This window comes from Chroicocephalus ridibundus, chromosome 3 (genome assembly GCF_963924245.1).
Source record: "Chroicocephalus ridibundus chromosome 3, bChrRid1.1, whole genome shotgun sequence".
Classification (NCBI taxonomy): Eukaryota; Metazoa; Chordata; class Aves; order Charadriiformes; family Laridae; genus Chroicocephalus; species Chroicocephalus ridibundus.
In genome coordinates this window covers 63,285,840-63,430,018 of record NC_086286.1, presented here as the reverse complement: position 1 = coordinate 63,430,018, position 144,179 = coordinate 63,285,840, and the positions used below count along the sequence as shown (strand labels likewise).

At 38.8% G+C, this 144,179-nt stretch overlaps 1 protein-coding gene across 6 annotated transcripts; it reads left to right on the top strand.

The window, feature by feature from the left end:
* Positions 1-31,990: 31,990 nt before the first annotated feature.
* ADGRG6 (adhesion G protein-coupled receptor G6) lies at positions 31,991-143,879 on the top strand. Of its 6 annotated transcripts, XM_063329455.1 has the most exons (26): positions 32,018-32,171; positions 38,156-38,256; positions 74,659-75,000; positions 80,570-81,190; positions 86,108-86,176; positions 89,261-89,344; positions 96,476-96,561; positions 97,921-97,973; positions 98,054-98,107; positions 107,270-107,412; positions 108,140-108,254; positions 110,302-110,363; positions 111,860-112,067; positions 112,554-112,719; positions 115,973-116,113; positions 119,191-119,307; positions 120,438-120,483; positions 122,259-122,365; positions 124,693-124,820; positions 126,162-126,430; positions 128,022-128,136; positions 129,208-129,491; positions 133,270-133,371; positions 135,723-135,875; positions 140,765-140,811; positions 143,183-143,321. In XM_063329455.1, coding segments are annotated over exons 1-25 (3,582 nt in total). In that variant the 5' UTR covers positions 32,018-32,169; the 3' UTR covers positions 140,779-140,811; positions 143,183-143,321. The 6 variants fall into 6 exon arrangements, with proteins under 6 accessions (XP_063185524.1, XP_063185525.1, XP_063185520.1 ...); XM_063329450.1 differs by lacking the exon at positions 140,765-140,811 and having other exon boundaries at positions 143,183-143,879; XM_063329451.1 differs by lacking the exons at positions 32,018-32,171; positions 140,765-140,811 and adding an exon at positions 32,746-32,934 and having other exon boundaries at positions 143,183-143,879.
* Positions 143,880-144,179: the final 300 nt, after the last annotated feature.

Sequence of the window (144,179 nt, the reverse complement as noted above, 5' to 3'; positions counted from 1 at the left end):
CATCAAAAATGAATATATCATAGGCCAGTCTTAAACCTTAAAAACATGTATATATCGTTGAGTTTAAGTGAAGAATACCACAGGTGTCATCTTTAGTGGCTCATATTTCTCAATGAGATCAGACCTGATCAGGACAGTTCCAGATTACAGTCCTTTTCATAGTCCCAGAGCATGGTCGTCTTCCCTTTCCTGGGCGGCAGTCAATGGATCAAGTGCCTCCAGCATTGAATACAGAAGCCAAGGCACAGTTGGTGGTTGTAACTGCAGGTTTCTGAATATCCTCTCCTATATTTGAAGCATTTGGTGATGGCTTCTCCTTTTATTGAAAGCCAGGATCCTTGCTGTCGCTTAATCTTGTCTTTGTATTTTTGATTTACCAGACTTTTAACCAAGGTTATATGCTGTCTCCTGTAAAAAAAGAAAAGAAAAAAAAAACAACACACCACCACGTTTTTTCTACTAACGATCTGTCTGGTCAGGAGAGTTGGAAAAAGTCAGTTTCTAGGGTACAAACCTGATGTTCTACATCCTTTGAGGAGTAGGTTAATTTGAGGATTCACCATAAGGTTTTTTTTCCTGAAGTTTCACTTGAAACCGTTGTCTGTCCTCATCCTTAAGCATATTCACAGAAGCAAAGCAAGGTGAATGCTTTCTGTTCATAGAAGTTTATCCGCGTTGTCCTCTTATTTGTGTCTACAAGCAATTGGCAGTTTTGGTGTGGAGGTCCTCTCAGTAGCCTGTGATGAGGTGAGATGCCAAGAGATAGAACCATGGATGACAGCAGGGCAGATGCTGCTGGAAGTGCGCCATTGTAAAGGAATGGATGGAGGTGCTTGAAACAGAAATGTTCTAGCTAGCGCTGCTGTATCTGTAGGTAATACATCTTAGAAGGAACTAGTTATAAGTAACTAATCTGTTTCAAACAAGTTTTTAAGACACATTTTCATCAATGAAATGACCATACCAGATATTGTTGATGAAGATGCAGTGTAAATTATAAAGTTAATGTGTATGCAAAATATAAAATAATAGAAAATTCAGGGTGAACATTCATATTTGTCCTTCTTTCCAGCTATGCTCTGGGCAGTGCCCAGTAAAAGGACTTTATTTGGAAATCACATCACATACAAAAATTTCCACACAGAAGTGGACGGAAGAAAGAAAAATGAACCCAGATTCTAAAGTAAAACAAATGTGGAAAATTGAACTGCCTACATCTTTATTGCATTGGGGGTTTTCGGGGCCATGTGTGCTAATTTCTGCTTTCAATACTGTGAGCCTCTATTTTGATTCTGTGGGCATCATAATAAGATGAATATGTGCTTAACTCGTGTAAATGAAATTATAGTTTTTAATGTAATTAATATTGGTCTCTGGCCAGATATAATTGAAAGCAGAGGGTTTATTTGAAGTCTTAAAATAGTAAAAGTAAGAGAGGCTAGAAATAGGAGAGGAAACTTCCCTGGCAAAATTCGCCATCCTTTAAGTATTTTTCTTAGCAGATTACAGCATAGATTCATTTGATTGTCCAGAATGAGAGATTTGCACAGATATTTTGTATCCAGAGTTTTTACTAAGTTAAAGTGCTCGACTAACTACTAATGTACTTAAAATTGTATCTTAGACCAAATAGAGGCAAAGTAAAAAGCTTGGGAAACATTGATGCAAATTTCTGGTTTGCCTCATAGACATTTAAATATACTCCACACTTGGCAAGTGTGGCTTTTAAAGTTACCATGGCATAGCCATTTTTATCTGATATTTCTTTAAATGCTACAGTTGCCACCAAATAGAGGTTTGTGACTTGCATTATGGCATTTGCAAACGAGCCAAAGTGCTTCATGATGACACTGAATCCTGGACTCTGTTGCAAATGTTCAGCTGTTGGATGCAAATAGAGATTTCTTCAGTGGTTCCCCTTCCCCAGCACCACAACATCAAAAGTGTCATCAAAATGGGCAGGGAGAGAAGAGAATGACCTGGTCAGATTCTACAGGAAAAGAAAGCTAATAAAATTTAGCGTGTGAACACTGGTCTCCAGCTTAGTAATGTCTGATTCTATCATATCTAATTTAGTGTTCAGATGTCAAGTTTTCTGCTTATGGGAGGAATCTAGCGCTGTAGAGATCTTCCACTAAAATGATGAAATTAGCACTTTCCTTGGGACAAAATCAGAACTTTCAATAAGTATGTGGAATTCTGTGCAGAGAAGATTATGCAATATGAATATTTATGCGCAAGAAAAATTACTCTCTTGTTGGTTTTTTTCCCTGTTTACCTCTTTCTGACTGCTTTCAATTACTGTTTCGTGCATGCAGCCAGCTTGTTGGTTCCTGGAGTTGCCATGAGTCATGAACAAATCACGTAAATGGTTTAAAAGAAACTCAATCTGACCCCTGCAATGTGGCAACAGTAATGGCAGGTACTTTAGACTTGTCGGTAGCTTTTTTTTTTTTTTAACATTACGTTGTAAAAATTAACATGAGTTGCTGGTGAATGGCTTGCTTTGTTCTCCTGAGATATGCACCATGCTTGCACATAGGTAAGCTATTTTACGTATTGCTGCACGTGTGATTTCCATGAATCTGTACAATTACTACAGGAACGGTAGGTTCTTGGAGAAGGGACAGATATTCTTTGGTGACATGTGATTGCAGAGCATATAAAGGAGAAGTGGGAAAAATTTCCAGGGATGGTGGTGGTGAATAATTTGAGGATGCTGGAGAAAAATCCAGATTGAGTAAGTGGAAGCAAAAATTATTAAAAACAGAAAAAAATACTCTTAAGAATCAGTTCAGTTCAGTGGTTTAGTGCTTAATTTGTTCTGAAGATTTTAGCTACTAAACTGTGCTCCTAAAAGTTTTTTAATATGGGTTCAAAATTTACACAAACTAAATGTCATCAATGGCTACCATGGTTTTGTCCGTTTGCTTCGCAATACTAGGGTCTGGTATCCATAGAGCACAAGCTATAAAAAGAACTATGTATATGTCATGAAGGCTTTTGTGTGTCACATTTGTTCAGGTATTTTGCTTCCTACCTTTATATTACTTGCCACTTCCAAGATCTGCTTGGGAGTGGGGGTTGTAATGACCAGCTGGCGTACCCCCATCTGGGCACTCCTGGAGAGTGCAGTTTTCTGCCTGTGCCACGACATTCTTGACACGCGATAGAATGAATTGCCTTGTATTTTCTTCTGGGATACAGGTTTCCACAGCTTCTCACTTTTTGTTCTAGAGGCACATTCTTGTTCAATGCAGCCTAGCACTGGACGGAAGGATTCACTTATTTCTGTATCTTGTCAGCTCTCCTAAAAGTCAGCAGACTAACCAAAGATAATTTTCTTCTCCTTACAGCTAATCTTGAATGTATTTTTCTTGAACATCTTATACAAAACAAACAATTTGTAAACTGGAAAGATAAAATTACATCACTTTATATGATTTTATTTTTTTCTATATATAGCCTTATTCTATATATAGCCTTATTCCACATTAGCAGATACTGTTTTTTCAGTTGTTTTTCCATTATAATTTGAATGTATTATTTCTTAACAGCATACATCTCTGTTTATTTTCTCTAATTACAGTTTTGGATGTGAAACATGGCTACATTTGCCAAAATTACAATCCAGTGAACCAAGAATAGTTCAGGGGGAAAAAGTGAGTCAGTATTTTGCAGTGCAGGTTCCATTTTGATCCAGTTTTGCTTTGCCTTTTGGAATATTCTTGGATAACAAAAGTTTAGGGTACAAACCCAGATGAACCCAGGTAGGAGAGTGGAAAGCAGACCGCTGTGTCAAACAGCATCCCTCAGCTTCGCGTCACTTAGCTGTCATTACCCTGCATAACAGCTGCCAATTTTCTATATGGGGGATTTTTCTAATTAGGAGGTGTGCTGGGGTTTTTTTTTTTTCCTTTAGTTATAACTAATTTCTTTCAAATAGGAGTGCTGTTCTGGAGGGGGGAAAAGAAAAAAAAAAAAAGAAGAATGTATTAATTTTGTCTTGGAAGCTGCTCTGATGGGTATCCAAGAGCAGTACTTCTGACCACAGTATAAAAAAAAAAACCCAACAGAATAAAAGGAACAGGATGTAAGCATACCAGAGTTTTACAAAGCACCCTTCTTCTTTTAAAAATGGGAGTGTATTAATGTGTTGAAGTATATCCAGTGTCCATTAGACTACAAAGGAATAACCATCTCTTTGCAGACTAATTAGACTTCCTACTCTTGCCTATTTGGAGTCAACAGTTATTGTGTGCTGCTTCCTTGGCAAAGCTAGGAGCCATGCAGAGCAGAGGATCAGACAGAGCTTTGACTTTCCTACCTTACTAATGAATCTGAACTTCTAAAGGGAGAGGTGTGCAGTTTTATATTTAACTTTGATTACTTACTTTATGAATCCTCCCTGACTGGCATTAAAAAAAAAAAAAAAAAAAAAAAAAAAAAAAAAAAAAAACTAGCCTTTACTTTGATTCAGTGATGGATTTCTGTTATAATGTTTAGTTTTAATTTTTATTTTACCAGTAAATTCTTATGAGTCTTATTCAACTAGTGACCCTTCTTCTATTAAGGATGTTTTCTATTTTCTATAGCACAAGCTCGATAAAACTGATAGATTTTAAGAAAAGTTGCTGTTGAGGGGAACTAAAATCATAAAAGGTTCAACAATTTCTCAGTTCACCTGACACAATTTATTAATCATGAAATTTATTACTGATGAAGTTCTAATACATTTTACCGTATTCACAAAGCAACTTGCCATTGGTGTACAAAAGATTAAATTAATCCAATCACCACTGTGGTATTCCTTGATCATCCATAACGAACGTACGTATTGGAGGGGTTCTGACTTCCCCAACTGATCTCTCTGCTTTTCTGCAAAGGTAGTTGGCAGTAAAAGCTACTCATAATTTTTTAAACACTAATCCTGAACGTGCAATGAGAATGTGCTATCGCAAACCGTGTTACCAGCATAAATTCTGTTCTTCAGAGCTGTGTTTCCTTAGGATCGCTCCTGGCGTGCTTGCTGCAGGGGGGCTGGTGCAGACATGAGAGAGGCAGTGGTTGGAGAGAGACTGTCACGTACCGCTCAGGCTGTTCCCTCGGTGTCTAACCAGATTTCTGGCGTTACTGGCGCAGTGAGTGCTCCCATTTTCCTTCTCTGGTTGGAGCTGGTCTCCAGCGCTGTGACAGATTACTCCACTGAACAACCTCATCTGCCTTCTCTGGTTTAATCCTCTCTTCCAGTGTTTTTCTGCTTTTTTTCCTGTAGTTCTGCCAAACTTGAAGAAACATTTATGTTCTAATATGTACTTTGTATAAATACAGGACCTTTGATCCTGAAGTGTGCTAATGCAGTAAGTTAGATGTAAATGACGCCAGTGGTGAAGAAGGGAAACAAACTGGGAAGCAATGTATTCTGTCCGGGTAATTTGAGGGGAGGATATCTGGGTAAATTCTACTTTCCATAAAACCTCGCGGGTTCTAAATCTTGCAGAAGAAGGTGTAAGCACTCAGCATCACTAAGGGGCTACAGAGAAGACACACAGCTGTTTCCACACAGCACTCGAGTTATCCAAATGCTAGAGACAGAAAATAAATCATGCCTGGAATTAAACTAGTACGGTGGTTCTAGAAAGTCTAAACCAACCTTTTGTTTAGTGCTCGTACTTCCAGTTTCGTACTCAGTTATGCTGATGTTTGAGTTTTAGCTGTGCTTTTGGCCAGGTGATCACAGCTCCTAGACTGAGAACAATGGAACAAGGTGTTACAAATTAGGGCTCTGTACTACCATACACTGTGGAAATTATCACAAGGAAAACCAGACAAATGATATGTAAGCAAGTATGAGTATAGTAGAGCAATTGTATTGTCCAAGTGAAATAAGGGATTTCTGAATATATATTTTTAAATCTCCAGAATGTCACTATTAAAATTACATCTTTTTAACACACCAATTCTGGGCAGATACACAGAAACATAATTTGAGAATTACATAGTCTAACAGTTATTTTCAAACACAATTAAGCAGGAGCTTTAATTGCCCTTCAGTTTCTTTCTTTCATGACGGAAGGCTTCATTGGGGAGAAGTAGCTATAGTGAAACACGTAGTGAGATGTCATGAGATCGGACTGTATTAAACTTACTGCATGTACAAGAAAAGGATAGACTGTAAGGACATAGAGTAAATAATTCTGCTGAAGGAACACAATATGGAGCTGCATGGAATTTATGGCACATTTTTACCAATCAAGAATTAAAGTTTCATTTTGTCACCGTTCCTATTTCCACCTCTTATATCCAACTGGGCAGGGTTAATAATTCCATGTATGACAATAAAATACAGTCTAGAATAAAAATTTAGAATCATCGTATCCCATTCAAAAAAGCCCATAGAGAGACAAAACCTTTGTATTTCATTGATAGGTACTATTTAAAACTTATCTGTTTCCAAAATACCAGGCGGATACCAGTTCAGTTTAAATTACCTATCTGCCCAGGTGGACAGTTGTGCTGGGTAGCAACTTCCATAAACCTCTACGGTTGTTGGAACAAGGTGAGGAAGCTTCAGGTATGTGTGGTTTATGAGAACTACAGTTGTAAGTGTAGGAAATTTGGGGAAAGCTATATTTATAAACTCTGGTGTCTCCATAGTTACTAATCCAACATTCTTCTCCATTCCAAAGGCAGCTTCCTGGTTTGACATTAATATTCTTCATCTCGGTCATACCTGTGATGGCAGTGATATCTTTCTGTAGATAAATTCTTTGTGTAGTTGAAAACCAAGTGGTATTCTCTGGCATCATTCTTCAGTTGTTATTTCACCAGAACTGTTGATCTTGTCATCTTACGTCATAATCTTGCATAAGTATGTATGGAGAAAAAAAATCAACAAAGTAAATGAGAACCTGATCCTTAAAGTATTTCTCTGTAGATGACTTGAAGTAGATGAATGGCTCTGTTTGTACACACAAACGCATTTTCTCTGTTTAATGTAACCGCACTATCATTTATGAAAAATGATTAGCTGAGTACCTGTCATGTGAATTTAAATCCTGTTTCCTTGCTGCTTATCAGAAAGCTAGAGGCGATATGCTGTTTCTGGTGTTTTGTTCCCAGAGAAGACAGAGGTGCTACAGCTGCGGCAAATGTAAACCTGGCAGACACTGGGGACAAGGAGGGGGAAGGAAGTACGTTAAGTGCTTAAAGTTGGGTAGTGTAAATATCCTTTTCCCACTCCCCATGCCGTTGAAATCACGAATACTTAGACCAACTGATAAAGCCAAAAGGGAGCTCTTTGTTTCCATGCATAAAAAGCTCTCTAAAACTACCTGAAAGGAGGTTATAGAGAGGTGGGGGCCGGTCTCTTCTCCCAAGTAACAGCGATAGGACAAGAGGAAAAGGCCTCAAGTTGTGCCAGGGGAGGTTTAGACTGGATATTAGGAAAAATTTTTACACCAAAAGGGTTATTAAGCATTGGACCAGGCTGCCCAGGAAAGGGGTTGAGGCACCATCCCTGGAGGTGTTTAAAAGACAGGCAGACGTGGTGCTTAGAGAGACGGTTTAGTGATGGTTTTTGTCAGAGTTAAGTTGATGGTTGGACTCAATGATCTGAAAGGTCCCTTCCAACCTAGGCGATTCTATGATTCTATGACATATTTTTGAAGGCTGTTTAACTTCAAGTGAGGAGCATTACTGCAGCAAAAGTAGCCGTATCGAAGTTACCATAAATACTGCTAACGGCAAAATTGCGGCAGCTTTGGTTCCAGTGCTGCTGGTTACCCCTGCTGGCCTGAGGTTAGGAGCGCTCATACAGCAGCTGAAGCCTGTGTCGGGGCTGCTTCGCTGCCATCGGTACTATGGATTGTTGCAACAGTTGGCTTATGGTGCTTCCTGGAACTGGGTTTGTTAAAATATTAGTCTCTACGTTACTGTTTAAGTTGTCAGATTATGCTTAAATTATTAAATTAGACTGTTAAACGGGTTCCTCTGACCGGTGAAGTAACAGTGTCCTCAATTACTCCTTTGTCTGTCAAATCAAGCATTTTGGTGATACCCTTAGCTAGGGAACAGCTCACTTTAGGAATATTATTTCTAATGCATTAAATCTGCATTTTCTACTAGTGAAAACCTTTAGCTACCGATCATGTTCTACTTTTTTTCCTCAGATCAAAAATGCCTTCGAAGACCATTTTTACTGCTATACAATAATTTGTTCAATTTTGAAACTGATGGGCACTGAAACACCTTTGGAGCCATACCAAATCCAATTTAATTTGCTCAAATGGTTTCTCTTTTTCAAAGGATACGTGCAAAAATGCTACTAAAAAATCAGGCATAGAGAAGTATTTGACATCAACTGTACTTCAGTAGTATATCCCTATAACAGAAATGGGAAAAGTATTTTCTTTTTATATTTAGGTACCTTTAAAGTAAGGTTTTCACATGAATTGCCTACACTTCAGAAAAGGTACTTTTAAAAGAACTGTGTCTTGGGGGAAAAAGAGTCTTTATGACCTTTCATACCTTGATACCAATGCAGAACTTGCGCTGACGAAGCAATTATAATAAATGTAATTTCCTTATCATATAGATACACTGCAGCTAAATGCAATTTTCAAACACAATGCAGCCGAAATTCCACTCAAATTCATTGAAGCCAAATGAGCCACTCCAGCAAAATGCATGCAGTGCATTCCCATCACACGCTGCGCTGTTTTCCTCACGGCCTTTTAATTTGCATCTGCAATAGGCAGCTGGAAAAGATCATCCACCAAAGCTAACTTTTTCCTAGGGAGGTGGACTTTTCTAAAGTACATTTCTCATCTTCAGTTCCAGGTAATAATATGTTCCCTGTCAGCAGTTAGTTAAGCTTAATTCTGGAAACTTTGCTGAAGCTGTATCCACTCTGCAGGAGGTACCTGAATACCTGTTACATATAGTTGATTCTAGTGCAAAAGATTAGGTTTTTTAAGTGAGAAATAATGAATTTTAATTATAATTTGACTGTTACCTGGAGAAGTGAGGAAGGTAAAGGATTTTTCCACAAAAATCGAAGGAACTGCCTAAAACTCTGCTAGGTTTTATAGTTCTCAGCTTCCGTTAGGCCGTGTAAACACGTGCTTGACCTTCCAGTGGAGCCTGACTTGCTTAGGTGTGCAGCGTTGCACTGTTAGCTTTTATTTGCTGTCCTTTGAATTAAAGTTGAATTTAACTGGCTTTATCTGGACTGCAGCCTGCTCTTTATAAGTAGAATATTAGTATTTTGATTATTAGTTGTGGAGAAGACAAATAACATGTCAATTTTCAAGGGGCCTGTAAAAAACAGTAAACACAAATTGGTTCGTTAATGGCGGCGCTCTGACATGAAAGAACTGTAAACAATAACTGGAAATAGTAGATTAGGCATGAAAAATAAGACCTTAAAACTGACTTTATGCTGCTCCTTAAGTCTCTTCCTACTATGGGACTGCCTGTTTGAATCTGTTTATTAAATCTTGGTGCTGAAGGCTGTAACAATTACAGTGTCGTTAATGACAGACAATAGCAAAGCCTTCTCTTTCAGTATTTTCACTTTATGTACAGTTTCTCAGACTTTAATATTGGGAAGAACAGTGTATCTCAGTTGTCCTGGCTCTTGTTTTTTATTGGACAGTTGCTACATCAAACCCGGTAATTCCGTAGCTGATTGGGGTGATAGCTTTCAGTGACACCTTGGGGCTGGATCTCTATGATTTCTGGTTTGGTGGAACTATGTAGGGAGTTACGTCAGCACAATGCCTTTTGGGAGCATCAATATGCTTTGTTACTAGCATAGTTTAGTCTTCCCCCCAGATGGATGTAAATTATTTCAGTATTAACAGGTCAGTGCTAGTCCTGTGCATTCCACTAGTTGTCTCAGTCGATGAAGTGCAACAATCTCTCTGTGCAAAGAAGGCCTGTATCCTTTTTAATTCTTTTTTAGGGAGTGTCTTTTACCTCTGGGGATTATCCTTATAGTAATCTCTCTATTTTTTTTTTTTAATCAAATCTTAATGAATAATACCGTGTAGTATTTTGAATTTTAAACTGACAAATTGGCAGGTATAAATTGATAGTTGCATCTAGCCAAATTAAATGTCGCTTACAACACAGCCGAGAAGTAAATGAAAACCAAGATATGCACAGGGATCCTATCCATCCAGTGAAGTGCAATGAAATCAACAAAATACTTAAAGCATTGTGCTGTCCTCTATAAAATATTTTTCTAATGGAAGCCAGGCAGTACATGCCCACGTGAAACAGACTGCACCAGGCATTCTCAGTAGTGGAAAAAAAAATGCAAATCTCTTGCCGATTGGTAAGCAGTTTCAGTCAACAAAAAAGGTCTAAAATAGTATAGCCAACGAGTGAGCACTACAGCCACCTGCAAGCTCTTCCAAAGGAAATTCCAATTCTTAGAGTTCCAGCAAAAGGAGGGACAGCATGAGTCAAGATGAATTAATGAAAAGGAGTGCTGCGTGTGCTCTGCCTGCCCCTTTCCACCTACTGTAAAAACCATGGTTATGTCTACAAATATTAATTGTTAAGCTCCTTTCCCATATCTTAAAATGTTCTCCCCGAACTGCTAAGCCACGTTGCAAAATATGTCAGATGGGAAAGCTTCAGCTTTGAAATTCTCATGTGCGATAGGGAAAGGAACAGACATGTCAGAGGCATTGACTTGCAGCATTTAGGAGCAAAAAAGTAAAGGAAGCCTTCAAACGTGGACAGGAGAATGATAGCTGCTTACAGGATAAAAGTTATATTTGGCATAGCATCTATTGAAAAGTGAAATACTGTCACCTTTAAGAAATTGTTGCATGAGTGATGAAATGCACTTCATTACAGAGCCATATGAAACAATTTATGTCCATAAATGAAAAATGGCCAGTCACCTAGGGCCGTTTTAGAGGAGAATTAAAAAATTAAATTCTAATTCTGAACACTGATGTGTTGGCAGAGATTTTTTTATTTTTTATTTATAAAGAGAGGGGTAAATAGACTTTTGGAAAGTTGGCCTTTTCTAGCTGTGGACAACCATTTGCTACCCCATTCATGAACTGAAATCTTAGCTAAATCGGTGAGTGTTCTATGTCTGATATAAATGCCAAGTTCTGCTATCAGTGATTCTCACCTTGACTTGCTCTGCGAAGTTCAGCATTCAGTACCTATCAAAAAAAAAAAAACCAACACACATTTATTCTGGCATGTTCTCCCAACATCTTTGAACTTCAGTGGTTCTCTCTTGCAGAGAAAACAATTTGTTTTATGAGGTCATAGTCCTCAAAAAAAGCCACAAAGGCAAGCCTCCATATGTTATTCTTGCAATATTCCACTCATTTCATTATATGTATGTCCACTCAGTGGACAAATGTGAACATGCTCATTGATGCAGCACTCAGATGTATTCTGTAGCTTATACCAAGGCAACGGTTGGGTTGTAAACTTTGGGTCCCACTGACAAATACATGCAGAGAGCATCCAGATAGAAGGCAGAATCTTATCAAGCAACAGAGAAAACAGGAGCATAATTTCCCACAGTGACGGGACAAAGTCAAGTAAGTTTTCTGTTCCCATGTGATAATTTATTTGTCATTCTGACAAAATACAAAAGGACTTTGGAAGGAAGTACAAAAGTTTTAGAAGCTCTCCTTAAAGTAAACTAGCCTGAAGTGACAGCCGAAAAAATTGAATCTCAAGAGAAAGACAAGACCAAAAGTTTAGCCTAGAAGGAAGGGTAATAGAGCCTTTCCTTCAGAAGCCATAGCTCTGATTTCTTAATCTGGGTTGTGTTCTGAGTATGCATGTATAAGTAGAAGATCTTGGGCTGTTCAGTACATTCACTTACAGGAAGAAGTGCAGACAGATCCACCGCAAAAGTTTGGGCTGTCTTGAGATCATCATAGAAAGGCTTTATGCAGCTTTCAGTAAACATGGTGGGATTACCACATGCAGTTAACAACCTACAGTCAACATGTTCCAAAGGTGCTTGGCAGAGAGAGAAAGTGATGTGCGTTCCAACTGAAGGAGGAATTCAGATTCAGTATCAAAAAGAGAGGTAAGGTGAAGATTTAAGTCCTGTCACAGCCCCTGCCTGATGGCACTGGAGCCAGGAAGGTGGATGAATGGGATGGGATGGGATCTCACTTGGCATCTTTAGCCTGGAAAAGAGGAGGCTGAGGGGAGACCTTATCACCCTCTACAACTACCTGAAAGGAGGTTGTAGAGAGATGGGGGCTGACCTCTTCTCCCTGGTGACAAGTGATAGGACGAGGGGAAACGGGTTCAAGTTACATCAGGGGAGGTTTAGATTAGATATTAGGAGACATTTTTTCACTGAAAGGGTTATTAAACATTGGAATAGGCTGCCCAGGGAGGTGGTGGATTCACCATCTCTGGAGGTGTTTAAAAAAAGGGTAGATGGGGCACTTAGGGACATGGTTTAGAAGTGGCTCTTGTCAGGGTAGGCTAAAGGTTGGACTCGATGATCTTAAAGGTCCCTTCCAACCTCAGCAATTCTATGATTCTATGATCTAGTGAGCTGGTGCTGTGCTAAGGCTAAAACAAGCGGGTATGATCATGAGAGAACAACCCAGAAAACCATTCAGATTCCTAGGAGCAGTGTAGGGAAAGGAGTCAAAAATAGCCCAGTCTGAACTATACATTACTTCTTTTAGGGAATAACCTTCCTGAAGGCTGAGACTTCATTGATCCATAAGCGATGAGCTTTGGGAGGGCAGTGGGGAAGGGAGATTGGACCAGGTGGACAGAACATTTGTACCTTGAGTTCTGACACTGTGTAGTGGGAAACTAAAGCCAAAGGATGACTGCCAAAGCTGTTGCGGAGATGGATATGTTATTGATTGTCTCCATAAACATATTGTTGGCTTATTGTTAATACTTTCCAAAAATGAAAGCCAGATTCCTTCTCCTCTTAAAATTTTCTTTGTTTAGATGCCAGTATCATTCTTAAGAGAGAAAGGAAACAGAGCAATTGTGTGGGGTCAGTTTCCATCCTTTGCTCGCTGTGATTGAATTAAGTTGTGGTCCTATTATCTTTTTTTAGTAATTCTGTAAAGGAAAGAGAAGAAGTGGATGATCAACTAACAAATATTATAAATGCTCATGGCAACCATTACAAAAAGATTTTTCTTCACTCATTTGATAGCCATTTGAGGAGAATCTAGTCACTTTATTTCTGTGCCCACAGCATAAACTGCCCTCCGCTACTGAAAAGATGTTCTGAAGAAATACTGGTAATGTTTTGACTATCAACTAAGCTGACAAGCAAAATGGGAAATCATTTTAGAATAGTTTCTTCTGGAGTAAAAGGAGCTCTGTGACTCTAAGAAAGGCTCTCTTGGAGTTTACCTCAGTTTCCCCTTGTAAAAGTGTAAAATTGTACTCAAAGTTTTTCTTAAGTATGGCTGTGTGTATATCATAATAAGGGTGCACACATAAAACTTGTGAATCATTGCTTTACAGTCACTCTGATTAGACTAAGCCTAAAATAAGTGTTTGCATTGGGAAATTGCAGCTTCCTATCTTAAAGCTTATATCAGGGTATGTCAAGAGTTATATATCAAGTTTTTGTTACTGAATTTAATTATTCACTTCACATCTCACCATCGTATAGTTAAAGTGCCATACCAGTTAAAAATGCTTCTCATTAGTTTGAGAAACAGCCATAAACATGATATTGCCTGTTGCACAATAGGAATTTTATATATATATATGTATGCTTATGTACATATAACTGGCTTTTTATGAAAATAAGCTGCAGTTTGCACGGAGGAAGATTTTGTCTGTGTCATCTCAGTACGTGAAACTCAATATTTTTCAGTGGCGTTCACACAGTTAAGAAAATCAGCAGTGAGTTAGCCCCTCCTGGAATTTCTATTTAATAGTGTTAGTTAAGCTCATAATTGTACCTGAAACTTTTTGAAAAACACTTTGGCTTATTTTGAAATAAGGAGGGGCATTCTCGCACGTGAGAAGTAGCTACAGCCTGCCATGACACAGTAATAATAGAAGCGGAGCCAGGGTAAGAAGAAATTATTTGCAATGGCTTACAAATACCAGAAGGGGACTCCAAAAGTGTTGCAGACAAAACTGTCAAATTTATTTTGTTTATTGCTAGTTAACTTAAATTTCTAATAATTTGTTCTGAAAAAGAAACCATAAACAGTTAAATAAACACAAGGGAAACATCTTTCCTCCCCCCTTCCTAGGCTCAGCTTCTGTCAAATATCACTCCCCCACTCTTCCTGGTCTCGGCTCCCCTCGTTTTTACCACCTGTTACACTGAGACTGTCCCAGCTCCTTTACTGGGGTTGGTGGATAATTGTTACTTTCTGGCACTCCTTGCTTACTCTTTTTTCTCTATTGCTCTTCACTTCATACTCATTGTCCTCTGTCCCAGTGTGGGTCATTCACAGGCCACAGTCCCTCTGGGGTGTCCCTGCCCCGGCATGGGTCATCCATAGCTGGAGTCCCTCAAAGCCATAACTCCTTCATCGGGGAGCACCTCCTTCCAAGAGTGTGTCTCCAGCCACATCCCAGAAAATGTACCCTTCTACTTTCCTCCTCTGCTCCTTCTGCCCCGAGCAGCTACTGCTCTTTCTTAAATGTCTGAGCACAGGTGCTGGGTGCTCCCCTGCAGTATTGTACAATAGGTTACCCACGCAGGTTTCAGAGCCAGTATGATGGGTTGCCTGTGTGTGTTTCGGAGACAGGTGGACCCAGCTGTAGCTACCACAGAGCATCTCATGGCTGCCTCCTACACAGGTCTTCCCTACTGCCACCTGTCCCCAAACCCTGTCAGTTATACTCAATATATTAGCCATGATGATTTTGAACATGCTGTACCTCCTCTATAGAGAAATCATATGAAATATCATAATAAGTTTGTCAGTTACAGGAGAATATGTTACAGTTGACTGGATGATTCTAAAGAGCTGGTGAGATAAAAGGGAAAGGAGAACATGATGAATTTGCGGAGGAACTATGGGGTTCATCTCACTTGACATTTGTTAAGTTCGTTAGGCCTCCCATGTTACGCTGATTTTCTTCACTCCTGTGGTCATTGCATCCTTCATCAAGCAAGTTCTCCCATCTGATTACAGATGTCCAAAAAACATGGAATGTCTTTTCTACAGCTCTCTCGCGTAATGAATGAGGTAGCATAGATGTCTGTATTAGACGGTCTTCTAGATAGCTTCACTTTTATCTGCTCAATGAATCCCGCTCTGTTTTCAGTTATCAGTTATAAAATTAATTATCAAACCCATGCTACATTCACAGACCAAATTTCCATTAGCATTGTGAGAAAATTTATGATTTAAGGGCACATAACTTTTCTCTTGCCCCTCTACTCTGCTCTGGTGAGACCCCACCTGGAATACTGCATTCAGCTCTGGAGTCCTCAGCACAGGAAGGACATGGACCTGTTGGGGCCGGTCCAGCAGAGGACCATGAAGATGATCAGAGGGCCGGAGCACCTCTGCTATGAGGACAGGCTGAGGGAGTTGGGGTTGTTCAGCCTGGAGAAGAGAAGGCTCCGGGGAGACCTTGTAGCAGCCTTCCAGTACCTAAAGGGGGCCTACAGGAAGGATGGGGAGGGACTCTTTATCAGGGAGTGTAATGATAGGACAAGGGGTAACAGCTTCAAACTGAAAGAGGGAAGATTTAGATTGGATATCAGGAAGAATTTCTTTACTGTGAGGGTGGTGAGACACTGGAACTGGTTGCCCAGAGAAGCTGTGGATGCCCCATCCCTGGAAGTGGTTCAAGGCCAGGCTGGATGGGGCTTTGAGCAGCCTGGTCTAGTGGGAGGTGTCCCTGCCCAGGGCAGGGGAGTTGGAACTAGGTGATCTTTAAGGGCCCTTCCAACCTGAACCGTTCTGTGATTCTATGATTCTTGTGTTAGCTTATTTGTTTTTCTTCTTTGTTTCTATTGAGAATAGCCACAGAGCTATTCTCAAAGTTTTACATACATGGATATTTCCATAATTGCTCAGACACCTAGGGTATTTAAAAGATGGGTAGACGTAGTGCTTAGCAATATGGTTTAGTGATGGGTTTTGTCAGCATTAGGTTGATGGTTGGACTAGATGATCTGAAAGGTCCCTTCCAACCTAGAAATTGTATGATTCTATCTTTCCCATTCCTACAGAGGTAAATTCAGTCTTCTCTAAGAACAGTCCACAGATTAGTTAAGTTCTTCTGCCAGTTACCTTTCTTTCATCTGGCTCATGCCAGCTTGTTTCTCTCATTTACCAGGTCTACTTCCAGAGTCTGAGGATGCAGTGAATCAGGCTGGGACAGAGGGAGTGTGAAGGAAAAGAGTTGTAGGTAAAAGGCTGTGGTCTCAAAAAAACAACAGTACATTAAGTTATTTGCTTTATGACCACAGCAGGGCGGAAAGTAGGCTGGGAAGAGGATTCAAGGTTGGTATCTTCTTGCATTGCACCAACCACCACAGGGAACAGCGCTGAGGTTGGTTGGGATGTGATGGAGGCTGCAGGGCTGGGGTCTCCACGGCACAATGAGGGTCAGGAGAAGAAGGGGGCTTTTGCGAAGACATAGGCAGTATATGGCTTGGAGGAAAGACCATACTGTAGGTACCAAAATTTTCCTAGGTGGCTGCTTTCTATTGTTAGGGTATCAACACCATGGGGGCCAGTTCAGCATCCAGCAAGCAGAAGGCAATTTTGAAATTTTAGTGCATCATGGCTGTGAGAGGAAGGACTAAAAGGCTGCATTTGCCATAGTTTAAGCAACTTGAAATGCAAGCAAAAATACATGGATAAAGCATTAGAAGAAGGAGCATCGGTTTTTGGTTAGACAGTGTTACCCTCATTTGGATTCCAGATCTTAACTGTTGTCTTGGTGATTTTACTCACTGGGCTGTGCAATACTTGTTTTTATTACATCAGTAATTTAAATGAGTAACTCTATCATCAGCTAGAGCTAAAATAATAAACTAGAATATATTTACATCTATCTAGACACAAGTGGGTTCTTAGCTCCTTTATTAAGGTAATATTTTACTTGAGCAATACACATATTAGCAAGCTGATTGTTTTTCCATGTTATTTTATGAATACAGCACTTCTTTTTCAGTGTGCATCTATGAGCTCTGTTTCTTTCAGTCCCCATGCAGACAATAAATTAATTAGTTATTAGTCAACACACACATAAATATTTTTGTGTGTGCATGTAGGGTATATATGAATATATCTTGATCATGACACACGACATTTTCTCTGAAGAAAGAGTCTTTTGTACTAACTATTCACACTGTCCTGCTGTTTCTTATGCAAAGCAAGTAGAAAAGCCATGGTGAGTTGCCAAGGAACTATTACCTCAAGGGAAAATAAACCCAAAACCTCAGGCATTTTGATCTATTGTGCATTTAAAGTAAAAACTAATTCTGTGCTAAAAGAGACCCAGATCAGGGGACCTGCAATCTCATCAAGGCTCGGTCATATACCTGTTTCACCAACCAACGCAAGTGGAATATAAAATATTGCATCCAACTTGCCTGCAACAACTTTTGCATCGTTAACTAAAATTGCACTGCATTTGGGCCCGTGCTTTAAGAATCTAGTTGTCAAGATGACTTTTTTAGGCATGCCATGGTAAGGCACCCGTGCTGTATCACTGTATTATTTTCCTGCTAAGTTTAGGCTTGGGGGGTGTGGTGAATGGGTTACAGTCAAGGGATTTTTTCAATTGTGCTTCCCAACTGCTTTTACATGGTTCCCACCAAAAAAAAATGTTAGTGGGAAGCTTAACTTCGTATTTTCTAAAGAAGAAAGCCTCAAGGGCCACATTTTTTCAGAAGCTTAGACAGTAATGTGTAAATTGCACGTATTTGCACTGTTGACACTGGGAAAGATGAATGTGCTTTCTGGCTCAGAAAAGGACAAATGCTTTCCTCTGCGCTGGAAGTTCACAGTCTTTATGAACTTGCTCCCCTACACCAGTCTTTATTCAAACCTGGTTTTCTGGTAAAAATTGTCTATTTGTTATATCTTAAAAATACCCTTGTGCCACAATAAATTTAATACAGTGCTCACATTTGCTGCTTTTGTCTGCAAGTCTGCTTGAGCAGAAAGTTCTTGAAGGCAAAACCAGTGATTAATCCATTGATGATCTAAAGAATACAATGTTTAAGCACTTGCGGTGCCTAATATGATGATTTAATACATGTCCAGCCTATGTCATGAAAATAAATCAGTGGTTTTAATTCTGGTCTAGTATATAAATTATTTATTTTCAAGGTGTTGTGTCCCCCCTTTGTAATAACTTTTAAATCTAGTGTCATTCAGAAGGCATTAACACTTAACTAATTTACAAATATGAAAACCAATGGAAAATTAAGAGGAAAAAAATCGGCATTTTTGCTACGTCTCCACACAAAATCAACTTTTAGAGGGATGTCTTACTATAATCTCAATAAAAAGAGCATTCAATAAAAGGGGTATTCCTTGGCTCTTAATATTCCCAAATTTGATAAAAGGGAGGGGTAATGTTATACACTGTATCAAAGAGGATATCCCGGTATTAGTAGTCAGACTATTTCCAAACAAGCACGAAATAGATGCTGACGGGGAATGGAATTCTCCAGTGTACAATCTGACATTTAACCAAAACTTTATTCAGAAGAATTGTCTGTGGGTTCTAACACCATTGACTGTTTTCCTAGACCATACGTTCCTATATTTTGGTTGTTGTTGCCGTTGGTAAAGACTATTTAAAACGGCTTGGTTTCTCATGAATGTACTCGCATTCTGTTGAAGATTTGAGAGCAAAAAGAAAAATTCAGTCTTTTCTCCTGTTTCTTTCTTCCTGACCCTTTTCTGGATGGGGAATAATTAGAGCTAGAAAACAAAGGATAGAAAGTCTCATCTCTTCCAGGAATGAGGCATTCTGAAATTCCCCGTTTCTCTCTCTGTGTTTATCTGGCAGAGCCCCAGATCCTGTCACCAGTATTTACCCTGCGCAGCTCCTTACTCAAACCTTAATCCAAAGCCTGTTGAAGTCAATGGGAACCTTTCCCTTAACCTCAGGGGGAATCAGCTCTGCTTGTGTAGGCAGAGCAGTTTCAAATTATTTCCACTGCTGATTACAGTATAAGTACTGGTTGAAATCAGCAACCTGTCATGAGATCCAACACTATAGCTAAGTTGATGATGTCTTAAGTTACTATTATACTCTTTTAGTTGTGCTTTAAGAAGTAGTTAAGTAGTAACAGCTGCCAGAAAAACAACAGATAAATGACTTTTTTCTTCTCTACTGAGACTAAAGAAATTAAGAACAACTGTACAGCTTCTAAAGACTGTGTCATTAATAACCATCACTGGAGACATCATAATGATTCTTCTTGTCTTTTGAAATGTTTATGTCTATAATACAAGGTAATCTAGTCAATATAACTTAGGGGAAAAGACTTAGGTTTTTTCTGGAGATTGTTTTTAATGGTAGAGGAAGTTCTCATACAAGATAAAGGGACAAAATTTGGAGAGCAGCTTAATAGACACTGTTCTTACCAACTTCAGTAGGCATTTGGGGTGTTTGGACCTTTCTGAATCAGAGATGGTTATTTATGGAAACTCTACAAAAAGTCAGATTTAAATCTCACTGACTATTGAACCAAGCAGCATTGGGAGCCATTCCAGGCAGACTGGAGCAAATTCAGCTCCATTTTCCTCATTAGCTTAATGGATGTCTGCTTTCCAGTTCATAAAAAAAAAAGATGGGAAATAGAGGAAGAATGTAATGGTTGTAAATTCATGGCTTTTAATGATTTAGATTGTTCGTCCTTTATAATATTTGGTGTAGTGGGCATTATCTCTACACAAACATTCTCACATAATACATGTGATGCCTAAAAACAGTGCTCTGAAAGGTGCATTTCAAGTTAAATTGTTAAAATGTTTACAAAAATGCTTGCAGTGTATGAACTCCAGGTCCAAGTTTTTGCATCATCTTTTCCAGCACCCATTTCCTTTTGATCTAATAATTTTAATTTTAATAAACTTAATGCTTACTTCATACTTTTGAAGTTTTCCAATTTAATTTGGTTTTTTCCTTCTGTATGTCCTTCTGCCTTCTTTCATTCTTTCCTCTTCTCATTACGATGACTTCTCTTGCCATTTTTTCACTCTGTAGCAGTATTTCTCTTTCCCCGCTCTCCATCATGAGGTCCTGTCTCTACCTCTTCAGCACCTCTTTGGTTTATCCATCCAGTCTTCTCCCACCAGTCCATCTTCAACACTTCTACCATTTTCCCAGTGTCTTTCTTCTGAACTTTCTACCTGCTGAGATTGGCTCTATCTTCTTAATCGCCCCACAGATGTCTGTCTTCTGCCACCTCATACACCCACCCTTCTTCCTCATCAGTGCTTAGGGTTTTGCACTCCTTTGTTTACATGTGCCTTATTTGCTAAGATGATGTGTGAAATTCCAATGCAGGGTGGATCCAGCTGCCTATTATTGAGCAAGGAGAAGGTGGAGGGGGAGTGCTGTGCGCTTGGGAGGCAGAAAGATGACTAGGAAGCCGTTGTTGTGGTCTGTGGACACAGTGCTTTTTCCTTTTCATCATCCTCCAGAAACGCATTAGGCAATAAGGGCAGAGAGGAGATGGGGAGGAAGCACGTTTCACAAGAAAGGGCAGTACTCGTAGGAACACCCGCTCTGATTATCTAAATGCAGCCTTTTATAGTAGGGTCATTTAATGGTACACAAAATAACTCTACTAATAAATTAATATTTCTGGCATACTACTTTAAATGCCCTAAGGCAGTTATTTCAAAGTGGGACTCTAGTGCTGCAGACTACACTTTCATAGGAGGAGTTTGGGATAGACATTGCTACCTTCCCAGGTCATTCATCTCAGATGTCTTGTCCATAAGTTGAATGTTGTATACCTACCATAAATGAGAGGTCGGCCCTCACCGCAGTTCCATTCACTTCTCTGATGAGACTTTAAATAAAGATCCCAAGGCAGATGTTTAGAGTTATGATGTGATGATGGTAAAACCAAGTCATTGAGAACCAGACTCCAATAACTTAGGACATAAAAGAACCTGTATATTAGATCATTGCTTTAGGGACATATTTGAGCTGCTGAGTCATTAACTCTAACTGGTCCGCCAAATATCTCTAGTTTGATACATTACTGACAATATTAATGTTGTGAAATTAATAAGCAGCACTAACATTCAACTGTCTGAATTTCCTTTTCTATTTGAAAAAATAAATACGTATGTTCAGGATAGATTAGACAAAGACTAGATGCAGGAAGACGTTTCAACATCATAATGAAAATGGTGAACTTCAAAAGAATTACTGTATTTTTTTAATTAATCTTTGTGGATTATCAAAAAAAAGATCATTATACTAAGTTCAGATGTTTTCTTACATGGGATTTATTTGGAATTTGTTCTTTAACCCTCTGCATTCTAGTGACTGCCCATTTCTAACAAAAATAATTTAAAATAGCAAAATAAGAAAGTTAAATGCAAATGATATTCAAACACCTTTAAACTTTAGGAATCTTGAATATTTATACTTTGTCTGTATTTACATTATTTGCAATGGTTTCAGTCATTGTTTATTGTGATAAATTTTGGAGATTAAGGGTGTATATAAGTAGTCAGTAATTAATATTGTTAATAGTAAGAGCAGACTTTGCTTATTTATTTTTCCTTTGCAGCATCTTATCCCCAATATATGCTATAATGTAACACTTGGAGCATGTAAGTAGTAGCAGCTCTCACGATTAGCTAGACCTGAAGACTGAAATTTGAAGCGAGCCACGGGAGCGCAGGAGCAGCTACAGTTCCTGTGCTGAGGGATCTGTCCTCTCCTCCTGTGTCCTGGTCGGCGGGCAAAGCTCGCTCCTCGCCTCTGTAAGTAATGGGTGATTTCTCCTCACGGGCTGGACTTTGCTGTGGGTCAGCTACGGGCTCTTGCTGCCGTCATTTCACTGGGAAACGTTGTCCCCTGCCTTTTTAACCACAGACCTGGGGAGAGGGTTGTGGTATGGGGTGGGTTACGCCGCCGGCTACATCTGCACTTAAACCCCTCCTGGCAGTCAGGGATACAGTCCGCAGGATTATTTTGTGTACCCACATATAATATAAAGCTTGGGGAAGTAAAATAAATAGTCTCCAGGTACTAGCAAAAAGAGCACAGCAGACGCCTCGACTGAGGGTAGGACTGGTCCATATTTCCTCAAAACAAATGGAAAATAGTGCTTAAAAATTATGAAAAAGTTAGAGGTAGGGGTTTTTTCTTTCTTTTCTTTTTTTTTTTTTTTAAGGAAGAGGTTTTGACTGACTTTGTTCTGTAACGCAGTTTGTTCTTTTTATGATGTTTTGAAAATTTTAATACAATTCAGGGAAATGACTGAGTATATCTAGGTAATACAAGCTTGGAGATCGTGGCTTGGGGTATTTTTCCACAAACATATATTAATCTCACTGTTTCTCAAAATACATGCAAAATATAGATTTTTTTAATACTTTAAAAGGTATATCATAATTTTTCATTTAAGTAGGTCTTAATATAGAATTAAGTTGAATAACATTGAATTTAGAATCTCTAATTAAAGCAATTTTTCCATCAAAAACTCGTGAGGCAGGGAGGTAAAGGGAGAAGGAAGGGAGAGGAAGCAGGGCAGGAAGGAAAGAAGGGGGGAAAGAGGGTAGGAAAAATTTTATAATGAGAAGAATGAAACACCAAGTTTTCACACACGGTTAAATGGAAAATATCTTCTTTTCTCCTTATATAGTTTTCTGTGATTTGTCAAGCCCTGATTTTGAATTGGGGAAGCAGACATTCCTTGTTTCTTTCCTCTTCCCCACAAAATTTTCCAGGTCTTACTTATTCATCATGAAGAAATACAACCTCAATTGTTTTTCTTACGCACTCTCTCTTAAATTAAGGAAAAAAAGCATAGATATAACCATCCAACACATGCGCCATAGAAGCAACACTGAAAGATTAAGTGATTTCAATTCCTGAGGCTATGTTTTTAGGATGTTTTACTAGTCTCATTCTGAAAAACTGAAGAAAATGCATAAACTTTCACAAAAGATATAAAAGATATAATAAAAATCAAGTGTGACTTGGGTTATGACAACTTATAAGAACATCCTGCAAATATAACCTTAATTACCTCACTAAATGGGAAATTCGTGGGACTTCACATTCATGTTGCAGTACAAGTAGGTGCAGTCTTGCTTCTATGATGAGAGTCACAGCAGTGTTTAAAAAGGAATAAAATAAAATAAATTGAAAACATATGCATCTAGCTCAGCTTTCACAATGAATTAAGCATGCTCAGATGGTGGACTAGGTCTTCTATTACAAGTCTGAATTAAAGCCGTCTATAAAACTTTGGTGTCTGTTTCTTCACTGCTGACTTCCTTCCCCTGTCCTGCAGCTGGTCCGTGGAAAGTCACCACTGATACTTCTCCTCATTCCCTGGAATCACGAAAAGATATTCTGTTCTAGTAATCATTGTCTTAATGGGGCTGTGCCTTTGCTTTTCAGGGTTTTTTGCTGCATTTTTTTATTTTCTGCCTGTGAGAGGAAAGGAGAAGATACAATGAAGAAGTAGCCAGGAGGTCTGCAGAGGTGTGGATTCCTAAATCATCTTCTGGAAAAGTCCAGGTTTGGGTGAGGCAAATATATATTAATCTAGCGATTCTGAACTCATTTTGGCTCATCTAGTGGTATTCCTTTGAGCAAATAAATTATACCTGTTTTAGATAAGCTCTTTTCCCTCACAACTTGTTTTTCCTTAGCTGCAAGTCCTAACAAGGATGTTGTATCAGTGTCAGGTCAAGTTGGACAAAATATGGTGGCTAAATTGGAGATTCTGGAGTTAGATGATCCAGTTTCAAGAGGAGCTCAGTGAGCTGAACATGGTTAGAAAGTAGCCACATAACAATATATATTGTGATATGAATGTTCATTTCTCACCACACCCTCCTCGAGGTCCCAGCTTTATTCACTGCTGTGAGTCTACACATGTTCCTGCAAGAATCAGAATTATTTGTAGAACTTGAGATGCTTCTTCACTGTGCACGATACCTGCAGCCAGTGAGAAAGGGGAAACCACATATGGGAAAGGAGTTGAAGGCAGACAAAGAGAAGCTGTGAAGAACTTGTTCCTGCCGCTGCCATAGAGTTTTTTGAATTGAAAAAAAAAAATCACTACTAGTTGCTCTATTTCCACTTCCCTATTAGTTTTTACTATGCGTAAGCCTGAGCTCAACAGGAATGCATCTTAAAAATACAGAAGTGTTATAAATATAGCACAAAAATCACAAGGGAAAATAATATCCTAAGAATTCCAGGCTGGACACTTAGTGTGTGGGCACTTTTCTGTAATTTTGCCCTTAATCTCTTTGTCTGTCAGTTCCCTATTTGGAAAATAAGGGTAAGTCAATGTATTCACTCAGGGGTGCTGTTTTATCAAGCATTCAGTAATTGTGATGAGGGTGATTTAAAATGTACTTTGAAAAGTTCGGGTTTTGGATTTTTTTCTCAGATGACACTCTTAATGGAAAGCTCTTTTTTATTTTAATTAACTGTTCTTGTGCTGGCTAGGGTCTGGTTGTCTGAAGCATGAGTTTAATCATTACTCTGAATTCACACCAGAGTCTGCCTGTTTAGTTCAGCTTTTAAATCTTTCCTCATTATTCGGTTTGGGGAGCTGAAGGCTGCCAGACTAGATGTGCCCTGTATCTCTCCATTATGTGCTCCAGGATCAAGAAATTGTCATGTTTCTTTCTTGCCATGTGGAACAGATAGTATATGCTTGTGTCATTTATAATAATGCATATGAACAGGACACAGAATTTAAGTTATAAAGGCAGACCAAATTGTCATTTGGTTTTGAGCCAATGTTATTCTTTTTTTGTATAATTTATTGAAAAGTGGAATTGCAAGAACTTTTCTCATACTTTCAGAACAATGCTTTACAGCACTGGCTTAAAACACTGCTCTGTAACTCCTGTGGTTTCAGCCCGAATACTGTGAAAGGTTTTAGAAGAGCAGTTGTTATCTAGTTTATCTCAAACATCGCACTATCGTATTTTTTTCTTTCATTCTCTTAGAAGTCAGAAAGGGTTTATACATCTGTATGCTTACTGCTTTCACCCTACAACTGCAGCTCTGCTCTTTGAAAACTTTTTTTTGATTTAATGTTGCACGGGTGTTTAGCATCTAATTTCCATTCTGCATGAGAAGTATATTCTTGTTTATGACATGGGGAAAAGCTAATTGATTATGATTAATGTGTAATTATTTCCGTTTTGATGTGATCCTGTGATTTTGTTACCACTTGTGTGGTTTTTATGAAGAATGATGAATGAACTTCATAATGTTCACTTTGGTTTCAGTTCTGATAAGCATCCAAATATTTTGATGCTTACTCAAAACTTATCCAAAGTTTCCTAAGCTCTTGAGTCTGCAAAACTAGTCTGAACACTTAGACAGAGAAGGGCTTTCCTCATGAGGTTTCCAGTTGTTCCACTAGTGGAACCTGATGGAAATACCATGAGGTCAGCTTTTCTTCCAGTTGTTCCAAATCTTTAACATCTGGACAGAAACCGGAAGTGAGAAATCCTGCCCAGAAGTTGTATTATAGGAAAAGTTGGGTTCTAAAAATAGGTGAAGAATGACTGTTTTTTCAACTCCTCCAAACTGGTTAATCCATGACTGAAAGTAACAAAGAATCCAGAATTAGAGATGAATCAGGTTAACTGGTACCAGAAACTATAGCCTACTCAGCTGAAACCTTTTTCTCCTTAGAATTTGGTTATTTGCGAAGTGACATATGCAGAGCAAAATTCAAATTTGGTGACATTTGGTGACACTTTAGAAGCTTTCAGGGATGAGTACTTGCTCTCATTCGGGCCAAGTATTTATTCATTCATGAGAGGGTAGTACACAGATCCTGATGGGAAAAGATTATCTCTGTTTTGTACAAAAAATATCTGTGTTTTCTTCCAATATTAATACTCTGGGGGAGACCCTAGCTATCAGTGTTACCTTATTTAAATAGCTCTAATTTCAGAGTTAGTCTGCTGAGAAGGTGGGGGAGTTTAGTTGGTGTTGAACTTAGCATTGAAATGACTTGCAGCCACAGAGACACACTTTTAGACAAAATAGTTGGATAGCTTAATGCATTCTACCCTGTCGGTTGGTATCTAATAAGTTCAAAGCATACTTTGCAGAATAAATGATCTCTTTGATGAAGGCCCTATTTTCACTACCCGTGATCTTCTTTACTGTGCTTCTTCCCCCATGCTTCATGTCACACCCCGAACGACTAGCTCTCCCTGCATATCCTCTGATTCTACAAGCTCTTGCTTACCAGGTTTATCTTCCTATTTGAATACCAGATGCCAGCTGAGATCAGGCTGCTGATAATTGCCCATTGCTGATGAACATCATCCTACAGGTTCTTTATAGCATTAGAGTGCATCACCATGTAATGCGAGCGTGGCTCCCATGTCCATTCATCTGAAGCTGGGAAAAAGTTCTGAGGTTTTTCTTTCCCTTGAGAGAAATGAAAGTTCAGAAAGCCTTCACAAGTTGGCAAGGAAGGACCTCCAGTATCCTCCCAATCCCACAGATCAGAAATGTGTGCAAGAACAGCAGTGGCAGCATGCTCCACTTAGCAGCAGGCTAAGGTTTCGGACCTCCAGAGTGTTTGATCAAGAGTAAGGAGTTGAACTGAGCTCAGAAAAAAAAAAAGAGACAGTTACTAAAAACCTGAAATGTTTTGTGAAAGCCATACAAATTAGTTTGTTGCCCCATCTCTCTCTTGCTTTGCTCGAGGTCGCAGACTTTACAGAATTTTATGGACTGCGGTGTGTGCAGGCACTGTATGTGCCATGCTCTCAGCACTTCATCAGAGACATTTCATCTGGCACAAAGCACAGTGTTTTAGCCGTTGGTAACCTCCCTAACAGGAAATATTTCATAACCTAATTTTTATGCACATGAAAGTACCAATGAGGCAAACATCCAAGTGTATATTAGCCCCTAAACTTCTGCACATGCATTGTAAACATATATTGGAGTTACAATTCACTTTATGCTTGTTTTCAGGAGACAAAATATTAAATTCAAGAACATATATGTCAGCGCAACCATTTATAGGCGATATCGCCAATTAACTGTAGTCAATGCAGTCCTTCCAATTCCCTTGTCTCCCAAGTCCCTGGAAGCCCATGCTTGCTTAGTACTTGATCAGGCACAGAAACTGCCTGCTGTTTCCCCCTATCTACTGGATCATCAGCCTCTAGGAAACATTCGCTCACCCAGCGTTCAGCCATCCCTGCCCAGCATGTACGTGAAACCTTTGCATTAAGGACCGCAGTGAAAACTGACTTGCCACCTCTTCAGTCTCTTAGTAATAGGAACCAGCCCTGTCTGGATGTCATCTCAAATCTGAAGGGAAAACATCTCTCCAGGAAAAAGGACTGACCAAAGAAGACCTGCCTGATCCTATTCTCACCTCATCTACACCTGAAACAGAAAGGTAAGGTTCCTAATCTCCCAAATAAGGGAAAATAAGGAAAGAGGAATCATTTAGAGACCTTCTGGCAGACTTGGTAGAAAAGCCAGGAAGTTCAGGCAGATGATCTTCTGGACTGCGAAAGACGGCTTCTGCTGTGACCCAGCTAGGGGCAAACAGGGCTGATGGGGGCTGGGAAGTCTGAGAGCTGATTAAGTAGTCTTCACATAGATAGAAGACCCTCGAAAAGGAAGAGTTGCAGGACTATAAAATTACTTTATGTAAAAGCATAGGGAAACAGGGTCCTTATCTGCTCTATCTCAATGGTCTGAAGTAATTCTTGAATTACAAGTATTGGGAGCGTCAGTTCACATCAACTCTGCTACTTCACCTTTTAGATCAATGCCCAGACTTTGATCCACAAAACCAGCTTCTGGGAGCTCACCTTTGAACTTTCAGGCTCAGCTGGGGATATCTACCATGTTTTCTCCAAGATAGGAGAATGACCAGGCAGAAAGCCAGGAATGATTGTAGAGTGCAAAGACAATTATTTTTTTTGCCCCTGAACTTTTTGAGAATGCATAGGATCTTGAGTTTTCTTCATAAGTTTATAGCATTGCACTATTTATTTTAAGCTTCCTTTTTATTGTTGTGCATGAAGTGTTTTCTCTTTTGCACTGCTACAGGCAATAAAGTTTCAGTATTTGTACTTCTTTGGAAAATAAACACAGGTTTTCCTAAATGTAATTGATATAATAAGGAGGAAAGTTTCAAAACAAATGTTCCAAGAAAAATCACGTTTCTCAAACATTAAAATGAAGTATACAGACATTAAATATGATATTTCATATTATTATTTCATGAAATGTTCTTTAACATTCTTATAAAATATTTTCAGAGGTCCATGCAATGTTGCACAAAACATAAGGAAACCACCCTAACCATAAGTTTAAAAAAAATAAATTAACACAGCCATAAAAATAGTGGCCTATAAAATTCATACAAAATATTTCACTAATCATCTCAGAATATTCATGAAAGACTCTGGAATATTCATAGAATATGCTATCCCTGTGCCTAACAATATTCAGACACCATTACTTGTAGTATAATAAAAATAAGCGTAAAGCAACTTTGCCACTACAGAGACACAGTAAGAAAAGAATAAAAAGATCCGCTCGTCTTTCTGTTGGTATGGCTCACTAGATAAAGAACCTTTCACTGGTTGATTATAGCGCTGTTTCCCAGACTTGGGTAATTTTTTTCCTCTTACTCATATTGTGCAAAACACAGCCTGCAATGTTAACCCGAGATGGGTGCTGTAAGGTAGCTCGCAGTCTCTCACTCTGAGACGGGGACCTTAAAATGACTGTAATCTACACACATACAAACTCCTACTCTTGCAAAGCAGCAACACGACACTTATCAGATAGCAGGCTTCCACGGCTGTAACAGTGGGAGTAGATTAATTCTCTCAGCATTACAAGAGAGACGTTAACATCGTTCATGTCCATATTGGTTTTGAAAGGAAATATTCCTTTTTTTCATTACATGGAAGTGGTGAATTCCCAGCAGCTTGAACCTTTCAGTATCATCTCGTGTTAACAAGGGCGAACATGTCATGATGATTAACCACATTATCAAGTTAGTAAGAAATATCTATGTCTGTTAAAGAGATCATTGCTCTTACAAAGAATTTGTTTCAACTATGATGTTAGGCCAAATAAGTAAAGAAGTCTTCTTCAGAAAAGTAGCCCCTCTCTGACTACTCACCCCATACCAAGTTGTTTCACTACTGATTAAAGGCAGATGTGGCGCAATGAGCAGCTGCCAGATAATGAGGGGCATTTTCTCATGAGCAGTTAGGCTGCTCTTTGCTGCTCTGCAGCTCTGAGACAATCTCCAGCAACATGCTACTTCATCATCCAGAAAATCTGTGCTGCACGTTATCCCCACTGGACAGCGCTGGGATTTCTCACCAGGCAGTGCTTGGTTTGGGGATCCAGAAGCAGCAGTGCTCCTGCCATGAAGGGGAAAGCAGAGTGATGATTGAGTAAGTATACGGCAGCAAATTCAGAACAGGAGAGTTAGCCAACAAAGAGCTTAACAAAAGTACGACAGGAGAAAAATCCCATTATTTCTTTATTTTTTCTTTTTTTTTTTTTTCTTGATTGCCAGGTTCTGGGGTTGCAGTCACCTCTAATGCCTTCCAAGTAGGGAAGGAAGATGTAAGTTTCCAACAGCCCAGTAGATATGCACTACACACATTAACACTACTTTCTGCATAAACAGATTGACCTCTCCCAGATGCTCTTGACTTACTGTGTACATCAGGTACAACGTGGGTCCAATATGCCCAGGAGATATTGAGCTTAGTCTTCAATTGATCTGCACAGGTACAGTGAGTCCAACGCATTCTAGATGCACAAACTTTGCTGTGCACATGAGGTAAATGCAATCTGCATGTGTACAATAAACCCGGGCGGCGAAAATTTGTAGGTTTATTGCCCAAGCACAAACTGACTGTACATAATAGAGTAAGTCTTGTGTGCATTGATACATTGGACTCATTGCAAATGCAATATAAAGTTGATCTACACAGACTTTATCCAGAAATAGAGCAGATTGCTACAGAAAGCAATAGGGCAGTTGACGACACGTCTTGGAGGAAGGCTGGCACGGACCTCTCCCTGTGCCTCCCACAGTCCCCTGGGGGATCCCCCGTGTGACACCAGCCCAGAAGCAGGGTGGAAAGCTGTGCAATGCCGACTCAGAATGCAGAGCTCTTAACATGGAGAAAAGGCTGACCATGTACAAAGTCATCCATGCTGCCTCCCAGTCGCCCTTGGCCATGTAGGTTTGGCTGACCCAGCCCCAGCGGTTCCTGCGCCCATGTTGAGTGCCAGGAAGGTACACTGAAAGCAAGCCTACAGCTTATCGGTTTTAAAGAGATACTAAAAATTGACCAGAATGAGTGAATATTAATGGTCAGTATAAAGTTCATGAAAAATTTAGTGATTTTTTTTATTTTTTTTTAAAAAATAGGAACTCTATTTGCTTTTAACTGCCATTGTACGCTGATAACTTCATTGAATGATTCATTATGCCAAGTCTTCTCTTCCCCCATCCTTCCTAATCCTGCCAGCTCAGACCCAAGGAGCACTGTGAAAAGTTTGGTCTTCTTTTGTGACCTTGTGTTTTGCTGCGTTTCCTTTGCTATCATTTCAATGTTTTCCGACCTAGCTGTAGCGCAGTACCATGTTCTACAGATTTTAACTGAGCAAAGCAACTCAGGATCATTAGCAAATGGTGCAAACTACCATCCTCCAAAAATGCTAGCCAGGAGTGAGGTGTGGACCAGCGCTGTATGTGCGAGCAGCACACAGCCTTGTATGCTTCAGAAAATGGGCCAGGGATGCGTCGCCTCCACCTACCTGTCTTCTATCCCAGGTGTAGTGCATTGTGTGCATCAGAAAAAAAAAAAAAGCCACAACTGAAGTGCCATGGGGTCTGTGTCAGCAGCCCTGGGACACAGCGCCGTCGTTTGTTTCCCGGAGGCATGTGGGCAGGCCTGTGTCCAGTGTAGTGGGTGCATGGGGCGTGTTTGTCCCCTGGGATGCTGCAAGGTGTTGCGTGCCCAGGAGGTACAGCTATGGAGGGTAGTGCACCTGGGATGGGATGTCCTCAGAGGTGACCTGTGTCCTTTGGGTATGGCTCTGGTAACTACCAAGGGTGGTGTACCTGGGATGGGATCTCCTCAGAGGTGACCTGTGTCCTTTGGGGATGGCTTGGCAACTACGGAGAGTAGTCTACCTGGGATGGTACCTCCTCAGAGGTCACCTATGTCCTTTGGGTACGGCTCTGGCAACTAGCGAGAGTAGTGTACCTAGGATGGGACATCTGCAGAGGTGACCGCTGTCCTTTGGGGACAGCTTTGGGCCTGCGGCTACCCACCCCTGCCTGGGGACTGTGCACCCCTGGGCTAGGCCCAAACCAGTGGGCCGGGGCGCTGTGTGGCAGCGACTGAGTAAGAGATGGCGTCTGGCGCGGCCCGAGGAGCGCCCCTCCCGAGGGTCGCTGTCGCGGGCTGTGATTGTTGTCCCGGTAGACACCCCTCTCATCAGAGCGGCACGCCGGTCCCGTGGAGCGGGAGGAGAACGCCGGGCCCCACGGTGGCGGCAGCCCGACGGGCCCTGTCCTGCCCCCCCGCGGTGGGCGGCTGGGGCCGGGCCAGCCCGCGGGGCCGCGCCGGAGCCGCCACCTGAGCCCCCGGCTCGGGGACCGGCGGGCCCTGCCCTCTGCGGGGGCGGCTTCGCTCGACACCGAAGTTTCCCCGACTCCGTGCCGAAAGAGAGAGAGAAAGGCAGGTCCCGGCGCGGGGCGGGCATCGGCGGCGGAGGAGGAGCGGACCGGCGCGGTCCCGGCCGCCGCGGGCGGCGTGTGCGGGGGCGGGCGTGGACGAGAGGTGGGCGAGCAGCGATGACCTTTGCGAGGAGCCCGCGAGGGAGAGGGCCAGAGGCAGAGCGAGCGGCGGCGGGGGAGGAGGAGGAGGATGGTTGCTGAGACTCGGAGGAGAGCCGCCCCGTAATGTCACCATGTAAGTCTCTTCTCCGGACTCTGGGCTGCGGGTTTGCTTCGTGGGGCAGGAAACCAGGGCCAGATAGGAAGGGCTTTCCCCCCAACCGCCCCCCCACCCCGTACCGTAGTAGGTGATGAGTAATGTCAGGTTTGAGCCGTGTAGATAGGTAGGGCTGAAGGAATGGGGAAACGAGGGAGTTTCACATCGGGAGCTCAGAGGGCAGGGCTCTGCCCCGTCCGGGCTCCGCGTCCGCCGGCGGCTGCCCTGCAGGGTCTCGGGCGGCCACTGCCTCTCTCAGAGCACTCTAATCCCGTCCCTGGGGCTGCTCTCGTGAGTTTCCCCGTGCTCGGAGGCAAGTAGCGAAACCCTCAGCCCCGCTCGCTGCGAACGCCGGTGTCCCGGCGCCCGCCCGGCCCGGCCCGGCCTCTCGGCTCGGGGCCGTGGTCGCTCACGTCGAGGGGCCCCGTCCAGCACAGGCGCCGTTCCCAGCTCTCCAGGTGCGGTGCCAGCACAAGTCGGGGAAAAAAAAGGGAGAGGGAGGGCCGGGCGGGCTCCATAAAACCTTCCCAGCCCCACCGCTCCTCCCTGCAGCGCACGGCGGAGCGGAGGCAGCGCGGGGATCCGCCGCCGTCGGGGGGCGAGGGGCGGGCGTGGGCGCCGCGGGCGGGTCGGTGGCACTCTGTCCTGTCCTCACCCCGCCTGGCCCCGGGCGGGCCACCGCCGTGGCCTCTGGACTCCTTCCCCGATATGGTTTGCCTTTACTGACAGGCTCTCGCCGAAGGTAAGGCAAGGCGCCGCAGTTGGGGATTTGGCGTTTCGGCGGTGCGTTCGCAGCCAGGTGAGAGGGGGGACCTGCGGCTGGAGATAAGGGAAGGAATCAGTGCAAGGGCAAAAAGGGTAGGGTTTGCTAACAGCGCACGGGGGAAGTTAAGGCAGAAATGAGAAGTTCCGAAAGACCTAGTGCTGCAGCACTACAGAGTTGCAAACTCTGGTTGCAGTTGCCTGCAACTGGGAAAAGTTCATTTTGAAAGGGAAGCCAAGGGACCAAGGCGGATCTGATACAGCTGGCGCTCTTTAAATTGAAAGGTAGTGTCTTATTTTTTCCATCTCTTTCGATGAGTGTGAGGGTGTTTTCAAGATTGACTGTAAGAATAATTAGGAACTAGTAGGGCTTAACAAAATGAAAGTTTTAAGTGGTGGTGTGTAATTCATCTTTCAAGACATTTGTGCACTACAGTTTAAAGGGTTTCAAAGAAAAAATCGACTCCTCTCTTAGCCTGCAGGAACCAAACTGTGAGTTGTAATCACCTTTCTCCTGTTGTAGTTCCACTTCAGAGTGATTAAGCTTAAAATCTTTTTGTTTACAATCTATATGAAAAAAAGAAATTGTGAAATTGATGTTATCTTTCCTTTAATTTTAAAGTGTCAGCAACATTTTTCCTTAATAGCTTTAGACATGTCAAAGACTGGAGAAAGTCATGCCAGTCTGCCTGAGGCAGAATTCACATCCTACTCCAGGGAACTTTGCCGAAGCTTTGAACAAGGAAGATGGTGTATTCAAATGTGTATTGCATGTTTTGAGATCATACAATATACAAATGAAATGCTCCAGGATTATTCACGTTTTGAGAATACTTTCTTGCAGAGCTGTATACTCCTTAAAAGGTGATGATATTGTGCTAGCTGGCTGCTGGCATGTAGAGTAAAAGGTTTAGTAGTTAGATGTAGCAAGACTCCCACTAATTTCATCTTGAACTATGTCAAGTTACCATCCATTTATGGTTTAGATAAATTACATGTCTATTTTGCTCTTCTGGAATGAATTGTGAATAAGGTCATTGTCTCCCTATGTTATAGGAAATGAGAGTAGCTGTGGACTGGGCTTTATTGAATTGGTAGCTAGAGTGCATAGCTGGTCATGTCACACAGTGTCTACAATGATATAATGCAAGTCCATAGAAAAATCAGTAGTTCTTCTGTCAGACTCCATAGAAGGTCACTTTCTGATTTTTCTGCTGTTTTTATTATTATTTTTAAAAACGGCATTAAGAGGGATTGCTGTTGTGAGACTATATGCAACTGTAATAGAGGTACTCCTACCATAGGAGCAGTCCTCAAATATATTTGGTAAAATGTTGGTTTGGATTTGTGTTTGACAATCTACAATGATTTGTTCAGAGCTGCTAGTGTGTTGCCAGCTGGGAACAGAATAGGGCTTTTTCATTTAAATTGAAACAGAATATAGAAGAAAACCCACTATGAACAGTGTTGAGCAATTTTAATGTATCCAGGGTTAAAGACTGAAATAATCCATCTGTGTTCTGAGATCTTTGTTATGGACTGCTTATTTACTTAAACTCTTGGTGTGTTTTAGTAAATTACTCTGCTGATATCCATTCTCTGTGCTACTGATGAATATTAAATGACAGAATACATCCTTTTAATACAATTTAAAACAGGAACACAAGACCAAAAGTGTCTCTTGGGCCATCAAGTCAGTGCTGTTGTGGCAGGGGACCATATAGTCCCTTGATAAGCTATAAACTAACCCAGAACTGTTTGTGTTTTGTTTTGTTTGTTTGTTTTTTCTGTTGAATTATTCATATGCTGTTTGGATTCAGTTCGAGATGTTAATTAACATTAGTAATCAAGAAAATGAACCTTAAAATAAATATAAACATAGTGAGTATTAACAGGTGAATAATATCTGCAACTAAGTTCAATTTTTTTTGATGCCTGGCAAGTATTTACCAGTTGCTCTGGCTCCTTTTCGTAATTGTCTGCCAATTGGGATCTCACATTATAATAACATCAGGGATGGATTTTGTTATGGAAGAAGCCTTTTTGTTGGCAATGTGTTAGCTGACTTCCATCCCTGACAACTTCTTGTGTGAACAGGGGCGTTACACACGTCACAGTGTAAGGCTGTGAACAGTCAGTCTTCTGAATTTTTGGCTTTCTGTCTATGCAAGATCTCAAGAACATGTAAATAACTGATTTCCTCACTCATTTATAGCACTCAGCTAGAGGTTATGCTTTGTAACATAGATCTTCAAAAGCCCTCTCTAAAAGAAACAGACCTGACTTATGGTGCCTGCATTTGTGGTGTGGTTTTGTGGTGTGCTTTTTCTATGGCCTCGTTTGAATTCGATAAACCTTTCTTGTCAACTGAGATGAGGCAGTGTAAAGAAAATTGTTTTGTCCTTCAGCAGTAGAGAATGTAAGCAAAGGAGACAGGTTTGCTATTTTTTACATATTTGTTTGTTTATTTTGGTGGAGAATTTTATATTTTTTTTACAGCAATTGTATAATTACCTAGCCTTTTTCTCTGGGGAAAAGTCTTTATAGCTACTCCTTTCTGCCTTGTTGTTTGCACTTACTTATGCTCTGCGCTGTTGTTGATTATCCATGTTCTTGAAATCTTTCTTGACTTGTGCTTTGTACAAGAGTGAGGATGAAGAAACAGACTGTAAACTAACATGGTGGAGTACTGGCTTGTAAACTTTACCGCAATGCAAGTAAACATTAACAAATAGAAACTGGCCAAATTAAATAGCTCTCAGGCTAATGCAGAATCTCAGATTCTTTAAGAAAGGCACTAAAGGCAATGTGACTGGGTAGATTCACTTCAATCGAGGCAGTAGAAACCTGTCATGTTATTTTTCCTTGAGTATCTCACAAGTTGTGTTTTGGTTTCTCCAGCTATTCAATGAGAAAAAACTTCAGCTGAATTCAGAGACATCAAAATTGATGGTTGCTGTAACACACAAAAAATGTATCAATGCGATGAAAACCGAAAGCGATTTCTTCTGAATTAATAAATAATTGTTTGCAACTGTTTCCTCGTCTGATAACTTTACCTGTGCTTGCTTAAAACAAACCAACAAACAAAAAGCCAGTAATGCAACCACTTCTACAGGTTTGCATTGGTAGATTATGCAGCAGTTTGTTTCTTCTGTATAAACAGCAATATACTTCTGTGTCTCTGGTATGTCATGCTGTTATCCTCAGCATTTCCATTTCCCCACTCTGTGAGTATATACGCATGCTATATGTGTTTTTATGTGCATATAACTGTTTTCATGTCTTAAATGGACTTTTGTTCCAAGTCAATTTTCTAAAGTCATATTAAGGGTATTGTGGACTTATGAATTATATACATCAAACAGTAACTGCTCCCAAACATCAGCATTCTGATGTCTGAGATCTTAATAGGGATTTTTGGGTCATTAAGTTGAAGGACAATAATTCTATTGTTTGATAATCTGGTTATTTTGTGTGTCTGGCTTCATCAAAGAGATTCTTGTATTTCAGAGCCCAGTGTTTTCTGTGCTTGTCTTCAACACTTGTTAAGTTTGACTTTACAATATCTCAGAAAAATAAATCGGCTTCAAATTCCTAATTTGATACAACTACCCATAAAGAACTGGACTTCTTTTGTAATCGCATACTTGTGCTATGTAACACTGCACTGAAGGGAAACCTAACTGATTGCAGCAGTCTGTTGAAGTGCCATTTACCTGGGCCCATTGGCGTCTGGCCCACAGGAGTGGTTTGATGAACTGCTACTTTTAAAACTGAAACATTAGTTGTTCCTTTACAATGGTTTATCTTGCTGCATTTAAGCTTGGCTTGTCTACATTACAGAACTCCCCTTTGGGAGGAAACAGAAGCCGATACTAGGAAAGGATTTACGCTTGCCCCCAGGTTTCACTGGCCCATTCACAGCAATGTCTGTGGAGCAGAAGGAAGACTATTTTCCTAAGTTTAAGAAAATTAATTTTTCTTGCCACTGAGTATGAACTCTGTTCTTTTTCACTTACCTCTTTCACGTTTCTGTCCTCATAAATCATACTGGTGGCTATTCCAAATACCTTCCTTTCTTCTGTATTTAATATGCACTAACCTTGACATTTGTGTTCACCAGTGTTTCTTCATGACTATGCATTTGTGGTTTTTCTTCACATACTGTTGCTGGGAAAAGACTTGTGGAATATTTTGGGGATTCTGTTAGAGGTTTTCTCCCAGTATAACTAGATAATATCTTACTGAACAAAAGCCAGTTATCGCCAAATAAGAGGGGAAGGAGTTGGTCAAAATAATGCGTGTTGTGTTTCATTACTTGTTGCTTGCTTTTGCGTGTTGCTGATTTGTTGAATAAACTGAGATGGGAATGTAATGAAGCACCATTCATTTGGGATGCATGGTTACAAGTCTGATCAAGTTTGTTAACAGTCTTTCTTGCTTGCTCTCCTGGCCACTATGGAGGAAACATTTTGGTTTAGCCATTAAATGTCCTGTATGCTTCAACGCAAAGGAAACTTTAACTTCAAGCTATAACTGATAAAGATTTTTATATAATTGCATTTGTTTTATTAAATAATAAAGATGCCCCTGACTGTACTGGCAGCACAGATGAGCCCCTAGATTTTGGCAAGGAAATTGTCATGATTTTCATTAAAGTTCCCAGCGGAAAATGTCATAGCTATCAAAATATTAGCATTGAAAAATATGGAAAGGCTGGTTAAGGGCAAAGACAAATTCTCACCCACCATCTTTATATAGTTAATAACAAATATGTATGTATTACATATATTTAAACAGCATAAATGTATTTGTATATGTAAATTATGTAACTAGGTAAAGTAAAACTTTGCAATTTCCAAAAAAACCCTCTGCGCCTTAACTCTTTCAGACTGTCACCATATGGGCTGCTTGTTTCTTTTACTGAGACACCACCCACACCTGTCTGCTTAGAAGCCTGGTGCTGGCCGGTCTTCTGTTTTGTTGTCTCATAAGAACCAGACAACATAATTTCTGACCCTTTTTAGCAAGCATAGAGACTTCTGTCTCTGTTTAAGCAACACTAGGGCCATCCGGAATTTTCATGTGCTGCTTTATTTACTGCTAGTTACTAGTTTGACTAACAACAGTATTTTCTCATTTTCTTGGCTTGTTGTAAAGCTCCCTGAATTCTTCCTCGCTTTTTTTTTTTCCCACAGGATGTCTCATGTAAGTGAAATGTGGTGCTATCACTGGAAATGGAAGCTGCAGCACTGTCTCTGCTTGTTTACCACATATATTATATGCATGCAGCAAGGAGGTATGTCAGCAAATTATCTTCTCGCTTAAATAAATGGTCTGGGAGACAAAGTTTTCATGACTGGGGGCTATGCTTACGTATGACTGAATTATGTACAATATAATGTTTTGATGAAAATGATGTGTTATAGTTATTAATTGTGATTTGATAGGTTGGGTCATATTTTCTGCTACCGCTGAATTTTCTTTTTGTTGTTTTTTTATCATTTTGCTGTTATTAATTGTTGCCATTTTTTTTCTTTGACTATGTTCTTTGAATTCTTTCATTTTGCCCTCCCTTTGTCTTTACCTTGTTAAGACCTACCTCTCCTTTGAATTTCCTCTGGTTGTTGGCATACTGTGGGTAATCATGTAGTTCTTCCCTTTTCCATAGTACTGTTTGTGCCTGTAGATCATGTATTCAGTAACCCTTCACTCCAGTTCAAAGCTGTAAAATAACTGTAGCACGCTTATCATTTTTAAACATTTGTATCATTAAAATAATAGAAACATTCTTCAGCAAGCTATGTGTACATAAGATAATCATACACTGTAAAGAACAGTCAGTTTAAACTTAACATTATCTTGGTCTGTAGTGACACTCGAGTACAGAGTCATGTAACACATTCTGACTGTTTTCTTTAAACATATGAATGAGAGATTTCATTTACTAAATGTTTTTTCCTAACCACTAGAGTGCAAAATATTTTAGGAGCTCCGTCTGCTTTACTGGAAAAAAGAAACCCTCTGGAGTTTATTCTGGAGCATATGAAAATTTTGGAGCAGCCGGTAGTGCTCAGCTAATTCCATATCAGATGGGTAGTTTTGCTGTTACAGACTTGCCATTGGAAAAAGGATGGGTTATATATAGAAAGAGTTTCTAGCTTCTTTGATATTGCTTTTTCTTTAAATAAAAAGTGCAGTTGTTTTGGGTTTGGTTGTTGTTTTTTTGTTTTTTTTTTTTTTTAAACCTGCACTTTTTATTTAGAGAAAAAACAATGCAGTAGCTGTGCAGTAGCAGTTTCCAACTTCATGTCACTTTAATAGTTGTTTTCCATTTCCATTAAATTGTGTAGCCAGAAAGGTACTTAGGACCCAGCTCTGACATTGGCTGATGGCTTTTGTGTCCCTGTATTCCTGAGCCATATGTGACCCTCGGCCACGCAGCTGCCATCCTCAGCATAAAGTAAATCGGGAAAAACTGCTATAATTTACAGCTACTGTGGGTTGTTATCTGGTGACTAAAATATTAAGACCCAAAGACCATTAGTCTTTGCTAATTCCTCTTGAAAAAGGTTTAGTTATTGAAAGTGCAGGTGACAGAGCAAGACTAAGTCCCATGAGCCAGAAGGTCCTAGCTAGTATACCATGATGGAGAAAGACAGCAACAAACTCACCTGTGCACTCAGTTAATCCCAGCATAGCATTGCTACCTGTGCTGGTACTGAACAAGTAGGTGGGTCAAAAGCCCTATGCCAAACTCCGAGATACACTTCTACAAAACCCTATATGCCCTTGGCTAACTACTTCAGCAATAAAGTTGTTGGTGCCATTGGATTGGTAAAAGCACACGAAGTGTTCTAGGTGATTCGGTCTCCTCTGTTACAGTTACTGTCTGTGCTCCTTTCTCAGGCACTGCTTCGGCATGTAGGAGACTCAGAACCAGGTCTCTGATGGAAATCAGAGCAGAGACCTGAACCTGAGTCTTTTACATCTCAAGTGCATGCCCCTGGGGGCTTTTCCTTTCTTGCTTCAACTGGAAAAGATCTGAAAACTTCAAAAATTTCAATAAATGGAAAAGACCTTTCCCTATCTGCCTGAATGATGAGTAGATAAATAAAGTACAGAGTAAACACCCAGGTTCAACAGACAAATGTTTGCTGTTCAAGAGTGAAAGAGATCATAGATAGTCTGCTGTTAATACTTGACTGAAATGAAAATAAGACTTTTACCTTTACAGCAACCTGTCATTCAGCAGTACTTGCCTGTAGACCCTCAGGGTTCACGTTTCTTTTTATGTTGATGTAAAAGCATAGGTTATTCTGCAAAATGGAGACTTTTCATTTGCTCTTTTTACTAGAGGAAGGCAGACAAGGTGGGAAACACTACTGCTCCTGCATTTTTTGTGTTCTTAAAAGGTATTGGTCACTTTGGCTGTGAATTCATATGGTATCCATAATCTCTCTGGCAGTTTAAGCTTTACTGAAGTTATAGGAGAAATACCATAAAACCTGACATTCATCCAGCTTCACTAGTGAACTGTAAGCTTAGAAAGCTGTTGGGGCTTATTAAGCTTTGCCTAGAGGAGGTTACATAAAAGCGAGGGATTAAGATCATCAGGTACAGGTTTTACGGATTATTTAAGTGGCTATTCAGAAGGATAAAAATATCAGTCATGCTGTGACATGGAAAAAATGAAAAAATAATAATTTTATAGTTTAGCTGGAGAAGAACTACAGGAGTTGGCCTGCTTTCAGAAAGAAAGCTTAGGAGAAGGATTACAGAGCAGAACACTTAGAACATGAGTGGCATGGTCTGTGAAACGACTGTTTAGCCACAAATTGATCAGTAAGGTACTGACAAGCAGGTGCAGCAGTGGAGTGTAATCCCAAAATATTGGTCTGATACCTCAGAGGAATCAATGGATACACTCTGACGCTTAAGACAGGAAGACAGAAAGAAATTATGAAAAATAAATTAAAAAAATGTAACATGTTCTTTAGTTAAAATCTCAGCAGCCATAACTGTTTTGGCATACAGGCTTCAGATCATGTGTTGTGACATGAGGAGAAGTTGGCCGGTTTCTATTCCTGTCTGGGGTAGACATCCCTATTGGCCTTGAGAAAGTCATTTAGCTGTGCCTCAGTTTCCCTGCCTGTAATGATGAGTGTATATCTTGCCTCCCTGGTAAACAGCTTGCCTATCTTCCAGTGAAAGGATTGTATAGAAAATGAGATGGTAGAATGGTGACGTTTTAAACCGAATCAGTTAAATCTGCTTTTATCTGAGATTTAGACATTCACGGCTTTCCGTTTGTATGTACGTTTTAGTGGTTTCAGAGAGCCCAAAAGAGAACAAAGAGAGCGAAGAGAGTTCAGGAAAACATAACTAATGGGGGCAGACAGAAGGAACTAAGATTTTTTTTTGGTCTAGAGTAGGCAGAAAGGGGAATGCACAAGAATTGAGAATATTTAAAGAGATAGCTGCAGTGTGAAGGGATAGACTGATCTTTCCGGGCAGCTGAAAGGGCAAAAAGAATGGGCTTAAATTACAGCAAGATAAACGAGGAGAGGACATCTCATTGAAAGGTATAGATAGCAGCAGAATAGATTGCCAAGGTAGACTGCAGAATCTCAATCCTTGCGAATCTATAGTAATATCTGCCAGAAATGGTTTAAATCTATAGTCCTCTTTCCATAGGGCTGAGAAACACGTTAGATGATTTCCAGATTTCCTTCATTTCTATAGTGCTTCCTTAATCTTTGCCCTGTAGAATCTACTTTGGCTCAAAATCTGGGAGATGAGCAGATCCATTGGAAATTGCACTTTTCAGAATATGACAGTGCTTTTGCTGTGGTGTTTCTCCTGTTGCAATGGCCTCATTTTTAACTGACATAAGGAAGCAGCAGCTCAGTATGGAAGGTAAAAATCGGTAGCTTCAGGCATGTGTAACCTCACAAAAAGTGTTCCATTTAGTCTCCCCTTGCTTTTTGGCATTTCTGCTCTCATAGCAAAATGTCTAATGTTTCAATATTATACTATCTTTTGGTTTTGACTGTGCTCTCTATGGTAACTCCAGAGCAGAACTGGAGTTTTTTCAGTGACCTTAAAAGCAGATTACAGTTTGCATAATTACTTTCCAATCCAGTTTTCAAGTGTCTTGCCAGTACTGGACTTCCAGGGTTTTGGACTCTTGCACATTTTGAGGAGATTGCAACATCCTCATAACAGTGTTTTTTTTTTTACCTTCTTCTGTCATCAATAGGTACATAATTGCATAAGAGTCGATAGCTGTGTTTAAATTTTGACTACCATGCAACCATATATAGTTTTATTCAGGATGTGGAAAATACTTATTTTAATAAAGCCATGAGTACATCTGCAATTCTTATTGCGCTGTTTCTGCATTATGCCCTATACCGCTGTTACCACACAATTACTATGACTGTAGGTAATGCCAGAGTGAGCATTTGTCCTTTCGTTCATCCATCAGTAAAGTGTATTGGTGTCTGTAGTCATGTTTCCGTGTCTTCAAAAAGATTTAATCAATCCCCAGAAGCTCACCAAAGAGTAAGTTTCAATTCTGTTACGGTCCCTGAAATTGTAATTTCGTTTTTTTTAGTGGTGATTCAAAGCAAAAATTTGTTCTGTTTTTAACTCCTCAAGAAAAAGAGGTGAGAAAAAAGAATAAAACTGAAAGCAGGTCCTTCACCCACATGGCTGATAATGGTCTCCAATATAGGATCATGTCTGTCCATCACGCTCCTTAACTGGGCCTGTGTAGCTAAAGGAGGGATTAAAGTCCCCCCCTTGTTTATGGGAGACTTTCAGAGTGACCCTGTGGGCTCAGGAGCCTAATAAGAGGTGGGACGGGAGTATGGTGGGAAGTATGGCTTATGCCACCTGCGCTAGCAGCAAGCGTTAGTCACATTGCTGTCTGTGAAAATGGTTTGGGTTTTATCTTGAACGGCCCAAGTCAGGAAGTGCGTTTTTTCACCACAGATCTGAAACTGCCTGCCCCAGACAAGGGCCAAAGATCCTATCGCTGAGCGAATGATGAAATGGTTGTCAGCACATTCCCTTATCTTCCTCTCTCTTTTACCATGTGCACAGCCAGAACCAAGATGTTAACCCACTCAATCAGCACAATCCTCACATACGGCAGGGAGGCAGGGGCTGACTTTATAACATGATTACTGGCACTTTGTGAAACTTCTCCTTGTGGTATCCTCAGGGTGAGAATATGTGCATATATTGCTGAGTAGACGTATTGCAGGGTAGGTGTGACTGAGAGTGCTGTCCCTGACTCAGGCACGGAAATTCATGTTTCTGAAAGTTATGGAAAAACTCGGAAAACCTAAAAAGTTTGAAAAAATTATTCAGTCTGGCAGTCCCTTTCCTTACATAGGCATAGATACATCATGTGTAATTGAGAGATTAGTCAGAAGGAATCTGGATATTTAATGAATAGCTCCAAAGTATTTTTATTCTTACTGCTTTCTCTGTCAGTCTTCTTTTGTATTGTAATGTAGCTTAAGCAAAACAAATCAAAAGCAATCCTTTATGTTCTGTTTAATATCTAAATTTCTGCTGGCTTGAGGCATGTGTTTAGAATTTCTGTTCGTATAAATCTTGCAGAGAAAAAGTTATTAGTTGGCTTTCTTGTATTTCCCTTAGTTGACAGTTCATTAATGTAAAAGTAAATCACTACTGGAATGAATTTCACAGGAAGCTGCCTCTCATTACCTCTGTTTACTTTTTTAACTATAATTTTTTGATGGTGTTGATAATGCTTTTCCCTAAAGTGTTTCGACTTCATTGCATTCATTAACCATAACAATATTGCCTTAAAAGCACAGTGATTTTTCCACACCCCCCCGCCTTCCTCTGATATGCACCTGTAGCCAAACTCAAATGGAATATTGCAAAACATCACAGAAATTCAAAGTTTCCTAGGACCTCATCTTACAGGGTGTCTGCACTCCTTTATTAGATGACAGGCTAAATAGTGTACCTTTCTCTAAAGAATATACCTTTCACCGAAGGTCCTGTCTTTATGAACTGTAGGTTTTAGAATATGTTTGTAATTTATTTTTGCCTCACTTTTCCTGTTCACTGTTAAAAACATAGCCAAATGGCAATTTGTCAGTTTGTCTATATTGTCTAATGGACAATGGACAATGGACAATAAAAGTATCTAGCTCAGTGGTATATCCAACATTAACCCCAAAATTACTTGTGGCCAATTGGCTGCCTCTGATAAAGGCTATTATGTAAAGAAATTAATTCTTTACGGTATTTGTCATTTGCTCTCAATAAAGTGAATGAACATTTCAGAACAAAATGAGCTTCTGTCTCATTAAAAGCCAAGCCTGAAGTCTTTGCAAATGCCACTTTTTTTCTCTTGTGGATTAGTAATGTGAGAAACGTCGCATCATGAAGCAGAGGTCTTAACTAGGAATAGAAGAGTATACCAGATAAAAGTTCCTTACATATAAGTCTAGCAATCATGTGACATGCATTTTAATAAGTATTACAATTAATACAGAGTATTTAAAATGGTTGATTTCACGTACCAGTGGACCTTTTAAAAGTGAGTGATTACCACTGTAAAGTCAGCCCCTGTAAATTAATAAAAAGGGCTAATCTTGCAGATTTTGGATGCATATTGTTATGTCCGTGACTGTTTTGCTAGAATATTGGATTTGCTTACTTAATGGGATTGCTTAAGCGATTTGCATAAGGTGTAACATGTAATGTTCAGTGTTCACTAGATCAAGGCTTCAGTTATCACTGTCTGACAATTGAAATGTTAAAATTTGCATTTTTATTACAACCACAGCACAGAGATGTCTGAGACAGATATACCTACCCCACATATTATGTACGGACAATACTAAAATGTAGAAATATATGTATGACTTTTATTTTACAAGACATTGAAAAAAATGAGGTGAATGAATTTTAGCTACTATTTACTAAGGTACTAAGAAATAAGAAAACCCGCCCAGAAAACTACATTCCTTGTTAAGATTGTGTATAGAAATACCTCTGATTAAATAATTCACCTAAATAATTCACTAAAATATTAGTGTAATAATGATAAATTACATGAGAGAAGTGCTGTGAAGTACTGAAGTTATGACGATACATTGAACCAAAACTACCTTTCCTGTCCAAAATACAATAATATAGGCACTCATATCAAGGGAAGACAGAGCTTCCAGAAGTACCTCTTGTTTTGTCTGGATTCAGTGCTCGCTGGTCTGCTCAGTTCCTGTAAATGACAGACTAAGCTCTAACTCTTGCTGCAGTACAGGAAAATTAAGTGCGTAATTCATAGTTAGAGTTCTGCTTAGGTACTCCGGCCTCCAGGTATCATTCACACTAATTCATTTTATTGGGCTTCTCTTGAAGAATCTAACCGCTTTCTGCTCTAAACCCAACTCCAGTCAGAATGTTTTGGCACCACTATGAACTTGTACTCCTTTTTTCCTCATCTTTCATGTTGTCATTTTTACCCTATTGTCTGGGACAACAGCAGCTTGAGCAGTATGTTGACTGTTTTCAATTTGTTAGTTGGAAACAGTTCTGCTAATTGTCCTCCAGATTTCAGCCCCCAATCATGCTTACCAATTCCCATTCTGTGAATTTTCCCTTCAGTAATTTCTGAACAACTTTTGTGTTATTTACTGGTTTGTCCAAATTCCAGTGTAGCAAATAGTTGCTTTTGACAAGAGAGGCCACCACGGTGGTAAGTCAGATTGTTTAATACTCCAAAACTGCAGCTATATCAATTAAGATGCAAAATACTTAGTATTCTATGGAAGTGTCAGCATGGCATATTTTCAGATAATGTTTTTTTTTTTTTTTTTTAAAGTTCTTGTGGACTGAAAGTGTGTTGGAAAATATTTTGCTTATTTAAAGAGTGACAGAAAGTTAGTTCCCATTCTTGAAACCACTTTGGGATATCCCCAAAGTAGTCCAACTCTCTTCCAGTACACTGTAAAACAACTGCTTTTTTCGTGGGTAAATATCTGCAAGAGTTAGCTCTTGAAGAACACAGGGTAGATCCATGAAAAGATCGTCACACAGCTAACCTAATTTTTGAAAGGATACAATGCAATTGTAGTTTTTCCAGTTCCAGCTTTTTTCCCCTCGTGAATATACTTCTTAATGGGTGTCAGGCAGAAAACTGCAGCTCCCTATCTTGAACAGAGTTTGTTTTGTTCAGATGCATGCTCTGGCTTCTCACAGCTCTGCTCATTAAGAGCTGTGCAGCGACAAATCCATACTATGAAGCTGAAGTCAGTTTTTTTTTTTTTTTTATCAGAACTTGCTATTTAGGTGGAGAAAAAGACCTCATGGTTGAAGTTATCACAGAGGCATTTGTACAAGTCCCAGTCCTCAGTGATTTTTGGTTTGTGGCGCGAGGATTGAGGGGAAGTGTGGTGGTTTGTTGGGTTTTTTTCCCCCCTCATTGTCTTGAATTTACAGGAAAGGCTTATAAGCGGGTTTAAATTTTAAATCTCTTACTGTTTTTTCTTCTAATTCTGTGTCTAAATATTTTCCAGTTCCAATGTGTGTTAGTCATATATCATGCTGCACTTCACAGGAACTGGAAGTGTCCAGGGAATGCTGAAATCACCTTGCCTGCGGAGTCGTTAGCACATGCAAAGGAATACCGATATTGTATCTTCATATGGAAATCTAAAATAACTAAGAGATTTCATGCTGGGTATGGGTGTCCACCTATCCAATATTTTGAATAACAAATTGCCCAAATTGTGTTCAACTCGTCTTGGATTTTAACTTTGGTTTAAAGTATAGCTGTATTTCAAGAAAACAAAGGCATCGTTCATACAATGAGTTAGAAGTTGCGGGGTTTTTAAGAAACAAAAGATTGTTTGACTGGTAAAAATGTTTAAAGGAAGTGTAACTATAAAAACAATGAGCCCTCTCCCTTCACGTGTAAGCCTGGTACATCAAATGTGCTGTGTGCACCAGCTGCTCTGGTTACAGTTTATGATGTAACTAGTTTATAAAATGTAGGCTTTTTTTCCTTTGGCCTCTCAGATTTTGGTGGTATATTGTTTTCATGATGTATGGTATTTTGATGTTATTTTGAATTGGGTGTGCCTCTGCTACAATCTTGCCACTGGAGCTGGCAGGTACAGCAACAGCACCACCAGTCAGGGCTTCCCTCTCTGTCCCCGCGTATGGGGAATTACTCTTCTGTTAAGTAATTATTTCACTGTGTTGCGAATGCGTTGCACTTAACCCTTCTGCGTTCTTAGAAGGGTCTCAGTGAAAGTCAAAATGGTAGAAGTAGCATTGGTATAATAATAAATTCCTCTTTTTGGTGGCACACGGCAATTAGTAGATAGTACTGAGGATTAAAAAGGCAACCGTCTCTCTCTGTATACACTCACTCCCTCTAATAAAATCTGCGCATGCTTTTCATGTGTGGGTAATACCAAATGAGTGGTTTCTCAATCTTAAACTTAAAAATTACCTGTAAATAATATATGTCTAGCTTAGTCAGTTGTCTTTAGTTTTGGGTGGTTTTCTTCCTCCCGTTGTCAGGAGTATTGATTTAATGTGATACAAATAATCTCTTTTAGGCAGCTCCTGTAGTTACTGACTTTTTTGACTACTGCCCTCACCAAATAGTATCTGAAGTGGTTCTATATTTTTTTTTATAGCATATCAGAATTGAGTGACTGGCAATTTAATTATATAATCAATAGCCGAACTCAAGATCTTAGGAAAAAATCGTCTATTTTCTTGTGCTTGGCTGCAGAAATCTTTTTCTGAATAGCACATCATAGCAAAGGAATGTATCAGATGCCAGAAATGTAGCTGAGAAGAGTCCAATTTTTAAAGCTATTGTTTTCAAAACTTTTATCTTGCTTTTTCATCTTAATTGGTTTTCTGATATAATAAATATTCTGAATTTGAAGGAGAAAATTACAATGTTAACTTTACAATTTCACCATATTATTCCATTTCTAAGAAGAATTAATTTTCCTAAATAAAAAGAGATTTTTTTTTTCGAGAAAGTAAAGTAACTCTTACTAATAACACGATTGAAAAAAATAATAAAATAATTTCATAGCAAGCATGCCATTTGTTTTTTTATGATTAGGAATGGTGAAATAGAGTCAGATCTGCTTTAACCTTGAAATAGTTTTGCACAGCTTTTGGAATAAGATACAAGGAAACTCTTCAGTAAATGTTCAGCTATATACAGTCTAGTGGTTCCTCCATTTTAACTGAATTGCATAACATTGATTTTATTTGGTACCACCAAAGCCAGAGCAAGTTTTACTGCCCCCTTGAATAGGAGCCGAGATACATCACTGTTGAGCACTTTGGAAAATCCCTCCCCAAATGTCCAAATAGAAACTATTTGGAAGTTGGTGTCTTGGCCAAACAATGTTATGTCAGAGGAAGCCAAAGTTCTGCCCCGTGCCTTTAAAAAGATTTAACTTGCATGGTGCTGCAGCATCACTGTTCAGTGCTTGGAAAGGGAAAAGGCTTAAAGAACGAAAGAAGAGTTGCTGTGTACGCTTGGCAGCAATTATATGTTGTAGCTTGTGGTTTTTGTCTGCAGATTACTGTGATCTCACCCAGTAATGCTTGAAATGGAAGAGGGTTTTGTACTCTGCTTTTTGTCTGTGTAATCCCCATGTCATGTGAATCCTGACTTGGTACCGAAGAATTGACTTGAGCTCCGGCAAAAAACTCAAATGCACAAACTCTCCTGGAAGGACTGTTACTGAAAGACTTTTTCTTCCAGCACCGTTCATGCTTTACGCAGGACACCGTACCATTTGCAGGAGTTTGGAGCACCTGATTCCGAGAGATTTAGTGGGAAATGAGCATCGTCAGCACTGCCAAAAACTGAGCCGAGGAGAAGACAGCATTTTTTCTGTTTCTCCCTCTTTTCAGCTAAGCTTACTGCATCCTCCTGGGGATTGTGCAGTAACCAGCAGAGCCAGTTAAAATATCATAAGAATCCAGACAGCCATTCTTGTTTCTATTTACACACCCATCCATAATCTGCCTGTTTTTTAATACGAACACAGAGAAGAAAGCTTTCCTTTTCCTCTTTAAATGGATTGCTTTTGATTATAGTGGCATGAAAGATTTTTTTGAGCTTTCCTCATCTTTTACTGTAGCGTGTGTGTTTCTAGTGAGAAGGCAGCTCAGCCTGGCCACAGTTTTAATCTTTAGGGTGAGGTCTGCAATGCCTCTTATCTTAATCAGCTACTGTGTTTATTCACTTGAAATATGTGAAAATCTGAAGAAACATCTTCTATTAGTAGGGATCAAACCAAACTACCAAAAAACCCACAAGAATCTGGTCTTTAGCAATTCATGGTATTTCACATTATATTTCTATCAGCTTTCCTTTGCAGAATTCATAGTAAGGAATGATATAATGACAGCAGAATGGAAAATAATCTTGCATATTTCAAAAACAAAAAAAAGGTCTTGAATTAGAATCTGGTAATCAGAACATGAATGTTGTGTCACAAATATAAATTACTTAATAGAGTTATTTAATAGCCATTGGTGAAAATTGAAGGAAACTTTTTTTTTCTTGCCAAGAATCTCTTCTGTGGTACTTGCATTTTGTTCTTTATAATTTGCCATAATTTAATTTTCTTTGTGTTTGTGGTTCAGTTTTTTATATTGGCCCTCCAATAGTTCTTATAAACAGTCCCCACTAGTCAATTTATATCATTCCTTGTAAAACTTACGGTGTTGAAGTGTAAACTTAGAAGTATGTATACAAATACCAATGGTAACAAATATCGTGATAATCAAATGCTATGCAAGTAGAATTTGTATGGTCAAGGTACTCTACAGATTCAAAAACCAGTTACTTGAAATGCAAGGAGATAATCTGCACCATTAGATACCGTTGCTGGGCTATTCCTACCAATTTCTCAACCATTATGAAAAACACTGGTCTAGTGAATGTGTTCCCATATGGATGTTTCTTAGGGTTATGGTGTATATTACACATACAGAGCTTTCAGTAAGGTTAACAATTCACCTGCTATGTTTTTGAAGTTATAATGCAATTCCATGAAGTTATAAGTTATATAAGTTATATAAAGTTATAATATAACTATTAAATAGTAATAATGGTGGTATTTTATTATTTTTCTGCATGTAGCATGACCTTTCATAAGTAAATTAGTACTAATTAGCATCATCATATCTCACTGTGGATATGTGGCCTGGATGCAGGATCAACCATTACCCTGTGCTTGTGTACTGCCGTAAATAGTTACTTGACTTGTTCTTTAGCACTGCTTTAAAAATGCAATTAATATAAATTGTATGTGATAAAAACGACTGATAACACAATATGTTTATGGTGCAAATTTAATACAGGAAAATGTTGAGCTAAACTTTTGTAATAGTTTAAGAACAAATATCCATACGGAAGCACATTAATGTGTCTATTTGGATTGTGCAGGTGGGTCTCCTGTACTGTGTGAGCGCTGACAGATTTATACGTCCAGCCCAATAGCACAGAGCCTTTGTCCACACTTTAAGTAAATTACGCTTTTGAATATGGGCTGCTTTGGTCATGGAAAAATATATCTGTGTGAGACTTGAATGAATAATGTTGTTTGTTGTGGGGACTGTTTTATCAGCAGCGATATGAGAGGTTTGAGTGAATATCCAGGCTCCCAATTACATACGGACATTGCAATTTCCCTGGAATTTATCTTTTCTAATTATGACATAGTGCATTTATTTCTGAAATTTCACATGCTATTAAATGTCTCTTACTTTGTTACTGCTTCAAAGTAACGCAAGCCTTCATTCCCACCAATTCTGACAAAGAGTAAGACATTTGCTTCTTTTTACTTTGTAATCGTTTCCCGTCTTATGTGGAGGTGAGGAAAAGACTGGGATTCAACTAGTGAACCGAAATAGAGAATGATAGTCTAAAGTCAGCACTACCTACTTTGGCTGAAATGTTGGAGACTTGCATGGTAGAAATAAAGGCATTAACCAGTGGGGTAGGTTTCAAAAGTGGTTTTCAAAGTTTGATGTATTCTAAATAATGGAAGAAAGCTTTAGGAAGAATATATTATGAAGAAAATACTGAGGCTGGAAAGCTGAAAATTCAATGATTTGGAAATAACAGAACTGAAGAATTCAGGTTGCCTATGGAATTTTCCATTTTCACATCCACCATGATGACGCAGGTTTTAATTACAAAGTCACCTGCTTTTTTTCATTGGCCTCCAGCATTGTACAGAGCAGACCTGCTAGGAGGCTGAAAACAAACATGGTTTTTAAGGCCTTTGCTTAATATGTGGCCAGAGGTAGAATATATACACTAAATGAGCCATTGAATTGCAAGAAGATCTCACGGCTGGGGTGGTTGAAGTTTGTGGTAGAAAACGGAATGCTCTCTGACTCTCGTCTGCTAGGAGTGGCTAAGCAAATGAATTTCATGGCTGTCTTTAAAGTGTCTCATCTTTTTGTGCCTAATTTAAAGCTCTAGAGTGATTTGCACCTATAATTGCAGTTGAAGTAAATAGGAGTTGTGTTTGATTACATTAAGTTTTATATAATGCTGCAAATCATGACTAAGTTAGGTCTTCTGTGTCTGAAATTAGACACCTAACGTCAGAGGATTCTTCCAATCTTGGTTATTCCCCAACTACCCTTCTGTAAAATGAATTTAAGAGTACTTCTTCCCTCACAGTCATATTGTAAGTTTTAAATTAATAACCGTTGGAGAAATGTTCAAATGTTTAACTAATGAACACCACAGAAAAGCTCATGAGGAAATCAGTGATTCTGTCTCAGGAGAGAACTGGAATTGCTGCAAGGTGAAGGTCACACATCGAAGAACAGAGGTAAAGCAGGATACTGAAAAATTGCTTATTTCATGGGGTTTGTCCTTCCTGTGCACTAAATGAGGTCCTGCAAAAACGGTAGTGTGTCATTATGTAATTGAAGATTTTTTTTCAACTATCTGTGCAGAAAGGCCAAAGGAAGGTTAACTCTGGCATTTCCGAACTCAACAGTCCTTGATTGTGCAGTCCTAATGGTGTCTGCATGATTCTGGGAGGGGTTTATAACTGTGGTATGTGTCTGTATACGCAGATAAAAATTACTGTTAGAGATGCTTACTTCAAATTTTAATTTAACGCATATGCAGAGCAGAAAGCCATGTTAACAAAATGTCACTTATTTTTCTTGTTTCATTCATTCTCACTTAATCAGGGTGTTCACCGTATTTTTGAAATGGTTTAAGGAAGCTGAGATTGACAGTAATTGGAGTAATCAAGCCACTTCACTGTGAAGCAATTTGTTTAGGAGTAGAAGAACTTTCCTTTTAATTTAACTGTTCATTGTGGCCTTTGAATGACCCAGCAATTAGAACAATAGCAACCTGGTTCTTTATGACCTATGTAACACCAGAACATAGAATTTCATAATGAAAAATTAAAAAAGGAACAGAGAGGTATTCTGTTGTAGTACTTCCTAAATGCTACTATCACTCATAAGATACTTTTTTTTTCCACTCTTTTTTTTTTTTTTTATTCCACCCATAACATCAAGGGAAAAAGAAAACAAAACACTTTGCATTTGGAACAGAGGATTCAATGCTACACTTAACAAAAGAGAGACAAGAAAGTATCTATCTAGAGAAGAGATGTTAAGGCTTCTACATCTGCAGTGTTAGTTTCTGGAGGAGCACTTAGGGAACGCTGGAGTCTGCATGAGTAGGTCCTGTGTGGACTGAGGTTTGAATGAAGGCAGCATTTTGCTAGGAAGTGAGATTCTCTGAAATGCATAAAATCTTTTTGTGTATCTGAAGTAAAGGCAGGGTGCCCAGAGATTTGTGGAAAGATGCCTACTTCTTCAGCAATAAATAAAATAAGTGAGTAAGTAAATATATTTAGTCAAGGGTAGGATATCTTTGATGTGAAGATCTTCTACTACATGAAAGACTGCAACTGGCAATGCCAAGCATACCCCTGCTTCCTTAGTGCCTTTGGTGCCAACATCCTCAAAAAGAACAAGGATTGTAATCCTTAAGACTTCAAATTTGAAAAAGGATTTCCTTGAGAGCTAAGGTTGTTTTTCTTACCCTCCAGACATGTAGCTAGTGGTAGGATGAATTAATCTTCCAGAAATTAAGAAATGTTTAATAACTGTGGCAGTTTTTTGTTTACAAGTCACCAAATAATTTAATTTTCCTGTAACCATGGATAAGGTTCTGATGCCCAGAAGTAGGCCTGTTACTGGTTTAAGCCAGAGGTCCAAGCAGCCCAGTGTTCACAGATGGGCACCTGGAATAGAAGAGTTAAAACAAGGCCTATGTGCATGATGCTTCCCCTCAAAACTCTCCCAGTCTTCAGCTGTTTCCATTTTGGGAATGAAAAATCTCGCTGAGGCTGGTGTGGCTTGCCTGTTTAGTACTCTGCAATGGATTTCTGCCAATTAGTTGCCCACTCTCCCTTTGAACTTGCACATCCACAGTTGTCCTCAGGCAGGGAGCGCCACATGTCCACCTCCCACTGCATAAAGAACCACCTTGTTCTCCTTACTTTACCTGGCTTCTATAACAAGAGGCCACCAAGCGAAGACAGTAAGCACATACTCCCTCTCTCTGTTTTCCCTGTCACCCACACACCTTTTGTAGACCTTTGTCAGATCTCCATTACGTCAGCTTTTTTCCCAGCTGGAAGAGTACTTGACTACACCCTCGCTTGCCTTGATTGTCTCCACCCAGGACTCCCACCTCTGCCTGTGGCTCAAGGGCTTCATTCAGGCCCAGGCTGGGACACGGACGTGTGCCCTGGGCTGTCAGCTAGCAGCAGGAGCTGCCCCGGGAGCAGCAGGAGCTGGGTGACCCGTGATGTGGGAGGACTGGGGAGCCGGGGTGAGCCCAGCGCAGACAGGGCCCTCGCTGACCAGGTGCAGTCCCACCATGTCTGAGCTCGGTCAGCAGACAGGGTGAGTCAATAAGCCAGGTTTAGGGTCCACCCAGGGAGTCGGGTCAGGAGCAGCCAGAGACACATACACCTACAGCAAATGTCCAGCAAGAACTGAAAGCCAATTAAGGGCTTTCAGTACACTCAGGGCACTGTCACACTTATCTGCATTGAATATTACTTGTCGTTTTATTGCCTAGTCACTCTGTCTTAAGAGAGACTCATTTTTCAGTTCTTTACAGTTTGTCGTCAAGGTATGTACTATCTGGAGTAGCTTTCTATCATCAGCAAACTTTGTACTCTTCTACTGCTTTTCCAGATATGTTCTGGGTATGTTTAGTAACATGGATCCCAGCAAAGACCCCTGTGGAACTCTCCTGGTGACTTTCTTGCCTTTTTACAGCTTCACGTTTTCTCCTACATCCCACCTCTTAACTGGTTGTTTATCCATGCCAGAACTTTCCTTACTATGTAATGGCTGCTTCACTTCCTTTAAAGCCTTTGGCAAAAGTCTTTGCCAGAAACTTTCTGGATATCCAAGTGAACTATGTCAACTGGATCACAGTTACCCACATTGCATGACTGAACCCTTCAGAGAGCTCCAAGAGGTTTGCAAGACAAAACGTTACTTTACAGAAGTCATGTTGACTCTTGCAAATAGATTTTATTTATCCAGGTGTCCACTAATTCTAGCATTTCTTATATCACAGATCCCTTGTGGTAGCCGAGGCGCTGGTCTGCTCAGTGAGAAAAATAAAATTGGAGTAAATCAGTTTTACCTGACTGCCAGTTACTAGCAACCTTTACAGGTGTTAGTGTTATTACCAAATCTTCAGGATATATGACTTGTAATTACACTGCTGTTCCAGTGCTCTAGACTAAGACTGCATCTTGCAGAAATGGGCTCGAAAATAATAGGATGTGTTTGATCATGTTGACAAGCAGTGGAAAGGACTGAGCGGTACTTCTAGTACTTTATTAAAATGTAATGAAAGGTTTGAGCAGCTCACTTGAGTGGTAGTTTCTCATTATAATTTTGTCCTAGAGCCACTCTTGTGGCTCACAACTGTGAACATTAGCAGAACTGTTTCGGTTGCAGCAAATAGGTAGACCACAGTTTGACCGTCTTGAAGAAGGAATCAAATGTCTGTTTGTCATATAATGCTCCCTCAGACTGGGAAGGGGAGAGAAGAACCATCATTGGAAAAAGAAAGTGTGAATTTCTGCTTTCTTCTGAAATGCAGAAGAGACGGGAATAAACTAAAAAGCAGAAGGAACTGAGATAGAACATATAGCGTCTATGGTAAATTGTGGACTGTCTCACAAATGTAGAAAAAAATCTGTTACTCTGCACAGTGCAGATCTGGTAGTCATGGGACTAACAATCCTACCTCTCCCTAAAAGGTTGGAGCACTTCTGCATATCCTTGTATTGACTCAGATATGGTCACATAAATAGAAGAGATTATTTCTTATTGATGGACAGTTCAGAGATTAGCTAGTGCAGAGATCAGAGGGATTTATACCTTTATGTTTGGAAGACCACGCAGAAGTCGGTTCTAAGCGGAAGATAACACTGTTGTGCTAGTTTTGTTTTTTTAGTAAACCCAAATGCCAAGAAACTTCTGATACTATTACTTCCTGGAAAGTAATTGTTTTCTCAGGACAGGAAGGCTCGTAACTTGTAAATGAAATAGCAAGGTTTGCATTTGCAGAGAATAACAAAATTGTTTTAAAGCAGATTTAAGTATAAGACAAAATAGTGTGAATGAGAATACCCAAATTATTTAATGTATTTAAATTATTAGGCTTCTAAATTCTTTTGGGCTATCGGCGTTACAACCAGAACAGTAGCTTTTCGTACATTCCACTCTACAAAAGAATATATATATATATATATATGTGTGTGTGTGTGTTTGTGTGTAAAAAGATAGCGGGCATGTTTCATAGCTAGAACTTCTTAGAATTCTTTAAAATTAGTGACGTTACTGGTGTGCGAGGGTAGTCTCATGGGAAGAAGTCAGTAGAAGTGTGTCTCTTTATGCCTGCCTAGTATCTTGTCTAGAATGTTTTTTCCCCATTTATATTCTAAAGTTACATTTTACCACTTTAAGTGCCAAAAAGAAGGAAAATCTTGTACTTCTGATTATTGTAATGTTTCTGACATACCTGTTTTCCATAGTATCTTGGCCCTCTACAATGTTTACCATCTCTTTGATTTCTTGAGGTTAAGAAATTTGTACACTGGAGCTACTGTTTTCTTACTGTCATTGTCATTTGCCATGAAATAATACGTTTCGCTTTGCATCTGTGCTAACAGTCATGGATTACAACCAGAATTATAGCTCATGTTTAGTCTTTTGAAATGAAACTGGGCCTTTGCTTAGTCTTGGAGACACAGTCCTGGGAGGAGGACCAGCTTCAGGAAGACCCGGAGAATTGCTTTGAGCAGAAGTCTGCTTTAGGCAACAGAGCAGCTGTAGTCCTGCTACACACAGGCCAAGGTGGCCTCGCTGCCATTAAGGAAGGGACGTGAATGTGTGGCTTATGCTGAAGGATGTGGGATCACCCCTGCAAGCAGCAGCAGTGACACATCATACTGATAAAAGCAGTAGGTGTTGCAAGGTTGGCTTTCCAGATAATTCTTCCTCATGCCCATATCACTTAACCCACTCAGACCCTTATACTTTGCTGGTGCTGCTTCATCACAGCCCTTTCTCCACAGATGGGCAAAATAAGATCATTCTTACTCTACCGAGAAGATTTGGATGTAAGCATGGTGGTGTTTATTTTTTGTTGTTTTGTTCTATTTGGAAAGTTTGTATAATCAGCTGTTTTAGGGTACGGTATTCATAATTTTGGCTCTGTTATCATTTTGCATTTGTTTTGTCGGTGAAGTCAGCCTCAGAGGTAGCACTTGTGAACAGCCAAGAAGTTTGAAAAGAAAACGTGTAATTATCTGTCTAGTCATAAATGAAAAAAGACACTTCTGGCAAACGCTTGCAAGTCATACGTAGTGATGAATCTGGAGTTGCCTGATTATTTGCAAACAACCCTCTGCCATTTCGGTAACTAAAAACTGCTTAAAGTTGCTGCTGGCACTTCATTTTAGTGAAGTTTAAAGTTCAGGCTGGAGCAGATTTACCAGATGAGCTAAAGAAGTGTTTAGCCTGCCACCATTACTACCATGTAGTGCAGCGTGTGATTCAATACTGGGAGATGTGGTCGCAGTTTCGTGGCTGTTTCGATCTGGATGTCTTGCAACCTTTTGTTTCTATGATATTGCATAGATACGAGTGGGTACCTGAAGGGGTCTGTTTGTCGTTTTAGGCCTTCCTCATATGGAAGGAAGGCATTTTGCCCAACTGTGTCCTAGGCAGACCATCGAGCAGTGCGCTGCCGTTTTCATAGCTGATCCAGACCCAACTAAAGAAAATATACAAGCAGTTACCATCTGAGTTGTTATTGTAAGAATTTTCCTTCTTGTAGACTGATCATAATGACTCAGTTATCACAGGCTATAAAATGCAGTAATTGCTGTTAGTACTGTATACTGTCAGAGCCTGTTTTGGCTGTTCTAGCTGAGTAGTCTGGAGACTGATTACAGGAGGGGATGGGAACTGCCTGGGTGGAGAAAAGCCTGCAGTCACGAGAGTCACAGGAGAGCTGTCTAGCACACCTGGCGGCTTTTCAGACCGTAGATGAATCTCCAACACTCTGTCTCACCGCAGAGATTACTGCACAATAACATTTAAGAAAACTATGAAGAGGAAAAAAAAATATCAGAATTCCTGGAAAGATATTTGGATGAGGATTGGTTATATTATCAAATCAGACTGATTATTTTTTTTTCCTCCAAATATATCATTTTTGTAGAAACTGAAAAGTATATCAATTTTAAAGAAAAGGGATGGGATAAAAATTCTAAGTGAAACATTTTGATGATGGAGAAAAAATACTTTGAAAATTCAAAGCAAAGTTTTGAGTCATTCTTTTAATTGACTTCAATATTACAAAAAGGTTTCCTAAAAGATTTAAAGGCAATAACAATGACTTTTTTTATTTGCTTGAAGTGACTTATTTGATAATATGTTGCAGAGGTTTTTTTTTTTTAAGGACATCTCTTATTTTTTCCTTTTATTGGAAATAAGTTTTCCTGTCTAATTATTCCTATGCTACTTATTTTCAGGAAGACAAATTAGCAGCTATCACTTTTTAAATCTTCCAGTTACTTCTTGACTATACCAAATTAACATGTCTGAATCAGCTGACCTGGTATTAGGTTCTTGTTAGATTTAATACCTTCAGGTATTAAAAGATTTTTCAATTTTTCCGTGTACACTGAGGGAGAACTATACTGAAGCTACCCTGAACCATACTGAAGACTTCCATGTTGGTTTGCACACACTGCTCAGTAACTTTCACTGAAAAACTTGCAATGATTGGTGCTAGTGCCATCCATACAGCTACTAAAATAGACTTAATAGATTTGATTTCATAAGAACTAGGAGATCTGGAAAGCCCATCTCTTAAGAAAGTAGGTACAATAATTCTTTAACTCTTGGGCAGCAGCTGTTTTGCAGACCTTGGCACTAGGGTCAACTGGAGTAATTAAAATAAGAAGTAATACTTTCCCTAAGGAGCTCTTTACATTGGCTGTATCTTAGTTGAGTTACTAGCTGAGAGTCCTTGATAAAAAACTCTAGAAGAAAGAAAACAAAGTCACTGAGTTTTATTCACTGAACTCTTGACCAAAGACTTAATCTCAACAAAACAGATCTGTCATAAATAAAAATAAAACTCAGATGATCTTCCTAAAAATTCTGCCGTTCCTGCCACAGGAGTCTATCATAGTTCTAGGCTTAGTCACTGACTTGTGTTGAAGAAATAATCCTGTCACAGTACTGTAGCAAGGTGGATTTAGGTTGACATGACAGCATGCAGAATACAATGACTACTTGGTTATGCGTAGGTAGTGTGAAAGAAATTGTTTAATTTTTCTTATCCATGGCAATTAGACAGTGTGGTCGGGGTGAAATGCAAGACTTCCTTTATTTCCTGTTTACACAGACTTTATCCTCTTTACTCTGTACTTCTTAATGATGGTTTTGGACGCTTTCTCCTTGTTCCTCAGTGCTCTGACAGCCTGTCCAGCTTAGTTCTCCCACAGCCGTGATGTTAGACTAATTTCTGCAGGGCTGTTATGAAATCATTTATGACTCATTCTTCTCTTGCGTGCATGAGGGAAATATGCCCATGAAAAAAATCTCACCATGGCAGGGCAAGGAACGCCTACCAACTTGTTAAGTATGCTGAGCTGTGTTTTAGCAGGTCTGTACAGCAGGTTCCAACCTATACATTGCAGCATTAATATGCTGCTTCCTAATTCCTACCCTTAGGGCGGCCTGATGGATATTTCGGAATATCCTTGCTCCCAGGGTATGGTATATCATATTCAGGAGATACTATTAGGAGAAAGGGAGGGTCAGATATAGCCCTCGCTGTTTTTTCACCAGGCTTTGTCTGCCTTTTTCTGTTCCACCCTTGTGTAGATACAATGATATGATCATTTAGCAAGCAAAGCGGTGTTATGGTGGGCCGTACCGTATTTTCCATGTCTGTAGCTTTCCTATCCTGACACTGTCTTAGAGCTGGGACTCACCAAACAACAGTTAGTTCTATGTTTTTTAGGCCACCTCATTCCTTTTCTGACGCTACCTCTACGAAGGTAATATATTACCCAAATTGGGCCTTGCATTTATGTTTTTCTTTCCCTCTGGAAATGTTCTGTGATCTGCCTCATTATCTTACAGCTTTTATTACTTTCTGCGTGCAGATAGATGTTAGAGGGACCTAGGGCGACATTGTTGGAATGATTTTTCAGATTACTTCTTGTTTGTGCAGATTTTATCTTCATTCTATATGCCTGGTAGGGACCACCTTGAATAATGATTCAAAACTAACACCACAGATTTATGGAGTAATGAGAATTTTCTCCACTCTGTTGCCTGCTATTTTCGGATCAGATATTATAATCATTCATAGGTAGTATGTTTTCTATATAAAAAATTGCCACTTAAGCAGCTTCTTTACTATCTTCATGGACAAAGTTCAACAGAAATAAAGTAGGTCATTTGTTTCTATTTCAGAAACTGTACATGACCAACAGTCAGATCACCCTCTGAGGTTCCCTTATTGTCAACTATAGTTTTTCATGTTTGATTTGATCCAAGTCCCCTGCAAAAAGTAGGAACATTTCTTTGAGTTAAAAGAGTTTTGGGTCAGGTCTAAAACTGGCTGGTCTGGCCAAAGACCATGAACGGAGAAAAGCTTCTAGTAAGCATAGAATCTCAAACTAAATTGAAGAGGATTAGATACATTCTATGTATGTTATTTGTTTAAAATGTTTAAACAAATCTTCTTCTGCAAAAGCCTGAATTCCTGTTTTTAAGTGTTTGTCTGGACTTCCAATAAAATATCTAGAACATCTGGGTGGACAACAGTGAATAGAGTTCATCCTAACTTTTTACTTGACAGGATGATAGGATGCAGGTGTGGGAGACAGACACTATTCACACCAGTCTCCTCAGACTACTTTTGAACACTTTACTGATATGCTTCATTAGCCCCTGAGTGAATTTTCAATACAGAGAAATAATCACTGAGATAAATCCTAAAAGAGCTGAGATGAAAGTCATTGATGGGCTTGTTTACGAACCAAGTTCGCAGTTTAAGAGTTTACACAGCATATCTGAAGAATTTAGTGAAAAATAAGAGACCCCCAAGAACACTGCTTTATTTATATTTATTGTAAGAGGTAAATTTAAATGTCTTGCTGATTTACTTAGTGCATTGTGAAGGGTCATACTCGTAACATAATGGTGTGCGCCATAGCAAATGGCATATGCATTATATTTTGTTGCTTTTTAATTAATTGTCACACATGGAAAACTGCTTTTCTGTTAATCATTACATGTGTTGACACTGATATTTCTCCTGCTTTCGCCCTCCAGACTTTGCAGTTAACTCTGCATAATCACAAACTTGTAGTCATGGGTAAAAATATACTGTCTTTTAACTGTGTGCTCCTGACTCTTTTTTTCAGTGTTACTGCAAAGTCAATCTACATTCAGGAGGCAAAATACCCCTCCCTCTTTTTGAGAACTGTGCTTATACTCTCTGCGCTGGTTATGTTTACGTCTCTGGGCTTGCACCATTGCTAGTTCAAATGCTATCTCAAAAGTTAGAGTATCGTGATTTTGAATATTTACAGAATCGGAGTAATTGCAATTAAAAACTATAATCAAAGGTAAGTATTATGAAAGCAGTGGGAACTGTAAGTACTTTTGGCACTTCAAAGAGTCAGGTATTCAATATTAGGGTTTGATCAGTGTCTCTTCCGTATTTGTTCTTTTTATTAAGCCTATTTTATTTTAGATGTCAGTGAGGCTCCATCACTGGAAAGTCCAGGACTTACTATCTTGAAAGAATCAGTTTTGAGGCTTTGAAAATTTCAACAGCAGTAAACCTGCAATCAACCTGGGGTTTGATTCTCAGAAGGGTCCAGATATTCTGCCTAGATACTCAATACTGATGGCAGATCCTGAATAGGTACTTTCATATTAGTTTGTATTTCATGTGCAAAGACAGACAAAATTGATAAGTGGACTCCAACTCTAAACAAGAATAGATCTTTTTAAATGCTTTGAAATATGTTCTCCTTGAGAACAGTTGAAGTGTTCAAAGCAGTGTTGGAAATGGTGTTAAGAAGGGAAAGCACCACTGTCACTGGTGTTCTCTGAGGGTGGGTTTTGTTAGAAACGTTAGCTGAAAAATTAAAAGGTGAGAATGTTAAGTTTTGAGATGATGACATATGTTGTCTTGCTTGAACTTCAAAGCTGTGTTGTATACAAAAGAACTGCAGAGTTTTGTATTTCAGGAAAATATTTTAAAAAAATAATCTATCTCAGACAGAAGGAATATGGGAGCAAACTGGGATGTGGTTGTCATTAATTGAATAGTTAAGGCAATTAATGTAGTACAGCGTGTTAAAGGTCAAGTAAAGGTACAATACTTGGTAGTAACTGTTAGTGTATAGTCATTATTAGGAGAGAACAGTTTGTCCATTTAGTTTTATAGAAGGATGATGCCATAAAGTTCTGTCTCGTACTCACTTCCCGTCTCATTTCAAGGAACACTGTGCACCTGCCATTATGCTTCCTAATCTTTTAAAACCTCCTTACACTGTGTCTCCAGAGCTAACAAAATGCCTTTTTCCTGTCTGCTTTATATGTAAATAACAGATTCATGAAAGAGGTTTCCTTTGGTTGATTGGCTTGGTCTGGTTTCAGAACTTACAGAGTGAGTCAGTTGTAAAATACTGCAGTTTCCATTAAGTGGCAAGTGTTCTAGATGTCGTTTCCAAATAATGCTGATGACTGCAGAACCATCACAGAAAATAAGCAAGTTCCTTCACATGAAGCAAGTTCTGTTAAAACTAAGAAAGCATTTTTGTTCTTATAACAAGCTGAACAACTTGCTGACTTCAACTTGGGATAACAAGAAGTTGTAAGACTATTTTCAGAATTCCTCTTTCAGTGAAGAATTGAGTTCTCCTGGTATCTGAGAGCTGAAGCAGTCCAGTATTCCATGATTAAATGTGATACATGTTCTGAACATAGATACCAGTTTAGCTTTGTAGCAGACATGTTAAAAACATCACATCGATATCTGGAAACCTGTTCATTAAGATGCAGAGTAGACAAATAATAAAAACAAGACAAAGCATTTTGAAACCTAACAGAGAGGTTTTCAAGCAAAACTTAGTCAAACCTATCATAGTTTCCTTGCTAAAGAGAGAATATTTTCTGGGTTTTATATGTTAAGCAGTCATAGTTGATGAGAAAGACACAGTTATATCAGTTAGTTATTTCTGATTTGATCTTTGTGAATTTGTTTTCTTGCTTTCAGTGATTCTTCTTTGCAAGATGCAAAAAGAGAAGTGAGGCACACATTGTCTGTCCTCAAGGAATTAAATACATGTAGTCTGATCACAATCAAATTCCTAACTTGGAAGTCTATTCATCCATGGAATATTCTTCTCTAGGGAACTGGTAGAAAAAGCTGATAGAGCTGGAAAAAGTACTGGAATTTGTAGGGAGACTTTTTGATTGATTGCAGTGGGACTTCAGTGGCTGGAGTTGTTGGAGAACTGGATGGAGGTTAGAAAAATAAATCACATAGTCCAGACTGGCAAAAAGAGAAGGTTCAGGTGTAATCACACAAAGATCGTCCATTGTAATCTTAATGGAAGCAGTTGAGAGACACTTGACTGTTTAATACAAGACTGCATTCATAATGTTTTCTTTCCTGCTGTTACGTAAAGTAGAAATACACCAACAAACCAGGAGTGGAAATTAGTAATACAGCAATGAAGGAATTACTGTTTTGAGCTATGTATGCCATTCCCTTCCGTCTTTACATCAGATACAAACACCACAATAAGAAAGCAGTTCTAGATGCTTTATCACTGCATATATTCAAATTATAACTAATGGCCTGTTTGAGAATATATAGCAAAAAACAGCATTAGAGATGTCAAAGTAACACTGAATGTCAAAAACATACACATTTCCCTCCCAATAGATATTAGTTTGCCATATCGTACATGGCATTATTCTGTTCTTAGCAATGCAATGCAAACTCTTGAGAAGTAATTTCTGATCTCACTCTTGTGTAGCTTCTCTGTTTCCAGCAAGTCCCTAAATGAAGTATGAAAGGTGAAAGCTTCAATCCGCAAAGAAGCTCTAACCCCTTTCCAAACTCCTGACCTCTCCATTAATAGTGTACAAGAAAATACCCGATATCATCATTTAGAACATCTGCTTTGGGTATTGGGTGGGTGGTGGGTTTGCTGGGTAAAGCACCCAGTGAAGAGGCAGTATTTTCTACTTTCGCTGCACAAAATATTCTGTTACCCAGAAATTTCATCCTAACAATTTCTTTAGTCTGTGTCCAACGTATACATAGAGGAAAATGTATTTCTTGTATGCATCTGTATGAGTTTTACTAAGAACATGACCTGTACTCAGATATAACATTATTTTAACCAGTGTCTGTGGAGTTTGATGGGATCTCAAATTCCTTTTCCATTCAATTTTTGAGCAGTCTCCCAGGCAAGCACAACACTTGCTTGCACAAATGATACCCAAGAAATTATTTAGCCGTACAGCTCCTCAGCTTGTATGTCCTGGTAGAGTTGTGTTGAAACTAACTGCACTCATGGATTTACTCCAGCTGAGGATGTGATCCTTTTTGTAAAAAAGCAGCAACTGAACAGCCAGGAGCCATCAGACAGAACTTCTTGCTGGAGTGGAAAAAAGTACAGCATTCTTGATGACCATTCTTCTTGTAAATCTCAGCATGTTTTGTGATGGAGTGTGATATGTAGATCTCAGTTTCAAACCATTAGATTATACGCAGCGACCTCACAAAAAACTCACCTGTTTCCACCCTATACCTTTCCTAACATAATGTTCTCTTTACTGAGACGTGTTAGCTTATGTGCTTATTGTACTAGCCCGTATGCTTACTAATTAGTTAATACTTTTTTTAACCAGCATATCTAAACTAAACTGTCAATACCACTCTTTGTCCCAAACTTCTGCTACTTTGTGGAAAGAAAATCCAACTCAGGCCAAAACTAGCGAGTCAATTCTGTTATTTTTATAAGATTATCACAGGAATGCCAATGAAAATATTCTTAAGTTACAATGGGTGTAACACAGGATTTTCACATTACCCCCTCCCTCCGGGGGAAATCCATAACTTTGTCCACAGTGTGAACTCCACTCATATGGGTCAGGGCAGATCTACCAAGTCAGTGTGTTTGTTTCCACTTCCATTTTCATTGGCACAAAACCAAACAACTAAGGGGAAACAGGCAGTGCAGGGCCCCCACCCTGGCTCTGAATATATTTTCTTCTATTGTAGCTGGTTCCCTCAATTTCCCAGATCAATCAAAACCTGCTGGAGTCACTGCTGTGATAAAATCCCTTGCTGTCAGGAGGTAGGATATTTGTGCTAGAATGGTGCGATGGTAACCCAACAGAAATAAATACCTACTGAATTCCAGCATAAAATAGGTCCTGTGGGTGGTATGGAATATCTGGAAACACAATGAATTTCTAATAGTCTTTGTATTGTGCTAGCATCCCACTCTGAGAGACTGAAGAGAATCAGCTCTGATCTTTTCAGGGCTATCATAATGTTTTGGAGATCTGCTGCATAAAAAATGCTGATAACGTTAATACGTGGATGACTCCATTTGAGGGCTAGTTAGAATGCTAGTCTTGAGAAGTCAAGAGGTCAGTTCCCTGAAACATCCTGTCCAAAGTCTCAACAGCTGCAACGAACAATACACCCTAAATTGGTGTAAAGTTCCAGTCCACCTATGTCCATTATGAAAAGGATTAAGAATCATGTGTGGTTCATATATTTATTTATGAGAAAATAAATATCAAAATCTCTCTTGATGTAGGACCATGTTATACAAATGTGTCATGAGGAAGTGCAGATCAGCTTCTGCTGTCTTGGTTTTAGTGAAAAGTCTGTTGATGGGTTTAGTAGCACTGCCTGTGTTCGTGGTAAATCCTTCCTGAGTCAGTAATTTACTATTGTCACTTCTGCTTTTCTAATCTTAACCTCAGATTTGAAAATTAAGCTTTGCTCTTCCTGATTTTTTTGATACATTATTACTGTTACTGACCTCAAGTGTATCCTGAAAGATAGCTTTTATTATCATGTTAGAAACAGGATGTACTACCACCTGTTTCTCCCAGATTTACATGTAGTGTTTGAACCACCAAAATTAGCAAGAACAGCTTTATTGCACCCTACATAAGATAGGGCCTCACGCTCTGGCTTGCTTTCCCTTCCCCACATGTGCACTGGCCCCCTCTATTCCAGTAAACGAGACGGGCTGGGGCCTGTTCTCTGCCTCAGAGGCCAGCTCATGCTGTGTCCCAAATGCACGTGGGTATAAATACTAGGGTAGCTGTATTCAGGCTGCGTGTCGGGAATGGTCCCTGACCTGTTCTGGCTGCTGAGCCGTGCCCAGAAAGGGTTTGGAGAAGAGCTGGCTGGGCTGGCCCGAGCCGTGCCGGGGTCAGCCTTGGGCTGTAGCCGTACAGGCAGTCGAGTCCCGGAGCCTGGGATCCTGACCGCCGTTGAGGTGGAGCTATTAATACTGTTCCTGATCAGTTCGTTGAGATTAGTTTCAAGCATAAGCCATGAGGCTTACAATTCCACGCAGTTATGTATCTTCTTATCAATTATTATATATCTGGAAGGATTCAAAGGTCTTATTAGATACTTGGAAAAATGTCTGTTGGCTTTCTGAATTTTATGTTCCTTGCTTTCATACTCTTCAGGTCAGAGTTCCACAGGCTGACGTTGTAACATAAGAGATAATATTGTCTTTTATCAGCTTTCAATTTGCCACATACAATTTCATTAATTAAGTGCCTTGTTCTTGTCTTACAAAAGAGAGAAAATAACCAGTTCTAGTTCCATGTGACAAAAAAAAAGAATTTGTTAATACTCTCATAAGCAATGAGGGTTAGAGCAGCAGGAAGCAGGAATAATAAGTGACTTCACAGACAGCAGTTACACTTACATATAAGTCTATATATTAGCCTGCGAGGAGAATTTTTTTCTACCATTTCACTATTCTTAGGTGCACCAACCAGTTCAGCCGTCTAAAGTGTATGCTGCAGGACATAATGCATCAGCAAAAGAAGATGCGAGGCAAGCTGATATGACTGGCCAGGGAAATAGTACTCTCTTTGTCTCCTGGCTTCAGTGGCCAAAACCCAATTGTTGAATTATTTTGTGAGAGCACAATCTTGTCTTTCATTGAATTATAAAAGGCTCTGCCAGGGTTATGTGCTATTTCCAGTCAGGAATATGGAGGCTTTAAATTCTTGCTGGGTACAGGGAGTGCTATGCAGATGATGCAATGGGAATGATGCAGAATGAAGAGTCTGGACTGAGTTTTTAGTAGTGCTTAAAATAGTGTTTCCTTGCAAATCGACAAAAAACCTCACATTTGCAAACCAAGAATAATACAAAGATGAAAGACTCCTTCTAATTACGTCTTTATTATACTCATACTGTGCAGAATGCATTTGATTATGTGTTGCAGCTTTCAGTAGGGTAATGTAAAGTTTCACTCATATAAGGCTTATAAGATTTTTATTTTTTGAATTATGCTGGTTATATTGCTGATGAGTCTATGCAGGCGGTTTCACATAAAAACTGGTAATGCTTGTCCTGTTGGGGATTCTATATATTCTACATCTATTAATATAAATAAGTATTTTAGGAATGTTGCAGAGAATTCTCTAAGTTGAACTGGGTTTCGTTTTTTGATGACCTACTCTACACTGTCAAGTATTTTAGTGACCAGGAGTTTAATTGTTCAGTGTTTGGAGAAATTTAAAACTCCCCAAAGGTAAGCTGAAATGTATTTCTCTGTACACAAGTTGTCCAGCATCAAAGCCTGCTACTAATGCCTTCGCAGAGCTGGAAGTTAATATAACATCCTACTAACAAAGGGTGATGGGACATGTTGGAACCCTACCTAGAGGAATAATACTTCTATTTTTAAGTGGGGGGGGCAGGGAATAAGTGACTTTGACGTGGTGATGTTTTTAACAAGTTCGTGACAATTAGAATTAAAACTTGCCTTTCCTGGTCTTTAGGTAGACAGTAATATGGTAAGGAAATTCAAAGATTGGAAGGAACTATTTCTGTGACAGTTTGATATAAAAGGTCAACCTCTCTTTCCCTCCAAATTCATTCAGCAGTTTGGGAATCTAGAATATGCCCAGTGGGTTGCCAAGGAAAGGAAGGAAGAGCATGGATTGCTCTGTGGACATTAGGCCAGGTGTAAAATGGTTCATGTAAATAATTTAGTCACACGGTTACCAGCTTTTCATATGCAACCTGTGTGTCTGTGAGTGGATCTCTCTCCCTGAATGGGTTTTTGCATAGGTTGGTGCTGTTATTGCTTCTTTCCTTAAAAGGAGAATAGAATGATCAGAACTGGAGAGGACAGCACAGCCTTCCTTGCTGCTCAGGTTCGTGCTGTGCCTCTCCCCAGTTGTCTTCATAGGGGCTGCCCTCCCGCTCTGCCTTGAGGGGGCTGCAATGCTGAAGATGGGATGGTAAAGCTTCGACTACAGGATTCAAAAGCATCATTGCGCAGGAAAGGACTTTAAATAGTTGCTGAATTATAAATCCATGTTTAAATCCAAATCATATCTGTGAGACTTTAGAATTTGCTCAAGAATTTTGTGAATTTAGGCCTGTGTACACTGTAGAAATGCTGAAGTAGTTCCATATTATCGTTATATGGTTGGCTCATCGTATGAGTGGTTCCATATTCTTACAAATCAGGGGACGCTTACACTTATACACAATCACAGTCATATTTCCAGCCAGTAGACCTCAGCCCTGTAACATCATATGTGCAGGGCCAAACTTTTCTACGTATAAGGGTGTGAGTCTTCTATTTATTGCAGAGATAATCCTTTTTTGTTGTTTTTGTCCTTTATTTCAGTCCCTTCTTTTTTTTTTTTTTAATCTGTGTGTTGAAATAGTTAGAGCTAAGATTGTCCCTTTAATTTGAGGATTACAATGCATGTTAACATTAAATTATATGTTCGTATAGTAATTTTTATCAGGGTTAGCATACTGTAGCAAAATAAGGATCTTTTGGGGAGATCAAACAGCTTCTACCATTTGGAAAGTAAATAAAGAACAAAAATAGACCTGTGGCACCTCCTCATTTGCACTTTCTCAGACAGAATTCCATCAAATTGTGGCTTGCGCAGAGAGCAGACAACATGCTTTGGTGTGCAGAGGCTCCAGAAGAGTGCTATGCTTCATGTTTTGAATAAAAATTTGAATAAGTCTTATCTTATAACTAATTTATAAGTGAGTAAGCAGAGCATTACTTTATGTCCAGAGTGAATGACATGACACGTCTTTGCAATTAATATATTCTCATTTTGCGTATTTCTGTAGATGTATAGGTCTCCTTTATGTCCAAAATGATTTTTTAAAGTGAAGATAAGCTGCTGTTGAAGCCTTTACCGTATGATAGCTGTTCTGGGTTTAGTGTTTGTGTCTGGTTGGAATAACATGGGTTTGTTTGTTTTGTAGCCATTCCAGCCCACCCACATCTTGGTGGTTTGGCCCTTCCTCTTGCTTGTCTGCAGGTGTGCCCATTGCTGACCTCATTCACCCGTCTATTTGGAGTCATAAATACATTTAACCTAATGTTTAGTTGTATCTCTGTTATGGCGCCCTTGAAATAGAAAAAAAAAACCCAACGATTAACTGTTTATTATAAAGGAAGACTTTTTCCTGACTGATGTTTATCAAAATAGGTATTTTTTTCATGCTGTCACAGTAAACGATTGTAAGGTTTCACTTCTGGTTTGGGCTTTGCCACACGCTTGCAAGTGCCTACGCCATCTCACCTTCCCATGCTTCTCTCATAGTTCAAAATGACCATCTTGTAAATGCTACCTTTTCAAATGTATGTAAAATGCTTAAAGGTTCTCAGATGTCTACATGAAAGCAAATTATAATTAATCCTGTACTGCTTTTTTATGTCCAAATTCCTAGGTTCCATAGCTAAGATTTATTTCAAGATATTTTCCTATGAACATGTGTCCTCAACAGGGAGAAGTAGAGTTCATTTTCATGCCAAAATGGAATCCAGGAGCATTCTGTCTTACTTTTATGAGGGAGCCTTTTAATGGGTTTTAAAAAAATGCCAGTAGTGTTAATTCAACCCACACCGGCTATTGTTGGTATCCTGTGTCGCTGCCTACGCATACATAGTCATTTACACTTCTGTCAGGTGGTAAATGCTGTACAGAAGGCAAGCTGCACGCTACAGCTGGAAAAAGAAAAACCAAATGCAAGGTGTCACTTAGTGTGAAAACAAACTGGATAATGCACAAATTGCAAGTGCACACATTTTTCCCAAGAGACCCTGTTTCCTTTGATCCTAACCTTTATAAACTTTTAAGTCTTTGGGGCTGAAATCAACAGTGTCCCAAGGTGGATTGTTTTTGCTGTTTTAAAAAAATTCTTCACCAAACAAAATTTGTTGTCCAGCATTTCTCCAAGTAACTGCAGAAATGAAAGCAGCTGGAGAGGTAGAAGTCAAAACTCATGCCTGAAGAAGAAGAGCCAGACTATAATAGGGCAAAAGATGAGGTTCTGGGGGAAAATGATGACAATGGAGAGAAGTGTGAGGAGTTAGAGGAAAATATGAATATTACCACACATTTTGGAGTCAAGTGCTGGAATGTGTTAGTCATGTAAGAAGAAATCGAAAAAGAGAAGTACGTATGGGATGAGGTTATATACAGAATGTTTCCTTCCCAAATCTGCAGTGCAGCATTGCAGCTCTGGGTCTGACTGTGGCTTCAGCTGCCCGCAAATGGCTCGTGAAACTCACTTTCAAATTGTGTATCTCAGTGCCTACAGGTGTCTTCATGAGTTCAAATGGTGGCATTCTGTGCTGAGGCTCTGAAGAGACAAAATCAGTAGACAGAACAAGCTGGGTGATTAATTTTTCTTCCATAGGAAGAAGGTTTGCGTGTGCATATGTTTGTATGGTGCAGTCTTTGATGAGTCACGTACTGTTTCCCTTAGCCCCTTAGTTTTAGAGTGGTCTTCATATGAGTCATCATGATGTAGGAAAGACTAGTATAGGGTACTTTTCTCCTCATAGAAATTAAAAGGTATATATGTGAAGAGAGGGACTAGTCTCATGGTTAGGAAAATTGGCAACCATGAGAACAGGATTCTATCCCTGCCTTTACCGATAAGTTCCTATTCAAGATGGCCAAATTGCTTTGACCAAAATTTTCCATTGGCCACTAAGTATTCATTTTTGGATTTTCTACAGTGAGCCAGGTTGACAGACTGCTCTCCCAGATGCAGTTTAAAGTCATAGATAGCGTGCTTTGGACATATAGAATCCTGTACAAATACTAAGTAGTTAAGGAAAATCAGTGCTCTCATTTCTTAGATTAGGAATCCAAAATCCATGGAAACTTTTGCCATTTTTGCCCATTATCTCCATGCCTAACCTTATCCTTAAAAAATGGGCATGATAGGAGGGGAAAAAGCCATTTCCCCTACAGTCAGTTCCTCTTCTGAAGTCAATTAACATTTGTGAATCACTTAGATAACTTTCGTGAAAGCTCTAACATACTCCATAGGAATTTATTTGTTTTCCTTTTTAGTATAGTGTTGAAGTGTCATACTAAATACTTACTTATTCTTTTATTGTTGGAAGTATGAGCCCTGCAGGGGAAAAAAAAAAAGTGATTATGAAATGAAAACCATACTCCAGAATGTTCTCATGATGGAGACAAATGAATTGCCGAGTGAAACTTTCAGTTTAGTAAATGTTGAAATTAAGTGCTTGATTTCTCTGTGTGGGGAGGGTGTTCATTTTGGTTTGGGGAAGAAAAGAGGGAGAGAAAAGATGAAGGGTTTTATTGGATAAAATAAATTTAGAGAATGAATTTCCTGTGGTCTAGGGTGATAAAAAGTACTTGACGGGTAGACTCTATATATGTGGGGTTTCTGACCAAGAATATCATACCTAAATTTGTTCCCATTAAAATCAATAAAATATGTCAGATTGCTAGTAGAAATATTTGTGGTGTGTATTGCAACAAGTATTCAGTATCCACAGTTCAGACTGCTTTGGGCCAATGGGATTGCAAAATATCTGTCAGTTTTGGCTGACAGCCTAAGGTTGCCACAGCAATTTTTCTCTTTAATGAGTAAAATAGGTGGTGTTTATAGAAAAAGGAGTGTCTCATGAGAAGCTGTGCAAAAAGTTCCATTCAAAACCATTCGGTTTATATATAGTTTTGTTGTTTGTTGTTTTTTTTTTTTTTTTTTGTCTTTTTACTTACTACTGTGGACATTTGCATGAAAACAGGATACTTCTCCTTCAAATTGCAGTCAGGGACAGAATAGCTACTATGCCAAAATGGAGCCAACCCACTTCAAAAAAGTAAACTATTTTGCTCACCAAATCTGTTTCTTCTGTATATGTAAAGTTTTGAGCACTTATTTTCCTACCTAAATTTAGAGGTTGTTTTTTTGAGTTAGTTCTGTAAAACCAACAAAACAATATGGATATAATAAAATGAGAATGTGTTGGTGAAAAGATTAAATGAGTAAAAAAACCAATAACATAAATAGAATTTATGCTTTAGTGTTTATAGTGACAGAGAGCTGGGATAAAAGTATTTTTGTTACGTATACGATGGGTTTTTTTACACAGCTTAGAAACAATGATAAATACTCAAGAGAGAGATAAATAGAAGAGCTGAGTCCTGTTTTGGCTGATGGTGATCAACAGAATTAATACAGGCAGGCTTCTCTTAAGAAGGTCTCTGTTCTTTCTGATCGACAAATTTGACATTTCCAGTCTCGGGTTGAATGTAATATTCTACCAATTTGAGAGATACATTTTACTGACAAGTGGCATATTTTTTCTGGTTCAGCAAAATTTTATAATGCCCTTAAGATTTACTTTAGGAGTCCAAGGCTGAATGAGTGTACATTAACACCCATGTTCCTATATGTATGAATTTACATCACTTAACAGCTTAGTCCCTGGCTTCAGGTCCATCTGGGTGCACAGGGAAAGCTCCCAAGTGCCCAGATAGCTCTGTGTCATTTCTTTCTCTGCAGAAATGAGTAGGAGAGTGGGTACAGCGTGCCCCTGTAACCCTCATCCTAGCAATAAGGAAGGCAGGAGCGTGAATCACTGAGCCTTCCAGCTGGAGGCAGCTCCAGCCAGAGACGTTTCACAGCTGCTCTGCCCTGTAGAGGCTCACTCGCCCTGGACTAGGAGACTGCAGTGGCTTGCGGCTTAGAGCATGCTTTTCCTGTTCCTCCTCCTCTCAATCTAGGGTGGTTCTCTGAAAACCGATACCCATCTGTGCAAAATCCACTGGACAAAGCCGTCATCTGCACAACTGCAGGATTTATAGTCACCATACTCATAAGTAAATATTCCCTCTCTGGTTAATTAATTGAACAGCAGGGTTTCAGGGCAGGTGAGCATAGTCCTCTGACTACCAAGATTTGCAGAGACATTAAGAGTGGACAGGCTTCTGTTTCCCAATGTCATGAGTGAGGCTTCTTCCCAAAGCTTCTTGCAAATCTTTCAACCTTTTTTTCTCATTGGAACAAATAAGCATCCCACTGATCTTTTCTAATGTAACCAGCCTGTATTTGGCTCTGAGAGCCCAATTACTTAATAATCTTTTAACCTCTTTGGGGCCATATGAATTCATGATTTGCAAATAGAAATTATAAAAACTATAAAATACACCTTGCAATTGTCCCCACAGATGTGGACTGCTTCATTTTTTGCCGTGCCACTTCACAGAGTCAGGGCCCATTTGCTTAGGACAAATACCATTTGAATGTGACTGAACAATATCAGGATCCAAGGAGTGGAAATAAACATCAAGGGCTCTTTGGAGAAGTTGGTTGCATTTATTCCTGTTTTATAGCTGCTCCATATGCAGTTTACACTTGACAACTTTTTTATTTGCTTTTACCTTGGGCAACTAATAATGCATGTTCACATTGTCCTATTTTTTTCATGCTTGTAGTACTTGTTGCAGGATTGGGGCCTAATGAAATGTTTGCAAAGCAATTCAGCATAAATGTGCCAGTTGATTATACTGGCGATATTCAGTTCCCACCTAGTTTGTTCAGTGCTGCTTTGGCAAACTGTTACAGATTATAGCAGCAGTCAGTTCACGGTAATTATATCATATAATGCACTAAGTAAATATGTGATAAATGAGCAAATTTAAACCAAACAAGAAACACAACCCTGGGGACTAACTGGGCCTGAAATTCTCATGGTGAGCAAGCAGGTGAGCAAAGGAGTATGAGGAATAGGATAAGAATTTCTTAGAGTCTGACTGCCACAAATATGTCAGTGGAGCTGAGTCAGCATGGGAAGAGTGCAGTAATCTGCTGTTGATTCAAAAGCCGGTAGCTCACTGCTACCCTTCTGGGTGATGTGGAGAGCATTTGCCGGAAATGCTGATGACTAACCTTTGAGAGCTCCACAGAGCTGCTGCTTCTGCCGCTCTTCAACCCATCTTTTGTGGCTGCTGCATTCCAGGGACATTCCACTGGAAACAATAGCATGGCACAGAGCTGCTGGAATAGCCACCAGTCAGCATGAGACCAGCAGCCAAAAAATGTAAATGATACCAGTCATCTTTTTTAGAGTTTGCAGTTTGAGAATTTGTTTGCCTTTCTGAATTCAATAATGGTGCTTTCACTTCGCCTTTGTCAGGTCAATTTACACAGCAGACATATATTGTGTGCCTACATGAATATTTAGCAGTATAATTTATATTTCTTTTGTGCAGGATTTCTTATACAAAATATTATTTTGCTGTACTATTCCTCCAGCATTTTGCCTGCTAGAAACCAGGCCTTTTTCTGCCTTTCTTCCTCCCATCTCTGCTTATGTGTTTCTGTATAGAAATACATTCAGTTTTTGTATTGATGATTACTTTCCTGTTAAGTTATCTCTCTTCCTGACCTCCAGCCTTTCTCTGTTTTTATTGCCAGTTCATGGATGCTACGACTGTAGGATCGTGCTAACTGATCCCTCTGGAGTTTTCACTTCTCCATGCTTCCCCAGTGATTATCCCAACAGCCAAGCGTGCAAGTGGATCATCCGAGCACCTCATGGATTCATCATACAGCTAACATTTATTGATTTCGACATTGAAGAAGCTCCGGGCTGCATTTATGATTCATTGACATTAGACAATGGAGAAAGCCCAATGAACCTTTGTGGCATCACTGCCAAAGGACTATCCTATAACTCTACTGGAAATGAAATGATTGTGTCATTTAAAAGTGACTTCAGTATCCAAAAGAAAGGTTTTAATGCCAGCTATGTGCGAAGTAAGTAAACCCAAAGCATTTAATCTCTCCTATAGATGTTTAGAAGCACATGTCCTATAAGGGTTAGAATGACACTTCCTGAAGCAATCCCGTCCTCAATTAGAAGGGAAAGGATGGGGAGACTGCAGGGTAAAACTACAGAGTTCTCTTGTATGTTTTTTTTAACTAATTTATTTTTCTTTGGATGAAAATAAATTATTTTATTCTGGGACATGACATCAAACGTGTTTAAAAAAACTTCTCACATGCAAGCATTTTAGGCCTAACAGGGCCTCTCCCTGCAGATTTATGCTGGAGGGTTTGGAAGCAGGGTACCTGTCCTTCAAGCCAGTGTACCTGCAGAGGGACAGAGAAACCCAAAGAAGAGCATGAGACGGAACTTAGTTAGGCCAGAAAGAAGGCCAGCCCAATCCTCTAGGCCAGTTAAATGCCCAACAGCAGGGAGGAGAGGCAGAACTTCTCAGGGGTTCTTCCAGCCTCCCAGGGATGAACTGGCATTGCAAAATAGCTACCTTTTGTTCCAGTTCCTTGACCTTCCTTTCTCTTCCTTAAACACATAGCAATACTTAGATTTTAAAAAACTTAACAGCTGCAAAAAAATAAGACACTCATGCTTTTCCCCTAGAAGATAAGGGTACAAATAACACGTGGTTGATGTTTGTTTTGTTGTTTAAAGCATTAATAAGAAGTTGCTCTCACATGACAGAAAAGGGCAGCGAGGTAACGAAGGGTAGTAGGATGATCACTTACAGGCCCCATACTCATCATTCATTCCACATCAGGGTTATAGTTTACAGTTGCATGCTCCCAGTAGGTTTTCTTTTGTTGAAGTCACACACTTTAGGCTGAATACTAGCATTGCATTGAACATCTATGTTATTGTAGCACACTTAACATTCCGTTGTCTGGCTGGCTGGCTGGCTGGCTGCTGTAGAAACGCTGAGCAGGTTTGCAGTTATCTCTTCAGTCACAAGCACATCTTTCTCATTACTTTTTTTTTTTTTTACGTATTTATTACACATGTTAGATATTTTAAAATAATTAAGATAGTAACGCCCAGGAATCATAAGACAAAAGTAGTCCTGATTATCCCATCAAAATTTATGTGGAGTTCTGAAAAGAAAAAAGGCAATGTCATATCGGAGGAGCTAAAAATACTTCTTTCTGTGGAGGTCCTTTCATGCTGACAAAATGAATGTAGTAATAATTCTAGGAGCACCCGTTCTCTTCTGAAAGTGGAAGCAAATTTTCTGAAAGGTTTCTCTTGCTGTATCGTAGGAAGTTGTGAAATCAAGTGGATCGTAAAAAATAATATGCAATCAGGTTATGCAAAATGATTTATTTCTTTATTCCTCTTTAATATTTTCATGTTCAAGTATGACTATAAGGGATAAGATAGCTTACAAATGGAATCAAAACATCTAGTGTTGCCCTCAGATGTGTTCAATGAGGAGGACAGGAAAGGTCTACAGACATAGAGAACCATTTGTATATATATAAGCATACGTAATGTATTTTTATGAAAGAAAAAATATTACCTCCATGACAAATTGAATAATACCTCACATCCACAGATAGCACCATTAAAAAATAAAATAGTTTTGGAAGATAGTTTTAAATTTTGAATATTATTCCCCAGTGTGAATACAGATATCAGTGACCTTCACCAGTGACTTATATTTTAATGTTTCACATATATATTCGTTCAGAAACTCTATGTTAAGGTTTGCTGGATGCCAGGACAGCTGGCTGCATGCATCTAGGGCAAATTATAACTGTATTCTGCTTATTGCCCACAGTTGTGCCATTACATTGGGTTCAGAAGATAGTTACAGGCAAAGATCATAGCAACATTTAACCTGCCAATGGATACAGAAAAGGGGCTTGGTAAAGGGATCATAATGTACTGCTTTCCTTTCAAGTTATAAAAGCATGTAGACTATAGGACATCAATGCACACACACACTGAAATTACGACACATCTGCGTGGCAGATGTCAGTGCTACACTCATCTGTCCTCGCAAAGGGTTCCCAAAGCCATCGCAGAGATTGCACACCCCCTGACTTCAGGTCCCCAATGGAATTTTGAAGCTTCTTTGTCAAGCTGACACCATTGTTACTGCTACGAATATGATACCTGGGCAAAATCATTAATTTCTCCCACAGTGAGCGAAATAGTGCTATGTTAATATTTTCTTTCATTTCTCAGAAATGATCTTAAGTAAATAATAAAATTAAGTAGCTTGTTAAATTTTGAGTTTCACAAAATAATGCAAAGCTGGAAAGTAAAGGGCTGTTCAAAGACGCAGGAATTTGCTATCTAGAAATGGTATTTAAAAATACATTAATGGTACGTCCTAATATACAATAAGTACACAAGAAAAAATATATGCAGGGAAAGACAAATACAAGAGAGTAAGTGAGTTTTGTGAGGATATTAGCTGAGAATAGAACAGCTTTTGTGTGACTGCTCAGTTTTATGTAAGATTGGTTTCAAACTGAGTTTCACAGAGCACATCCTGTTAGCCATAAAAAGTTGGCCGCCCACACAAATATTGGCTTTCCTGGTTGTCACCTCCTGCAACACACCAACAGCAGATGGATGGGCCATATCCTCAGCTGCAGTAAATGAATGCAGCTTTGCTAGTCTTAAGGGAATTACGTCAATTTGCACCAGCTGAAAAGCTGGCATGTTAAATAATTTTCTAGTAATGATTAGCTGTATATCTCCACCAGTGAGTAGATGTCACTCAGTTGCCAAAAGGAGAGGAAGGAGAGCCAACAGACCTCTGTTAGTACAGAAATACTTGAGACAATGTCATATAAAATTAGCACAGTTGCATAGTACTGCAGGAGCCCAGATTAAAAGCATAATTCAGTGTCGTGGTAACAAAAAACTCTCAAACAGGTATTTGGTATGTAAACACTTGCAGACCACATTAAAGTTGATGCATCATCTTCCAGCATCAGTGAAAGGGCAGATGAGAGCAGTGAAGCTAAGAACAGAAGCCGCCACCACTCAAGCACTGAACCGTGCTGAAAAGCTCATCAACTGGCAGAAAAGCAGGTTTCCCTGCAAGGGATTGTAAAATACAGTCTGGGGACTCCTGGCTTGCTTATGTATAAAGGGGTGTATGACATGTGAGACAGTGAGCTGAAAGTATGATAGGGGCTCTAAAAGCAGCAGAGGCAGGCTTCGTGTCATCCCAGCGCTCCCGTAAAAGCCAATGTGTATCTCAGAACAGTGAGCTGCCTGTTGCTGGTTGCCCCTACTGTGTCCGGGTTGCCAAGACTTTTGTACATTTTTCATGAGTAAACAGCAATGTGTCCAAAAAACCCCTGTTCATCATAATCCAGTTATCTTCCTAACAGCAACAATGTAATATCATTCTGAAAGTAGTCTAAACACTTGGTTGAGTATTCCAAGAATATACGTATATTATTCCTCAGAGAATAACCAGTTTCTCCAGTACTAACATCTGAAATTCATCAGTCTGATGACTGGCTGTGCAACAGTAATCAGGAAAGAGATCTGTGCTTAATGTTGATGGCAGGATTCTGTTTTCTCCACATAGACAAAATACTTGTCAGTTTTGTCCTTTCACTGTATGGGGAAGGTGCCAGTGGTTAAATCTGTCAGATGAGTACAGCAAAGTTGAGTAGACTTGTTCAGTACTTGAGGAGTGTCCTCCCTGTTTATTTCGCTTCCTATACTGTTTAAATGTGACCAGATGATCCATAACTCTCGTGACCACCCTAACACAAGCTGGAAAGTGCTCATATGAATGAGCTTTCTTCTTTTTCAAGTCTCGAATCCTTATACTTCTTCTGGAACACTTTCCGTGTTACATAAAGAAGCTTACAGTATAATTAACCCATGAAAAAAAAAATGCCCCTGTTTTCAATGGAGAATTGAACACACGTTCTATCTATAAAATTGTTACAACATACTTTTTCCCTTGGGAAAAAAAAAACAACCCATGAAGTAAATCCAGTAACTAAAAAAACCCAGTATTTTTCTCTCTTCCCTCCCATTCTCCAGTTGCTGGGTTGGTGGATAACGTGCAATGCTTTGTGTTATTTTACTGTGTAATATATTGGTCAAATGATGTCCTTGTGTATATCCAAATATAGGTAGTTTGGAGCTCAGAGCCTTTGCAAGCAGATGGCAAAGGGAAATTGCAATACCACAGACTACACAAAATCTTTATGCCCCATATATCCGTCTCTCTTCCTGAGTGTGGCGTGACAGTCAACCTTCCCTCACATGTCTCACCTTCTCATAGTGAAAGATTTTTATTTCATTCTGAGAAGGAAATAGGTGTATTAATTAACGTACATATTGTGGCATCACTTCAAAATCCCAGTGGAGACTAAGGATTAACTACCGTGGCGGTTATTCTTCAGGTCTAGCAAAAACCAGTTTCATTTCCAGCATATACACTCTGAATATGTGTAGAAGAGGTAGCACACATTTCCTGGAGATGTGGTCTGCCACGGAACTGTAGAACCAGCAGTAACACTGACGGCTGCTGCAATCTAGTGCTTTTGCATGACCGATAACCTGAAACTTCTTTCTGTGTGGAAATTTACTAGAAGAATTTTGCTGCCCTAAATGTGCCAATAAAACTGAGCATATTGACACTCTATTTTGAAAAATAGCGTTCTCCAAAGTAAAGCGAACAGAATTGTCATTAATGTACTCATGGAGAAAAAGCGTATGTCGTGTGATACTGTTTTTCACATTTGGTGACTGCCACTTTGCAAGTGCAAATGAGAATACTTAATAACAATTAGAGACAGAGTAATTCTGTCCGTGCCTAAATACCCTTACGGCTGTGCATATTTGCAAGAGGACTAGCCATTTCTAGATACTTGTGCAAAATCCCAAACTGCTGACCCAAATATTCACAAATAGTAAATGGCTTGGATGTAAGTATTCATGAACATACAATTGCAGCGTTCGACCAGAAGGCTGCTGGAGACAAAGTGAGAAGATGCCTGATGGTTTGCAGAAACCAGTTAGCTGAATTCAGGATCAAAAGTCTTCAGTTTGCCAAGGAATCTAATAGAGGCTTTCTTCTACTGTGGTACTTAAAAGAGCAAGGTCTGAACTTCATTAGTGTAATGCAGTCAAGCGGACAAGTAATTAAAATAATATATCTTAAAAGCAAGTCATACTGTGTTTTTACAAATAACTGTTTTATTCCATTGCCTAATGCATCCTTACTAGATGAATGAGTAGTAATTTCTAGAACGTGATCTGAAGCAGAGTTGGAAGTTAGTAGGTAATGTGTCCTAATATTGCTCCTAATGCAACTTGAGGGGTTGTTAACAGTGTGTAGCGCAGCATTCTCCGTGCCATTGGAAAGGAACTCTGCATATTCTCAGCTGAGTGCACTCCCAAGCCAAATTCCCTTTCGCGTGTGCTATTGGTATTTTACAGTGATAAAAACCACCTGATGAATGTTTGATATAATGAATGTTACTTTAACCCCAGTCTGCCTTTTTTTTTTGTATGATGAAGTTGGGTTTTTTTGTTAATTTATTTATCTGCTCTTGGTTCTAGTCGCCGTGTCTCTGAGGAACCAGAAAGTCATCATTCCCCAGGTTCCCGATGTCGATGCTGTGTCCGTGTCAGAGGCTGTCTCAGTGCCAGAGCTCAGCCAGTTTACACTGTGCTTTGAAGCAACCAAGGGCAGCAGCGATGACAACGATGACTGGAAGGTTTTCTCCTACACTGATGCCTTTTCGAAAGAATCCTTCAGCTTCGGCAAGACCACAAAAGGCCATTTTCTGTCTATCTCAGGCATGCAGTGCATCCTTGAGAATGCGTTGCCCCGAAATGCAGAGTTTTTCACAGGAACTTTTCAACAGCTCTGCGTTGTAGGGGATAGCTTCTCAGCCAGTATAGGTGTATATGCCAAAAACACCTATCATATAGTGTACTGTCCAGATATCTTTGGCAAAGTTGTCCCTGGAAACGGGAGGCTGGTGCTGGGCTCTAACAGCAATGAAGTGAGCTCTCTAAATGGGGACATTTACAACTTCCGCCTCTGGAATTTCACCATGAATGCGCAAACACTGGCCAACCTCAGCTGCGATGTGAAAGGAAACATTGTAGACTGGGAAAATGAATTCTGGAGTATTCCAACTTCAGCACTGAAAGCAGAAAACAATTTGAGTTGTGGTGAGTACGCCTTGCCAAATCTTTTTGCTTATTTTCCCCCCACACTTCTGCATTGTGTTGAACATACGATATACCAGCAGGGAAAAAAAAAGAAAGTTCCTGTGAAAGAAAAACAGCTAGGTCTTACCTTTCTTCGACTTTAGCTCAACTCTTACGTACACAAAGGCTTTGAGAGGGGGTAGAGTTGATTCCCTAAAGGAAAAGAACAAGTACCCTAAGTGTATTGGGTTGCTGCTTGGAATGATCTGCAGATCAAAGTTTTTCCTAACCAGTTTGTTTATCGGGTTTCCACTCATCCAAAAATGGGGATAATGGGCAAGTACTTGCTAGCCTCAAGTAAGATTAGAGTGGTCTCTGGAGAAAAAAACGTGTGTTAACTAACCATTTTAGTAAATGTTTTTGTACCTACCCCTTGGCCCTTCGATTAGCCAGAAGGAGCACTTGCTCGCCTTGTGCTGTGTGCAGAGCCAGCAAAAGCAGTGACAAAACAGCAAAGCATATGAGACAGAAAAGTAGGAGAAAAGGTTAGAGGAGGCAGACAGGGAGAAGAGTTTTAGATTAAAATCATGGGGTTTTATCTTCCTGATGGTATGTTATCTGTCCTTCTTTTAATTGGTAATTTCTCAAGGTCTTTATCCCTGTAGATTACTCCAGAAGATAAATTTCAATACTTTGTCCAGCCTGTTTTCCTTTCATGGCTCAGACCCTTTATTCTCATAAGTGTCCAGGTGTAATTTTTAAATATGTATAAGTTATTACAGCTGGTTCACAATTTTCTACCGGAACAGTTTTTTCCAGATGAAAAAAACAATCAAACCTGAAAAATCTTTGTCACTTTGTCACCAGTATTATTATTTCTTTTTTTAAAAAAGAATGTTTTGGTTAGTAACAACTTTAGAGATATTTTGATAATTATAAAATGCGTATCGCAAAATCTGAATCATGGCCAGCAGTAGTCTATACATGCACATATGAAGCCTGTGAAAATCAACTGCCATCAAACTCTATGTCCACAGAGTCTGAGCCCTCCTATTGTAGCAAACACACATTTGTTTAAAAAAACCCCCACAACCCAAAAAGTTAAAGTAAACAGTAACAAATATTGGCTCTTTCTGAACCACATGGGGTCTTTTCATATCTAATGTTGTCCTCTCCAGTTTTGCATTCTTGCTTCTCTGACACCTTACGACTTATTAGTTTTAACATAGTTTAGATAGTGTCAATATAAGCATCTCCTGACAGAGCATCTGTCAGCGCTCTGAGAATCTTTAGCTCAAACCAGAAGCTGGCATCATTAAGGTGTGCTAGTTTCTGTATCCGATAGCTCATGAGGGATTAAGGTGGCTAAAAAAACCATTTTGCTTGCGTTAGTTTAGTCAAACCAAAACATGAAGTACTCATTCACAGCAAGACTCACTGGGGCAGCTCTCAGCATGCCTCTGCTAAAAAAATTTAAGCAACACCTCTATAAAAACATGAGCAACTAGGTGCCTTTACCCAGAACAAAGAAAAAGCTGATCTAAACATTGACCGTGACTGATGAAGGCGTTCTGGACAAAAAAAAAGTTGTTGCTTTTCCATCAGTATGAAATGATCTGGTAGGAAATAACTTCTCAGAAAATCTTACTTCTCTTACAACATTATACAGTGAAGACTACAACACCACTTTTAATAAACAACCTACCAAGACCTCTGTAAGTGTTGCAGTCTCATTTAATTTTGACTGGAGTACTGGTCTTGTCCTTCTTTCTGTTAAGGACTGCACAGTCCTGTGACACAAATGTAATATCACGGCTGTGGTCATAGAAGCAATACACTGTTTTTCATTCCACAGCCTTATTCCTTGGATGTCATTGTTCATCAGTTTCCTTACAGCAGAACGTTATTTTAGGAAGCGTATATTAGCATTTATATGTTAGGCCCAGGTGTCTATACAAGCCGCTTTAAATGTATCCATATATAAGTCTTGTTATTTCCTCCAACTAAGCCTGTGAGAAAACTAACTCACTAGTCAGTCTTTTTCTTTTGAAGATGTTAAATCACTGCCTATGATACAGGCTTTCCTGAACCAGAGTATTTCCTAAAAGAAAATACTGGGTGCAGTGCCATTTCAAAAACGGTTACTAGTCCCAGAGATGGAATTGTTAGAATTTTCTTCCTTTCGTCTTCTTGAATAAAAGCCTTCATTGTAAAACCAGCCTTCAACAGGAGAGTTGATGAGTCAGGCTATCAACCATGAATAAACCACTGACAGTGAGGAGATGACTGTAAATGATTAGGCTTCATTTAGCAGCAATGGAAGGATTTATGCAGAAAAGAGGTTTTTGCACAGCTCCAATAATGCTTCCCCAGGAAGCGGCATGTAACTTGAAAAAAAACCAAACCAAGCATTTAGCAGTGATCTCAACATATCTGTGCCTGAACAGTGCTTACATTTTTCAAGGGGTATTATTTTCATAGTTTTTTCAGACAAAGCTTTTACAAGTAAATTTACAGAGCATAAAAACACTGGCAAATTGTTCCAGATAATCTTTTCATCGTTTTACCTTCTCCTAGTTTATTCCTTAGACTAATGTTTTCACAGCTGTGCAATCATGGTGGGGTGTTTCTGGAAGACTTGACAGAATTCTGTTTTTATTGCTGTACCTTTGCATGGCTTGCATTTAAAGGTATATGTACACAGCTTGGGTATCTGGACTAATTTTAAAACAAGTAGCCTAGGTAACGATAGCGGTGTCACACCACCAATTCAGAGCTCAGTGCGGTTGAACTGAGGAGCATTTAATCAACTTCTGGTGCTGATTTTGGAGCCTGCATTGGCTACACCCATAGGAAGATATGATCTACTCCGTTTAAGGGTAATATGGCTGCACGGCTGTCCGTGCTTGCAATTGCATTTACTTCATGTACACTTCCTATGAGTTCTTCATTCCCAAAAAACAGAGGAATTCTTAATTTCGCTGTCACATTGAACTCAGGGTGGGATCTGTCTGCCTTAGGCAGCTGAGTGGTGTTTCAGGCTGGGCTAATTGCCCTCAGTGCTGTTTATAAATAGTGGAATGGAAAAGGCTGTTCCAAAGGTCAGTGCATCTCGTACTGGAGAAGACGTGTCAGTGAAGTCAGAAGTTTTTGCTGTAGGAGTGCCTGTTTCTGTCCACTGACTATAAAGAAAGCCTAGCGTGACGAGCAGATACGGATGTCTGAGTTTTAGGTACCTGAAGTTGGTGAGATATATCACACGAAGTGTCCATGATACAGGTCCATATCTGCTGTTCATATTGCTGCCCGTGCCACTTGACTTCATGAAGTAGCCTATGCCAAGTGTCCGTTTGCATCCAAATCATTATTTTTTCTTTAGTGGACACTGAGGGAAAGTCTAGGCTGGACAGAATTCAACCCAATTAAAAATTAAAAAAGCTTATTGAATATATTCACTGAAAATGTTCCTCTAAAGTATACAGTCTTCTGACTTAAGTGTTTTGTAAAGCTGGATTGTTTTTTTTTTTTAGTTTCACCAAATCAAATCATGACCTTTTTTTTAGTTTCACCAAATCAAATCATGACCTTTTTTTAAAATCTCACTGCAGAAAATATGAAGGTCCACAGATTTTCCAAGCCAACTTTCATGTGATCTTTCCATGATACAGAACCAAGAGGAGATAACTTACAGCAGGTTTTGATATTGGCTGTTTAATATTAGCAAATATATTTTTTTGGGAAAAAAAAAAAATCTCCTGCAGGAGGTAGTATGTTAACTTAGAACATCCTTCCTGGAGTTCATAGGAAGTGTACCAAGGAAGTGAATTTTCCTGTATGCCTTAACCTATTGGGGGGGGGGATGGAGGGACGGACAGGACACACAAAAAAAACCCCAACCAAACAAAAAAACCAATCCTGAACTTTAAAATTTGTTGAGGATCACATGTTCTAAATTCTGCCCTATTTTTGTCGGCAGCACATGCAATGGTATCCGTGGCGTGACACGATTTCTGGGTCGAGGCGCCATGCTCCGGCTGCTCTTGCATCACAGGAAATGTTTCCCTAGTTATCTTTACGAGCTGCTGGGTGGTGGCCCTTTAATTTTATGGAAGGATACAATGTTTCACGAGAGAGCCTCATTGAATCAATATGGTTCTGAAGTCCAAAAGCAAAAGCCAGAAGGGCACCCCTCCCAGGAGGTTCAGGTTACGCCGTGCTCTATGGCCCCGTTATTTTCAGTCCAGTGTATCTGCAGCTGAACCACTGAGATACGCAAAGTGTAATTATTGCAGTTTCAGCAGTTCCTTTTCTGTAGCCATTCTTATATGGCCTGGTTTTGTCTCCAGATCATCAAAGTCCGCGCATGTTGTTATGAATAATTCAGTAGAGATACAGACTTATAACATTATCTGCCTATAAATCATGCATACCAGAATATTAATCACGCCCACGCCCTGGGCAGAGGAACAAGTTTAATCACCTTTAATCTGGCTGGTGTCTGTCACAGGCAGATTACTCAGAAGTGTGTGGTGGGCAACCTGTGCTACAGCCGCGGAGCGTGGCTGCTTCTAAGGCACGCGTTATTACTCATGAAGATTGCATAAATCCTATGGCCATACTGACCCCTCTGCTTCAAGCCGTTTCACAGAGTACATGCAAGCTGCATTCATGTAATGCGATGTTATTTAGTGAAAGCTAAGAAAACCGAGGGAGGGTACATAAGTGACTGTAACTTGCAAGTCAGCAGGCTTTTCACGGATCCCTCAGCCGTAACAGAAAATGAAAACACATAAGTCTTACAGGCAAATGATGGTATCTGGTTTGCCACTGAGAGAAATTAGAAAAAGGACTGTGTCACTGCAGGATATGTTTTGAGACATGATAGTTTTACGCCCAGTAGCCAAACCTTTCTAATTATTTTACTTTCTTTTTCTAAAGGCTCATACCTAATTCCCTCTTCCACAATTGAACCAACCAGTTGTGCAAACCTGGGAAGCCTTTGCCAAGGTAAGAAACCCAGGTCATTTTCACAGTTTCATCTTTGTGAAACCTTTATTTTCCTTGGGGTTTTTATTCCATTTCTTTTTTATTATTGTTTCTAAAAGGGTGAACTGCAATATAAAATAGCAAGGAAAGGAATTCTTTAGTCTCATCAAGTGTGTGGGTGTCCTGTACGTACAATATGTGGAAAAAATGTGATCACTCCCTTGATAATACATTTACCAAATAGTCTCCATTATATCAAAACTGAATTAATTGACTGCTTTCATTTCTTTCTCCATCTCTTTTCCTCCTGCACATTTTGACAGTAAAATATTAACCAGGATAAGAAGTAGGTACATCTGTTAATAAAAAATGAGTAGATGTAAATAAAGGAAGTGACTCTTGGAAGGCTAAATACTTTGGAATTAGCAGGTAAAAATCAAACTACAAAATCCAGCAGCTATTAGTTACTGAAACATTTGTTACAGCATGTAGTGATGGTTTAATAATGTAAAAATCACCACATGTAAGTATTCATTAGGTGTCTTTAAAGGTCAGCTCAGCTGAATGCAAGGAATAGGTGAGCCCTAAAAATTTCCATGCCATGTAAATTGTTGAATGTGCAAGGACAGTTAATTTGTTCTGCTCTGCTGAGGGGCTGAAGTTCTATAAAAATGCTTGACATGAACAGCATCAGCCCATTTCTACAATACCTTCATGAATACCGACCTGCTAATGAGGTGGCATGCTATGTTAAACTTTAATCACAGCAGCAACTGCACCAAAAATAACGTCTAACTCTGTGACCCTTTTTAGGCTGAATGGTGAAAGGAGATAGGAGAGAATAAAATATAAAAAGGGGGGGAGGAAGTCTCAGAACTCTTTTCAAAACTGACATTTACAAGTAAATCAGATTTAGCTTAAAAATAAAAAAGAAAATGCACTCTGCTTGGGAAACAAGTAAGAGAACTATGTCAGTCTTCAGTGTACTTCTCCCAGATTTACTGTAGTAAATTTGGTTCAGGTTCTTGGATCATATTGTACTGGTCTCCACAGGGGAAGGAAATGTCAGTTGTGTCCATAATCAAATTTCAAACAGTAATTTTTAGGTATCACATTCACAAAGCACAATATGATCTAAATACTGCTACTTGAATAGCTTAGGTAAAGGTGACAGCAGCAGTTACTCTGTATTAGTCTTTTTATATGTAAAGTGTAATGCAGCCACCATATAAAGAACTTCGTGTATTCTCTTGGAAGCAGTCTGAGCATTTTCCTCCATCAAAATGGTATGGTGTGAAAGGAGAGAGAATATCTTTCATTAGGCCAGCTAATACGGCTGCAGAAATGCACACACTTTCAGTGAAACAAACCTGCATTTCTAAAAGCCTCATCCTTTTTTCCAGCTTTATTAACTTGTCTAGTAGAAGATAGTGCCTCTAATAAAAGATGCTACCTTTCAAACTTGCCTCTCTTAACTTCTTAGACCATCGCATCTTCAATAAACACTATGAGTACTTTCTCAAAGGTAATACTCTTTCCTTCTCTGAAAACTGTTTGGTAAAGCGTCACTGGTGTTCTGTGTGTGTCACTTTGGAAGTGGCAGATCGGATTTACCCTGTTCTTCATCATCATCATTATTGTTGTAATAATGAAACTCATAAAAAGATGTCTGTCTCTCTATTTCTGTCAGCACTGCAGACTTATTTCAAGCTGAGAGGCCAGTTTGGATTCCTTTTTTGTTTGTTTGTTGTGTGTTGTGCAATAGCACCAGTAACAAAGTTTGTGGATGCCAGATTATGTCAGCTACAGTCTGGTTAAAGAGACATTTTCTCCTTTATGCTTAGCAAATATTTTCATTCGTTGGAAGATGCCTCCTTTAACAGTGTTGGCTGGAAGGTACAATCAGTAAGAAGCCTTATAACTTCTTTCTCAGGCAATATAGCCCTGAAGTTACATGGAAGAAGAGCTTTTTTGTGTTATAGAGCATCACTTTATATACTCACTTTCCCAGTTAGAACTTGTTTGCTGCAGTGTCCAGCTCTTCCTTCTCTTTCCCTAAGTTTCTTGTTTCACTGAAATCTGAACATGAACCTGCTCCCTAAGCTGACACCTAAGTTTATGACTTTCAGACTCAAAAAGTCAGCTAAAACAACCTCACAAAAAATCAAAAGTGCAACATCTTGCCTAAAATACTGTTGTTTAACCTTTCCAGGTTGGTTCTTAGTCAAAATCTGCAAAAGCCATGTAACACTGTGAGATAATACTGCACCAACCTTCAGATTTTAAAAAGAGTTTTCAGGAAAAAAGAAATCTGTCAGTGAGTGGATTTGCATTCCCTGGGAGTTACTAGCTAAAACTAAATTATTTTCCAAACTATTATTTGAAAATTTAATGGCATGATCTTTGAATTCCTTTAGCATGTATACCCTCCCAGTTCTCTGAGGGGGAAATTTACAGTTTTGGCTCCTCACTCAGATTTTGAAAAGTGTTCTAGCTGGTTCTCCCAGGAAACATTTGCCAGGGTTGTGTGGGGTGACTCCTGTTAGTGTCAGTGGGAACAGTACGGCTGAGATCCTACATGAAGCTTTCAAAATGTATATTCCACTTCAATTATTCCAAGTCTGATTTCAATTCTCTTTATTGTATGGAGTTCAATGGAGTTAATTGGATCCTTACATGTGCGTTTTAGTTTCGCATTTGTTTGTCATCTTCAGTCCCTGAGTAGGGACAATTATTCTTTTCACAAGCAATATTCTAAGTGCATGCGTCTTAGAACTCATAAGATCTATTTTCTGGTCTTTGCACAGCTGTTTGGATCTGAAGCTCTCATAAGAGGATTTTGAGTTTATGAAAGCAGTACAGGGCTGATCTTGCAAACCTTACACTGGCAAAACTCCCACTGAAGTCAGTGAAAGTGCAAGATTGGGACCTCAGTTCAAATCCATTCATCACTTTGTGCCGAAAAAATAATGTGTTTATTTAACATTTATGGCATTGTGTGTAGATGGTTTCATTTTACATTGTCATGCGTTGTTCCCATTTTGTCTTACCTTATTAACATTCATATTTCATTCAAGTTCACCTCTTTCTCATCTTTATTACCAGCTACTGTAAATGCTACTACTCCTACACCACCCACTGTCACCACTAACATGCCCGATACTAATAGAAACGATAAGCCAAACAATGGTAAGAAATCCTGTGTTACATTTTTCCTTGTACTGTGTCTAGAACAAATTTATTGTATTTTAAGGTGTGTTTTTCATCGTATCATAATGTCAAGGGTCATGTCTCAGTTCTGATCTCATTTACACTGAAATAAATCTGAAGAAACTTCACAGGACCACGTAAGAGGGGTGTAAATGAGAACAGAACGAAACTCAGTGTTTATTTATATCATGTTTACCTGGCTCTTGTATGAAAGGGACTCACTTTGTGCCACCCGTTTTATTTACCCATGCAAAGAATTAGGGGAGAGAGAGGGATTTTAAAAAAGGGTCCGAGAAGAACCATGCTATTGAAATGTTTTAAGGCCGCAGGTTATGAGGCATTGTGTAGCTCCCACTTGTGCAGCCAGGGTGGTAGGATGCTGGGATTGTCTGTTCCTCACAAGTCAGGCGCAGGAGCCAAATGGAATCGTTCCTATGGAGCAAAGCCACTTCCACTGAGTCAACAGGAATCTTTCCACTGACTTCAAGAAGAGCTGGATCAGACTTTACTAGGGAAAATGTTGACAGTATCAGATATCGTTTACTTTTCATTTAGAAAGATTAAGGGAAAAAATAAGGTAGTAAATGAGCCTATTATTAGCACAGGAAAAAAAGCAGGGATTTCTTTTGAGGTTTTCTCAAATTCTATGATATCACTGTCTCCTAGAGACTGAGCATCATTTTGTGAGGTGTTGCTGAAATATTCATTAGTTTGTTAAAGATAGTTGTTAAACATTATTAACAACACAAAGATAGATTTCTGCAATTTTCAACTGAGGCTTAAGGGTATTTTTTGTAAAGATTTGTTTTTTCAGTGTGCTCCACAGAAATAAATTAGAATCTGGGAGGTTTTTGTGGGTTGTTTTGTTTTGTTTTGTTTTGTTCGGTTTTTCCCAAATGCATCAATTTTTACTGTAGGATTTAGAATTCTTGGAGTATTTTTTCTCTTGGCAGACCATTTCTTATACATTAGCAACCAGGCAGTACAGCAGACAATTTGAAAGAATTTATCTGAATTCAGCCTTTTTGGATTATTTACTAAGCAGTAGAATTAAAAAGAAAATATTGAAAAATTCTTCAAAATCGTGCTTTTTTGTTTTTGTGGAGCCACTCACTCTGTGTTCTCCATGAGCAGTTCACTCTGATTTTTGTAACTACAGAGGAGATGAATGCCTTATTAATGTTAGTATGAATAAAAACTGGACAATTAAGTCCTCTCTTTGGCTTTGAAACTCCCAAGAGAAAGTAGAAAGACTAAGAAAAATAAGCCAAATTCATTTAGAGTAGAAGTAAATTAAACTTTCACTCAGCTAACTGGTGTCATTTCCCACACTTGGTAAAGTTGATTTTTGCACCAAGAGCAGACAGCCAAGAACAGACAGTGAAGTTGCATAAATTTTCTTTAATCCATTAACTATATGGCTTACTACACACAGACCTGCAGGAATTCAGACTTCCTGCTACGGTTATCTTCAGAACGAAGAGAAATTCACCTGAATCCTCACATTCGCATCTACAGAAGCAGCAAGAATCTAAGATAGAAGGGGTCAAAACCATAGGGATTATCTCAACCCCAATTATTTGGCCAGTGAAACAAAGGCCTCTTCGTTTCAGTAAAAACTCAGCAGATGAGAAACCAGAGAGAAAAAACACACACAGCTTGTTTCTTCCAACTATGTCCACATCAGCTGTTTCTGAGGACACCAGCAATTATACCTTGGCTGTTTTTACAGAAAAAATCAGCCTAGATAATACTGCGATGAATCAGTTACCGAATGAAAATATTTTGAATTATTCTAGAAGTTCATTTCGTGGCACTTCTGATGCAGCAGATGCTGTTACAGAGCCTTCCGTGAATGCAGCAGTTCCTCTTCTTCAAAGCAGAAGTCCAAATGCAGAGCTAGCACGGACTTTGGCAGATGGGCTGGATCATTCTGATTCTGAGTCAGCGTTCCGCTCTCCCGTTAGCAGCAGCAGCACTGCTTACGAACACAAAAAAGAAACTGTGTGGATTTCATCCTCCAACAGCGGCACAACCAATGTCATACATATAAGTAGCGTCTTGGAGCCTGTGACTTGGTGGAGTGAGACTGTACTTCATCATCAGACCACCTCTGACATTCAAGAAGACAGACATCATTCTCTTTCTAGCTTATCTGTATCACTTATGGAGGAGAAATCATCATTTCAAAAAAGCAGTCTAGATTCGCTAGACTTTGCACCTGAAAATTTTTACCTGGAAATGACAGAAGGCAATGCTGATAGGAAAATTTTTTCTATGTTAGCAGCAAACAGTGAATTTCAGTTCAGAAAATCTACACATATTAAGGAAGATCACTCAGGAGGCATTACTGATTCACCACCTGTGGAGACTCCACATGCAAACCCAACAACTTTTTTTCAAAACATGAAAAAAACATACACAAAACTTATGCCTGACATCCAACTGACAAATTCAGTCCTAGGAGACAGTAGAGAATTACTAACATTTTCAGCACTTCTGTTAGGAACAGGCTGGACAAGCTCAGCATTTAAGCGTGTTGCAATGACCCTGCCTGTTTATCAACAATCGTCAACTGACATCTATTTGGAAAGTGGCAGCATATTTATATCTAATACCGATTACTGGTCTCATTATTTAAAACATTCAGTATATTTTCAAAAGCCAAGTGAGACCCTTAGAAAAGAAGTATTGGAGAAAAATTTAGATGCATTTCATGACAGTAATGAAAATGAAGAGCCATCTTTTTCCATATTAGATCCGGAGTACATGAATAGAGTTGACAACCACTGGGACTCAGGGTACTTTGATTTTACAACAAAATATGTAGATATTTCCCCTTCTTTAACAGCAAGTTACTGGACTGTTTCCTATCATGTGAAAGAGGCATCTCAGGTGTTTTCTGGGGAGCCATCAGAAAATTGGTGGCTCTCATTTAATAAACTGCTTTCTTCCCCAACAGAGAGATTGCCATCCATCAGTTTATCTACTAAATCTGACAGTATCTCTGAAGAAACATCTGCCATTAAATTATTAGGTCACAGGGCTGAAGAAATGAACTTTAGTCATGCATCAGCTTTGGAAGCACAGATCTTTAGTTCATTTATTCTGGGCCTTTCAAAGAAAATTTCAGAAAGTAATGGCAGGACAATGTTGCAGTCAGCAGTGAACTTTGCAAACCTAACCATGACTTCAAACAGTGATTTTTATTTTGATTTTCCTTTCCCTTCCCTGGAAGCACCTTTGAGTCAACCCTCTGTACAGGTACAGGTAAGTCCCTTTGATAAGGTACTTGAAAACTCCACAGAATATTTGATATTTGATAGTTTGCATATGCAAACTGGAACTGATATAATAAGTGATGAAACCAACACAGCCTTCCTCAACAATAGGCAGCAGCTTGTTTCTATCCTTCCAACACATTCAGGAACCCAGCCTTCGTGTTCAAGGGATAGCCAAGCCGCTTTCTTGGCAGTTAAGAGTTTGATAAACAGTACAAGAACACATGGATCACCACAGTCTCAAAGTCTTTCAGTGAATGATGCTGTAACAAACACCATCGATAAAGCAAGAAGTAAAGTTCAAATAGATGCAGGTGTTTTTTTAAAAAACATCTGTTCAATGAGTTCTGACTTCCTTCCAATGACATTGTCTTTGGAATTAAGGCACCTTCTTCATTCAAACTCAAAATTCAGAGTCAGTGTACCTCCTAACATCTATGCCACACCTCCACTCCCACAAAGTTTTCAGGATCATCTTGATACAATTTCTCCAAGCCTGATCCCTCAGTGGGATGTAGCAGAGTTAAGCTTGCCAACAGTAACACCAAGAAGTCATCTAACTGTTTTAGAACAAAACTCTGTTGAAAATCAAGGGGAGAGCCTGAGATACTCTCTATGGGCAGTAGAACAAAAAATCATTACTGATAATGAAGACATAAGGAATTCTGCTGTTCTGACACCAACAAACATATTGAGGCTTTCCCAATGGGATTCAGAAGGGGAGGGGCCTGGATCCTTTACCAAGCACAGGGAAGGAATGTCTTCTCTGAATATTGTTAGTACTCATGCCTTGGATTTTGAAAATGCTGATTATGGACATTTTGCAAATCTCTCTTCTATTTTCGAGTCATCAAGAACTGCAATAATGAATGATGCGATACCTTTGCCATCTTCATACAGTGGACTTATTATAGAGCACAAAGAGACCATCTTGAAGGGCAGTCTGACAACACCTGCAGCAGCAATCCATCACTCTTTCATGCAGTCCCAAATGCCAGTTTCTTCTGTAACGTACCATCAGTCATCAGTTTCGGCACATGTTCATTCCTTGGCCAATTTGCCATCTGGGACAAGGCAAAATACCACCCTTTATCCACCACTGAATCAACTTACTAGCTCTCCTACAGTCTCTTTATCTTGTTTGTGTTACTCCTTCACTGAGCTGGGCTGCCTGTGTCCACCTGAGGTCAACTACAGTATGTCAAGTCATCAAGTTAGATGTAGAAAAAAAAATAGATCATCTTATCTATTAGATATTTAATTGGTAGACTGAACATAGAAGTAGCTGGCTTTCATCCTTTAGATATAGATCCATTTAGCATATGAAAAGATTTTGGAATAGTAATTTAATTACAGTAGAAGGGAATTTGTAACATCGTAGTGATAGTAAATGTCATTAATGTGTGATTTCTAATTTTTGTGTACTTCTCTAAGAGAGCTCTCATGAGACTGTGAGGATAATATATTGGTCTGCCATGTATTTTATATATTTTTATGCTATTTTATTGTTTGAGACTGGATGAATGTTTCTCACTTATGTTATTCGTATATTTTTGAGGATTTAACTTTCAAAAAACAAAGATTTTCCAAAAGAAACTTTTGGATAATTTGCCTAATGGAATTGAAAAAAAAAACCCCAACCTTATCCGGGTATTTCATTGATCATTATAATTGTGTAGTTGGTGGTGGGTGTGGGAAGAATTGTTTTTCCAAATCCTTTTTTCAAATTATCTTTGGCTAGTTTTCATCAATTTTCTGCCCATAACAATATTTTTTTTTCATTCAGCATTTTGAGGTGGGATTTCCACTGTTTAATTTGGATAGTGAGAAATCATTTTTAGTTTTTGCAATCTGCCACTGCAGTCTCCTGAGAGTGTTTAAAAATGTAGATTAGTTCTTTGTTCTTGTTCTTTTTTTGCCTCATTAAAACATGCTTTGGGTCACCATCTGGCGGAGATCTTGAAGCTGTTGACTAGTTTATAGTTACTATGTTTGATTTTAAAAATACTTTGCATATTCCTATATTAAGGTAATTTTGTCCATATACATAATTATATAAATGAGATTATAATTATATATATGATTATATATGAATGTGTAAGAATATATATAATGCACACTTTCTGTATGTGTGTATCTGTATAGCACATATAAAAGGTACATTATACATATAAAATTGAATATATGTATATACAGAGATATATACATATAAATGAGATCCAAGTCTTGCAAGTATTTAAACTTGCCCAAAGTCCAGTTTCTACTTTCAAAGACTTATTTTTTCTCTTTTTTATTTGAAACTGTCACAGTAATAATAACAAACTAAAAAGTATTTTCAGATTAAACTGCACACCAGTTTTGTGTGCCTGCTGAGTTAAGGGAGGAAAAAAAAGAAAATAAATCAAAAAGCAAGCAAGTTCATTCTACCCATATCTAAAATTTAATCATAGCTTACCAAAGAAGATAACTGGTAAACCATCACCCTGCAAGAAATTGATTCTTTAGTATTTTATTACAGAGGGATTTTCATAATAATCTTGGTGATCATATGACCAATTCCGTAATGAAAAGAAAGAACACTACTCAAACGAGCTCATGGATAGGATAATAACCAATATATACAATTAAATTGGAAAATACTGACTTCAAATTTTTTTCCAGATACTTTTATTTCAAGCTCTTGTGAAAGGATTATCTAGTCGTAATATGATGAAATTTGCTTCACCAAGAATAAAAGGACTTTTATTCAGGCTAAGAAAGATAGAGCAGTTCCTTTACAATCAAGAGACAGAAAGGGATTTCTGTATAAATGTTGTCATGTCCTGTTCTGTCTTATGTAGTCTCTGTAAGATTTACGTAAGATTTATATAAATACATGTATCCGTGATCAAGACTCACGCTCCATTTGGTAACAGCCCTGAACCAAGCAATGCCACATGTGCGGATACATGCAAGTGATTTGATCCAGAAGCTTTTAAACCTCCCCCGCATCCTGGGAAATTTTATCCAACTGGAGCGTACAGAATTTTTCATAGCTTAGTGAAAAAAAATTCGACTTGTGAAAAGCAGAGGTTTTTAACACAAAGTGTAACTACGAGATGATTTGATGTTATTTATTAGATGTGAAACCTTGTAATGCTGCCTACGAACTCAGGAGCTTAAAGAGAATTTATATTTACCCGGTGCCATTTCAAAACATTTTTACCAAAATTAATTTTGTAAAGCTAATGTGGGTTCTTCTACTCTCTGGCCATCACCAGAGAGAGAGCAAAGACTGTACTGTGAAAACAGGGGCTGGATATTCCTTCTCCCATCTAATTCTGTCCTCAGTTATCTTGTTACTTTCAATTGATGAGCCTTACCTGCGCTCACAAAGTTTTAAGTCTAATCTGCAGCGGCTGAATTATGGATCATAACAATATGACTGAAAGGAAAATTTATACAAGTTACAGACTTTAATAATTATGATTATTTTTTAAATTCATGACACTTTCATGATCCTGATTTTACACAGCATGTTAAAGGCATATGCAAAATACTACCCATACGTACATTGTTTGTGAGTTTCCATGTCACATTTCAGGTGTCTCCAAAAATATGGAGGGGGTGGGAATTTTTGTCTAATTCAACAGGACTAGCAAGAATGCTAGTCGAGACTAGCCCACAGGGCTTGTTCACTCCAAATTTGTATAATGCCAACAAGAACTTGAGGTGTCCTTGTATCTGGAGCTCAGCCCAATCTTTATATTCATCATGAAACTAAAGTCTCATTATTAAAAATGTAAATTTGCTCAGTTTCTAACATTATAATGCTGTTTTTAATGGACAGGTGGGCTATTCTACAGGATATCTATAACTGTCTTTAGTTCCAACTCCAACTCAGTGTCAAAAGTACATGAAGTGGTTGCAGAATGGGTAAGTTAAGTTTTCTTTCCTGTGTGATTGCTTATATGAATCTGCCCCAATGATGTTACCAATCTGAAAAGAAAAAAAAAAGAGAGAATATAAAATAAATTCTTAAATTAATATATGTTCTCTGAAGATCATTCTATTAATGAATTCAGATCTAGCTGGGGCTGTTAGGCACGATGGATAAAATTTTGTAATGTCTCCACTATACTAGCCACCTTCTTAAGAAATGTAGATACTAGTTGAGATATTTTGGAAAGTATGGAGAAATCAGCATTGTCCACTGAAAGAGGTAGATGTCTAAATTCCAACATCACCATACAGAGCAAAATTTTTCTCACCAGATGCTAACGTGGTTTTGAAGTTATATTGTGATAGCAATAATAATAATAAAAAAAAAATAAGCAGTGTTCATTTGTATGAAGCAATACATTTTTCCAATTTACCCTGATATTCTCTACTTCAGAAGTCTTCTGCCATAAGTTGTTGGGGTTTCTAGTAGCCCCTGGTTTTAAAACACATTTTAGGAGATATAAGCTCCTTTCTGGGCCCTCTGGGTGAAGAATTCTTGAAGTTCCTGCCTTTGAAAGTTCCTCCTGTCTGAATACAGAAAATTCTGACCTTTTTGATAGTTCAGGTAGTGGCACTCACACAATCTGTAAGTAATCTTTATACCAACTACTTACATGAAAATATGATGTCATAAATATATTTGTTTTTCTTTCAATAAACCTAGAGACTTTCAGATTTCAGAAGCTAAGGAAACCACCTGTAGTCATCTACAAACCAGAAATGCAGCCATCCACACCTGCCAAGGTTGTTCTCTTAGCAGCAGTAGCCAGGCGAAGTACGTAGATGCCTGAGCCAAAGAATCGAGAGAGGTGTCACTTGGCCCTAGCAGAGTTTGCAAAAGGGTCTCCCAGGGGGAAAACTGAGTAGCCGTTGCCCATTCAGAATAAACAGTACAAATAACATCATAGGTTCATAGACTTTGAGGTGAAAATTGACCCTGTTGTTTTGCTAGTAAGTCTTTTCTAATGGAAGTGTTTCTGAGAATTTAAGATGAGGAAGAGATGGAGAAAAGGAAAAGTTTGGCATCCTGTACACTCACCTATTCACTGTGTCGTGACCTTATAGAGATTTCCTTCTGTCAGTAAAAAAGCCCATATCTCTCACTACCAGTTTTACATCTATATAACAATCACCTCACTGAAATGGGAAGGTGTTCTCTTTGCTTTGAAAAATTGAAGGGGATTTGTCAAGGGGGAGAAAGGTGAAATTATTCTATATCTTAAGCAACAAAGAACTCCAAAGAACAAGAACACATCTCACCATTCATGTGCTCAATGTCTTCCTGTTTTTCAGCTAAACCGCACTTTCCAGAACTGGAATTACACTGTGTATGTGGTCAATATCAGGTAAATGAAGGGGGAAGATGTTTATGCTATGTTCCTTTTGAGAATTATCCCACCCTAATTAATGTTTATTTCTCTCATAGCATCCACCCTGGCTCCATAAAAGAAGGAGCAAGAGCAAAAAGAAGTATTAAAAGGTAACATTTTAAAGAGTTTTTCTTGATAGAGGCAACAGCTGCTATTACAAGTAGCTTTACAACAGGCTTTATTGTCTATTATTGGATTCAGAATTCATTGTCTATTATTGGGTATACGCTGCCAGTCTGTAAATATTAGACTGCTGGCAAGCTGAGTGCTCTGGATGTGCTCAGAAACCTAATACTGATTATCGTGTTTGTTTTCACTTAAAACCTACCAAGCTTTAAACCTCAACGGATCATTTTTTCAGAGTTCAGGTTTCGTCCATCACAAAACTGAATAGACATATCACGTATATGTGGTATAGTACACCCGGCTTTCTTTAGCAACAAGCTTTGGTACACTGGTATCTATCCACTGTCACTGTATTTATTCTCTTGAACCAGAGCCTTTTGAGTTAACAGACATCTTACTAGATGCAAAAAACTGAAAAATCATGCTAGAATTGAAAGCCAAGCTAGTGTGAGTTAAACTATTTACCATATGCTCTCATTTCCTGACTTCTGCTGGGCTCGGAGGGACTGGAGTTGGGATGGCTTCAAAGGCAGCCAAAGAAAGTTAGATGGGTCACACCCCCTGAAAATTGGGCCTCAGGGGATTTCTTTGAAAGCAGCAGCATGATTTCTGAGGTTTATGTGGGGAGGGAGTGAATCTTAGGACCAAATTAAGGAGAGGAAACCAAAACATAATTAGTCTTGTGAGGAAGGGGCAACAAGTGAGTATGGGATGTATCTGTTTGCAGTGTAGGCAAAAGTCCTGTAGGAAAGGACTTTGCTGACTCCTGAGAACTACCATGATAACAGCTGGGCTTTTTAATTTCAGAGATAGCCCAATATTCCCAATTTACCCTCAGGAAGTAGTTACTGGTGCTTCCAGTTTTCTACAGAGTTTACCTAAATGTGAAAAGATTTGTAAATGGTACTATCTCCTTCCCACACACCCACAGCAGAAAGACAGCTTTTATGGGCAAAACCATTTAACTGGTGTAGTGTAAACTCAGTCTCTGAATGGACTATTTTGCTGCTTGACCTACATTTATAGTAGGGTGTAGTGATGTGGGTGGGATTCTTTTTCACACTTCTAAATGATACAGTTATGCCAGAAAAACCTTTTAAGTGGAGACCTTGCCTTGGGTCTTACTAACAACCCAAGACTGCTGAGGAATGTAAAGCTTTCCCCATCCTTATTCCTGTCTCTTTTACGTGACTAGCAGCCCAGTTTGTCTGCCTCTGTTCTCTCCTAGTCTGCACACCTGATTTCTTCTCATCTCACCTTCCCACTATCCTGTCCTCTGGATTTTGTTTCTTCTCCCTGGTCTGTAAAAAAAAGGAGTTGAAGAGGGAGAAATTATTCCAGTAATTCCCTTTCCCTGACATATGTCACTGTTATGGGGAAGTTACTCCATTCCTATTTACTTTGCTCATCATATGTAATTTCAGAGGCAATGGAATTACGTATTCATAAAAAGCCATAAAGGTTTTCAAGGGAGGCCTGGTCTAATGAGAAACTATTCTTCTCATGGGCTGTAGTGCACTTTATGTCAAGGCCAAATGGCATTTTATCATCATTCTGAATAATTTAGTATAAATACTAATCATGTCTCATAAAATGTTATTGTTCTCCAAATAATCAGGATCGTTATGCTGTGCATGTTTTCTTAGAAAAAGAAAAAAAAAGAGAAGTTAAGATTCTGCCCAACCTAGCAACCCAGTTGGAGTAACATGGGGATAATTAAAAATTTAATTGAGCTACGTGATATGTGACTAACAAAAATTACACTTTTTACACATCGTGTATGCACATTTACATGTATCAAAATACGTATACATGAGATTTTTTTTGCTGTTTTTTCCTGTATTTTTCATGTCTTCCATATATTTTCATGCATTTCACAGGAGAAACTTTTGAGAAAAGTTGGCGTTCTTCCAGCTTTAGGTCTTCTGAGTATATGTCTACTGTTGTACATTGCTTCCCTTCTGAAACAAAGGAAAGATCAATTTCCCTGTAGTCTTCAGTGTTCTTGGGTTTAGTCACTAGGTTTCCAGTTCTTTGCGGTTCACACAGCTGTTTCTAGATTTTACAAGGAAGAAGCCTGTTGAATTTCTGAAGATCCAGAAAGTAACCCCTGGGTTTTTTCTACTACTTCCCAATCATTGCTTTCAAGATACTTTGTTAGATTTTCCACTTTCCTGAATTTGTCCTGGATAGGATTCTAAGGAAATCCCACAAGACATGAAAGTAACATTTTGGGGTATAAAAAATTGGCAGGTTACAGGTTGGACGTTTTTAATCCCCGATGGAAGGAAAGTTAATTTCTCACTACTAAAAAATATGAGAAAGATCCACTGAAATGTTATAGATGAGTTCTTTTATGTAACTTGCTCACAGTGTGATTTCGTACAGTTTCTATTAATTAAATATTCCTATAAATTATTTCTGTGAATAGTTGTCCAAAGATTTTCTTATTTCTCCATTTTGAATAGTCAAGAATAAGTCTCTTGCAGCTTTAGACATTCCACTATTTCCCTTAGTTATTGTGGTATTTCTTTCATTTACCTTCATGTTTATCTGAACAGAATTTCACTCCACAGTTAAAATTTAAGACCTAACCCATAAGTATCACGGCCTTAACTTTCATCTTTTACAGGATTGAACATATTAGTCTAACTCACTGAACCTTAACTCTCTTTTCTGGATTTTCCACAAGATCATAGCCACCTTCTTTCTAAGCCACTATCATAATTCTTTAAATTGTTCTTTGAAAAGTTTTCCCTCTCTTTACATGAATTCATATTCTTATAATTCAGATCACATGTTTTTTCCGTACCTTTTGGATTAGTATTTTATACAACAATTAAAAAAGCCCCCAAAGAACAAAACAGCCTTTCCCAACCTTTTCTATGCATTCTGCTTTGCTTCAACCCTTATTTACCATACTGCTACCTTATCAAGGAACTCCTGTTATTGGTCTCCCCACCTGGTCTTCTTGCAAGTGAAAGAGAAAGAATCGTTAGAGAGAGAATGATTCAGAGAAGAAATAGAAGCTGGAAGTGGGAGGTAGGAAGTTGGCTTTTTTTGGCACGTTAAAAATAGGTGTTTTCCAAATAAATATTTTAAACTGTACTGCATTCTGGAGAGGAGCAAAACAAAACAAAAATATGAAAGTGGATTGTTATTCTTTCATTGCTGTGCTCTATGAGCTGCAGAAATCCAAAGTACACTGTGCTTGTTATGTGTTTATGTACATGGTGATGAGACAGAGTGCCAAGTCCAAAAGTGCCTATTACTATCAGCACCTTTAATACTGCGAGATCTCTAGATGACAGCAGTATATCAAGCTAATACTTTGGTAGATTATTAACCACTTTAATAGACAGAATTTTATCACAGCTATACTTGACTTTGTGTCTGTGTTTAATTTTTTTCCCCTAGTCATGCTGTTTCTGTCTCTTAATGAGAGGGCAGCTGTTCAAAATAAAAGTATAAAGGAGTTCAGAACGAGCTATGGGCATAGCTGTTTCTTTGCCTCCCGTTATTTTGCACAAACCTTTGAAAGTGAAGCTAATTTGTCCATTTTATGTAAATAAATTATAAATCTGTTTGTTTCTTTCATTAATTCTTTGCCTTTTAAGACTGCAACTTTGTCAAAACTTTCTGTGACTGCTGCAGCTGCTTTTCTCAGAAGGTTCCTACTGATCCTAGTCTTGTCAGATGACTATGTAGGGCTGCCTCAGTAGGGGAATTAGTCATTATTAAGCAGATCAGCCCCCCTGCTTCTCCTTTCTTCTTTTATTTTGCAAGCAATTTTGAGAATTCAGGCCCCAATTCATTTATAACCTTTTCTCCACTTAACATACAAAACAGATTTTGCTTGCTCCAATTTCCACTGCTTGATTGTCATAATTTTGGCCTATTTCCTGCGTTCAATTGCTTCTACTATGTGAAACGACATTAATATTAGTACTGTTAAACAACTCAACCAAATTAAAAGCCACACTGGTAGCAATCTGGGTAAAGACCACTACGCTTAAACAGAAATCCCTTCTCTTAGGAATGAAAATAGGGAGGAAAGTGGTAAATCAGAGTTGCCCGTGCCTAGTCCTGCTTTTTTGAAGTCCGTGGGATTTTTACCACCAGTGTAAGGCAGATTCAGGCTCCTGCATGCTGTGTTCTTGGGTGCTGTGTTGCTTAATGGAAAGTTTAATGCACTTGGATAAAACTTAAGTTAATTAGATTGTGTAATAGTTTTAGACAGGAGTTAGTAACATCAGAGCAGCATAATTTTGCTTTTATAGTCCTAAGTATCTTTAACAAGTAAATTATTAGGTTTTTGCATTCTTTGTAGATTACTTCAAATTATTTGTTATGAAATAATAATGCTATTCTCATCATAAATGAAAACATCTGTGATGCCTATTCGTATTTGGAAAAATTTCCTTGATTTCTTCTGGTGAGGTTTTAGGAACAACTAGGACCTGGGCCACCTCAAGTCCCCGCAGCTTCAACTTCAGTGTTACTGAAGGCGGTAAGGGGCAGCTTTGACCCGTGCTGAGCAACATCTTAGAATGCCACAAGAGCCAAGCAGAAATCCACAGGTTTCTCCACAGTGCCCTGCTGGCATCTTGTGTCTGTGATCTGAAAAGAAAGCCTTCATCACAGATGGAGGGATTTGGGAATTCTTCCTGAGTGAATGAAGGATGATCCCTTCTTAGTCTCCTGCTGAAGCTGCCTGCTCTTGATCCGGGTTCCAATGACTTCCTTTGTCTTTCCACTGACTTTATCTGGCTGTAGTGTAGGCCTGACATTGTTAGATGTCATTTTTCAGGAAAGTAATATATTGGCGAATGGGGTTTTTCTCTGTTGTTTTGGAACGTAGCTCAAGTGTAACCAAAAACTCATTTCAGCAAAGACTAGCTGTTGAGATGTGAGAGATTCCAGTCTTTTCTGTTTTGCCTTTCTGCTGCGTTCTCTAATAAGAAAGAGTCTTCATACCAAATCATCACATATTATAAGTGCTTTCTGTTGAAAAGACATAGTTGTGTGTATTCTCACACCAGATCTGCAAGGAGGAGCAAGGCCAGGAGACACAAGGACAGGCAGAGAGGTGTGACCATGCTGCTCACAGCACTGTTCTGGTACAGTGACCATTAACTTAAACGAAAGGCTTAGAATGCTTTTATTTTTAGTAGTCCAAAAAGTAGATGCAACTTTTAGTTTTGTGTCCTGAAGTCTCAGATGTTATACTTTTTCTGTATCATCACCTTCTGCTGAGAAAGGAGCTTCTTCATCCTTGGCGTTACTTTGAATGTGTCTATTGTGCCTGGTCCTACTTTTTTGCTCTCCATTCTGAACTGTTTAATGGTGTCACAGTCAAAATCACCTCAAGTAAAAGTTTATCTGCAGCTCAGATGCTTTTGTGGAATGCTTTTTCTTTTGTATTTCTTTCTGTCTCATCCTCTGTGTTTTCTAACATTTTGAATGCTATTTGTATTACATCTTCACTGAGTGCCTTATGCAATAGTCACCTCTTTTTTTGCCTGTCCAGTTAATGGGAAGAAGTTGGTAGTGTTTACAGGTGACTATGTGCTGCCAGTCTTGAGTTATAGCTACCCATCGCTGCTTATCTTCAAAGCCAACATAACAGCAAGATTGGTAAACAATTTAATGCTGACATCTTAAAACCTTTTTTATATATACCAGCAGTTAGAAATTAAATTCCCCGTGATTTTTTGTGGAAATTAAGATTCCCTGAGTACTTAGGTGCTTTAAAAACGATTCTTTATATACTTTAAATCAAGTAACATTAACAGTGAAAGAAATTAATAGGGATTTGTTAAACAGTTTGAAAACCACAGTAATTCAGCATTAGTTCAGCCTGTCTAGTACAACAGAAACGAGAGAAGTATGCATTGCTAATTATCAACCACATATCTCCAGGTATGAGACAGCCTGTGCTGCACGGTTCGCATGGTTTGTTAATCCTTCCTTCAGGCTCCTTGCATTGCGTAGCAGTGAGACCACAGCCCGTGTGTAGGCACACTGTCCTGGAATAGCTCTGAGTCACGCTGCAGGAGAAGAAAGCTGGCTTTGTGGTACGCGCCATGGCAGCGCAGGCACCCCCACCGCCTCCTGGGCCTCTGATGAGGATGCAGCTTCGTAAAGTCCTCTGTCCGAGCCAGCTCTCTGAGCTCGACAGACCAGGACAAAGTGGGATAGATGCAGGTCTTCCCCTGTTTCCCTGCTTGCTCCAGCTGTCACCATTTCAGTTAAAAGAGACGAGAGGCATAAATGCTTATTCCCATTGGGTTTACCTACACCGCAGTCCATTTTTCATATTGACAGCAGTAATACTAGCAGTACAGGTTACTGTAGGTGATGTGTAATTTGTAATTGATTACTGCTGCGAGAATCCATCTGCTTTTGTATGGCACACAATAAAAGATGTAAGGTTGGGTGTAGCAGCTCTGGTGACACCAGCAGAGCACGGCAGTGTTGACATTTATTTGAGAGTAGGCCTACTGTTTCCCAAATCAAGAATTTTGTTCTTCACCATTTAAATGTTTTCTTTCTGGGATCTGAGTGTGATAAAAGTGGAAGGAAGCACTCAGCTTCATGTTGCGTCAGCTGTCAAGTTAAAAGGTATTTATTTACTTTGGGAAGCGAGCATGAGTCATTCTGAAAAGTTTATAGAAATTGTTTTCATCATAATATGGAACAGGCTCTTATTACACAGCATACATGACTTGTGCTCTAAGAGTTTCTCAGAAAACAAATAAAAATGTGGTTTAACGGATTATTTTTATCAGTGCTTCATAATCAATACTTTTCTCTATAATTGTTCAAGATAGCTGTAACCAGTCCTACCTCATCTATCATTATCCCTCTGTTTTTTTGCCTTTATCCCTCTGCGCAGTTATGGGTACTAAATATCATTTTGGTTAGTTGGGAGTCCTGCAATAGGCAGCATAGTAGTAGCAGTGACTGTTCACTTCTGTTTTGCAGCCAAAGTGCTGAGTTAGGGAGTGGCATCGGTATATTAAGTTTTCCTCTTCTGAAGTAAAGGGAATAGATGAGTGAAGTCAGAATCTTTTAGGAAAGATGGTTAAGTGCCAGGAGACTCTGGGGCTGAAGTACTGGAGGGCTGAAGGAATTGGCAATCCTGTAGGCAATTTCCATGCTTCTGCTAAAAATAAATGCCATAATAAACTTGTGCCTCGCAGTATATCCGAGGTGTACAGCAAAAACCTGTTAATGCACATCCACCCTACTGAGACTATTGCCATATGTTAAACACTTCACAGAGACCAAAGGAATGTTAGGAGGAACTCAGTATCTCTGGGAGCAGGGCAGGAGCGACCTGGCCAGGATAGCTGGAATTTCTCTGCTAAAATACATCCATTGGGGAAAAAGCAAGCCGAGCCAGCAGGTAGTCACATTTTTGTCTTCTCCAGCAACATGTTACCAGTAAAAGAGTGGATATGGCAAGAAAAAAGAAAAGTGTACTGGTATTAAACAAAAACAAACAACAACAACAACAACAAAAAAAAAAAAAAAGAAAAAGCCCACCAACCAGGGACTGTGTATAGTTCTTTACAACTGCAACAGTGAAATGTGCAGAGTATTTAGTTCACATTTATGATTTCTTTATGAGGTTTGGGCATTGCTTTTCTTTTTTTATTTTTTTCCTAGACTGAGAGGTTGTTTTCTAATGCCAGCTCTTTTAATGCCATTTCACTAATGACGGTACTTCAGAATTGATGATTTGAGTTATTCAGTTTTCAGAATGATGTCTGACAGAAAGAGGGTTCAATCTGCCATCTAAGAGCAACATCTGTGCTCTAAGCTGTACTTTTATACTGTGCCAGACTAGGCACCTCTGGAAAGTGCAACTCTGAGCTGTCGACATGGGGATGTGTTTCTGGAAGGTTTTTGGAAATCAGGTCCTGGTCTGTCTAGGATGGAGTACCTGAAAACCCTACTAGCTCTCTCCCATACAGTGCCCCTACAGATTTTTTTCTCCTACTCTTCTTCAAGTAAACCGCAAGACCCTTTAGCTCGCTGCTGCTTTCCTGCACTGGGGGCCGCTGGTGAAAGCAGCTTGGTTTGGTGTGTGCCCCGTTCACTGTATGCGTGCTGGCACGGCTGCCACTTCCCAGGCTGCCAGAAACTGCTCACACACCGCGAAGTCTTTATTCAGGCTGCTGGGTATCCAAGGGCAAGACTAAGATGAAGACAGCCCAAAGCAGGCTTGCTTTTTCCTTTTTTCCGAATTTTGGCTCCCGTAGAGATCCAATGTTCCATGCTTCAGTGTCGTCACCTCCTACTAGCCAGAGCCAAGCAATGCTCTTGGGTACCGACATATTCTCTTCTCCAGCATGTGTTTTCTGTGTCCCAGGAGGAAATTTTTGAGCCTTCCACTCTGGGCTTCTTTCCTGTGTCCTGCTAGAACTGCTTTTCTGTTCATTATTTCCCTTCCAGAAAAGCTATGTTTTTGGACAAGGGTGGGGACTGTTTTATTTCTCTCACAGCAAAGAGACTTGGGCACTTTGAACTACTTCTTATGCCCAAGAAAGTAGCAGCGGGCTACAGTACAAAACAGCTATTACTTCTCAAACTTGAATTACTCATCTGAGCAACTAGACTTTCCTAATTAAGACTAAAAGTTTCAGAAGTGTGTCAGGGTGTTTTTTCACTCCATCAAAATTTAGACATTTAAATGTTAGGCATCTGTTCTTCATTAATCTTCTGGTCTTCCTCTGTAGTCAGTGGAGAGAGAGGCCCTCTGGAAGGTGACTTGTCCCATCCTGACAAGTCTTGTAAGGTGGGATGAATCAGCTCTTAAGTTCCTAAACCATCAGGCACCAGATTTTTAAATTTAATTAGGGCCTATTTAGATCTCACAACTCACAACTTTATACTTTCATCTTTTAATATCTTAACTCTCTTGATGAGATGCTTCTTTAATGGTAATTAGAGGACAAGATTTCCTACCCGTACTTTCTTGTTGTGGCCCTATATATGCAAAAATGCATATATGTGTCTAACATTGTATTGGTGACACTGTTCCATACTCAGAAAACCAGAGTTTGTCAGATAATTTTACTTCCACATATTTGGCCTCTGCTGTTCTGACTCAAACATTCGGATTATTTTCCTTGCAGTTTTGAGGTTTTGGCTCTTCTGGTTTATAATTCTACCAACAACATCAATTTAGAAGAGGAAGAAATCCGACAGAAACTCATAAGGAATAATGGGACCATGGAAGGAGGATATAAGCTTCATACTGTGGATGTTGATCCAGTAGGTAAGTATTTTTTGGCTTTGTTACACAAGAAATTTTGTTTACTTGTCCATAAATAAACATCTGTGTTAAAATTTTGTGATAAATTGTCTTAAAATGTGTTAAAATAACACATTTCCAAACGGTGTGACTGTTTCAGATTTTAAATTGTTCCTTTAAGCCTTATTGTTCCACTAATCTCAGAGAGCTGTGCTTGATACCTCTTTTAACACAAACACAATTGTCCAGATTGCTTTAGCCAGTGTTTTGCTGTCTGGTTGAAGGAGGCTGGGATAGATCCTGACAGCTCCTCTAGTAGTTTGAGGATAAAGAAGTATGATTTACAGCCAGTGCTATAATGAGACATTTTGGACCTCCAAGGCCCCTCATTCCCACTCTTCAACCCTGTTGTTTGTGCTCCTGCCAGCTGCTGCCCTTAATCAGTCTCCTTCTAGCTCTCATCTTTTCCCATTCAACTTCTTCCAGTCAGAGATTACCCTTCCCTTGGGAGGCTGGTGGAGTGCAAGTGGATGCAGCATGAATGTTCAGTCCTTGCCCTTGAGCAGCAGCAGCAGTATATTTTGTCCCCTGTTGTGCACCCCTCCATTGTTACTACTCCATAGTTAACAACCAGGAATTTCTTCTGAAGACAGCTTTGTGCTGTAGACCAGTTGATGAGCAGAGGACAAGAAATGCAAGATGTTTAGATGATGAAATTCACCATTAACACTGATATATTTTTATTTTACAGAAAAATGTTTAGCTGAAGAAAACCCTCCAAACTATTTTTGGCCAGATACCAGACCGACTGTGACCAACTACACATTATGCCATGGGAGCTCAGTTCAGACAGCATCAAGAACCTGGTAGGTGTTCTAATATCTTGAAACTGAGAGCTTCGAATGCAACTTTCTTTTTGTATATTATTCTGGTTAAACTGCATCCTCCATAATGGTTGCCGTTGGCCAGTATTGTATTTCAGGAAGATGATTCCTATACTGTAAGAGGTATGTACTTCAGTAAGAGTATGTACTTCATTGGTAAGGAAAAAAAGCTCATCTACCACTTCTGCAGGGCACATTGAGGCTCTCAATTAATACATGTTCCAAGTGACTATAAAAATAGCACCTTCTTACAGAATGAAACTGCTTTCTTCAAATCATGATGTTTATGTTACCGAAACCAAAGTTTCATATTTGCTACTACTCCACTACTATTATCTGACTTGTATAAGAAATTCTCAACAAAATTCTGTGAAGATGAAATGTGTACTTGGTTTAATCCAGCACTTCTCATCTCATTAAGGGAAAGTAAAAGAAATCCCACGAAACAAGCATTATGCCAGTAGCAAGTCATAATTGAAGGTGGGGGTAATCTTATGGTTAAAGATTTGAACTTGTATTTTTAAGGTTTAGGATAAATTTTCCCTAATATAGGCTTTCTTTGTGAACATCTACAAAAGATTTAGACACTGTATCTCTATTTCCCATTTGTAAAATGGGGATATTATTACTTCCTTTGTTATATTACCAAGACAATATGTCTTTGATCTCCTTTGAGTGTCTTGAACATGGCTACGATGATGCAATAGTAATTAATTTCTTCAGTATTTAGGATGATCACCATTAAATACAATGTAGTAGTCTTATCTGCCAACATTGCATCTGGAACGTGTTCTGAGAAAACCAGATCTTTTACTTTTTGAAAACAATATGGCAACATGGATATGAATCAGCTTTGAGGTTCTGCGCCAAACAGGAAAGAAACTAGCATTATATTTAACTAACTCACTTCCTCAGCCTCTTAATCTTGTACAAGGATTGCTAGATTCTGATTGACCAACTTTTGTTGTAGAGTGAGTAGTGCAGAAGTCAAATTGTTTTTATGTCAGCGCCTCAGAATCATTAAAAATTAAGGCTTCTGGCCTTTGCTGCCCCAGAATTGCTTATCTTTATTGTTCATTTGTGGTCTGCACAATGCCATTGATTGTCCATGTACAGCACTTCTCATAAAAAAAATTACAGTGTTCTGCACTGTGCTGTGCTTTCCTTGCCTCTGACTCCACCAGCTTTTGCCAACAAGGACCACAGGTGAGGTGTGTTTTGAGGGAGGATGAAACTCTTCTAATGGTCCCCTCTAGTCCTGTGCATCCCACAGTAGAAGGTTACCTGCTAGTATGCTGTTGTAATAAAGGTAATCAACTGAGGAATAACTTTATTCTGTCATGTGCTGAGTGAAAAGATAAGTTTTTCCCATTCTCCATCATGCCTTCGCTATGCTATGATAACATGATTGTCTTTAAAGAAAACTAAGGAAAAAGTGTGTTTAATTTTGGAGCATATCTGGGTATTTTGCTATGGTAAGGCTTTTTAAAAAAGCATTTTTAAAAAAAAATATCTTCATATCTAACCCTGACCTTGGACTTGGATCTGATGGTGACCTGCCCTAGCTTTCATGGGTGGTATAAGTTTGTATCTCCAGATAGCTCCCTGCGCGTGTTCTTCTGAGAGGTATTTCAGCTTCCTATTGACTTGATCAATGCCATTTATATCAAAGGGAAATTATAGAAAAAGCATCTGATTAGGCCATAATAGCGGCATAATAGTTTGTGTCAATATTTGGGTCTTTCCTGAAATACAAGGACAGAATTTCTATTGATGCAGTTTATTAAATCAGTAGGAATCACCTGGGAATTTGTCCAGAAAGAACTAGGGTTTCTCTCAGCACTGTCACTTAATTGATCACCTGTTTCCAGTATCAAGCATACATATTTCATTTCACTAGGGGCCATATTACTAGAAAAATTGTGAATTGAGAAGAGTGGACCACTGTGACACCTACAAAAGAATTATGAAATGTTTACATAATTTTGCTATGGTATTACGTTTGAATTTTGTCATTTTTTCTCTTTAGCTATTTGGGTCTGCAGAATTATACATCATACTGGGGCCAGCCTGATCTTAGAAATTGCACAGGTGGGTATATTGATATTGTTCTTTGGCTAAAGTAATGGTTTTGTAGACTCTGGTTACCGCTTACTATAAGGCAGTTACATTAAGGAAGAATATCATCCTCTTTTATGCTAAGTTTTTTAAAATCTTCCTAAAAAATCAGTGCAAAATAAATATTTGAACTCTGGGGAAGTGTACCAAATTGAATTCAGCCCACCTATGAAAAGCTCTGGATACCAATTAATGAAATAAATCAAACTCTTCAGGTAATTTAAGCAAGGACAGAGGCAGGTGGTAGCTTGCCTCAATTTGATATTCAGGTTCAGACAAATTTTTAAATGTTTCCAATGCCTGTAGGTGCCAGTGGAAAGACTCCCACTCTCTTCACTGGGCTTGCGATCAGACATTTTCAGATTTATTCTTGGTTTGCAAAATGCCCCTTGATGTCATTCTGGCCTTAAAAGAGTAATAAAATAAATAGACAAGAGTTTTATGGCCCCTTTTCTTAGTGCCAGAGCTAGTGAAGAGAATGATACTCTCATAAGTAATTCAGAGCACGTACAGTAAGCTCCTGTTCTGAATTGCTTCCTTGAAGCCTCTTTTTCTCTCTGCACTGATAGAGGGGTCCTAGGGAGCCTGGCTACCTAACTTAGTTGATCGAATACTTGCAGTCAGGCTATATGAAAACATCGTTTCATGTAAAATGAACATTCTACAGAAAATGTAGCAAAAGATATATTATAAAACACAACATTCAAAAAACACAGCCAGTTGCAGACTAAAGAAGACTGATCTTCTTTCAAAATCTTATTTGGGAATTCCAGTAAATCTCAAATATTTTGATATTGTAAAATGTTAGTGTTTACATTAATTTCCTATCCAGGTGGCATCAAACTTACAGTTAAACATGTAATTTACACTAAGGTTCTGGCATTGGACACACCATCAAACTTTCCTTACTAGGAAGATTCTTCTCATGAAATTTGCTTGTGTGTTTGCTTGGCAACCCTCTGAGTAGAATACAATCTCTGAAGGAACTGAAACAATTACAGTGGGGTCAGGCTTTCTCCCCAAAACTTAGAAGAGTGAATATTTTGTCACTAATAGTGACTTTGGATGCATTTGTTTCACTTCAAGAGTGAAACTGTTTTTCCCAGTGAACAAGAAAGGATAGAATAAGGAGGAAAAAAAAGAGAGAAAATATGCTTTTTGTTCTTTCCTTCCCCCTTTTTTTCTTTCAATCATCCCTTTCAATAATAGTTCTGATTTACAAATTCAAATCAAATTAAGGAAAAGAAAGACACAGCCAATGAGGACAGTATATAATAACCAGCAGGTTCTATATAATTTTTCATAAAATTATAAATTTTTAAAATGATTAAATTCTATGCTCATTATAAGTACCACAGAACATGCTCTACCTTTCAACAAGGAGGATAAAAAAGTTGTATTTCTGAATTACTTCAGGACTGATATGCATTATTTTCTCTTTTTACTTCATTTGATCTGTACACTTACAGAAAATGCAGCTGATATAGCCAATCAGCTTCTGAATCTCACTGGTGAAGGGCAGCAGCTAACCTCAGACAAAGTAAATGATGTTGTGCAGAAGCTCAAAAAAATTGTGAATGATGAAGAAATTGATGAATCACTGGGTTCTACTGTGGTGACGATTTTTTCCAATATTCTAAACAGTTCAGACAGTGTATTGGCGGCATCATCTTCAGAGTAAGTATTTCTGCATTTGAGACAAGCTCTAGAGAGCAACCTGCAAGGTTGGAAGGACTGATCCTTCCATATATAGACAAACAATTGCAGTACAAAAATCAATTTTTTCTGATTTCCATCAAAAAGAATTTTCAAAATTAGTTATACCAATATTTCTTCTTGTACTAAAATTAACGTGCTGACAGGGATAAAGTATTTGGATGGAAAAGAAGTCTCCTGATACGTGACGCAGCATAGAGCAAAGTATTGTTGGAAAATTATTTCAGGACCAGTGATATGTAATCAGATAATTTCTGTCGCACAAAAGCTTTTGTTATCAACAGACATACATACGTTTACAGCCCAACAGTCTCTCTGTGAATACACAGATGGGTGATAGAAACGTAGTCAGTAATAAGAGCATTATCTTAAATGTGGAGAGCATGCAGACCATAGTATTCTTTTTTCTGTATTCAGCTTTTAGAATAATTTTATTTCTGTTTTTAGAGCTCTAAAAACTATTGATGCCTTGGCTTTAAAGATCCAGTTCACTGGACCATCTATGAGTATTTCAACACGAAACCTTGCGCTTGGAGTGTCTTCTATAAACTCAACTTCATTCAAAGGTGGTTCTTTCAGTGTCAGTCCACAGAATAATGCATCTGATTTCCAGGTATGGAACAAGCAGTTGTGTTTGAACATGAAATGTGCCTGTTGTTCCAAGTATGTTTACCGCGGTTCCTAGAAAACCACTTAAAGCCCCCGGTTCTCCCCCTACTTTCTATTTCCTTTTTCCTGCAATCATCCAAACAGATTATTGTAGCATTTCCTTGACTGACAGGAAACTCAGATAAACTCACAGGTTCCATATGGATGAAAAGTAATTTGCTTACAAATCCAGAACGGACTTTATCCTTTTTGTTTTTATTTTTTAACTAATGAAAAGGGAAATTAATCTTTAACAGTCTGCTGCATTACCCATTGTACACTAGCTAACAATTCCATTGATTTATTTCAGCTTTAGAATAAGACACCTAAATGTAGGTATCTACAACCTTCCAGTATAGTTTAAACATCTACTACTAGCAGAGACCTAGGGCTGATACAGTTGTTCACACATAGGTTGATAGGCTTGTGTCGTTTGGGATGTTCGGGGTGGTTCAAGACAGTCACATGGAGCTCGACCAGCCTAGACGTGAAAAATAAAAGGAACACAGGTTACTCAATGCAGAATGGTCTCCAGTGCTACAGTACCTAGATAGGATGGTATAGTTAAGATATTTGTCATCAACTCAAAAATATTTTTTCTTCTTTTTTCACAAATACAAAAGGTCAGACATTTAAAAGCTATGAAATAGCATTTGAGATGAACATGAGCACCTATTAGGATTTTCCAAAGGTTCTGTTGAAATCAGTAGCAATGAGGTGCCTAGACATTTTAAATTCCACTATATGCCCGTCTGCATCTTATGGCACCTAAATGCTTTTAAAAATGTTGTGCAGTGTATTTTTTTCACAATCATATAAGTCTATGACAGAGGTAATGTAATCTGAATTTCCTAGGAGTCTAACCATTCAAATAGAGTGAGCCTTACCTGGAGAAACATACAGAAAAGATTAAATGGAAAAAAAAAATTTACTGTCATTTGGGCCACAGGAACCAAAATTCAAACAGAATTCAAACAAAACATGGCATTATGAAAATGGTTAAAGACTAATCACTAGAGTATAAGCAATTTATGGAATCAAATTAATTCCCACTGCAAATTGGCAAGACAACAATCCTAAAAAAGTCTGATCATTTTATAAAGTATTATGTACTGTAAATATCAAAAACAGTAATGAAGACAGTGCTATAAAAAGTAGTAGTACTATAAGAGGTTGCAGGCCTTTTACGTGCTGTGTATATAGACTTTGGATCAAAACTCAAATGCTGACTTAAATAGATACAGATGGATTTAATGTAATTGAGTTTTCACATATTCATATTCATAGACATTTTGGCTAAAATGTCTTTGAATTAATTTTATTAGAAATTTTTGATGATTATAAATCTACTTTTATTTAGCTCTCTTAATGATGAAGCTTAATAGCTGATTGTCCTTTGATTGTTATCAAAGGAACGTTTCTTCTCCACATTTCATCCTGTATTTATGGAAAGAGGAAAGGAAAAATTCTGAAGTCAGGTTTGGGATGTTTGCATGTATAATAAGAATTACCATCTGTGGCTTGAGGACATCCAGGAATTTTCTTACCCTGGAATCATTTATTACAGCACTGTCTAAATAATCATAAAATCCAAACTCCGTCAATTTATTTATAATGTTCCTATTGGAACATGAGCTTGTTCTCAGACTTTCACATTTCCAACAGCTGATTGAGAATTCTTAGCATCCTTCCTACCAGAAAAGTCTGCAGCAGCTGTGGTCACTGTTTATATTTTCCATACCTATGAGGAAAGATACTTGCTATTCCTGCTGGAGGGAGATTCCCTTGTGAAAGCCCAGGTTTTTCACCAGTGATGTGATGATCTATCTCAGGCTCAGCAGGGAGCATTAAACTCTTCAAGCTGTATGTCAGAATGTTTCCAGATTTTATTTCATTTTTTTTTCTTAAAGTAGATATGAAGCAAATGTATCCATGGCAATTTGGAAAGATTCTATTTCAGTCCCCTGTGTCTTTATGTTTCTTGCCAAACCTTTGACTAAGTTAGCTTTTGGTGATTCATATTATTAAATTGTTCCTGTAATATATCCATGCTTCTTTATAGAAGCCTCTTCCACTCTATTTGCAGACAATACCTAATGGGACATCTTTATCACACACACACACACTTTCTGTTTAGTGTGGCAGAGTTATCTTTTGAAAACCTTTTATTCAACTGCATTTAGCCCTGTCAGGAGATATCTCTGAACCACTTCTTACCATTTTCCAAGGGTGTCTGTTATTCACAGAAACTCAGTGAAAATTTAGAAGTTAAATAAATCTATCAGTAACCTATGGTTTTAAACTTTCTATTAGCTAATGGTGCTTTTAGAATCATACAGCTGATGATGAGAGGCATAAATCCATAACCAAGTTGCCTCTGGAGAAGTCAGGAGTGTGAGTTTCCTTATCTCACAGTAAAATCCTTAAACCCTTCTACTGTAGAGCCACTGTGAGATGTCTTGCTCCCCTTCCTTTGATGGGTAAGGTGGCACACCTCGAGTATGCCATGGTGGGAAAACGTGCAGTCACAGAATTGCTTGCTGTCTGGTAGCTAATGAAATCCAGGTTTGCACCCTCATTTATTTCCTGCTCACTTGTTACATCTCTGTGCTGTAGAGGGCTTTCAGCTCTCTGACACCTTGCCACTATAGATTAAGCTTATATTGATGGCAGAAGGTGTCTTTTTTGTGCTACATAGCACAATAAATACAGAGAGGTGACCCTAATCATTGTTTTAAAATCTCCCTTCTGTAACAGAGAAATGAGAAAAACTCGTAAGAGAATTAATTCAGACGTGCAAACCAAGGTGAATAATACAGCTCAAGAAAGAAGGATTCAGAGCATATTTTTCCATTCTCAACATTTGTTGGTATGAGGAAAAATATCTTGAAGGCTACTGAAAATTATTATGAGTGCCATTATTGCCATCTCATTATTTCCAAATCATCATTATAGCAGTGGAGGAGTTTGTTTGTTTGTTTTATCTAATACCCTTCTGTAGCAGAAGACTGATCTCATGCTGGAAACGTGGGAAAACCTCCTAATCCTTTTTTGTATTTATTTATTGGATCAACTCTTCGTAAGTACAGGTCATATTAGTATCGATTGGTTCTAGTCCCATGTTTTGATATCTTTGCGTAAGGGTGTGAACCTGGTTGCGGGCAATGGATGGTTTGGGTTTTGTCTGAACACGTTCTTCTTTTGTTTTTATTTAACAGATAGATTTTGACAAGGATCAGACAAATGCCTTCGCTTCTGTTGTTCTGCCACCAAGTTTACTGAGGAATTTAAGTCAAGAAGAGTTTGAAATTATATCCAGGGCTCAATTTACTTTCTTCAATAAAAATGGTCTTTTTCAGGTAAACTTTAATGTGTTTGAAGTCATTTGAGTTAGGGTGAGTCAAAGGCAGCTGCTAAAAGTTTTCTGCAGTGTAATCATTTTACAGCATCTCATGAGTTATAGGAATGGGAAGATGATAGCAGATATAGGCACTAGAGACAGTGTTATGTTCAGAGTGATAAAATAGACAAAGTGCCCAAGTTGAATTAAAGTCAGTATTTCGACTGCAAATTCCTGCCACGTGTGAGATAAACTTTTTCTCAGGGTAATCAATGGAAAACCTGGACGTGAGCTGACAATGTGTGCTCACAGCCCAGAACGCCAACTGCATCCTGGGCTGCATCAAAAGCAGCATGGCCAGCAGGTCAAGGGAGGTGATTCTGCCCCTCTGCTCTGCTCTGGTGAGACCCCACCAGGAGTACTGTGTCCAGCTCTGGAGCCCTCAGCACAGGAAAGACATGGACCTGTTGGAGCAAGTCCAGAGGAAGGCCACAAAAATGATCATAGGGCTGAAGCACCTCTCTTACGAGGACAGGCTGAGAGAGTTGGGGTTGTTCAACCTATACATACTAGTCTTCTTTTCATACATGTATTCTCATAAGCACACAGTGCTTTAATATGGAATAAGGATAACAATACTTGTACCTGAAAACTAAAGGGACTCAGGTAGATCTGATTTTTTTCTCCTTTGGGTCCCATAACAGAGCAATTATAAATATTTCCTATGTGGTAGATGCCAAAAAATTAGGAAGAGTTTGCAGCTTGGAAAAAAAAAACTAAAAACCTATTTTGAAAAAAATAATGAGTTAATTAAGAAGGAAACATTGTTTCATAGTGAACTGTAGACTGAGCCTCAGAAGACTTGAGTTTGTTTTCCCATTAGTATTTCAAGTGACCTTTGGCTCTTGTGCATCCGCAGAACTCTGTAGTATTGTATTGTCCCTATATTATCGTTTTTATTGGCAGAGTATCCAGATTCTTCAGATAATCTAGGCAAGAAAATACCCATGACCCCCAGTTGCCTTCTGAAATACACCCCAAAGTATCTTTAACTATTTAAAATAGTCTTCATTTGAAGCCTGCTTTTGAGAAAAACAGGATGGATATATTTAATAAAGAAACCAGACTACAGATGTCGGCTTGTCATAACGGCATGAAATCATATAAAGACAGAATGTGTCCTTTACTGGTACTGGAATGTGTTACTAATTGATACTTAATAAGTCATTGAAAAGCAAAAAAAAAGGTAAATTTGCAACTAGAATTCCTTCCTTTTTGTGTGTATGTTTTTCAAGATATTCATAGATAACATGTTCAAAACAATTAATTCAAAATGTGTAAAACTCACATTTTAGTAAGTCTAAAACTAAAGTCTCAAAAAATAAAGTCTAAAATTAAATTGATCCCCATGATATCTTAAACTCAATAACTTTATCTATTAGTATAAAAGTATTTCATAAATTAAAAATTAAAAGACGGGTATATGTAGTGCTTAGGCATATGGTTGAGTGATGGGTTTTGTTAATGCTAGGTTGATAGTTGGACTAGATGATCTGAAAGGTCCCTTCCAACATAGGCAATTCTATGATTCTAAATATTTTTATTCCAACTGCAATTAAAAAAAAATAAATCCCAGTGCTATTAGCTGTATTTAGTATAAGACTTCAACATATCAGTGAAACATCATACTTCACATCATTGGAGGGTTTTTTTTAATTACAACTGAGAGAATGCTACTAAGTTCTTTCTTGTCATTCATTAAAATCTGATGGTTACATTACTTAGAAGACTATATGAAAAATTGATGTAAGCTATTCATGTGGGATTCATTTCACCAAAAGTAGGTGTGTTCAATGTACATACCTATGCCAGAACTTTTGTTTATAAGCTGCCTTCAAAGCCAGTTGATGGAAAAGAATGGACCCTTGGTGGTAGGCAGTAGGTTTTCTCTTGTTTGAATGCTCAAGACCTGTCTTGAGGTTCTGCTATTTCATTCCTCTGGAATTTTTAAGTTTTAAGGAAATTATGTCTCAAAGCTCCTGTATACTCTGTAAGTACTGTGTTTGAAAGCTCTTAGATGTGGTTCCTAGGAAACCAAATATTCTTCTCAGGGTAACATGCACTTAATAACTGAAGCTATTCTGTCTCTCATGAGTGCTGGCATCTCATGAGCCCAGTGCTGAGCTGATACCAGACATCTTGTCAGACTAACAAAACCCCTGTACTGAAGGACGCAGGAGCATTCAGGAGTTTGGCAGCCCAGATTTTTGTGGGAAAAGTGAGTGGCAATAGACTTTGTTTGACCTAAGATCTGCCACAGACAGTGACCAACCTTCCCAGTTTCCCATAAGGCCAACCAGGCAAATAACTATGCAGGCTTCAATGGAATTTTATCAAAAGCAAATAGTATTTCCAAAGCACTTCCAATTTAATAAGTCATCAGTTTACAAGAAAAACTTTTCTTTTGGAAAATTCTCAACCTGCTACTATTTCACTGCAGGTTAGAAACAGCATTGCTCAGTGATAAAGTCAGTCTTCTATTTAAATGCCCACCAAATAAGACTTTGTAGAAAATAATATCTCGTACATTATGTAACATTGCTTAAAATTTTTTTACTAGTTCTTATTCATTGTAAGATGGAGGATGATTTAGCAACTATACACAGAAAACAGGTTATTCTCCAGAAACTTTGCATCGACTAAAGAGGACAACGTTGACAGTAAGATAAGCGAGCTAGTTCATTCTTGTTTAGGGAAATGAGCTAATCATATCATGGGTTGTTATCTGCTACATTGTTTGAGTTATAATTTTGTTGTCATCAGACATACTGATTAAAAGGTGAATTTATGCCTTCTAACCTCTCTCTATAATTGTGCCTATGTATGTTTATGACTATAAGGAAAATAGGAAAACTTCCATGAGACAAGCCCATAATTTGATTTTATAAACATAATGTTCTTATATTGCGTGATCAAAAGTGTAGAAATGCTGACAACTTATTTATTCTGGCACGCTGCAAAAATGAAACTGTGTATTCTGGCTTTTAAGTTATGTGCTGTGTAAGCATTTATTGTATTTTTCTGAATCTTTCAAAGGATGCAGAAAATCCTGCCAATTTGACCAGTTTTGTGGTGGCATGCAGTATTGGAAACATAACCATTCAGGATCTTCAGGATTATGTGAAGGTTACAATTAAGCATACCAAACTTCAGGTAAGACAAGACTTATTATTCAGAACAAGAGACATGCATATTATATATGGTAAAGACTGAGCATACAGCCTGACTGATTTGGATGGATTTTGAGTAAGAGCATAAACTTAAATGGAAATAAAAACATGAGAACAAAAGCAAGTAGGCAAAAAGTGAAAACAAATAACATCTCCCATCCTGACACATTTCTACTCCATTCATGATCTAACATTTATCTGAAAGATTATTGATTCTGCCACGTGGAGGCAATTTCTGTGCCAATAACTGTAGGCAAAACCTCTGTTCATGACCATGTTCATGACCAGTGACACAATTTATTACACTGAAACTTTAGAAAGACTTAAATTCTTTGATCAAACATGAATTGCTTTGTTAATAGTTCCCCAAGTTATGTTGTTGTTATGTGGCTTTCAGCAAAGGAAGAAGGGACAGAACCACATTGTTAAAGGATGACTACAATTAATTTAGGGAAATACAGACCAAATGCAACCTTTTGGCACATACTGTTTCAGTTAAAAAACATGTGAGCTTGACTCTGTTCTCCGACATGTTGTCAGTACCTATTCCAAAAAACACCAATAGCACTAGAGAAGTTACGAAAGAAGATGTTAAAGTGCAATACCTAAGTAAAATGTTTATGCAACGAGAAACTGGTTTGTAATTCTCACAGTTCGATTAAATTTATCCTGCATTTCATTATAATGTTTATTTTAAGGTCAGGCAAAACAACATCCACTTAGGTTCAGCAGGTTTTTGCACATTTTCAAGGCCAGTTACATAGATGATTCACTGAGAAGTCCTGAGGAAGTCAACAGTAAAAAGTATTTAGACTGTGTAAAGACATCATACTAATGGATAACTTTAGTGAGACAATAAAACTTCATTATTTTGAGGATGTGGAAAGGGAACAGTGCAGGGGAACAGTGCTCTAGATTTTATAATCTGGGCAGATCTGTTTTTCCAGCAGAATAAGTAATAATTTGACAGTAGGCAAAATTTCAACAGTAGAAATGATATTTATTCTTCTGCTGATGAAAAGATATGTAGTAAAACATCTGTTGTAAATATATATGTCGATGAGCTTTATGTCTGAAGATGTATACAAAGTCTACTTTTGCATGTGTTCTTAGGAAGATCCTAAGCCTACCTGTGTCTTCTGGGATATGAACAAAAATGGTAAGTATAAAAATACTGTAATTTATTTTATGTGAGGAATAAAGGTATCTAAGTTTTAAAATTGGTCAGTCTTGGCCATTTTGCTTCTTAATCAATCCTTGCAGAACTAAATTATGTCTTTAGGCTGTATCATTTTTTCTGGTTAGTACAGTTGCTTGTAACAGCAGATGTTAAATATTCTTTTAAAAAGTATTTTCATGTAAATTTGTTTAACATTTTTAATTTGTAAATTGTTTCTCTACTTTTCTATATCTGATAGTCATTTTTCACTGATCTGTCTGTATATGCAAATTAAATAGTAATGCTACTCAGACATATGAATAGAATATGAACGGTTCTTAGCCATGCTTTTTAACTCGTCACTTTTAAAGTGTTGGGTTATTTGATTTTTAGGTTGTGCCTGTTACAAAACTTAAGATTTTTTTTCCTGTGGAAGAAGGAACTACATTACACAAACTTCATCTACTTTGTAAATGGATGACAGTCAGCATGATGAGGTCCCATATGGAGAGACACATTAACGAGACAGCATTTTAGCCCATTCTTCATTGCTACTGCCTAACCCGTGTGTGATGTTACACTCAGGCCTTTCATCCTTTGCACAGACAAAGCCATTCTCTGGGATGACTTTCCAGATCCTTCTATTTTAGAGATCACTACTGAGATGTTACTCTTCCTTACAATGAAACAGATAGAGTGAAGAAGTAACTGTCCTTAGCAGGGTTGGAGGGGTTTAAGTACAGAGAGTCTTGCAAGAAATAAATTTACCATCCAAAGTGGTACTTCAAAGTGGGAAATACAGACAGGAGAATTGAGGATAATGCAGAAGGATAAAAGAGCGCCAAAAAAAAGAAGAATCTAGTTAAGAAGCTAAACTTAAGAAGCACATCAAAGGAGAAACACACAGGGAGGAAACTATTCTCAGTGGCCGCTTCAGTGGGAGAGAGTTTCAAGTGGTTTTGGAACATGTTCACAGTCTCTTGAGAGATTCTGTCTTGAATTTGAGGTAAAGTTATAGGGCCAGTCAGATAATTTGCTGGATTTTGCCTGGAGTTGGTCAAAAATGTCTTTAAGAGTTCAGAGAATATGAACTATATCACAAAATCAGTTCATATTTTATCAGGGAAAAATGAAAGGGGAAGTAATCAGAAATACAAATTTGACTTTTTAACATTTAATTTTTAAAAACAAAATCTTTCTACTTATTTTTCAGAATAGCCTTTTCAGGTGGGGTGATCAGGGGATAGCTTCCTTTATGCTTTTTCTTAAGGCCACAAAGGATACTTGTGATTACCCGCTCGAACCTCCCGCGTTCCATGCTGCAGAGAGGAAGGGCGGCACCCTCTGCTCCTGGGCCATAAATGCTTGCATGTGCCTGGGGATACGTGAGTAGCAGGGAGGCAGGTGCAGACATCACATCGGCGTGGTAAAAGGGAGTTCTAAAACCATCTTATTGTTGGGCTAAACTAAGGTGTGTCTTAATGCGTGATCCACATAGTAGGTCTTATTCATCCCTCATTAAACAAAAAGCTCTCTACCTTTATTATAGATCTCCATGTATTGCTTCTGCTCAGTAGGCCATTACTGGGACACTCATCTGGTGTTATTCTCTGTAGAAACTAGGAAATCTGACACTTGCTTTTTGCCTGATCGTTCACTCGTTCAATTTGAGAAAGCATTTCTGCATTTGCCCAAGACAAAGTGAGAAATCTGTTAAAAGAGGTGGTGGTATGAGTTTGTTGAAAGGTATGGTTTCTCCCATTTCATTTTCACAGGTGGCAATGGTGGTTGGAACCCTGAGGGCTGCCAAGTGGACGCAGAGTCCAATGAAAATGAGACAGTTTGCTTGTGCAACCACCTCACGCACTTCGGGGTCCTCATGGTAGGCAAACTCACTGTTCACCAAGTTACCTTCCTTAGAAATGGCAACACAACTTTTGTCTTGAGTCAAGACAATCCTCATTTTTATTACTTGGGGTGTTCCTTTTGTACATGGTTTTTAATAATAATACATCATCTTTCCCCCTGTTGTCATAAAGTTATTTTTCATAGCAAAATAACTAATGATAAGGATTCAGGAATAAGGTAATGAATAAAGTTAGTAACGAAAGCATGTTATTATTATTATTATTATTATTATGTTCTTTACCAGTGGCTAAGTATTATAAAATAAAAAGTAAAATATGCCTATAAAAGTATTCTATATTTTGCCACTAAAGACCTGGGGTTGAGACTTCTGAGCGATATTAAAATACAAATAGCATATTATAACATCCAACTTCAAAGTTGAGGCATGGCTGGGTGAAAAAGAAAGTCAGGGACTGTAAAACCAAAGCCCGTACTAAGGTTCCCATTAGCAAAACAGAAAAAATGTATTAAGTCCTAAGGTGCAGGGGGTCCCTGTCATTTCCCTTAACGATATAATCTGGCCACTGAGGGCTGGTACAAAATGTGTAACCCGTACGCTATCAGAGCCTTAAGCAAAGTCTCCAGTCTGGGCGGCTGAGATAGGTAGGGCATAGAGTATCAGGGAGATGAAAGAGGGAACCATACAAAGCACTTCAGCCTCGGTAGCATCATTCCTCTAGCATTAGGTGCCTTCAGCAATTTGCATGTGTGAAGTTTTCTTTAAGACTGAAAAATACCGATGTGGAAAAGGTGGAATACTGCTATCTTTTTTCAGTATTTGGTGATTTTTTTACACTCAGTAGTGGGCTGAAATGCTTCTTTCCATCTGAAATTAATATTCTTTAGCCTCTAAAACATACCTGAAGGAAAGATGTTTGCTCCCGATCACAGCGATGCTGTGGAAATATTTGGGTTTTGCTTTAACTTGTTGCAATGACACATAGGATATAACCACACAAGGGAGCCGCATGCACTGACTTTTTCAGCTTTGGCCTTCCAGAGCCTTCTAAATAGAGCTGCTCTCTTCATGTCATGCTCAGATGTAGATATGAAAAAGCCACAAGCTTTTTGTCTTTTTGCAAGCTAAATTGTGGTCTTGTTTCACTTTTCATCCTCGAAAGGAGAAAAAAAGGGCTTTCTTCAGGATATATTCAATGAGTCCCTTCTCTTCCCTGAATGCTTTTGTGGCAGTGGGAAATAAGGCAGAAGTTCTTTGAATTTGGGCTGTGTTCCAATAGATTTTTACACAGTTTTGGCCCTTCTAATTGCTTTCCATTTGAATAATCTTTTCTGACTTTAATTTAGATATTAAATTATTTTCAAATAACACTCTCTTTTTGTATATAAACAAACTGTCGTATAAGGTTGGGGCAGGGTGTAAAAAACTGCATACAGCGCCTTTCTTTTCCTATGAAGAATGGTGTATTTTGTAGCATTTTCTTGGTTTCTTTTTGCTGGATAGATTTGCTAGGGACAGCAGTGACACTGACTGTAGAATGGACACCATTATATGTTAGTATTTGCTCACATTTACTCCACAGTAATATAGATCCAAAAAGTCTCATTTTTTCTTCTCCTTAAAGGAAATAACACTGGCATTTATTCTCAGACGGTACTATGTGGCAATTACAGTTGGACAGAAAACTGGAAAAAAAATCCTCAGAATGTTCCTGCTTCATTTCCAATTTTTTTTAAAATGTTGTCTTTGTCACTATTTTGCTGACCATTTCTATTTATAACTGTAGTTTGCATGTCAAAACAGACCATAAAACCAAAAAGCAATATCTTGCCCTTGGTTTCACCCGTAGATGATTAGCTACATTGGCTCTTATGAACTTGTAATAAGGAGAAATGATGTCAGAAACTCTCCAGAATGTTGCACGTTTCACTATTAATACTTTTAAATTACATTTTCAATACACATTGAACTTAAATATCTACTTAAAGTGAGTTGTCTACAAGCAACTGAACTAAAATGTTTGGAAAGGGGAAATCTTTCCAGGGAAGTACATTTGAATTGCTGGTACTGAATTATAAGGGTCAGTATCAGGCTCTGTCTATCTGCTGATCACAGCAGTTATAATATTTAAAGCACAATGTTTTCAAGAGCTATGGGAAGGAAGTGAGAGGTGTAACGACTATAGACTAAGTATACTCTGCAAACATGAACCCTAATGTCAGGGTTATAGTGGTTTTGCCAAAGCGCTTTTGAGTTTTACTTGACAGATTACCAAGAAAAGTCTTGTGCCTGTGGAAAAGGTGTTTGCTGTAACTGATGCCTCTTCCTCCTCTCTCATGTAGGACCTTCAGAGAACCATTACACAAATAGACCCACAGAATACCAAGGTCCTCACCTTTATCACTTACATAGGCTGTGGGATATCTGCTATATTTTCAGCTGCAACTCTTCTGACATATATTGCATTTGAGTAAGTACTGGTTCTGTGGAAAACATCACAAAGGAAGTACCTGTATGTGATGAATGAAATAAATTAGTTATATGGTTGGTGTGGTTTATTTGTCTAGGAAGGGAAATCTATGTTGTTTTTTTTTTTTTAATAACTGCAAAATCGTGGTCACAATGTTGTTAGTGGAAATTTTTTCACGGGGACATAAGTTCAGGCTTTTTCCTCCTGTTTCCAACATGTTGTGCTGCTCAGCCTGGGCAACAAGGCTAATGTGTCTCAAAATTTTTCTCTTTTGGGGGTACAGTGTTCTCTAGATTCTAAACAGATATGTATTATTTTAAAACCCACAACCAGGCTTTTTGTAAAAAGAAAACAAAACAAAACTTGCCTGTGTGAGCAAAACAAGTCATAAGTATAAAAAGAGAAACTTCCAATTCAAACAACTATGTTCTAAAGCCCTTCAGAAGTAAGTAGGAAGAGAAATAAAATTAAGACAAATTGTGCAGTTCTACAACAACTTCAACAGCAGTCCTACTGAAATGGGAAAGTGACTCAAGGGAATGCAAAAGTTTTGAAGTGATACAGTTCTCTGAACAGGGAAAAGAGAAAATGAAGTCATGTCAACACAAAGGAATCATTCTGCCTGTAACAGGACAGGACAGAGTAGCTGCTGAAGAAGGATAGTTTGCTGGGGGGTGAAAAAGGGGGTTTTCGAGTTCTAAATATCTCCAGGGATTGCATTCCTATTGCGTTACCTATGGTATAAGGTTCTGGTCCAAGATGGCAGAAATTGTTAACTTGCCCCTCAGCTCATGCACTTCAATGTGTATCAGTTAAAAAAGAAAATTTACTTGATCTTCAACCTTCCTAAGATTCTATTATTAAAAAAAAACAACCCTCAAACAAACAAACAAACAGAAAACAGCACACACTGGACAATATATTCAAAAAATTAAGCAAAGATTTACATATAAAATGATCAGAGATGAGTTTCTGGTCAGCTGTACTTTGAAAATTTTCTTTTCATTTTCTTCAATTTTCATTTGAAGTACAAAACACATTGTATTACATTTAATTTGAAAGTTTTTTTAATAATAAATCAGCTGCTAAAATATTGTGGCAGTTAATTAGCTCATTAAGGACCCAAAGAAAGTGGTGGCTTTCCCTCACCACATACAGCAGAAGCCTTCAGTGATACCACACAGAAGTACACATCACTATGCCCTATTGCCAAAAAGGCTTACAGCTAGAAGGGAGATCCCTGTGCTTTTATTTACTCTGTAAACTGGTACACCCAGCTGCTGTAAGCAGCTTGGGTGATTCAAGCCAATTAATCATATGCACCTGTATTTCTCTCATTAGGAAGCTGCGAAGAGATTATCCATCCAAAATCCTGATGAATTTGAGCACAGCCCTGCTCTTTCTTAACCTGATCTTCTTGCTTGATGGCTGGATTGCGTCATTTGACATAGATGGCCTCTGCATAGCTGTAGCTGCGCTTTTGCACTTTTTTCTTCTGGCCACCTTTACGTGGATGGGACTAGAAGCTGTTCATATGTACATTGCTCTAGTGAAAGTGTTCAACACCTATATACGGCGATATATACTGAAGTTTTGCATCATTGGCTGGGGTGAGTTCAGTAGATGCAGTATTTACATAGCGTGTATTTTGAAATGATGCTACATAAAAGGTCTCTATCACAAGTGCAGAGCAGAATCAAAAATCAGCATGGCGTTTCCTTCCCCCTGCCACATGGCAGTGCCAGCGTACAGACAGCCCTCCCTACCACCAAGTTCCCCAGTATAATTCTGTGCAAATACACCGTAACTGGCACTCCCCACCCAGAGCAGCTCAGCTCACAGCCTGAGGAGGACTGGAGCGACCAGGTAAACTGGTTTACTTTCCAGAGAGGCCAGAATGGGAGAGGGGAAATGCTAGTGTCACATCAGAGATGGAGAACCGTGGCACACAATGAATTCAGAAACTCTTGCAGTTGCTACAAAGCCTATGGGGATCTTTGCATTAACTTTCAAAAAGCTTTCAATCCAGCTTAAAGTTTCTTGCCAGCTAGTACAAAGCCTATGGGCAGAATCAGAAACAACCAAAATTTCCTGAGCTTCTGCACGGTGTTTAAACCACAGAGAGATCCTGCCTGCCCTAAGCGGTGTACACTGCAGGACTGAAATGGAAAATGTAGTACTGAAAAATAACTGTGAGGCTCAGGCAGCAAGGCTTTTATTCTTCATTTTTTTTCTATATCAGGAATCTGTGCCTTCAGCCTGAAAGCACATATTGTCTTTGAAATAATACAACACAATACAAAACCATTAACCTCATGGCTAGAGCACTGACCTCAGTCCAACTGATAATTGATGTCTTTCCATTGGCAACTAGCATCCTCTTTGGCAACCTCAGCAGAGGACAAGGACTGAGTGGTCGGAAAAGCAAATTAACCTCTTCCCCTTTGAATCTGTTTTGTCACAGCAAGAATAAGACATGTAAATAAGACATGTCAGGAAACGTACGTTTCTTTTGTGTGACCTGTACCTCTCTGCACAGAGTTCTCTTCTGCATAGTTGTCTATCTTCCAAAAATATTACCTTTACCTTATTATTGAAAAAAAAATATAGTTTGCTTGATTTTGGGGGGGACACATTTAAGTAAAGGATACATAATGCTGTGGAAAAAGAGAAGATGTTTACAATCGAGAGAAGCGGTGGAGAAATTACAGGTTCAAGTTTGTGTTCCCCAGTTTCCCAGCCTAATCAAGTGACATTAGCATCTCTGAAAAAAAAAAAAAAAAAAAGACAAAAATCCCAATACCATTCCTCCATTAGATCTTGTTTTTGCGATAGTTCGTTAATCTTTTTCTCACTATATGATGAGAGCCTGTGTGCAATTGCAAATTTAACTTTGGGTAACTAAGGGAGGTTATTTTACTTTAGTTCCCATATGGCATACTAAAATAGCATATTCTACCTTACAGAACATTATGAGGCTTATTCATTAATGCTCATTAAGGGCTTTGGAATTTTTATATATTTGTACTGTTTGAAAAATTGTTTCCTTCTAGTTCTCTGTGCAGTTTTCTGACATAGAACTACCTCAGGATACTCTGTACTAAAGCAACAGGAATGGAGACATCAACAACTCAGCTTTGCCTGGTGATTTTGAAGGTTTAGGAGATTTGAAAGCAAACTACATGTTTTCTTGTGTTACAGGTTTGCCAGCTCTGGTGATAGCAATTGTTTTAGCAAGTGCTAATACAAATGCAAGTAATATCTATGGCAAAGAGTTATACGGCAAAGATGCTAATGGGCAAGGGGGAGATGACTTGTAAGTATTTCTTTTAATCTTTTTCAACTTAGCATTTACAACCTGAAAAAAAAAATATTAACATCAGTCAGATCGCTTTGGAAAAGTCAGAGGTGCATTAAAAAAGCAAAGTGGGGAAAATCATCTTCTAGATTATTTGAATCTGAAGTGTGAAGAAGGTGATAATCTGCATTACCCAATGCCAGGTACAAACACTCCTCTGGAAAAAGAAAAATTCATAAGTTTTGTCATGAAAATAAAATAAAAATACCTGGTTTGTTTTAACTTAAGTGAAAGCTCTATCTTCTAGCTAAGATATTATAAATATTATAAAAATAGTCTCCTTTGTAAATAAACCAGACTTTTGTCAATGTAATTCAACAGCTTTCTATGTTCTCTTGATATCCAGATAATAACCTCCAAATGCCAAAATTTTTACATGACTGTTACTCGTTTTCTGTTCCTTGCCTGGCAAAGCTTCATCATGATAAATAAAAATGTCAGTCTGTATTTTTATTAAAGTATCAAGCTAAGCATTCTAGCCGTTTGCTGCTAGAGGAATAAGCTACATGCTGGCATGACAAGACATGGCTGACTGTCAAATGGCTACCTCAAAGGACTGCCCATCCTGCTTCTTCTTCAGAGATGTATGAGTTGTTCTTTAGCTTGAGTGGCAGAAACTTGCGATTTTGATACTGAAGATCTAAGTTTGCCTATTCTGTTACTAAAGCTTCCTATGCTTCACCCAGATGAACATGGTGAAGCTACTCGTACTGAGTCTAAGCTTTCCATGATGGGATTGCAGTTCCCACACCTAGTATCTGAGGTCAGATTTCCTTTTTAATTATTTTTAACTAAAATGCGGTACAAGCCTCAGATTTCTGACATGACAATACTGTGGGCCGTAGTCACTTAAGATGCCACTGGGCTTCATCCTCTTTACAAACAGAAAAGCGACAAATGTTACATTTCCAAGTATAGCTCTGCATCACTGGTATCAGACATTGACTGACTTTCCTTGGAGTCCTATACATAATTGGAGGATAGCTTGCATTATCTAAAAATGGTCATATTTTTGTATTTTTTTTACAGCTGCTGGATCAAGAATGAAGTTGTGTTTTATGTGACTTGTGCCGGCTACTTTGGAATCATGTTTCTGATGAATGTTGCCATGTTTATTGTGGTGATGGTGCAGATCTGTGGGAGGAATGGGAAAAGAACTAATCGGAGCTTGAAGGAAGAGATCTTGAGGAACCTCCGTAGCGTGGTCAGCCTGACCTTCCTCCTGGGCATGACGTGGGGCTTTGCCTTTTTTGCCTGGGGTCCCTTAACTCTTCCTTTCCTGTACCTCTTCTCAATTTTCAATTCCTTGCAAGGTAAGATGAATTTCTTTTCTGTGAACAAATAATATGTGAGATGTTGCTGTTCTGGGACATATTATGTCCAGTGATTTGACTGGGGAACTCTGTCTGGATTTTCCCTTGATACTAAACCCTCATTAGTTTCCCCTTATGCAGAATAATGATACCAACTACATATGTGTTGAATATCTTAGTTAAATTAATTCATGTTTCAAGGTCTTTTCCATAAAATGCACTGTATTATAAATAGTGCTATTCCTAGCTAACAGTCCACAGTGATCTCTGTTGAGATAGATGCTGTATGACCTTCAACATTTCCTTTCACTGATTATAACAAATATAGGAAGCCTCTTTCCTTAATTTATTCCAGCAGGGAATCTGTAAAGCTCTTAACTATTTTATTAAGGCATGAGATGCTCATAAAACAAAATTTAGTCCATTTTCAGTGTGGAGACATAGCACGGAGATCTGAAATATCCTTTGGTTCTTTAAGGAAAATCCAGCGGCTGTTATAGTCAGCTTATTTTTGTTTCCTTTACTGAAGTTTTGAATATTTTATTTTTCCAACATAGTTCATCCTTCTGAAAAATGCTATAAATTATAATCAAATAGTTATAAATTACAGAATTGTATAGCTGACATTTAAAAGAATTTTCGCTCAGAGATGAAATTTGTGTATGTACCAAATGATGTAAGAATCTCCACCTCCGCTTGCCCTACCCGCTAATAAAATGCAATTAAAAACATAACAAAGAGAAAACCCAAGAAGGTCACGGGAGGGGTATGTGTTATACTACACACGTATTGATACAAAAGACAAATTTGCCTGAAAAAAACATAACAAAAAACAAACCCAGGAATGTCATTGGAGGAACATGTGTTATGCCACACAAATATTGAGATAAAAAATAAATTTTCCCAGGGTCAGCAAAATATCTTCCCTTATGGAAAAAGTACTTAATGTTACACTGTGTGGATTTTATCTGTCACAGTTGAGACGTATTTACTGCGCTAAGAGATTTATTGAACTTTCGTGGAACGAGAATAATGTTGTGGGTTTTGGTTTGGGTAAGTTTCAACCTAAAATGCTAGGCAAAATGGCAAAAATTGTTTGGAATTGTTCTTTCTAAAGAGTTTTTTTTCCAAAGGACAGTTTCTGATACTCCCCTAGCAGCATAATGAAGTATTTGCTGCAATATGTCCACGTTAGAAATTCAGAAGGGCCTAGAGAGATTAGAAGTATGGGAAGAACATGAAAAAAGATTAAAACTCTGAAAAGCATGCCAAGGATAAAATTCAACGAGTTCTCTGTAACCAGAATTTCCAGTGCAATCAATTAGGCTTGTATGTGCAGAGTGTGCATAAAGTTGATCACCACTGCTTAAGTCTCTGTGGGGTAATAGCACTGTTCAATGGAAAATGAATTTTTGGAAGGCAGTTAAGTCAGAAGACGAAACTGAAAAACCTGAGGAGTTGCGCTTTTCACAGATTGTGGTAGCAAAAATGGCACAGTATATGTTCAGGCCTGTCAAATCAGGCACAGAAGATAGCAATCCCGTATCTGAAAACGCTTACTGCTGTGTCAGAAAGAGCTAGGCAATAAACAAAAAATAGGATATTTAAAATCACATACGATGGGTGTAGTGCACATGTAGCAGTAAAGGGATGGTATGGAGCAAAGAAAAATTTAGGATTTGTATCTGGTAGCATTTCCCAGCGGCAAAAAGCAGTTCAGTATGGCAAGTCTTTCATCGGTATTAGCATGAGCTTAATTATTGAGCCCTCAGTAAATATGTTTATTCTCTCTTGCAAGTTTTTGAAAACTGCACTAGTATTTTAAGTGACACCAGAAGCCTCCATCAACCTAGTTTTCTGTGCACTGGCAGTGAAAAAGTAAATTGCAGCAACTACTGGTGTTACTGTACTTTGCTCTTTTATCTACATAGGAAATGATTTTTCTCTCTTTGGAACATCTCTTTTTTTGGCTGCTCATTTTATACATATGCCTGGGCAAGCCAAATACTTTCAAGTCAGAGCCAAGCTAGAGCCAAGCCTGGGGTCTGATTTGGCTCTGGGAAACAAAACCAAAGCTGTATTACTAAAGCACATTGTAAGCTTAATGAATAATGAAATACAGAGAAAAAAAAATCAGACCAAGCCCAGACAGGGCAAAGGCAAAGTACTTAATGCAGTACACTCGTTTTTTATTACCATTTAGAATATTTTCTTTTTTAACCATTCAGAATATTCCAAGCATTCACCACAATTTAATTAAGCGTCAATTTAGCAAGTTTGTAGCTATACAGAAGTCCTAAGAGGTACTTTGGACCACAAACAACTGCATAACTCTAAGCCTGTAAGAGCTGCAAGTGACTGCATTGGAATTACTCTGTGCTTAAAAGAAATCAGACACAGAAATATTTTACTAAATGCAAACATAGTGACCTTAATTCAACAGAGCTTGCATATGGGATGCATTAAGGTGTGGTTGCCTTCCTTAAATTGTGCTTTTTTTTTTTCCCCCCATCAGCTCTATAAAAAATTTTGCAAAAAAAGTGTTGCGTGACACAACCTTTACCTAAACTTAACTGCTCTCAGCGGTCGCAGCCTGGCCTGACGGCTATAAGCAAAGTCCAGTTCAATGACAAGCATTCATGCAAAATTAGACCTCAGTACTTTGGAGAGAGGATAATTTTATGCTCCAGAGCAGTTTTTTCTAAGCTATACCCTGCCATTGTGTTCTACCAGCTGAAACATAGTCAGCAGTAGTATACGGAGCTATTCATGATGATCATAAAGGAACGGTCTCTAAAGATGGCACTTAACCCTCTTTGCCCACTTTATGTAGCATTTATTCATGTTTAAGATATAATGACGAGGGATTTGGTGGTAACATTTTGCTATCAGGTGTTCAGCCCCAGCTTGGCTCTCTCCCAGTGAATAAAAGTACAAGAAGAACAGGCCAAGCTGGAGAACAACGGAAGATTCCACAGCCAGTGCCTGCCTGGGAAGCGCCAGGAGCATATGAGATTTCCAACTTCTATATTTAGCTCCAAAGTATCTCTGTAGAATGACGAAATCATACCATACGCCCAGTTAAAACCTTCTTTACCATGTGACAGATGCTTAGCTTCTGGTTTGAAAATAAAGATTATAAAGTTGCATGAGAAATATGAACTCTAGAAGAACATTCTTAAAACACATTCATTGCAATTGCATACACAAACCAGGTAATTTTCTTCAGAATTAAGTAGCTGGACACATAATTGGTACTTCTGAACATATTATTACAATTTTCATAACCATTCCAAGTGCATGCATGTGATGCACATACATCCAAGTGTGCTTTTTCAGGGCACTCTTTAGTGTCTATTACAAGACTTCTGGTTTTAAAAGAATACAACCTAGTTCTGTAGATATGGAACAGGAGGAGATAAAATATCTTCTTGCTAATATAATAGTGTCTGTATTTACTTTGCAATCTGGTTCTTGTTCTTGCAGAATACTCATTTGGTTCAAAGACAAAACCTTTTAATTATTTTCCTGTATCTAAATCAACAGTGTCAATAAAAGAGGTCCTATTCTCTTTCTTCTGATATCCCAAGCACTTATATAGCAGCTAGAGGGTGGGAAAGCTTTAATTCATTTCCATACCTCTTAAATGAGGCATAGATGACAATAAAAAAACTTTAAGGTTATTTTCCTTTGCTTGTACTTCATCATCTTTTTAGTTAATCTATTTGTCTATTTATAAATATGTGCTTCATTTGCTGTTTATTTGCTTTTGTCACAGGTTTATTTATATTTGTATTCCATTGCGCCATGAAAGAAAATGTGCAGAAACAATGGAGGAGACATCTCTGTTGTGGCAGATTCCGACTGGCAGACAATTCAGGTAAAAGCAATTCACAGCTCCCCTCCTTAGGTGCTGCAGTAGTCCATAAAAGTCCAGGTGAACAGCTAGCTATGTTATTTTTAATATAATACACTGTAAGCCAGAGACATGGAAAAATAGATTAATCATAGGCTTTCACTTCAGTGCTAACAATTGCCAAGGGACTTTTCAGATATCACTTCATAAAAATTCTCAAATCTTCTCTTTCATTTTTCCACTGAAGGCAGCTAGTAAATTTTGTAGAGCTATGAGCACGGCTTTGGAAGGCCCTTTGGACCCTGAAAAAAAAATTAAAATAAATAAATATCCAGAGATTCAAACTCTGTCATTCAAAAGCCAGTCTTATGGCTTTTCTCCTACATTACAGTATGTTGACTGAATTGTGTGGACTGTTAGGTTGATGTAGGAGCAACTCTTAGAAGGGTAGAAATACTTTGAGGTTTTTTGCCTTTATCTTTGCCTTTTCAAACTGCTCTGTCCTTCACCATATAATTCAGAGAGACCACTAGAGACTCAAAACCATAGGAAATTCCTTTAGCAGAAGCCTGATTAGGCTCCAGAATTTAAGTTCGTCTTTATCTGCAACTCTTGGAGAGAAAGGAGAGTGGTTGGTTTGGACACTGAAGTGCAACACTCGGGACACTGTGTTTGTAGTCTCCTGCACCTTTGGCCACCTCAGATTGCATTAGACTCCTGTGTTTAGGCAACTGGATCTTGGTTTGCTTTACGATGTAATGATTTTGGACCATATAATTCTTGTTCATACGGTTCTTGCTCAATGACCAGGGTTGAAATCTGTAGTTGGTGTAAGGTGGCATAAGCTCATTGCCTAGTAAGGTAAGCCAGTTGATTCCAGATAATAACAGTGCTCCAAATACCCCAGCGTCCTTTCTCTCTTGGCATCCAAGGTTTGTTTCAAGGTTTTAAGTAAGTGCTTTGCCACCAAGACTTTTGCTTTGTCTTGTTCTGTTTTGTTTAGAAAATGCATTCTCATTGTACACTATAAAACATTTATGCTTTTACTTTGTAGTAAGAAAACCTGATTTATGATTTCAAATTAGGAAAAGTGTATTCATTCTGATCAGGCATCCAGATTGTTTCGGATGTTCAGTTTCCATGTGGTTCATGCTGTAACGCATCAACTGGAAAACACAGATAGATCAAATTATTTCCAGATTTTTATGCTGCTGTTGGGTAGCTTGTGGGTATGACAGAAATAAAAAACCTGAAGGATTTGAGTACTTCGTTTGAATAGTTAATGTGCTGTCATTACGCCTAGCATTAACCAGTCCATCACCACTGGCTAGTTTTATTCTCCATGAATCTGACACACTTTTCAGGCAGAACAGTGAAATATGTGAACTTGCATACCTATCTGATTGAAATGTACTTTAGGGCATGCTATGATAAAGCAAACTAAAAAACTAGCCAAAGCCTTGCAACACTGCCATAGCTAGATCAGAGAAATAGTAATCTATACTCTAGAGCAATGATTTAGGATAAAATATTGGTCTTGATTTAAATCAAGGCTAAAGTGGTCCATGTATCTTTGGTTTGGACTTCTCTTCCATTCTGTGAATTTCATTGCAGTACAGTGAATTACAGCAATAAGACTAAAGTGTGAAACTACCTGTACCTACCTGCAAGTGTATGATACAAGAGTAGTTAGATACATTTATTCTACTGGTATTGGGACAAGTGATGAATTTTTCAGTGTCAGTTTTCCTCAGTAGGTTTATTGATATTAGTTATGTAATTTAATTTTGGAAGTCGTTCCAGTGTAAGAGCCTATTGTGTTAATGGTTCAGACAAAATGCTTCAAATGTGAACTACTAAATAACCATTCATTGTTTTTTAATAATCCACCAATATGCTAACCCCTATAACAAAAAGTGCAGATCCACTAGTGTGTAGTATCTACCTCAGCAAATCAAGGCCTCAAACAGTAAGACCTCTGTAAATGCTCCTGTCCAACCCTTTCCTATCCATCCCTTGAGATTTCTCTGGTCAGGTGACGAAACTTTGGCATTCTTATACTGCTGCAGATCTTCACGGCTCCCTTTCACCCTGGAAAGCTGTGTCTTATTTACAGTTCTGCCATGCAACAAAATTATATTTAGTGTGTTAGAGCAACCGATTTTAACTACCGTGGTAAATAGCAAAGTAAATCAAGTTGGAATAATTCTCGTAGTTCTTAAGAACCAAAGAAGCTGCCTGACAGGAAGAACATAGCCTGCTTGTTATGAGCAACACTAAGAGATGCATCTGATACCTGAAATGTTCATAATTTAATAAATTAGGCATTTAGCACCTATGTTAATTATTTATGTAAACTTTTCAATCATTTTTAGATTGGAGCAAAACAGCAACCAATATTATAAAGAAGAGTTCTGATAATCTTGGGAAATCCTTATCATCTAGTTCCATTGGCTCCAATTCAACCTACTTAACATCCAAATCAAAATCTACAACAACAACATATTGCAAAAGGAACAGCCATACAGGTGAGTTCTTGCACTGTAACACAGTACATCTGTAAATATATAGTTTCATGTTAAAGGTACAGTAGGAATTTCTACCCAAAGCCTAATGTAAAAAAATTTCACCAATTTATATAGTTTCAGTATTTTTAAAATATATGTTACTGTTTAATAAGAATCATAACCTAATATACAATACTTCCAGTATATAGTTCTTATCTGGGTATGGTCCCATACTAAACAAAGTAGGTGTGACAAAAGCAAATCTTACCTTTTCTATAGCACTTTCACCTCTTTGGCTAACAGAAGGTAAGTCTTATTATCCCATTGTAAACACAATAGTAACCAGTAACCAAATCACAGAGAGACAACATGCTATAAACCCTTCAAAAAGGATGGGCCAGGAAGGAGAGGCAGCGCAGTGGCCCTGTACGTTAGGGAGTGATTTGGTTGTCTTGAACTTAACGATGGTGACGATAGGGTTGAGTCTTTATGGGTAATAGTGAGAGGAGCAGCCAAGAAAGGCAGATATCATGGTGGGACTCTGTTATAGGCTGCCCAACCCAGATGAAGAGGCAGACAAAATATTCTATAAGCAGCTGGGAGAAGTCTCACAGTCACTACCACTTGTTCTTGTGGGGGACTTAAATTTACCAGTCATCTGCTGAAAATACAACACAGCAGAGAGGAAACAATCTAGGAGGTTCTTGGATTGTGTGGAAGATAACTTCCTGACACAGCTAGTGCGGGAGTCAACTTCGGAAGGTGTTCCGCTGGGCTTGTTGTTTGCGAAAAAAGAAGGATTTGTTGCTGATGTGAAGGTTGGAGGCTGTCTTGGGCACAGTGATCATGAAAAGACAGAGTTTTAGATTCTTGGAGGAGTAGGGAGGTGGGTTAGTAGAACTGTCACCTTGGACTTCCGGAGGGCAGACTTCAACCAGTTTAGGAGACTGGTTGACAGAGTCCCTTGGGAAGCGGTCCTGAGGGGAAAGGAGTCCAGGAAGGCTGGACATTCTTCAAGAAGGAAATCTTAAAAGTGCAGGAGCAGCCTGTCCCCATGTGCTGTAAGATGAGCCAGCGGGGAAGAAGGCGGGGCTGGCTGAACCAAGATCACTGGCTAGAACTCAGGAAGAAAAGGAAAGTTTATGGCCTATGGAATAAAGGTCAGGCCACTCAGAAAGACTACAAAGATTGTGTGAGGCTATGCAGGGAGAAAATTAGAAGCTCCAAAGACCAACGAGAACTTAATCTGGCTACTGCTGTAAAAGACAATAAAAAATGTTTCTAGAAATACATGAATAACAAAAGGAGGACAAAGGAGAATCTCCATCCGTTATTGGATGTAGAGGGAAACATAGCAACAAAGGATGAGGAAAAGGCTGAGGTACTTAACACCTTCTTTGCCTCAGTCTTTAATAGTAATACCTCTGGGTACCGAGCCCCCTGAGCTGGACGACATGGATGGGAAGCAGAATGAACCCCCCATAATCCAAGAGGAAATGGTTAGTGAGCTGCTACACCACTTAGGTGCACCCAAGTCTACGGGGCCGGATGGGATCCACCCAAGGGTACTGAGGAAGCTGGCAGAAGTGCTCACCAAGCCACTTTCCATCTTTTATCAGCAGTCCTCGCTAACTGGGGAGGTCCCAGTTGACTGGAAGATAGCAAATGTGACACTCATCTACAAGAAGGGCCAGAAGGAGGATCCAGGGAACTACAGGCCTGTCAGTATGACCTCAGTGCCAGGGAAGGTTATGGAGCAGATCACCTTGAGTACAATCACACAGCACATACCAGACAATCAAGGGATCAGACCCAGTCAGCATGAGTTTGTGAAAGGCAGGTCCTGCCTGACTAACCTGATCACCTTCTATGACAAGGTGACCTGCTTAGTGGGTGAGGGAAAAGCTGTGGATGTTATCTACCTAGACTTGAGTAAAGCCTTTGACACCATTTCCTACAGCATTCTCCTAGAGAAACTGGCTGCTCATGGCTTGGATGGGCTTATGTTTCACTGGGTGAAAAACTGGCTGGATGGCCAGGCCAGAAGAGTTGTGGTGAATGGAGTTAAATCCATTTGGCATCTGGTCACAAGTGGTGTTCCCCAGGGCTCAGTACTGGGGCCAGTTCTGTTTAACATCTTTAACAATGATCTGGACAAGGGGACTGACTGCACCCTCAGAAAGTTTGCAGATGACACCAAGTTAGGTGGCAGTGTCAACCTGCTTGATGGTAGGAAGGCTTTACAAAAGCATCTGGACAGGCTGGACTGATGGGCCAAGGCCTGTTGTATGGTCAACAAGGCCAAGTGCCAGGTCCTGCACTTGGGTCACAACCACCCCATGCAGCGCTACAGGCTTGGGGAAGAGTGGCTGGAAAAGGACCTGGGGGTATTGGTTGATACCCAGCTGAATATGAGCCAGCAGTGTGCCCAGGTGGCCAGGAAGGCCAACAGCATCCTGGTTTATATCAGAAGAAATAGTGTGGCCAGCAGGACTAGGGAAGTGATTGTCCCCCTGTACTTGGCACTGGTGAGGCCACACCTCAAATACCATGTCCAGTTTTGGGCCCCTCATACAAGAAAGACATTGAGGTCCTGGAGCATGTTCAAAGAAGAGCAGCAAAGGTGGTGAGGGGTCTAGAGCACAAGTCTTATGAGGAGCGGCTGAGGGAACTGGGATTGTTTAGCTTGGAGAAAAAGAGGCTCAGAGGAGACCTTATCACTCCCTACAACTACCTGAAAGGAGGTTGTAGCAAGGTGGGGGTCAGTCTCTTTTCCCAAATAATAGGCAATAGGACAAGAGGAAATGGCCTCAAGTTGCTCCAGGGGAGGTTTAGACTGGATGTTAGGAAAAAATTCCTCACTGTCAAGCATTGGAACGGGCTGCCCATGGAAGTGGTTGAGTTGCCATCCTTGAAGGTATTTAAAAAGACATGTAAATGTAGTGCTGAGGGACATGGTTTAGTGGTAACCTGGCAGTGCTAGGTTAACAGCTGGACTTGATGATCTTGAAGGTGTCATATAAATTCTATGATTCTATGATGTTCATCACCCAAGGTTAACATAAAAGCTAGCAGCACAGCTGGAAACATCAATCAAGTCTTGTGAATCTGAGTTGATTCACTTGGTCAAACTGCTTCCATTTAACTGCAACACATAGGTAAAGCGACACATGGAGGCTACTTGGAAAAGGATACTGTGTTCACAGAGTATTTCACAAATAGCATGCCGTATCTACTGCTTATTTATGTAGATGTCAATGGTGTGTGTAATAAAAGACATCATCTGTATTCCACTGATGTCATAAAAATGTGCTCGTTTTAAGACCACTTTAAAGGAGCACAAAAAGAGAGAAGCTGGAATGATTTGCAAGTCTGTTGGCTTATGTCTGAGATAATATTTCAGAAAATCACTTAAATAGTTCAGATTTTTTTGTTATCGGGTTTTTGTGAACTCATGCTTTTGTCCTGTGTAAAGCCACATAACATCACAGAATCTTCTTCTAAAACAGCAGAAATAAAATCTGCACACATATTTCACCCAAAGATGTATTTACTTGCTTTAAAATATTTGTTATAAGCAATGATTTAGATATGAAATAGCTGATTTTACTGGAAGGAAAGTTCCATTGTTTCTTAAGAACAAATTATTTTCAGAAGTCCCCAAGGTCTCATTTATGATGGTATGGTCTCCTTTCTTGAAATGTGGCATAGTTTCCAGGAAATGCCTTCCTATTTTTATTGATGGTCATTACCATGTTCAATTAGGCACACGTATTTTGTCTAGAATTCCCATTTTTTTAAGAATTACATTCTTATTCTCTTTGGCTGTAAGCACTCACCCAATATTGAGTGTATCCACTGAGAGGTTGTGCATCAGGTACTTTAAGAGTGTAAATCTTTTCTGGCTATGGAGAATATACATGAAGTACGTTTGCTTTGAATACAGTAAGAATCACTGGTATCTTAGAAATTCCCCAGTGTAGCTGAGCTTGCTCTCAGGACTGCCATTCACAGCTCTTTGGGGAGCACACAGCTGGCGCCTGCTCACCAGGGTGCCTGTCCCTGCTGCCATCTCAGGTTTGATGTGCCACGCACCCAGCTGCCCTAAGCAAGCTGTCCTCAGCTCTCTGTCCTATGAAGGGACACTTCTGTCAGCCATCTTCCACAAAGAGCGTCTATGATATTCACCGATCACAGTGCTACTATTAATTTAATAGTAGAAGAGGAGAGCATCGTGCCCTTTCCGCTGCAGACAGAGAATTGTCATTGGTACTCGTGGCAGACCAACCTTTAGACCCTTGGTATAAGGATTAATGAAAAAAAATATGCTTAAACGTTTTGTTGTACTCGGGGCTTTTTATCAGTCTGACAATGAAAGAGACTTAGTGCTGGAGTTTTTGCAATGCGTTCTTGAAGCAAAACAACAACACAGTTCCAGATAAGAAGTAAGCTAAGAGAAACTTGCAGTTGGGAACACGCTCCTGTACTTTCTTCGAAAGTGGTGAGCTTAATCCTATGCATAAATTATTTCCTAAAATGGATTGCAGTTAGTAATCTCATCGTAGTTTGTAATGTGACTGTTTATTAGACATTAAGAAAACATCAGTTTTCTCTATATTTTTAAAATTTTAAGACATTTTACTTTGACCTCTGAAAATACACATTTTATTGTGATACGCCAAAGAAATTTTTGCTTAGGTTTTCAAATACTGACATATATTCTCACGTGTTAAAATAATAGAAAATAACATTAAGGTTCTGATTTTTAATACAGCTAAACTTCTCATTTTGATGTCTTAGCTAAATTGCAGGCAAATAATGTAATAGCTACATGTCTTGGCAACTCTTGTTAATATGGTTATAATGTGCTCCCTGGAATTGACACGAGCATTCATGTGTTTGTGGTATAGATAATGTCTTCTAAGGCCCTTTCCTCATCAGTGGTGAAGCCTTACAGGTAAAGTGAGAATTGCTTTTGTGGAATGCATGGTTTGAACAGGGTGGAGGGATGCCACTTGCATGATGTCCTCATTGACACAAAGGACTTTGCTAAACAGAAACGCTGCTTGTTTCTCACTATTACATCTTGCACCATTGATGCTGAATCAAAGGATAAGCGCGCTTCAAACTCTGGGTGTCTGCACTCTGCATGGGGCATGAAGCATTTGGAAGGTGCCATTTTAGAAGACAGACCATGTCCTGACATTAATGCCTATGTACAGTAATCTGGGGAAAGGAGATTAAGTTGGAACACCCATACACAAAGCATACATTAGAAAGGAAAAACAATCAGATTGAGTCCTAGAAAGTGTTTTTATATTTTTAAAAGTTATTACAGGAATTTTAAGATATTGTATTTCTGTTTGGTCTGTGGCCATTATGGAATTAGTCTTCTAGCAACATTTTTTTCATATCCAGTCACACACAAAGTAGGTCTGAATGACAAACTATGTATGTCTGAAAGCCGTGCTGTGAACTGCTGGCTGAAGGCAGGATGCACTGACTAGGACACGAATACTGGATAGACCCTACTGGGTGGACGAAGAAATCACTTTGGCATCTTGTGGCCCTGATGTCTACGAGTCTGACACAAACTTTTTGTACGTAGTACTTAAATACTATATATAACACTTCAATGAATTAGAAGTTAAGATTATTTCTGCAGTGAATTTGGTGGTAAAAATCCCAACTACTTCAGTGATACAGGATTTTAACCCTGTACTTGGGTGTGAAGCCCATTGAGCTAAAAAAAAAAAAAAAGAGGTCTGCACTGGTTTCAAAGGACTTATGTAATCCTGTGCATGCAAATTTCATGAGGAAATAGCTGGTATTTAACAATGTAATGATGCTTTGTGGAAAAAAAAAGTGTACATGTTTGCAAGGAATTTCAAAAACCTTTCCTAAAGACTAAGAATTAAATTTTCATCTTTGAAATAAGATATTTAATATGTAGAAAAACTTCAAAATGTAGCACCATTGGCTAATAAATGCATAGATTTGAAAGGCACACAGTACCCAGCAGTTTGCTATTGGACATGGAGTTATTTGCTGCGATTCATGGACATTCTTGCGTGCTTTGAGAAAATCATTCTGATATGCCTTAACATGCTTGTTTCTTTTTTCATGAGTACAGCTGTTTTGATTTCTCACTCTACAATCCATTTCTCCTTTATGCAACACTTTATGCTCTTGTATGGCTTGATATCATGACTTCTGCAGGGGCGGGTTACTTTTCCATTTATTTCTAATTAATGATTTATTTCTATAAGAAACAATTTTTGTATGAAATCGTAGTTTAAATAATATGAAAAGTGGTTAAATGATCCTCTACCAAGGAATTTTTGAAGGTGATTTTACCAAGGTCTTATAAAGAGCCTTCAAAAATGTCACTTGTAGAAAACTTTGCTTCACAGGATACTCCATCTTACTTGTGATGGTCCAAAGCTTGCCTGGCTTAAGAGAATTAATTCCAGCTTTATTCACTTCAGTGGAAGAGATAAGAAAGCTCATCAGGACAATGTACTTGAGAAAATGAGATAGCAGCTCTCTCCTTTCGTTGCTCACTACGTGAGCTCTACCTACCGTCCGTTCTCTGAACAGCAGCGCTGTGAGCCGCTGAAGCAGACTTTCCCAGCCCGGCTGGGAATTGCCTTGCTCCTTTTTCTCCTCAGTTCCACCCTCGCCTTACGGCACATGAACTCGGAAGGGATGCCAGTTTTCTGCATCTTTTCCTCCCCACAGTTGTTCAGTTTGTACCCTCAACATTACGGAAAAGACAAAGTGATGTGAGGCAAGCACAAAGTTCAGGCCAGTTTTGGCTCTGGTTATCTAACTTAAGATGCAAGTCATCTTCTGCTACGTTCTGCACAGAATACATTAGTTCTGTGCATAGCTTAAAACCTCCACTGTTGACATAATTAAATACATTTACTGTCATTTTCCACTACTTTATTTTATGAAGATATTATTTACAAGATGTTGTGAAGGTCCCCCCTTTTCCAGTGCTATCCAAATGTTTTTAGTTTGTAAGATTCAAAGCATTGACAGTACATTAATATATTAAGGAGTCACAAGAGTCAGTTACACTTTAGGTAAAGTAATAGGGGGATAATTTTAAGATAGACCTGAGAGGTCTGCCCACAAAACCAGGCATCTAAAAAGAATTTAAAAGAAGCAATGCCAAGCCAAAAAGTTGTTTGCTTTTAGGGCAGTAATTTAATTCAGCAGTAGTAGCAATTGAAGGCGTATCTATGTGGGAGTGACACACCTTTTAAACTATGAGTTTGCTTACGAAGCCCTGACTTCTTGTTGCTTTTTCCTCTTCCTAGAGAATGTTTTTCTTGACAAGCCTTCTTCAAAATTTGCCCAAGAGGATGGAGAACAGACATCAATCATCCCTGTCCACCAGGTTATTGACAAGGTCAAGGGATACTGCAATCCTCACTCTGACAACTTCTATAAAAATATCATCATGTCCGACACATTTAGTCACAGCACGAAGTTCTAACTGGGCTTCTGAATTTTTTGAACCAAAGGAAGACAAAAGTCTGCCTGGAATTGAGAATATTGGATGTCATAGAATGTGACCTGTTTGGTTATTTTTTCCCAGATTATAATGTTCTCCTGTTAACAGTTTCCACTTGAGGACCAATTTCTCTACCTTTTTGCTGTTGTGGAAAAAGACAATTTTCCACCATGGCATTGAGCTGTTTTTAAATGTGTGCCAGCCAACATGATGCCTGGACAGCTAATTGTAATCCTGTGTAAATATTTTTTAAGACCGGAGAGCCACAAGCCTAACTCTAAATTATATAGTCCAAGCAGAAGCAAATCCTGACTTCTGGAGAAAATAGCAGACATGTCACACAGTACAGGCAAGACCTTATTGAACAGTTTACTGATGGTTTTTTTCTTTTGAAGAATATGGATTTCCCCTACGACACTTGTTAGATTCTTGCTTCTTGACTGCCTAGTTCTGTCTGTTCTTTATTTGTAAGTGAATAAAGCCCTAACACCAGTGTTAAAGGGTTATTTTAAACCAGTTTTCACTAAATAGACCTAATCATGCAAATCTTGCTTACCAAAACAGTATGTGCTGTAAATTCAGGCTATTTTGTATCCATGTACATAGAAACACACATTACATAGATGCGCTGGCTGAGAAGGGCGTGCAGGTGGCTAGTAACTCTTGCGAATTTTAAAGCCATTGATATATTATATATGGAAACAGACAGTTGTACCTATTATTTGCATCTGTACAGAACAAGTACCAGGTAAATCCAAAGTTTACACAAAGTTATGTGTCAACATTTATTGATTGGTATG

What these genes read in the sequence shown, in the direction of transcription:
- ADGRG6 (XM_063329450.1), top strand. An exon ending in CCTGGGAAGCCTTTGCCAAG is followed by an intron (nt 86,177 to 89,260) that starts GTAAGAAACCCA and finishes CTTTATTACCAG; the next exon opens with CTACTGTAAATGCTACTACT. An exon ending in TGATCTTAGAAATTGCACAG is followed by an intron (nt 110,364 to 111,859) that starts GTGGGTATATTG and finishes GTACACTTACAG; the next exon opens with AAAATGCAGCTGATATAGCC.